This window comes from Rasamsonia byssochlamydoides, assembly GCF_041956645.1.
Source record: "Rasamsonia byssochlamydoides strain NRRL 3658 unplaced genomic scaffold VTN77scaffold_1, whole genome shotgun sequence".
NCBI classification, from domain to species: domain Eukaryota; kingdom Fungi; phylum Ascomycota; class Eurotiomycetes; order Eurotiales; family Trichocomaceae; genus Rasamsonia; species Rasamsonia byssochlamydoides.
Window position 1 is genome coordinate 11745 of NW_027192384.1, and position 133351 is coordinate 145095.

Genomic DNA, 133351 nt, shown 5'->3' on the forward strand with positions numbered 1-133351 from the left:
AGCTTGCCAAGGCCAACCAGACGGCCGCTGATGAGGCGGCCGACAAGCTGAGACGTGCGGAAGAACGCATTGCGGGTCTAGAAGCATACCAGGAGCAAGTTAGCAGGGAAGGTCTCCAGCTTCGCAGACAGCTACAGGCAGCAATCAAAGAAAGCCAGGCGCTGGCGACAGAGAATAAGGAACTCAAAGCTCAGCTTGAGAATCAGCAACGCGAGACCAGTGCTCTGGCCATTCAGCACGGTGCACTTAAAGATCTTCTGGTTGAGCGGGGAATCAACGTGTCAGAAAGCAGACGATCACCGTTGCTCGATTCACCTGGTTCTCGCTTCGGAACTCCTGAACAGAATCGTCTTCGCGATCTAGAACAGCAGCTCCAAGCTAGCCTGAAGGCCCACGAGGAAACGAAGGCTGCATTTGAGTCTCGCGAGCAGGAAGCAGACCGCGCCTACCGAGAGAAGTTGGAGCAGCTTGAGAACGATTACCAGTCCGCCGTGCATTATGTGAAAGGAACGGAGAAGATGTTGAAACGTATGAAGGACGAGTTGGCCAAATATAAAGCCCAGACGGCTAAACTGCAAAGTGAACTGGAGAATGCCCAGAAGAACGCTGAACACTCTAGCCAAGGGTCGGCACCACCAGCTGAATGGGAATCAGAGCGGTCTGCTCTTAAGAAGTCGCTTTCCGAGCTGCAGGATAATATGAGAGCGTCCACTGTCAATCTGGAGAGCCAGATTGCGCAGCTCAGGGAGGAGCTGGCCGCCGCTCAGAAGGAACGCGATCAATCTCGGTCTGAGTATGAGACGGCAAAACAAGAGTTCGTTGCTGCCGCTGATAGGAGCCGTGCTGAGCTAGAACAACTGAAGCGGGAGAATTCCCTGCTGGAGACCCGGGCACTGGATGCCGAGCAGAAAGTGACCATGCTCCTCGATCAAGTTGAGGCTTCCGTAGTCAACTATCGTCGCCAATCGCAGCATGGACAAGGTGCAAATGGAATATCGCGTCACAGTTCTGCGTCAACGGTGACAATCGGACTCGGTGGCCGCCCTCGAGCGGACAGCACCATCTCGCAGGACGACTCATTCCTCAATAACCGTGGCTCTCTGGCCTTGGATTCTCTTGCCAATGAACTCGATGCGCTTCGCAGTCATTGGGAGAGCACCAATCGCAATTACCGGTTGAGCAGCAATTTCGACCTCGATCGGACCCCAACCAAGGAAAGTTCTGACGGTGGTGGTCTGAGTGAAAGCCTCACCAACTGGAGACGTAGATTGGAGGAGGAAGAGGCCAGAGCAAGCAGCCCGACGATTGGTGCATCCGACCAGAAGAAGGCGTTGAACCCCGTTGGTAATGCTAATTCGGGACACGATGAGAATATGATATAAACCGTTTTCGCTCCGCGACGGGCAAGCTGGACGGGCCTCGTCGCACCCCTCAAGATTTTCCTTAGTCTTCGGTGCCGTTACCCTTCTGATTTGAGGCTTATGCTGTTGCGCTTACCCGACTTATTCCGCCTTATCTTTGCTTTCTATTATCACAAGGTTCCTGGGCTAATTGTACTTTTTTGCCTGCTTCTGATTCCCTTTTGTCTTGAGGTGCATCATTGTGGGATATACTACCTTCTGAACTTGAATTTTCTAGTTTATGGTATCTTTCTCCTGTTCCCCTTGCTGTTATCTTCGTTTTGACCCTGGGCTTTGTCTACTATACGTTCTGCACGAAATCTCTACTCGGGATGTTGAATCTATCAGAAGGGACGGCAAAGACTAGGGTTTCTTTATTGTTTTATTGCCTTTTTTTCCCCCTTTTTCACCCTTTTTTATTCTTATTTGTTTTTTTCTCTTTTCTTTCTTTTCTTTTTTCCCTTCCTCTTTTCTTCTGGTGGTTTACATGTGTTCCGTGTTGTACTGTCGGCCTTTGTGTAACGATGTTATTTTTGTCCCCAGCCTTTTGTCAGGACCCTGATGAATGTGATGTGAGATGGTGTGTGCACCAAGGACCCTATCTAACCTTCATTTTTCGAAACCCATATTCATTTTGTATTCTTAATTCTTCATCGATGACAACCTTTTTACACTTGTCTGCGATGCACCAAGCTGTATGAGTTTTGTCAGATTTTCTTTTTTGGTCCTTCTGGACTTGGCCGCTTCAAACAAGCAGGCATATCTCGAAACTATTTTGTTTTATTTTGTGCAGTTGTGGATCCCTGTAGAACTGTAATTTTCGTGATTTTCCAGTAAGTCTTCGGGCCGATTGAGAAAGAGAAACTGCATGATGGCTGTTGGGAAGGGAAAGCTCGTCGCTGGGTGACCGTTGGGATCCCGGAGGTAGAGAAACAGCGGTCGAGAAAAAGTATTTTTGGAAGGTGGTTGTGGTTGGCAATCCAACCGATGCCGATCGTCGCCAAGAAAAACGCCCGTCAAAAAGCAGCTGCCGGTCTAGGCTTCATGTTTGCCGCGGGGGCAAAAAAAAAAGGACTGATCAAAAAAAAATTTAGGCCACAGACAAGTTCAGCAGAACTTGGTTAATTATCACCCTCGACGGAAGACAAAGAGAGCGGTGTCCAGGGGCTCTGCGTGGATTTCTTTTCCCGGTTGCCGCTTGTTGAGGTTGAGAGCCTGTCTTCAACCCCAAGGGCGCAACAGGTGTCAGATGGTCTCGGGGCACTACTGTAGTATCTACGTAACCTAGGTACCGTCACAGGAATCGCCCAGCCAACAGAGAACAAGTTGTCATGCGGTGTCCTCTAGAAGCCTTTCTTCTTTCTCCTGCATGCATCTCCGCAGGCCCTTTAAAAAGGGGAAAAGGGATATTTGCTGGCAGCATAGAATTAGCCAGACGTGTCTAGCCTCCTGGTGAATCAGATCGAATCATCATCATTGGAGGCGAGCGGAACAGGGCTGCAGATGCGCCAGATCAAAAGGGCGCAGACAACGGGCGCGGTAATTTAATTGCAGCCCAATCTGTCCGAGACACCATTACCCACTGGTAGATGGAGTAAGAGGGACTATCATTGCTATCGTTACTATCATCATTATCACCATCGTGATATTACTACTCTGTACTAGCACAATCAATTCAGGACTACTGCCGCATCTTGCAGCGGACTAATTGCTGGCGTGGGTGGAAAAGTCATAAGAATAGCATACTAATAGTAGGCCCGCGCTCGCTTGTATGCGCCCCTCGCGCGGTGGCTGCAGTCGCCCTGTCCCTCCCTAACTACGGAGTAATGCCTAATCAATGATAATTCCCGCTCGGGCTCGCCCTCACCGACTCCGATCTTGGCCTCTCCCCTTTGCCTCTCAACCGCCTGTCTCGGGTCACTTTCGCTCTCTTTTCTCCCTTTCCCTCCCGTCACCACACGCCCTCGACATCTAGGCTTTGCCCTGGGTCGATTCTCCTCTGTCTCTTGACGTTCTCTTAACTGTGGTCGCCGCCGTCTTTTTTCCCCTAACCTGTTGACTGTCTTTCTGCCGTCCTTGATCGATCCTCTCACGGTCGGACTGCAGTCACGCCCCTCCCGTCTTATCCGCCACAGGGCTTTCATTTCGACCAGGTACGTTGGGACCATTCCTTTGTCTGTTTTCACCTGTCAAAGAGTTGCCATCTTCAATTCAAGGGCTCTCTTTGTGTCCCTGTCAATTGGACGCGCTCTTTTTTCCGTCAACGTCCCTGGTGAGCTGCTGCTTCCTGTCGTGGACTGGTCACGCCCTTTGGCTTGGCTGCCCAAGGCAGTCACCAGTGAGGCTGAGCGTCTGCTAATTCCCGTCGACTTTCCCTCTACTCCAAACAACCACCTTCTCTTTCAACCTCACCATCCTCCTGCTTTTCATTTACTCGGCTTATCAATCGGTTTTTGCTCCCAAACTGACATCGTTTCGACCCAGTTTTAGAATCACACAATCGTCAAACTGTTGCACAGCTTCCAGCTGTGCTAAGCGTTTCTAGCCAAGATGACGACAATGGTTAGCCTTCCTTCCCATCCTTTCCCACGGTCCTAGAATCCACCAGATACGTTGGCAGTAGTGAGCAGTGTGGGGGAAACATTGCTGTCGACTGCCTATCATGGATGTTTGCTACGGGTGATGTGAGATAGCTGACATCTGCCTGCAGGACCTTCGTGTCGGTAATAAATACCGAATCGGACGCAAGATTGGCAGTGGTAGTTTCGGTGATATCTACCTTGGTATGCAAGCCACTCTTCTTTCTCAAGTCCTCTGAAAGTACTGACCAGTCCTCTACACAGGCACCAACATCATTTCCGGTGAGGAAATTGCCATCAAGCTGGAGAGTGTCAAGGCCAAGCACCCCCAGCTCGAGTATGAGGCTCGCGTCTACAAGTCCCTCGCTGGTGGTGTTGGCATTCCTTTTGTCCGCTGGTTCGGCACCGAATGTGACTACAATGCCATGGTGATCGATCTTCTCGGCCCCAGCTTGGAGGATTTGTTTAACTTCTGCAACCGCAAGTTCTCGCTGAAGACGGTGCTGCTTCTGGCCGACCAACTTATCTCTCGCATTGAATACATCCATGCCAAGTCCTTCATCCACCGTGACATCAAGCCAGACAACTTCCTTATGGGCATTGGCAAGCGTGGTAACCAGGTCAACGTTATTGACTTTGGTCTGGCCAAGAAATACCGGGACCCCAAGACTCACTTCCACATCCCCTACCGTGAGAACAAGAACCTGACGGGTACTGCCCGTTACGCCAGTATCAACACTCACCTTGGTGTCGAGCAGTCCCGCCGTGATGATATGGAGTCCCTGGGCTATGTGATGCTCTACTTCTGCCGTGGTTCTCTCCCCTGGCAAGGTCTGAAGGCAGCCACCAAGAAGCAGAAGTACGACCGTATCATGGAGAAGAAGATGACCACTCCTACCGAGGTGCTCTGCCGTGGGTTCCCGAATGAGTTCGCCATTTACCTTAACTACACCCGCTCTCTTCGCTTCGATGACAAGCCGGACTACTCTTACCTCCGCAAGATCTTCCGCGACCTCTTTGTTCGGGAGTCGTACCAGTACGACTATGTCTTTGACTGGACTGTCTACAAGTACCAGAAGAATGCGGCCATGATCCAGGATGCTGCCAACGGCAAGAAGGACAAGGAGGCTGAGGAGCAGCAGCAACAGCAGCAACAACAACAACAGCAGCAACAGCAGCAACAGCAGCCGCAGCAGCCGCAGCGCCGCGCCATCCAGGCTCCCCCCGTGATGGCCAACCCTGCTCCCGCTGCTGCCAGCAAGCCCGGTGCCGTCTCCAGCCAGCGCCGGAAGGTCGTTGAACGCGGCGCCATCGTTGACACCCCGGACACCAACCGTGCTGTTGGAGGAAGTGACAGGATGTGAGTATCTGCAATCTAGGTTCCGTGTAGGGGACCCCTCTTCTCCTCTCTGCGTTTGCCGTTTGAGTGACGCTGGGCGTGGAGGATACTTGATTCAAGAATCTGACTAATCTCATAGTCTTCGGCGTTAGGCTTCGTTCTGCTTCAAAGGGTGCTGCTGCAGGTGCTTATGGATCTGCTGGTCACCGTTCGACGCGGGACGATGGTGCTGGTGCTCAATGGTATTGATTAACTGCAGCATGGCGACTGGAAGCTTTCGACACTTCTCGCTTTAGCGCGCCTTGCCATGTTGCCGTCCTCTCGACCTCGAAGCCCGGGACCGTGCAAAATGGCCACATGCAGCAAGACCTTCGGATCTTTTCTTCTTCTCTCTTGGACAACCCTCGTCTCCTCCATCTCTTATGCAATCTGTGTTTAGCCTTCATCCATTTTATGTGTTTCGATCTTATTCGACGTGGGTCCTTTCGATGCGCCGGTTTCAGTCGTTCGCCCTTTCTTCATTACGACAATTTCAATGGGGTTACATCTGATGATATGGCACTGAAGAAGCCAGCGTCCACGTGATCGACGGATTTTCAGTGCATGTCTATGGACCGTCACTTGATGCGCATATTTCGAAACATCCCAACCGTGGCTATCAGAAGTCCTACGTCCTCGGCTAGTTTTACAGCTCACTTGAGCATTGGGATCCCATTCCGTCAACGGCCGGGGAAGTAGGGTGGAGATGCGATGGAGTAATCAGCCTGGGAATCAGACGCACGCCGTTCTCTATGCTTGCTGATGTCCCTTGCTGGGGTTTCCATGAACTAATTATTTGCAACTGCGTTTCCTATCACTTCCCCTTACATCGTGTTATCGTGTTTCCGATCACCATGCATTTGTTCTGTTGTCTTTGCTTTTCTTTTTTTTTTTGTGGTTAATGTCTCGACGTGAAATGAATAGGATTAGGGGGTGAATCAACTATGGTATGGGGCGGGTCCGGAATCGAACGTTCTCGGTGGTTGGCTAGTGGGAAGAATTCCTTGCTTCTTCGCGCCAAGGGAGATGTATCATCGGAACATCAACCATCGGGAGGTACGATTCCTGTTCTGCTTGAGGTATGTGGCGGAGGACTATGGATAGGGTCGCGTCCGGGGTGGTATTCACGTCGAGACTGTTCTTGTTTTTCGAGCCCGCTATGAGTCCCGTTTATTGTCTTCGTTTCTTGTCATTGATTTGGTATCCCAAGGGCGGGCTAGTTCCGGGAGCAGAACACCCTTCCGGTGGACTGTCTCAATTGGCCAACGTGTGGACGATGTCGGGTTCTCTGCTTCCCGGTCTTTGCTTGCCCTCTCCCCCTGCCCCCGTAGTTAGTCGTTTTCTTTGAAATACATGAAACGCAGCAGTGTTAGTCTTCCAAATGGGTTCTTCTCGAATTCACTATTAGCCATGCGTAGACCAGGACGATCGACCTACGTGTCCGTCAGTTGTTAAGATGAATACGAACTGATCAGGATATCTTTCTACCTCCAAGAAATACGGCTAATAATTGCAGTGACTGTCTATAAACCTGATTAAAGATGTCTTCTCGAAGGGAAAAATGGGAAATCGAAGAGAGCCAAGAATGAAAACAAAAGCATGGACGGTGTCGCTGTCGATATCGTATTATTCGTATCCAGACTGCTTCAGGCTTGCAAATCTAACTACCTAGGTAACTACCTTATCTTTTAAACGCTGACCCACCAAATGCGGGCAGTCGTGGCATGGATGACGGGACTGAGACAGACTTAGATCTTGGAAAGTACTCCGTATATCCGTATGCAACTTTTACAGTAGTTGACTATGTGAGCCCTTCCTTTCGGCCAATTGATCAACGACTAATTACTGCAGGAGAAATAAATACGGAGAATACGGAGGTGAGAGCATCGCCATCGTGGGCATCAGAAATGATTGAACGGCGGACGCTAAATCGAACTACTGTCCTGCGTATGCTATAATTAATTTATGGTCGTTTGGACAGAGACCCGTCCGAGGCTATCTGGCTTTAACGCTTCTTACCGGTTCCCGGCTTCCTGTCGTTCTGCTGAGGATTGCCTATTGGATACCCATCCCATGGAGTCTTCAGAGTCGTTGACTAAGTGAACCACAGAACGGTGTCAGCACAGCACCTGTATGGTGGTATATACTTACCAAGGTAAATAGCCAGGGCTATTCTTCCGCCTGGAAGGTAGGGACGGTACAGACAATTTACTTAACGGTAGAACCTTGGAGATTGCATTATTAGTACAGCGAAAGGTACATAAATTATGGTTATTTATTTATTTTTTTTTCCTCTGATCATGTTACCCAGGTGTGGTTGCACTATATTGGTGTCAGACCGCCACTGCCTTGATTCCAGCTGGCTGACTTTCTCCGAGCGGCGCCCCCAAACCACTACCTTAGGGAGGCATCCGGCACGGGCGAGTTTCCCTTCTCAAATCGAATCCGTTTGCGTCCGCCAGATGATAGCTGGCTGAGGGCTCTACAGTCTCTACTCCCTACTACCTGTGGTTGTTTTTGTTGATCGGGTCCTTCGGCCCAATTCCGAGGTCATCCTCTGTACTGTTCCAATCTGGCTATCTAATCGCACCAAGCCGCACTCTTTATCCAGCCTCGCCGCACTGGACCAGCACAGATCTCGCTCGTCAGGTTTGCCCCAGGGATAGCCCCACTCCTAACTAACTAAAGGCAAGAGTCGTTGACAGCCCCAAATGAAGGCTAAATTGCCTACCTACTTACTTACTGTACGGCTGGCGACGGGGTAGTTATATTGTTACCTCCGACCTGACCGTCACCTTCTATTATTGTGCTGACTGCGAATTCTTGATCTGATTATTATTATTCTTGTTATTATTATATATCCCCAGACTGCTTCACGCGGAGTTCCTTCTCGAACAATTCCATTTCCTGCTCCCCCTCCGCACTTGGCACAGCATCTCCCATCTTTCTCCAGACTCATGGATTTCTCCTACTTCAATTCGGCGCAGCATCAGCCGTTCCAATTCTTCGGGTTGCATAATCCTCACTCCAATATTTCCCATTCCGAGGACTTTCAAAGCGGCGCTCATCCGGTATGCTCTGTCCCGTCGTCATCATCGCCGTGGTCAGCCGGTGTACGCAATTAGGATGGTACTGATACCAGTTCCAGGCTCCTTTCGATTATAGTTACAGCTCCTTTGATCCGTCTTCTTTCCCTAACATTGGTGTAGCTCCTCCTCACACTCCGCCAGAATCCTTTACGTTACACTCCAACAACCCTGCCACAAGTGCTGAGATCGCTCACGACGATGTCCGACGATCTGGGTCGACTGAGAATGCCGATGATCACGTCGCGGATAGAAAATCTGGTCGGAGCAGTAGTGAGGAGAAGGACACGTTGACGCCCGCGCAGAGCAGGCGCAAGGCGCAAAATAGAGCAGCGTATGTGACGATCCAGCGGCTCGTTGATTGGTCTTCTGACGGGTTGCTGCTACTACAGCCAGCGAGCGTTCCGTGAACGCAAAGAACGGCATGTCCGTGAGCTCGAGCAGAAAGTGAGCGATCTCGAACAGACATCCAACCATCTCTACGCCGATAACGAACGCTTAAAACGCGAACTTGCCAAGGTCTCGACCGAGAACGAGATCCTTCGCGCCACGACGCAGTCGGCGCTCAACGGCCATCATGGAGAATCGGAATCCGAACAAACCACCACGGGCCCCATGCGGTTTTCACCGACAGACTTGTACTCAAGCGTCACGGGAGAAAAAGGGGAGCGGAAAGTGGCGCATCGAATCGTCGTCAGCGAAGAGACTGGCGAGAGACTCCTCGATGCGGGCGCGACCTGGGACATGATCCAAAACCATACGCTGTTCAAGCAAGGCCTGGTCGACATTGGCGATGTCTGCGAGAGGCTGAAAGGCCATGTCCGATGTGACGGACAGGGTCCCGTTTTCGAAGAAGGCCGAGTACTAAAAGCGATCGAGGAAAGCGTCGCCGGCGGGAACGATGAGCTGATATGATTGATACGATACGAAATATCTGCATATACGGGAGTTTTATATAAAAAAATATTTTACCATTTTACACTGTGGCTGATATTCCTTCGGGAAAGTCGTCGCAACCTTTGATCTTTCCATCTAGGCGCTGGAGCGGGTATCGGGGTTCATGGAGAATAGGTAGCTGCAGGGAGCAGCTCGTCTTGTTATCTTGGAAAGAGCTGTTGGATGGAAATATTTTTTTTTCTGATGCTTTGTTTCTGTTGCAGCATGGGCGTCAATAGGCGACATATGGTGGAAGCCTCGTTTACTATATAAATATATATATAGCTTCCTGATTGGATTATTAGTATTGACTTTTGTCTGATTATGAAGGGGGTTAGTTAGGTAGTGGTCGTGGCTGGCTGGCTGCACTGCAAATATCCTGATATAACGTTCATAGTCGTATATATTTATCTGCAAGTTCGACCTTATTTATTTATTTTTTTTCTTTTCCTTCTGGTCTTGCTTGTGCCAAATTAAAACAACCTGGTCATTGTTATTTTCATTGCTGATTGGATTGGCTGGACCTTGACCTGGCCTGATCTTCTTCTTCGATCAATTGTCTACTTTTGCACACTACTTTTCCTGTACGCTAATTGTCTAGGCTATGCTGAACGTTTGGACGCTTGTCGATGCCGGTAGTTTTCGCTCGCCTGCTTTTCTTTCGAGCTTCCCTGGACGGTGGGTTTCAAGTCACTGGTCACTAAGAGACATGGATTGCTTGGACTCTGGTGAGACCTATGCCTTGTTACTTTGCGGTCATCGGTCTCTCTTTCAAGAACGTTCTCCCGGAGCCAGGAATACCTTGGCCAGCACTGCCTCTGGCCGTACTCCATGAAAGGTCGTCCCGAGATTTGGTTCGGTGTCTTGGACTATTTACCTTTTAATAATATGCTTCCTTAGTCCCAATCGTCCTCCTCGTCTTCCTTGTCGTCGCCAGCACGACGGTCGCTATCGCTCGACTCGGACCGTTTCTTCTTCAGGCGAATGTCTCCTTCTTTGATGGCACCCAAGTCGACAAGCATCTTTTCAATATCTATCCCACTATTCAGTAATTGTCTGTTTTCTAGTGGAGTAAAGAGATAGAAATCCTCACCTTCAATTTTCGTCCTCGTGCCGTTGAGTTCCCTCAGGGTGATAAGCTGCCTGCGAATTTCACCATCCTTATAGACTAAGATGGTCGGCGTATTCCGCTCGGGATACCCTTCAATGCACATATCGGCGCGCATCTCGCAGAACTTGATGTCCCCGTATTTCGCAGCCAGCTGTCTCCACATCTCCGTCAAGATGCGCGACTCCACATTTCCCGCAGAAGATGACGTGAGGTTGACCAGGACGAAGGATTTGGACGAGGCCTCCGTGACTTCCTTGGCGTAGTCGGTCTTCTGAAGAGGGTAGACCTGGTTGTATATACTTGTCTTTTGAAGTGTTGCTAGTTCCGCTAGTCGTTTTTTCCTGACTTAAGTCAGCCAGAAGTATTCTCAAAGTCAAGTAAATCCAGGAAAGAGGAAAAGGGAACACACCGATATTGCTCGAGAAACGCTTCATCTTCTTCGTCTTCGAGAGCATCCAGCTCATCCAGGTCTTTATCTTCCAATCGGTTCTCATGGGCCTTTCGCTGCGCCTCTAGAATCGCCTCCTCGATTATCGGCGTGGGATCGGGAGGCTTCTCCGGAAGGATGCCGTGCTTGCGAAGGATGTCGTTCCTGCCTGGTGGTTAGCAGATACAATGAATGAATAATGAATGCGTGCCATAATGTATACACCGGGGGGGTACTGTACGGACCATTCAGTATCGGCGTTGGGGTCCACTGGTGGCAGATCCATCTGGCAGAAATATCTGAAGCGCAAGAAAAGCGTAAATTTTCTATTCTTTTGGCGAATACGTCAATAACCGCTTCTCTGTAAAGCAAACTTGCAGTGATGATGCATCATCATCCCACGAAAGTTGGCTGTTGTCCGCCGCTTGTTTGCACTGTTTGCTGCCGGGCCGTGCCCACACACCGGAAGGACACCTGGAGGTCTACAGTACTGGCTCACTAGCGGCCGACTTGGACAGAAGACAACGACGACGAGCTGCATCCCGGGCAATTCTCCAGTCCCCAGCACCTTGGACGACTGGTCGAGCCATCGCTGGTTCCGTCAGGCCCTCGACTTCTTCTCTCCGTTGGTTCCTTGGAGAATGAAGACGCGGTAGCCGTTTACCTAACACCGCCCCAGCTGCCCTGAATTGAATTGAGACCCCCGAAATTGTATTATTGTCTCGCGCAAGTCGCCTCGATCCTCCTCACGCTTCCACCGTTCCCCTCCGCCGCTGGTCACCGGGCGGGCCGTCATAATGAGCTACGTTAAGAAGGACGAAGATGCTGATCAGGTCATGATCAAGCTTGACCGAACCACTGTGTTCCAAGATGGTAGGCGCTCTCCTGAACCCTGAACCTGAACTCCGGACTCCAGTCCTAGGCGGATCCTCACCATTCTCCTTCTCCAGCGAGATTGTTCAATTCCTCTCCTATATCGCCTCGAAAATGTCGTACCCTCCTGACGAAGATCGCCGTTCTCCTGTTCACCGGCGAGAAGTTCCCGACGAACGAGGCCACTACGCTCTTCTTCGGCATCTCCAAGCTCTTCCAGAACAAGGACCCTTCGCTGCGGCAGATGGTGTATTTGATCCTGAAGGAGCTGGCAAACACGGCAGAAGATGTCATTATGTCGACTAGTATTATTATGAAGGATACATCCGTTGGTAGCGACGTGCTTTACCGAGCAAACGCCATCAGAGCATTATGCCGCATTATTGATGTGCGCCCCTCTTCCCACCCCCTCCACGTTGATGTCTTCTAACTATTGAATCTATAGGCTACCACTGTTCACGGTATCGAACGACTGATAAAGACTGCAATTGTCGACAAGACTCCATCCGTTTCCTCAGCAGCCTTGGTATCGTCGTACCACCTCCTCCCAGTTGCGCGCGATGTCGTTCGAAGGTGGCAGAGTGAAACGCAAGAAGCTGCGTCGTCGACCAAGCAATCCACCGGGTTCCTTGGCTTCACATCGGGTCAATCCCACGCGATCTCACAGGCGAACTACATGACCCAGTACCATGCCATCGGACTTCTATACCAGATGCGATCACACGATCGAATGGCCTTGGTGAAGATGGTCCAGCAGTATGGCGCAGCTGGAGCAATCAAGAGTCCGGCGGCAGTCGTCTTGCTCGTGCGGTTGGCAGCGAAGCTTGCGGAGGAGGATGCAAGCTTGAGGAAGCCGATGATGCAGATGCTGGATGGCTGGCTCCGACACAAGCATGAGATGGTCAACTTCGAGGCTGCAAAGGCCATCTGTGACATGAGGGATGTCACGGATGCCGAGGCCTCCCAGGCGGTCCATGTTCTGCAACTGTTCCTCTCCTCGCCGCGCGCAATCACCAAGTTTGCCGCGATCAGAATTTTGCACAACTTTGCGTCATTCAAACCCCACGTTGTGAGCCAATGCAACCCGGATATTGAGTCGCTTATCTCGAATAGCAACCGATCGATCGCCACATTCGCCATTACGACCTTGCTCAAGACGGGCAATGAGTCTAGCGTTGATCGTCTCATGAAGCAGATCTCCGGGTTCATGGCAGATATTACGGACGAATTCAAGATCACAATTGTCGAAGCCATCCGGACTCTGTGCTTGAAGTTCCCTAGCAAGCAAGCTAGCATGCTTTCCTTCCTCAGCGGTATCCTTCGGGATGAAGGTGGTTACGAATTCAAACGAGCTGTTGTTGAAAGCATGTTTGATCTTATTAAATTTGTTCCTGGAAGCAAAGAAGATGGTGAGTCTGTGCTTCTCACAGTGTCTACTATCATCGAGCTAACGTAGACAGCTCTTGCCCATCTCTGCGAGTTCATTGAAGATTGCGAGTTTACCAAGCTTTCGGTCAGAATATTACACCTGCTCGGTGTGGAAGGCCCCAAGACCTCTCAGCCCACAAAGTATATCCGTTATATCTACAACAGAGTCGTTCTGGAGAACGCTATTGTCCGGGCGGCTGCCGTTACGGCGTTGGCCAAATTTGGCGTCGGCCAGAAGGATCCGGAACTCAAGCGCAGTGTTGCTGTTTTGCTGACCAGATGTCTGGATGACACGGACGATGAGGTCCGGGATCGTGCCGCTCTCAACCTGAGGTTGATGAATGAAGAGGATGAATTAGCGAACCGTTTCGTGAAGAATGGTGAGTTTGGTCGGCTTGTCCTACCTGCCATAGTGGGCTAATATATCTTCAGAGTCTATGTACTCCTTATCCACATTCGAGCATCAACTGGTTATGTATGTGACTGCTACGGATAAGGAAACATTCGCTACCGCTTTCGATATCTCTTCGATTCCCGTCGTTTCACACGAGCAGGCACTGGCGGAGGAAAGGACCAAGAAGCTCACGTCTGCCACACCTACGCTCAAGGCTCCTTCAGCAGGCCCGCCAAAGGCCAAGGCCAATGGGGCTGCAGAGGGAGCAGCGTCTGCGGCCGCGGCGACCCAAAAGTATGCCGAGCAGCTTGCGCGCATCCCCGAGCTCAAAGAATACGGCACGCTGCTCAAGTCATCGTCTCCTGTTGAGCTTACCGAAAGCGAGACGGAGTACGTCGTCAGTGCGGTCAAACACATCTTCAAAGATCACATTGTCTTGCAGTACGATATCAAGAATACGCTTCCGGACACCGTCCTCGAAGATGTGTCGGTGGTGGCAACGCCATCGGATGAAGAGGGGGCCCTCGAGGAGGACTTCATCGTGCCTTGTCCTAAATTGGCTACGAATGAGCCCGGGATTGTCTACGTTGCCTTTAAGAAGCTGGGTGGCGAGCGTAGTTTCCCTACCACTTCGTTCACAAACAATCTCAAGTTCACCAGTAAAGAAATCGACCCCACGACTGGTGAACCCGAGGAGACTGGTTATGAGGATGAATACCAGGTTGAAGACCTTGAGCTCATGGGTAGTGACTATGTCATTCCCAACTTTGCGGGCAGCTTCGACCATGTGTGGGAGCAGACTGGTGCCAATGGCGAAGAAGTCAGCGAAACATTCCAGCTGAGCAATGTGAAGAGCATTGCAGGTAAGTTGAGCCGTTCTAAGGACTGTGGGAACGACTCACGCTAATCCTATATCCAGATGCCACCGAGCAACTCATCTCCGCGCTTTCTCTACAACCGCTCGAGGGCACCGACGTCGCCCTCAGCACTAGCACGCACACCCTCAAGCTGTACGGCAAAACCGTCTCTGGAGGGCGAGTCGCCGCCCTGGTCAAAATGGCGTATTCCGCCCGGACGGGCGTCACCACGAAAGTCTCGGTGCGCGCGGAGGAAGAAGGGTTCGCAGCTGCGGTCGTGGCGTCCGTAACTTAGATCTACTTAAGTCCGGGGCTTGTAGATATTTAGCGGGGGGGAGGGGTGTATGGCCATAAGATATGAAACTTTTTTTTTCTTCGCTTCGTTATTATCAATGAATTAGGTATTCAACAAGGGCGGCTGGTCCCATCAAAGGAAGCGGTTTTGCTTGGTTGAACATCGCCCGTCGGCGCCGCGCCTTTTCCTTTTTTCCCATGCAGGTGTTGTGTTGTTTGTCTGTCTGTCTTGTCTTAGATACTACGAGTTTCGTTTCTCGTTCGATAGGCGCCAAAGACCTTGATGCCTTTTTTTAATAGTCGGTTGACCTTGGATCTCTGTCTCTCTCTCTATTAACATTAAATAGAGATCAAATAACTACATAGAAAAAAAAAGTATATACATATACATCCGAAGGTGTTATTTGTTTATCGTGTCCATGTGTCTTGTCTGGTTTCTTTAGTTGTCGTATATACAGTAAACTCCGACTTCGTATTCTTCGGTGTCCTTTGATACAGGGAGGTCTTGTTTTTCGGCGCGCTCGGCCAGCGCATCCTCAACCTCGCACGGCCATAGATCCTTGATGAACATGTCATGGACGCCGACGGCGCGGAGATTGGCGAGCGCGTTGTCCAGCGTGTCGATCAGCGATTGCCATTCGAACTCGAGGGCGTCACCCGTATGCGAGAACGCGAATTCAAGCACCTCCAGCGGCAGTGGCTTCCGCTGTCCGTGTACGACACGCAACGTCTCGAAGAAGTCGTCGAAGATGAGATCCCCCGGAACGCTGAGGAAGACCAGATTCGTGAGGTAGGTGGGGATGATACTGATCGACTCCATCTGTAGGCCCCGGTTGAACGTGGAGACGGTGAGGCGGCGCAGATTCCGGCCCAGATGCGGATTCGTGACGAGCGCCCGCATCGCGCCCACGGACAGATCGGTGCAGTTTTTCAGCGACATCCGAGTGATCTGCTCTGGCCAGAGGAAAGAGTGCATGTTGTCCTTGAATGTCCCGCCCACTTGCAGTCGTTGCAGTTTTGGGGGCCATTGCAGACGCTCGGGATCGGTCAGGATGGTGGACCGGGGCAGGCGAAGAGTGACCAGTTTCTGCAGATGGCTGATTGCTTTCTTGAGGCTGGTGAAGGGGATCGATTCGTTGACGAGAGAGAGGTCCAAGTAACGGAGATTGCCGCATTTGGAAAGCGAAGCCAGGCAGTTGATGCTGAAAGAAAAAGTCAGATATGCTCTATGCCTTTAATATAAATGCTACTCACGAGAATGAAGCCGCCGGCGCGATAAATACTTCCAGGTTCTCTTTCACTCTGCCTAACAGCCTGGCCGTGAGGCTGTTGGAGCTGTGGTGGACAAGCCCACTCATATTGAGCCGGCGCACGAAGCTCCCCAGATTCGCCTTGCTCTTGGGAGCCCCGACGGGGGGACAGATTACACGCGTGAACTTCTCAAAGCTCCTGCCTTTGTCCAGCCGTGGTCTTTCGTAGAGAAAAGGCACTGCCGCGGAGTACCACTGCCGCGACACCAAGCAGCAGCTGTACAGCGTTTCTTGGCGGCCGTCCAGGTCGTCATCTTCGGCGACGGCAGACACGATCTGGATCACTATCTCCGTGGGAAGGAAGACCGCGGTAGAAGCCCGTGGCGCATAGGATAGGATTTTCATGGCTCCTCCATCATAGAACGCTGTGCCCCGCGTAGGTTCCCCGCGTGTTGGTCTTGAGATGATGTCAATGTTTTTATTAATAGTTTAGGAACGGAAGTGATAAGCTAAGCATGTGCTTTTAGTCTCGACCGCCCCCTCCGGACTCCGACTGCGGAGCAGATCGCAGAACACGACGTTCTACATCTCAATTGCCTTGATAATTCAGCATTTGACTTGACCTGTGTCCAGCCATTCGAGCTGCCACTGACGGGCACAGCATGAGGCCGCAGACGTTTCTGCGGTCAGTACGGCCGCTGCATGCTCATGCCCGCTCCCGTCTCCGAGCCCCTTCTCCAGCCTTCAGCTATCACAGATGTTTTCAGACCACTACGACAGCTCAATCTCAAATACCAGACATTGCCTTTGCTTTTGAGTAAGTCTTGTTGCGTCGGTGTTATCATTGGTCAGTCTAATTCTGATGAGGCAGTATCGATGGCGTCCTCCTCCGATCGTCGAAGCCCATACCCGGCGCTGCGGAAGCACTCCACACGCTGAAAGAACGCGGCATTCCCTTCATTCTGCTCACCAATGGCGGAGGAAAACATGAGACGGAGCGGGTGGCAGAGATCAGCGCGAAGCTGAACATCGAGCTGGACCACAGCGTGATCGTCCAAAGCCACTCTCCGTTCGCCGAGCTGGTCAAGGGAACGGAGGAGCAGAAAGCGTTGGAGAACAAATGCGTCATGGTGGTTGGAGGCGATGGCGATAGTTGCCGCAAGGTAGCAGAGAGGTATTGATCCATTGGATTTGTTGGGTGACCTGGGTTGCATTGTTGACGTCTTCCAGATACGGGTTCAAGTCCGTGATCACGCCGGGCGACATCTTCGTTGCATATCCCTCGATCTGGCCGTTCTCTCGAGTCTTCAGCGATTACTACAAGAGCTTTGCAAGGCCTCTTCCGAAGCCAATCAACCCTTCCAATCCGTCCGAGAGCCTCAAGATCGACGCCATGTTCGTTTTCAACGACCCCAGAGACTGGGCTCTTGATACCCAGATTATCCTCGATGTTCTGCTATCGTCACAAGGTGTCATCGGGACCTTTTCGGAGAAGAACGGGCGAGCGGATCTTCCGAATCGCGGCTACCAGCAGGATGGGCAGCCACCGCTGTACTTTTCCAACCCGGATTTGTGGTGGGCTGCAGCCCACCATCTTCCACGCCTGGGGCAAGGCGGTTTCCGGGAAGCGTTGGAAGGCGTTTGGGCTGCCACAACCGGAGGACCGAGCAAAGGCGTCGTGCTCCAGAAGACCATCATAGGGAAGCCATACGAACACACCTACGCATTCGCCGAGAGACAGTTACTACGGAACCGCTCGCGAACCTTCCAGTCGGACAACTTGCCCCCAATCCGCCGCGTCTACATGGTCGGCGACAACCCGGAATCGGACATTCGCGGCGCGAACTCCTATCGCAGTAAGCACGGTAGCGAGTGGCACTCGATCCTGGTTCGAACGGGCGTTTACAGCGGCGGAGACCCGACTTGGACTCCGAAAACGATTGTCGATAATGTGCTGAAAGCCGTTGAGTGGGCTTTGAAGTCTTCGAATGAGAAATGAGCAACTGAAACAACCGATTTGTCGTGGAAATAGTTATGCGCGTTGAGAGATTTTGTATTAGATCTAGCGGGTACTTACTGCAACTCTCTGTATAAATTAGGCGTAGAATAGTTTTTATCATGTACTTTCTAGGCGGGTTCCCTACCTATATTCTTTGCTATGATTCTTGCTATATCCCTTACTAAAACATTTCTTATCCATATGCAATCCCTTTGCCAATTTATATGTCTCTTGCTAATAGGAACTGGGCAGATGTCGTGAATTTGGTGTCGTATGCTTACTATAAGCTATGCAATGTCACCATATCAAGCCTCTCTGCCAAAATTCAGTTATTAACAAAAAGGGTAAAGGGGAGCAGTTTGAGATAGAACTTCTTGGAAAGACCAATCATCATGCACTACAGCTCTAGTGCGGCCGCCGCCTCCAAACAGTTCCGCGATTTGGATGCTCGTACTCGCTTGTCTAAAGACAGAACATCCAGCTTATATTAATGTTCATGTTTTTTTCATAGAAATACCCGTTCTTCGATGTAGCTTCATATAGAGAGCGTCCAACGATGGACTGGAGTGATTCCGTCGCTTACGACTTCGAGCAGGATAGGGAGCCAACTGCCGCAGCCTCAGATCCAAGATCAGCTCCGGCAAGCTATCGGACCAAACGGCCACACAAAAAATCCCGTGCTGGCTGTTTTAGTTGCAAGGCGCGAAGAGTCAAGGTACAGTGTTCTGATACAATTCGACGGATGTGTTGTCTATTCTGTATTATGGTATCTCATGTACTGTACCTGACATTGAAATAGTGCCAAGAGACCCTGCCAACATGCGACAACTGCAAGAATAAACAGCTCCCATGCGTGTATCCATCCAAGGCAGAGCAACACCTCGTCCGCCGGCGAGGCGGCAGGAAGCCTGCATCCACAGGCAACTGTTACTCTCCATCCAGTGACATCGACAATCTGATTCATAGTGTGCCAACGGCTACATCGTCAACTTTCACTGCAGACGACCTGCGTTTCTTCCATCAATTCCTGTCTGTTGCTTATCCGCATCTTCCATTTGGAAGTGACCAGGCGTGGCTTATGAATGTTCCCATGTATGCTCATTATGTATGTGCTATGACCTGTCTTGCCATATCTGTACGTGCTAATGTGGTTACAGTCGCCGCCGCTGATGCATGCAATTCTGTCGTTAGGGGCGACTCATCTGACTTTGGTCGCTCCTCGAGGCAGGGATTATACAGCTGCCGCCATATTACATCGAGGCAAAGCGCTCAGAGGTCTCAACGAAATGCTGGAGAAGGAAGATTGTACTTGTCAGGAGCTGAGCACCATGCTGGCGACATGCTTTGCGCTCACTTTCCAGGCACATTACATGCCAGACGGTCTGCTAGATTTCGCAGTCATGGTACGAGGCTGTGCCCTTATCTCCGGGCGGCTGCGGGAAAGGTATTCGAACAGTACGATTTTCGACATGAGGCATGAGAAGCACAAGCTCTATGTCATGGAGAAAACCAAAACCCTTCCGATGCTAGACGTGAACGTCCTGCATAGATATCTTGAAACTCTGGAGTTGGTCCAGCCTCTACTGCAGGATGAGGCACATCACCAATTCTACGGCGCTCTCGTGGACACGTTGAATGCTCTCCGCCAGTCATCACCACTAGGGTATATGGAGTTCGCACGAGTCTACGAAGTCTGGAAGAATATGGGCCACAGGGAATTTCTTGCCTTCATCTCCGAAGACAACGCCGTATCCCAGATCTTACTCTTTCATTTTGTCGCATTCCATGTCATCCTGTCGCCTATCCTGATACGGGTGGTACCGCAGAGGGTGGTGCAGTTTCCACAGGCCATCTTGGCGATCTTTCAGTGGGGCGAGAGGATTTATCAGAACATCCCTCCTATCATGCGTGGATATGTCCAGTGGCAAGTCGATCTGATAGCGTTTGCGAAGACGACCATTGCCGATGAGGGGTTGGCGGCGCTGGCCTCTGAATTCATTGCAAAACAGCCTGACAGTTTTGAAACGAATCTCGAGGAAAGCACAGCGAGTGAAAATCATGCATTCGGCCGAACAGAGCAACATACAGAGGTGGCTGGCTATCTGGAAAGTTTATCACAAGGGTGTAATTGAAGAATGAGACATGCACATCAACTTTCTACCAGCAACCAAAATATCGATACGGATATCTTTCTCAGTTCCCCTCCAATTGCGTTCCCCTCCAATTGCTAGCCGAAGCAATCGGTATCCCCGCTGCCGGAGTCACGAGGCTCGAGACGCCGGAACAAAGGAAGAGTCGTGGTAGCCATCGTGCGGAAATTCCTGGAAATCACCGCTGCCTACCAACCTCAGCACTCTCACCGTCTGCTGGGATCAGCCTTGCGATGAAGAGGTAGAGACTGGCGCAGATAAAGTTGGGCGCGAGGACAATGAAGCTGTTTGTGGTCAGGTAGAGGCCAATATCAGCTGGTTCCTCGACACTGGCACAGTGCATTGCATACCCGGCGATCTCCAAGCCTACACCGATCAATACCGGGATGAAATATCCCGCTTGTTGATATTGTCCCGCCTGCGGTGCAATGACGGTCGAGTACGGATGATATACGAACGGGGGAATATAAAGAACGGGACGATATCCAATGCCATTGCGCTGCAAGATGTATATATATTCTGTCTTCTTTCCTTCTTGACCAGTTGGTTCGCCTGGAAGGAAGGACAGAAGTTCAAGGAAATTCTGTCTTTGGCATCAGGAGAAGATAGTGGAATGATGAAATTCTTGCCATTAAATTCACGAAGACAAAAAAAATAGAGAGAGCAGGTTAGAGCAAAGGTCCCAGCATTTATAATCCAGCAGAAATAAAACTAATATAATTCTCTCTATCCAAGGCTAGATAATCTAGGCATGACAGTCTGGGCAAGACTGCCATCGTACTCGCTCTCGCATTTGACATCAGTTCTTACCTATTTAAGCCTTTCCCCTGATTCTTATGACTCATGAGTCGTCATTTGTCATTGAGCATCTAACTATGTCTTAGGTGTCATTTAGTTGTTGCAAAAGGTTGTTGACATGCCAGGACCTTAGCCACTATAATTTGATGTCCCGTTTGGGAAAGCGGGTATCATTCCCGTCTCGTACTCTCTTACAGACGCGATCGATTGGACGAGATAAGTGAACAAAGGCATTACAATTACCTCCCGACTGGACTGTAGTACGGAGTAGTGCCATATTACTAGTATAAAATTCATACGCCAGGCATGCAGCAGTAGAATGATAGCTTGATCATTATTGGGCAGATCTTATTGGTTGGTAACTGTATTGTTCTGCCAAGCCTTGAATGCGATAGATGCGAGGAACGCAAGGATCATTTCATAGCAGGCCGCAGGGGTCATTGCCATGCTTACCTATGATAGCGAAGTCGAGATACTTTGCCTGAACAGAAAGCTTAAGTTCGAGATATGAGGTGAGATGGCTGGGATTGTAGGTCAATGGTGTCTGACTCTGACCAGGTACGACTCTAGGAGACCCTCCATCACGTGATAGAGATCTGCCCCGAAAAGGAGCTGAATTAGGGCTTAGGGCTGGGCTTGGAGGGGTTACTCATCCTGCTCGGCGGGGATCGACGTATGACTCTCAAAAGACTTTTGATCGTACGTTACATACGTCTCTCCTCCTGGTTCAGAACAGAACCTATAATTTCTTCCCCGCCTTTTGTCGGAGGTCCATTGAGGTACCTCTGAACCTTTTTATTCACTTTTCTCTTTTTATTAAGAGTCCCTTTACAGTAGCATCATGGCCGACTCTGGTTTACCCCACCGCCCCAAGCCCGAAGAGACACCCGAAGCAGGAGCGCAAGCCGCCCCAGCAGCAACTGGCGAAGGCGCTCCTGCTGCTCCTAGCAAGAATGCCTTGAAGAAAGCTGCAAAGGAAAAGGCCAAGGCTGAGAAAGCCGCCCAGCGTGCCGCTCAGCAGCAAGCGCAGCAGCAGGCTGCCCAAGAAGCAGTCGACACCGCCAAAGGACTGTACGGTCGATTGCCCGACTCCGAAGACCTGGCGCCCGTGACGAATTTCTCACAGCTGTCGGAAGAACACTACGAAAAAGAAGTGACGGTCGTGGCCCGCGTCGATAACGCCCGGTCGCAGAGCGCCAAGCTGGCGTTCTTGATGCTGAGGCAGCAAGGGCAGAAGGTGCAGGCGGTCATTGCAGCGGCAGAGCCGATTTCAAGACAGATGGTCAAATGGGCCGGCGGCATCAATGTCAATTCCATTGTCCAGGTCACCGGTATCGTGAAGAAACCTGCCGTTCCGGTCTCCTCTGCCACCCTGAGCGAGCTCGAGATTCACATTCGCAAAATCTACATCATCGCCGAGGCGGCCCAGCAGCTGCCGATGCAGGTGAAGGATGCGGAGAGACCGCCGCCCCTCAGCGATATCGTTGAGGACGGCACCCAAGTTGACGCCGAGGGAGCTCCTATCGTCACGTTGAAAACCCGTCTGGACAACCGCGTCCTTGATTTGCAGACTGAAACCAGCCAGGCCATCACATGGATCTCGAGTGGTGTTGCTGAATTGTTTACAGAGTATATGCTGAAGAGTGGCGCGCGGTGGATCTTTACGTCCAAGCTGACGGGGTCGTCGTCCGAAGGCGGCAGCGAGGTTTTTGAAATCAAGTACTTCAAGAGGAAGGCCTATCTGGCTCAGAGTCCTCAACTCTACAAGCAGATGTGTATCGCGGGTGATATGGGGAGCGTCTTTGAAGTTGGTCCCGTTTTCCGGGCGGAAGACAGCAACACCCACAGGCACCTGACGGAGGTATGTACAGTCTTTGTCCAGTTTGTGGTCGTATATTGTGATCATACTGACAAATCTGCAGTTCACCGGTCTCGACTTCGAGAAGACATTCCGTCACCACTACCACGAAGTTCTGGAATTTGCCGAGCAACTTCTTGTTTTCATCCTTACTCAGCTGAAAGAACGCTACAAGGAACAGATTGCCATTATTCAGAAGTCATATCCCAAAGCTGGTGACTTTAAACTTCCCAAGGACGGCAAGGCACTTAGGTTGAATTACATGGACGGTATTGCGTTGCTGAAGGAAGCTGGCGTCGACGTGTCCGAGCAGGAGCGATTCGAAAACGACCTGACCACGGCGATGGAGAAGCAGCTGGGGCAGATCATCCGGGAGAAGTACGACACCGATTTCTATGTGCTTGACAAGTTCCCGACGGCTGTCCGGCCGTTCTATACGAAGCCTGATCCCGAGAACCCGACGTTCTCCAACTCGTATGACTTTTTCATGCGCGGAGAAGAAATTATGTCTGGCGCTCAGCGAATCAACGACGTGAAAGAGCTCGAAGAGAGCATGATCAAGAAGGGAGTTGACCCGAAGTCGGAGGGCTTTGAGGATTATCTGGCCGCGTTCCGTCAGGGATGCCCGCCTCACGCGGGTGGTGGTCTGGGGTTGAACCGTATAGTAATGTTCTTCCTCGGACTGCCTAACATTAGACTGGCGACCTTATTCCCTCGTGACCCGCAGAGGTTGCGGCCGTGAAAGTGTACTAGTGACGAGTGTACTAGTGTTATGAATTGGGTAAGGGAAGAAAAGAAGAGATGAAAAGATTTTCTGTATGATTGTAATTCAGAAGCGTAGCATTATCATCGTTGGCACTTGGAATGGGTTAGTTATAACTACATGTACGGAGTACTATGTACCTAATGTAAAGGATGTTAAGTACGGAGTACTGCAGTCTGGAACCTCTACGGAGCAAACCTCAGGTGGCCCGAGCTCCCTGATATGCATCTCCGCCACAACTTGCATCTCCAACATCTCGCAACTCCAGGCGCCGGCAGCAATGCCTGATAAGCGCAAAACCCCCTCATCAGAACACGATGACAGCTCGCCGTACGCCAAGCGCTCCCGCTCGCAGGCCCTCTACGCCGATGCAGGGGATGGAGATGACAGCAATGACGACGACGAGCAAGAGCTAGCGCCGGCCTTGAATTTCGCGCGTCAGCGCCCTCGCAGCGACCCTGTCTACGGACAGAAGAGCGCGTTTCCGGGCCTGGACGATCCGAATGCTGCGGATGAGCTGTTCTATGGCCCGGCGGAAGATGGGTTGGAGTATCTGAGGATGGTGAGGTAGGTTGTCTTTCCGCTTCCCATTTTGCCAACCTTCTTTCTTTATTGTTTGCAGCTATTTTATAGTCTCAGCTGCTGACGCGAGGATAATTCTATCTATCTAGATCGGAGGCAAATTCACTGCCTACCCTGTTTGTTGCTCCGAAAACTACTCCAGAGGTTACCATCTCCAAGGAGGCAACTGGTTGCGCCGACGCCGCCGCCGACGAGGAGGACTTGCAAAGGGCAGAACACGAATCGCGTGGCTATTACTACGATGGGGTCTACGTAGCCCGGTCTAGCACTCCCTCAGAAGAGATCGACGAAGAAGGAGAAGAAGAAGCAGCAGCAGCAGAAGAAGATGCGCAATCATCCTACTACAACCTCCTACGACATCGGTTCCTCCTCCTCCGCTCCACGCTGCGCTGCTCGCCGCCCGCGTCTGCGATCGCCGCCCTCGACGATTCCCACCCGATCAGTCTGCCGTACAGCTTGAAGCCCGCGCGCTCGGAATGGCGACGGCTGCTGCTCACGACCGATCCGCAGATGGTGCAGCTGGCCTGTATGGACATGAAAAGCGTGTTTGGCGTGATGAAGATTATGGCGAGGCTGCTGTCCGAAAGTGTCAAGACTGGCGACGCGATGAGGATTCGGAGGATTGGCGCGTGGGCTTGGGGGTTACTGGGGCGGTGTCGAGACGTGGGGCAGCTTGCGAGCGAAGAGGTGAGCGAACTCCGCGACTTGGGGAAGCGGGCTGTGAAGATATTGTCGAAGTTGAGGGAGGAGGAGCGTGCAAAAGCGATTGGTGGTGATGATATTCACCGTCATGGTCATCATCCTTATCGACAGGGAGAGGGGGCGGATTCAGAGGAAGATAGGGCAGTTGTGGAGACAGGTGTGAAGGCTGAGGCCGTCAGTGAACAACCTGTTGACAAAGTCGCTCTTGAAGTCGACCAGACGACTACGGCTGACAGGTCAGAAGCGACGCAAGTGTCTGCTGCTGCTGAATCAACAGCCCCAGCAGCAGCAGCAGCAGCAGCAGCAACAAACACAACCTCCGAACCAGAAAACGCAGACCTAGAAGCAGCCAAAGCCCGCCTTCAAGCCCGACTCCGCGAAGCTAGCCAGACAACAGAGGAATCCCGGGAGAAATTAACCTCCTTTTCCATCGTCGACGAAGAAGAAGAAGAAAAAGAACACGAAAAATCCAACCTCGACCTTGACGACGCCGCTAAAGAGACCCGCGCAATGCTCGATATGATTATTACTATTGTGGGCGAGTTCTATGGGCAGCGGGATCTCTTGGATGCGAGAGATGTGTGGTGATGAGGAAGAAGAAAAGAGAGTAGATTCTCTCTTTCTAGTATTCCCTCTTTGTCCCTCGAGTCAAGTCTCGACGGCGTCTGCTAGCTGCTATATAGCTAGCTTGTACTGTTGATGACGGATTCACTAACATAGTTATTATCTTGTATTGTCCTGTTTTTTTTTTCGTGCTGGGACATGGACACGAATGGATGGATGGGATATACATGGAGCTGAGCTGTTCGGAGTACGAAGTTGGGTACCTGTGTGTACTGTACTGTACGATAGATAGATTGATCGATTACCACCACCTGACTGAATAATGAGATACCCTATTTGCACTGCATTGTATTGCAGTTCTTGAAAATTATTGCTGATTGATGATTTGGGTTTGTGATGAAAAGAAAAGAAAAGCTATCCTCCTAGCAAAATAAAAAAGAGGAAGAAGAGAAATAACCACCAGTCTCAGGGGAAAAAAAATAGACACATGTCTATATGTATGTACAGATTCAACGGCCCTCGAAAGGTATCAATCAAATCAATCATCAATCATATCTCATCCACAATTAACTAATTAATTATTATATTCGTTATATCGTACCATTCATCATATCCATCATATCCATCACCATAATCATATCATCCAATACACGAAGCAGAGCAAAAAATCCATCACTCACTCACTCACCCAGTCACCCCCCTAATGGTTATACTTCTTCCCCCTCCATCTCCATCTGACTCAAAATCACCTTCCGCGAACAATCCTCCTGCACCCACTCCTCAATCCTCGCCGTGGTGTCCCCGACTAGTCGTTCGTAGTACGTGTCGTTCGGAAGGAACATGGACTGGTGCGCGACGACCTCGTCGATGCCTGACATGAAGACGCGGATCCAGAGGGGGTCGTTGGCGTTGTTGTTGTCAGGGAGGGCGCAGAATTTGCGGTCTTTGGGGGGTTTGGGGTTGGGCTTTTGTTTCGGTGAGGGTTGCGGAGGGGCTGCTCTAGAAGAAGTCTGCGAGGAGGAGATGGCGGTAGTGTCGTGATTATTATGGTGGTAAGCAGTGTTGAACGATTCCTCCGACTCTCGCCCGAGAGAAGAAAAGTTAGAATAGGAGTATCGGGAACGAAGTGATCGAGACGATGTATCTATTGTGGACGACGACGACGACGACGACGACGATGATGATGACGACGTATCCTCCTGGACGATAACGACAATATCATTATCCTTATCTTTATTCGCATCCTGCCTGGCAGCTTTCTTCGCAGCCGCCTTCTCCCGTTTTTGGACAAGTTTTTCTCGCTCTTTGACTGCTTTTTCATGGTCCTTTTTCGCCCGCTCGTAGGCTTTGATTGCTCTGCTGTGCTCCTTCTGCGCTAGCTTCAAAGTGTCTTTGTCGTGATACCGAGAGGGGTCGAATTGTGATGGCTCGTAGGGGAGGGGAGGGAGAGGCGGGAGGGACTCGATGATGGAGGCTGAATTGTGCTGGTCGCCTGTGTCGATTCTGAATTGCGGATAAATGTCGTCTTCGAAAGTTAGAGTATGCGGGTTTTCTGCTGGACCTTCCACGTAAAGTCGTGGACTGGAGAGCTGTGATCGAGCTTGTTCTTCAACCATTTCTATCGCTGACGGCGTCACCTGAGGATCTGATCTAGTATGTATGCTTTCCGGGACCCTCGTAGGAGAAGGCGGCCGCGACCGCGACCGCAACCGTGACCGCGACCTCGACTTGATCAGCCCAGTGCTCGCAGTATAGTAATTGACGAATCTGATCCGCCTTAGCAACCGGCCCTGCGCATCGCGTTTACGCTCCAGCTCATCAACCGCTTCGAGCTCTCGCAGCTTTCGATACCGACTATGCAGGCCCGCGTAGTCGAGAAGACACCCCCCGAATTCGAAATACGACTTGAAATAGTCCCGAATCGCACTTCCGAGATGATCTGAGTTTTTCTTGATGAAATGCAGCGCGCCGTCCAGCTGCGTTCGCCGTGCGAGATGGACGTCGTTGGGGAACGCTGGGTCGAAATGGGGATCGTGGGAAGGTACAGCGAAAGGGTCACAATACAAGCGATTATTATCGTCTAAATCGATCGAGCTCAGTCTGCTGGATACGGTGTCGGACAGATCTGTTGGAGGAGGAGAAGGAGGATCGCGGATTCTTTGCGGACTGGGGGAGTTCTTGCGCTTGGGATGGAGTAAGTTCCCGATTCCTGTGCTGACTACCCTTGGATGGAGTCCCAGGAAGGGAACGTCGAAGTTGACGAGTCCTAGGATGCGATGCTTGAAGATCTCGTTGCTCCCGGGGCTCGACGGGAGCAGGGCAACCTCTGCTGCGAGGATCCCGCCTAGGCTGTGGCCGAGTAGGATGACATCTGTGTCTTCCGACTCGTGTGGTGAGAGCCTATCAACAAACTTAGCATCAAGAATGTTTCTGGGACGGTGTCTAAAGACAGCTTGAAAAACTCACCACCGACTGAAATCATTAACTGCAATATCCAATGCTCTGCGGGATTTATATCGCGGATACACCTTCGAATACACAACGTGCGACTCGGCCAGAGCAAGAGTGACCAGGTTATGGACGTGAGCAGGGAACTTGCGGAAGCTCGCCTCTTCGCCCATAAAGCCATGGATATAGATCAAGAGCAACTTGCGTCTGCCGTCTGTCGTGACGCTCTCCGACGGACCCAGCGACAACGTCGACGAAGAGCCGACGGATGAACTACCCCATGGCGAATATACGCCCCGGGAGTGCGTACTCTGGTGGTCACCGATCGTATATGCAGAGGTCGCTGATAGCAGAGATGGGGTCAGGCACTTTGTATCAGTCGAATCATGGGACATCGTTCTGGATAACGGTCCTCCATGGTGGTGATCATCATATGAGATTGAGGCTTGACTCGGACTCAATTGAGTCCATGGATTGAACGACATCGCATGAAAGACTCATGGAATAATCGTTCTGTAGACAGGAATTCTCGATAGACGCGGGGGGCTGCATTCAGCTATGGATATATATTCGTTCTAATTTTAGCGCCCCCATCACAGCACCCGCAATCAGCCCTGTACGGAGTACGGAGGACTCTCCTAATCAGCTATCAACTAATCAGTTATCAAACTGCCCAGGCATTTCTGTCGCAGGAAACTAACACCAAGTGGGGCCAATAAGAAGCAGCGTTGAATTAACAACCTACTACAAAGAGGGATCAAGTCTGTACCTGCATACATTGGAATGAAAGCTTGGTATTCCTAGGGGTGTCATATATGAAAACTAAGCCATGAGAACGACGAGATAAGGTAGCAATTAACCTTCTCTTAAATTAACAGTTGTTACCTAGGTATACCTACAAACGTGCTGCCTAGTGGTGGAGTCTGGTGGACTGATCTAAGCCACGGATCCGCGATGGCAGAGAGCGGCGCCTGCGTCATTGCGGAACCAAGAGCTCCGCCCACAAGTCACCTCCACAAGTTACAACCAACCTCTCTTCACCGACGTAGCTAGACTACTACCTCAGAAGCATTCTTCTCGGCAGATAATTATGCTTCCTGTTCGATAACAGGGCCTCCTCTTTTCTTGTGTGACAGCATCATGGCCCCGAACGTCGAAATCTCCATCCCGACAGCCACCATCGCGGACGCCCCCAGTCCCTACACGCTATACAACATCACGATCCGGCTGCCGCTGCGGTCGTTCGTGGTCCAAAAACGCTACTCGGAATTTGCGTCCTTCCACGAGACGCTCGTCCGCCAGGTTGGCGCGCAGCCGCCCGTCGCTCTGCCCGCGAAGTCCTGGTTCTCCAACACGAACTCGAACGAGACGCTGCGAGAAGAGAGACGCAAAGGCCTGGAGCGGTACCTGCGGGCCATCAACGAGAGTGACGACCCGCGATGGCGCCACACGACCGTTTGGAGGTCCTTTTTGAACCTCCCCACCCAGGCCCTCGGCGCAGATAGCTCTACCGCATCGAAGCTGCACAAGTCCCTCACTGGACCGGGCACGGTGGGCGGCGGCCCGATCACGGATCCCGTGTTGTGGTTGGATTGCTATCGCGAAATGAAGGCCACCCTACACGAGACCAGACTGCATCTGACGAGACGAGACCAGGCCACGACGCCACAGAAACAACACGAGAGCTCTGCGCAGGCCAAGAGCAGCCTGGCGAAAGCCGGATCGATGATCGCTGCTCTCGAGGAAGGGCTGAAGAATCTGAGCGACAAGTCCGCCCCCGGCTGGGGCGGCAGCAGCCTAGGCGAGGGGGAAATCCGGCGGAGGAAGGACCTCCTCGCGAGCGCGAAGAAGGAGAAGGACGGACTGGAGAACCTGCACAACGCGATGGTGACGAAGAGCAAGCTCGACAGTGTGGTCGCGTCCATGCAGGACAAAGACGCCCTCGTGGGCAGCGCTAAACCCCGTTCGGGACGAGTCCTGGGCAAAGAGACGGACAAGACGCGCGAACTCGATAACCAGGGCGTGCTCCAGCTGCAGAAGCAGACTATGGAAGAGCAGGACCGCAGCGTGGAGGAGTTGATGAAAATCGTCGCGAGGCAGAAGCAGCTAGGGATCGCCATCAACAACGAGCTGCAGATCCAGAATGAGCTGCTCAGTTTGGCTGATGAGGATGTGAATAGGTTTGTCGTCCCTCTCCTTGTGTTACTTTTCGTCATTTACATACAATATTATCGCCATGAAGCTTGTTTCTGCCTGCTGACTGCGGGAATAATAATAGATTACAACGCAAGATCGAGATCGGAAAGAAACGGGTCGGGAAGATATCCTGATGAAGCGATACGAGGACGTACTGGAAGTGATCGATTTGGATTTACGTTCGCAACGCAACTTACGTGTGACTTTTCAAGCGCTACTAGACTACATTATACCCTCTTTTACCAGTTATTTTTCATGTTTTGATGTTTTCATGTTTTCCTGCATGAAGATGGCTATCAAGTGATGTATTCAGTTCTATATCCTTCGGTCTTTTGATTCATGTTTGACAGCATGTTAATTAAGTCTTAAGTGTTACTACGGCCAGGCGCCTTGATATACATAGAATAACAATAGCAGCATAGCAATGGACTATTTCGAGGATAGAAACTAGAGCAATGTTAGCTTAACTCTATACATCTCGCTCGGCGGAACGAAAGGAATCTTCCTGCTTACCTCCTTCGCTTCTTGATCACTGACATCCGCCCGCTCCGACACCGTCTTATCGATCAGACCGATCTTCTTCCTCCTGATGAGCCACCACAACTCCCGTCTGTCTCCGCCGAGTTCGTCGCTAAGGATCTTCTCCTTCAACCGCCGCAGGAAGTCGTTGTAGAGCCCCGGCTCTTCGTACGCAATCAGCTCCTCGCGGAGGACGCCCAGCTCCTCGATGACACGGTCGTAGTTGGCGTCTCCGAAGCTGCTTCGGATCTGGTTCTCGATGATGCTCTCCATCTGGTTGACTGCGTCGCGGACGGCGTCGATGGTCTCTGCGTACGCCAGCGTCTGTTTGAATTCGGGGATGGCGTTGTTGGGGGAGATCTTCGTGCGCTTCTCGCGGCGGAGGAGCTCGTCGACATCGAGACCGGACAGGGGCTTGTCGGCTTCACGATCCCGCTTGCGACCTTTTGCTTTGGGTGGGACTGCAGCACTCTTAGTGGTCTGTCTGTATACTCGAAAATGTGAAATTGGACTGACCTTTCTTCACATCAGCGGCGGCAATGACTCGATCCAAATATTTCTTCGCTCGAGATACCAGTTCTTCCGGCGGTCGTGACGGCTGCGTTAATTTCTCCGAAGGGGGCGGAAGCGGTTCGTTTGGATGAATGGCACGCCATCGGACAGCTTGCTCAATCCGGTGCAGCAGTGGTGAGTACGAATCCTCCAGTCTGGGAGCCAGGCTCTCAACTGGTTCGCTGTGAAGTTTTCAGTAAAGAGGTACTCAGCATGACGGATTCCCTGTGGTCACTCACCCATTTTCATCCTTGTCGACGAGTTCCATGCTGTCGACATATTTACTCATCGCATTCAACAACTCGTCGTTAGGAAGATGTCGGTGCTCTTTGATTGTCTTTCCGGAGACAGTCACCACCTTGTCCAAGGGAGGGAAACGGTACGATCGAACATCCTCTGCAAAAGGGAGCTGAACCTCGAGAAGACATTCAAAGTCCGCTTCAATCGAGGGGGCTAGTAGTACAATGAGTGGCGGCTTGTTGTCCTTGGTAACAAGTCTGGCCACGGCGTAGCAGTCCAACTCGAACAAGGCATGAATGAAAGATGAGAGCGCGAGTATCGCCTTGTCATTTGTTTTCTGCGCAATTATCACGTTGGTGGTAGACATGTGCATATATCGATCGTACTGAGATGGTAGATTAATAACGGCCCAATTCAAATACTTGGCATGGCGATGAACATACACGGTCACTCTGAATGAAGCCGATGACTTCCAGAGCAGCATTCGTCTCGAGTTTTGTGATATTTTCATCCGACTCACTGATGTGCACAGCGGTTCTTCCATATTCGTAGCCCTTGGCGAGATCCTCTCGCTCCACGTCTCTCTTGCCTCCCGGGGCGGACTCATCGCTGACATGATATGTCCGTGCATTTCGGACACTTGTCAGTAAGTTCTCTCCATCAATGTCTTGACCAGCTGCAGCATCAGAACGCAAGACAAAGGAACTCGCTGTGGGCGGCTTAGCAACATAGGTTCGGTAGTATCTCTCGACCTGGATACGAAGAGCAGACGAATACTCTTCAGGGTTCCCCAGTCGGAGCTCCCCTTTAAATGAGGGTATTCCACGGACAACCTTCACACGCGGCGTGTCCAGCTCCGATATAGCTTGTTCCAAAGTTCCGTAGACTCCGTCGCAGTCCTCAACGAGACTTCTGAGGAGTGCTTCATTCTCAGCCTGCAGCAGACTGAATTAGTATTACAGACTGCTCAGAAGAAAAAAAAAGACTTGAATAAAATACTTTAATTGGGTCCTTATCTTCCTCTTTGACGCCATATTCAGGATCATCAAAGTCAACACCCCTGGACGCAGTTTAGCCGTCAGCCACAAGGGAATAGGGGGAAAAGCGTACAGAACCACCAATTCAATATTATCTTCCTTGATCTTTTTCACAATTTCATCAAGACCATCACTACTCATTGACCCTTCCCCGTTAGTCACGAGAATAATTTTCCGTCGGTACTTGAGCTTTTTGCAATAAGTGGTGATCATCTGTATCGCGACGACAATCGAGGAGATCGCTATAGGTTTGAGAAGTCAGGTAGGGTATCTATCAATTGAACTGGATGAATAAACCAACAAACTCACCATCTCCTTCGTCAGTATTGCTGGGCTGGATCAGCTCGCGCAGTTTCCGCAGATCAGGCATGAGGACCCTTGCAAGCAGTAATTCAGTATGATATAGGCAAAAGAAAGTCACTGGTGCTGGTGCTTGCTGAGACACATACTGTCCGATTTCTTGAAATACAGTGATGTGGGAATAGCTGTCATCATCCTGCAACTCGTTCGATGTTTCTTATCCATCCATATATGTCAGTCGTAGAGAATTATATAGGCAGGAAAATGGCAAGGTCAAATCTCACCATCCGTTCTCAACCCGACGACTCCAATGGTAGCCGTTTTCCGCCCCGTAGCAACCTTGAACAAAAGATATGTGTGAGTTCTTCAATGCAAAAATTCTTTAAGTCAGTATGAAGTGCAACCATACAGTTGTCGTAATCTTGTCCCAGACATAGCGCATTGCCCATTCCAGGTCAGAGGCTGGCCGTCCATGGCGGCGCCGGCCCATGGACTTTCCCACATCGACTATGTAGACGGCGGCCTCCTTGTCAGCCATTTTTGTGAAAAGAGGTGGCCCTCTCACTGTGATAAAGAAGAAGGAAATGGTAGATGAATTATTACTGCATGGCGCTGGCCTAAGAGACTTCCTCCTAAGGTGCCTCCCAGGCAGACGCGTGATATTTCCTTTTTGAGGCGCGGCAGACGCGAGGGCACATGACGTCGGGAAGGTGCGTGGCTTTACGGAGGTTAGATGTGTGCATAGCAGTTGTCCCTTCATTTGTAGGAGGTCTAGGGCTGAGCGGGTCGTGGAGATAAGAACTGTAAGGTGCATCGGACCGATGACCCCACATGCGGGTTTCAAGCTTACTTGGTCGCGTTAGCTTCCAATGTCATCAGAGACCCAAGCTTGACAGCTCAGTCAACCTGAGATTATCCTTCCATTTAAATTCCCATTCAGTGGGAGAACTAAGTATAGTCTCATATAGTTCTGTTCCAGAGTCACGAGGTGAAGTTTTCTTTCCATTTCTGCAGAGCAGGATGTCTTTCCTGGGTCCCTTCCACATATTGAGGTGCGTCATCGATACTACTATTAACAGTTATACTACTACAAGCCGATTAGCTGACATGTACATACATCAATCAGCTATGGCACCCTCCTGGGAGTCGAGATCTATCAGGTTTGACATCCTTTTAATATATATATGTATCAATATGAATTGGTTCAAAAGTTCCAACAACTTTTTTTTCCATAATTTAGACCTTCATCGGCGGAGTCGTTGCATTCAGGACGCTGCCGCGCCAGCAGTTCTCCACGCTCCAGAATAAGCTATTTCCGATCTACTTCACGCTGCAGAGCGCGCTCCCCGTCGTCGCGGCCCTGACCTACCCCGGAGTGCGAACGGTTCTGGGAAGGGGCTCCTCCAGCATCGCGGGCGTGCTTCTCGAGGAGAATCGCCTGACCGTGTTGCTGCCGCTTTCGGTGGTATTCGTCTCGGGATTGACCAACTTGCTCTATGTGACCCCGAAGGTTGTTGAGGTTATTAAGCAAAGGTGGCAACAAGGTCGGTTATCATGGCTACTACTAAGTACACTTTTTTCTGTCATGCTGATTTAATTTCCGCTGGCAGAATCAATCGACGGCAAGAAAAGCTATGGCCCCCCTCCTCATTCCAAGGAGATGGCTGAGCTTAACAAGAAGTTTGGCAAGTTGCATGGACTCTCGACGTTGATTAATCTGGGTGGTCTTCTGGCGACGGTTGCCTATGGTGTAGTCCTTGGCATGAGACTGCGCTGAATGTGTGTATCGTATGATGATAGGTATCATGATTACCTTGGAGAGCCTAGGCTATTGAAGAAATGATGATCGCCCCTCAGTCTTTGTTTTCTCTCTTTCTCTTTCTAACGATTTTAGAAATACTTTCTAAAATAGTAGCATCTATCATGGACGGAATGATCTGAATGATCTTCATTGAAGGCACTGGCACTGCACTATGTAGTACTCTCCATCCCCTTCTACCCTTTACCAAGGCCTACCTACCTAGTGTTCATTGTCCGTGTCGGCCAGCCATCTAGCTAGCTAGCGAGCGATTGGTAATACTAATTCCCCACTCGTTCACTTCCTTTGAGACTAGTAAATGAATGAATGAGTGAATAAATGCTGCAGGGTTACTGTTCTTTGCGCCCTTTCATTATTTCATTAACTCGTGACCAGCCACGGTGCTACTAAGAAAAACGTCTGGACTAGGTACTCCCAGGGATTATAAGTACTTACTTAATCTATAATTCTTTCAGACTTCCTTCCATCTTTTGCGGGGAGAGAAAGAGATATATATGCCACCTGCAATAATCCCGTTTCCTCGTCCGAAGACAATTACTTGTGTCTTCTACTAGTCGTCATCTTATCAGGTGCTTGAAGGGAAGGGGGATAATATAATCTGTCAGACTTGTTCAAGGACTTTCGCTATTGTTGTCCACGATGCTATATTCCTTCGCAACCTACCTATTTCCCAGTCTTTATTGTTGTTACTATTCTCGGGCATAGAGCCAGCCTTTGTTCTTCACTGCGAAAATGAACGAATTACGGTGCCATCAGAAATCGGTGTGCGAGACACCGGTTGTCTTTGTTTGAGAAACTCACACTTCTCCCGTTATTCGCTTTAAAAGACCCAGGACTCTCCAAAAACCAACCTCCTTTTCTGTCAAATCTCGATAGATGGAAAGCCAATACCTTACCTCAATATTCAGTGTCTCTGATATCGACTATCATGGACCTCTTCGGTTTGTTCATGTTCTCTATGGCGACAGCCATTTTTGGCATCTTCCAGGCCATCCCTTTTACCGCCGTGCAACCCGCCAATAACTTCATCCAGCGTCTCCATGGAGGCTTCAGGATCGGCTATGTCCTCGGAAGAATCGGCGAGGTGCTCGATATGATCGCGCCGCCACGGTACGAGAATAACACCTGGTATAAGACCAAGGACTGGTCGGCCACCTTCCCGATCCCATCGCTCCCCGATAAAACTCGGTGGTCTATCCCGGATGAAACTTCTTCGATTTCAGATGCTCCTCCGTTAAGGACAGTGGTTGTCTTCTCCCCGGTTACAGCTGTAGTCCACGAGAACGGTCCTCGTATGACTTCAATTGTGAAAGCATCTTCATCCTATCCAGTTCCAACTAGGATGAGCGGCATGCCTTTTGACAATGGGACGGACACCAAGTTCTTTGAAGCCTTCGAAGCTCGTCTGGAACAGTTCAGAACTCAGTTATTGAAGAACATCACCAGTGAACCAGCGATGCCGGACGTCTTTGAAACATTCGATGCTCGCTTCGACGAGTTCAAGAATCAATTAGCGCAGAATTTCACCGGAACTTTCGAGGTTCGTTTAAACATTACTCGTGAACTAGCGCCAATCGTCTCGAAGATTGTCGAAGCTCGCTTGAAGGAGTTCAGAACAGGAAAGCCGGCCCGTCAGGTCTCGTTCGCTTTCTCTGCCATGTCGGCCTGGATGTGTCTGGTGATCGCATTTGCCGTATCTGTCTTCAATATTAAAAAATCACAGTTTCTGAGGGAGGACGTGTCGCGTATCATAGCGGCTGTGGGAGTATCGCGACATGAAGCAGAGCGGATCATCAAATACACCAGAAAGGAGCTTGTACGGATGCTCAATCAGAACCGCTTGAAGATAGTTTCGGAGGTCAACGGACTCAAGAAGACCTTTCGCCGCGAATGCGATAAGCACATGGTCCGGGTAAACGCGGTCGTCGGTGAGGAACGGCAACGAATCCAGAACGAAATCGAAAATATCCTCCAGGAGGAAGTTGAGCCTTTTCGTGCATCGGTCAAAACTCGTCTAACGGGTCAGCTAGGCGAATTGCAACAAGAACTCGACGATCAGGAGGCCCGTATCAGGAGTCATGTAGAAGCACTGCAGGCTGCACGCCTTGAGATACCAGTTACGGACGAGCTTGCGGCAGAATATGAAAATTTCCAAGACGAAATCCAGCGAGCACAAGACCGGATCGGAGATTTTCTATGGCGTCTCGACGAGGCGTCAGTTTCTCATGGGCGCCTAGAAGACACTGTAAAGCATGTTGAGGCGCGTACTTTCCTGCCTGATCTCCTTCCATCTTCTAGTTATTTGAATCGCAACAAAGAGAGATACTGACTTTGGGCTCACAGGACTGGCTGATGAACATCTTAGCTCGCCTGCAAGCCACCGAAAACGCTGCTGCAGACCTTCAAAGGCGTCAGAAGGAACTCGAAGCGAAGACGAAGATAATAGAGACCCTGGCTGAGAAAACAATTCCGAAGGAGACAGACAAGAACAAGACAGATGAGAACGAGACTGACGAGGATGAGATGGACGGGAATGAGACAGACAAGAACGAGAACGCGTTACCGCCACTGGCGAAGACGGAATGGGAAGACGCAGCGCCCACTACACAAGCAGCGCCTCCTACCCAAGTTGCCGCTACGCCGGGAGCCTCAGCGGCCGAAGAGCAGGTCGGCTCTCCTCTTGCCTGGAGGGCGATGGCCACGGCTGCAGGCGCGTCCGATGAGTGGGAGCGAGGACAACAGATCCGCCGCGAACGCATCCTACGCCGGGAGATGGAGCAGCAGGATAGGAGCAATGCAAACAGAAGGGGCAATCGTTGGTCGGGGAACCAGCAGCAGCGACAGAATGACGCGGGCGAGGGCTCTTCTGCTACTCGCACTAACTAGTACGATGACTACAAGATAGTCAGGGCGTTTTCCTCTTTTCTTTTCTTTTCTTTTCTTTTCTTTGTCTTGCTTTTCTTCTTTTCTTTGTCAAGTCTGAATATGGATGTCCGTTCTTATCGTTTGTTACTAGCTGCAAGCAGAGCCAGTGGATGGCTTTGCTTGTGCTAAGCGTCTGTGATGGTTAGGTAATGGGTGTCACGCATTGAGGTGATATGACCGCACTAGATGCCTGACTCCTGAAGACGGAGATTCATCTGTAGGGGCAAGACAATTTCTTGGATGCTAAAAAAATGATGTCAATGAGGGGTATTGAGATTGAGTGTTAGAGCACAATTCCAAAATAGCTCCAAGGCGACGTAGTCTATCTACACCATCCTGAGAATTGTCGGCCTCCTGCCGTCTTGTTTCTACAACGGCCATGTGAGGTAGAAGAAAATACTCGACTGAACGCAGGAAACTAGCACAGTCGTCGGCTCCGTCTACAGACGCAGCTATAAGAAAAAAAAAGACCATCCAATCCATCTACGATTCCATAAGCTTCTCCGCGCCTTCGTAGAATTTCGGCAACGGCTCGAGCTTCTGTCGAAGGATCCAAACACGGAAATGCCACACGGCATTTTTGATCTGGTAGGAGGCATGCTTCCACGTTGGAACGGAGAAGACCTGGTCCAATTCTTCCAGAGTGAGGGCTAGATGAAAAATGTCAGTTAAGAAACAATGCACTCATGACACGGAGTGGTAATGGCAATCTCACCTTTGGTCTCTGGCACGAATAGAAGAACGAGGAACCAGCCGACGATACACCAACCAGCATACCACCCAAAAGCTCCTTGGGGTTTGAAGGACCTCAACAGGGAAGGCCACGTGAAGGACAGAATAAAGTTGAAGCACCAGGTGGTGGCTGTAGCCCAGGACATGCCAACTTCGCGCACATGCAGTGGGAAGGCTTCGGCCGAATAGGTGAATGGGACGGGTCCCTCGCCAGGAGAGTAGAACACCTCGAAGAGGTACATGCCCGTCGTGACCATGGCAACTCGCTTCCTGCTCGTTGGGTTGTCCGGCTGGATCCAGAACGAAAAACCAGTCCAGAACAAAGTAATGGCCAGCCATGGGAAGGTGGTAAGCAGGAGGTTTCGCCGCCCAAACGTATCAATAGTAAAGAATGCCGGAAGAGCAAACAACCAGTTCAGAATTCCAGTGCCCATAGACGCCAGAAGGGCGGATTGAACACTGTAACCTGAGCTGGTGAAGATCGTGGTCGAATAGTATGCAATGACGTTCACTCCGCAGAACTGTTGCATGAACATGACAATCCAGGTGGCAAGCGTCGCACGGGCGTTGCGGGGGATGGTAAAAAGCTCCAGGAACATCGTGAAGAAGTTCTTCCCCTTGTTGATCTCCCGCTCAAGCTGGACATTCACGTATGCGTAGTAGAGATCTCGGGCAGCCTGCAGATCGGTAGGTCGGAGGGTCCGGAACGACTTGAAGGCCTTGTCCACCTTGTTGTGCTCGATCAGCCAACGAGGCGATTCGGGGCAGCAGTACACCTGGGCGCAAACGATAACAGGAAGGACCACGGTCGAACCGAGCATCAGACGCCACGAAAGATCGTCCGAGAGTCCCATAAACGCGACCCCCATGATGTTACCCAGCATGATTCCGAACGCAGTCCACATCTGCCACATCATGACGAGGGCGCCTCGGATCGGAGCAGGCGCGCACTCAGCAGCGTATACGGGCACTGTAGACGACTTGGAGCCGATCCCCAGGCCGAGGACGAATCGAGCAATAAAGAGATTCACCCACGAGTTGGCGACGCCCTCCCAAATCGAGGCCACTGCGGCTATGAAACAGGAGATGAAGATAGTTCCACGACGGGCAAACAGCCGGTTCAACGGCTCCGTGAGCCAGCAACCAAGGATCGCACACGCGAGGTACGGGGCGCCAACGACCAGTCCTGTGATGTTGTCCTGCTTTTGCCCCTGGAATCGAGTTGTGATGCCCAGTTGCTATATCCAGCAGTCAGCACCTGTATCGAAGGGGAAAGGACTTGTCTGAATTGGTATACCTTCAAGTAGATCGCTTGAGCTCCATTGTTCACCGTTTCATCCATACCTTGCACGGCAGCAGCCAGCGAGCACATGACTAGTGTTTCCCAATGTCAGTCATCAGATAGCTCAGATGGAAGAAAAATCGCTCGCGAACTTACTGACAAGCCAGTAGAGCTGCCACGGCTGGTGCCATTTATGGGTATGCTCCCTGCGGAGGGCCGTCTTCTCCTCATCCGTCAGCTCCACCAGATCCTGGGCGGCCGCTGGATTCTGAGAAACAAGGGCGCCTTTCTTGAAAGCATCCAGATGCTCCTCTAGGTTGTACTGTTTGCAGAATCTCTCGACATCCTCCAAGAGTTGTTCACGTGGAATCCCTGCCAGCGGGTTCTCGAAGACGACATTCAACTTGTCGGCCGGCCGCTCATGGATATCGTAAATATTGCGAGCTTCCACCTTTGCATTCTCTGTCTGCTCTGCCCTGGTCGGACTTTCATCTTTCCCCCTTGGGTTGTCTTTCTCGCCGAGGACAGACTTGGTGATGTCGTCCATGGTGATATGTACGTTGTGATGTGGTTGTCTCTCTTCAGGCTGAAGGAGGTGGGCAAAGCTTCGGTCCTACATACAGAGTAGCGAAAGTTAACCCGCCAGGGGAATGGGAGAGAATCGCTGGAATACGATCTACAGCGAGAGTGGAAGAAGGTCCGCGTTTATAACGGCACGAGCCTGGGAGTCTGGGGAACAGAGGCAAATTTCTCAAGTCCTTCCCCAGAGTCTCCCGCGTGGATCCTATTACAGAGAACTGACTCCAATCAGTGACTTCTCCATGACTCGATGTCTTTCTCTCAGCCATGAAAGAGAGGGTTAATCCCGCTAGGATAAGGCAACGTCCCCAGTGACTCCCCACTCAGACGGATTCGGCGTCCCTCAATCCCATAGGGTCCCGTTTCCGAGAGGGACGCTCAAGGAAGGAGAGGATTGGCGAATGAGAAAACCAAAGAGCACAATTGGACGATAAAGTGGACCGTAAAGCACATGGTCGTCCGGATTTTTCAACTCGAGGCCACATGGAGTGCCCATGGGGATGGAGACTGAATGTAGGTTCAGAAAGAGGGCGAAGCCACTCGAAGCCACTGGCGTCACAAAGCAGGGTGGTGGGACCTGATCTTTTGAGTCTTGAATCTTGACAGGCAGCCCGTTGGACTTATCGGATGGAACGATGTCATTGCAAGCGGGCCAACCAGACAGACATTGAAATCGGGTGGAGCAAGCAGCCCCGGTGGAGACTGCCTGCAGCAATCACCCTATCACGTGTGACGCTCGGTCCAGGCTTAGGGCTTAGGGCCGCACCCGGCAAGCCTTTCCCGCTGATCGTCGCAGCCACCTCGTCATCCTGTCTGCAGACTGTTGCTACTGCAGGAAGGTTGTCATGCCGTCGTTTTGTCACGTAAAAATTTTGCAACTCGCCCAAGTCCTATTCTCTGTCTCATCTACCTCCAGTCTTCACTTCATTCTTCTCCTCCGCGATGCTGCTCCCTGTGGCGGTTCTGGGGAGGGTCATTGACAGGCACGGAGAGGACAGTTTCGAATAGTACGGAATAGTTGGAAGGATTTTGTTCCCCTCTCAGTAGGCATCCTGGAATCGCTGTTGATGTTGGGACAATACAGAGGCGCAGGGAATGTAGGAATTCAGCCCCCAACGACCTGTCTCGAGTCTACCAACTTGCATTGTCTATCAGATTGTGCCAACAAGACAGCTCACGTCCGCCATTTCTGTCTCGGGCGTTAGAACTCGGCGATGACGCGGACTTGCCTCGCAGCCGGACTGCCGGAGGTAGTGACCGTAGCATGGATTGTATCGATCGAAAACCCTCGCGACTGTGTATAATAATAATGACAAGCAATTGTTCACAATTATTATTGTCAGCCGCTGACGCCCAATTGAGACACAGAACACTTCCAGGTTCCAACAAATAACTTATCCACACGCTCCACTTTTTCAAGGCATCTAATTCATCACTGACTGGGCTGAATCTGACGAGCCATCTGGAACCTATCAGCGGTCAGCCTGTGTAGTCAAAATGATCCAACAGCTTAAGGGTGGATGTCATGGCACCTCTTTTTGGCTGCGTGTGATCCAACAGAACCACCGTGCCGAAAGTCCCGGATCCCCGCAAAGTTGCATCGTATTGGACTACGGAGTAGTTAACATGGCTAGCTCCTCGTTTATTTACGACTGTCATAGCGGCATAGCCGGGCATACCCGCGTTGACGATCTGGGGACTCTGCCTGTGCTGTTAGCGGAACACTCGACATGCCTTCTGTTTGTTTTCTCTTGCAAACTTGGTGTCCTTGAAGTAGAGGTACAGTACATACCAGCAAATTCCTGCTCAAGTCAACATTCCTGCTCTATGGCATGGCATAGACGCAAATTATATGGAGTGCAGTCTGATTTAAATTACCTGCGCATCGGTTGCGAAGACGTTGTGTGACAGAATAGGAATGGGATCACGTGTTATGTGTATCCCGTCATTCCTTCCTTCTTAGGCACTGTACTTTCTCCTTTTCCTCGCCAAGGCACACGGTAATAATATTTACACTTCTACATAATAGTCGTAGTATTGTTCCTTTCGAGTTACTGTTAAAATATCCTGGGAGTGTGGAATCAGTTTAGTTTTGTCTCTCTTGCGCGCTCTCTCCTTTTCTGTTGTTGGGGGGGTGCTGATTAGGCAATTCTTTAAGCTACTAGAATGGCAAACCGTCTTCGCTTCATGACTCCTTAATGGAAATAAAAATATCTAACTTACTACTACTCGTCGCATTTGCACTATTTTTATTTCTCCTTTTCTTTATCTCCTCTTTGTAGTTTTTTTTCCCCTTTTTCGTTACTCTTTTTTTTTCTGCAATCCAATCTCGTCAAATAAAGACAAGCAAATAAACTTATCCTGTCTCTGGAAATACGAACCGTTTCTGGCCATGCTCTTGGTGCCATCGATACCACATGACATAACGAGTTCAACACCGGGTGGTGTGCATATTGGACAGTTACGAGTTACCTCCGTACATTCATCAACGGAGCTTAGCTGAGTGTCAGAAATTCATTCAGGTCTGGGCTTTTTCTCGATCTGGTGTTTGCTACACCACCGTCACTTGAATGGGAGTGGAAGAAAGGGAATGGCGTAAAGGAGGGGAGGTGATTTCATTGTTTTCAAAAATAACAGCATCGTGGATAAGGCAAATATCTGTCCCATTCCCTTTTCCCAAATACAGTATGATCTCGCTGTGTGCTTCTGACAAAGAATATTCTGGGTGTGAATAAAATTGCGCCAGGAAGTTAATATTATTCCCCACATCCTCGGCTTGTGTCTGAAATATGGAGATAAAGAGTGTTGCACGAGTCTGGAAACTACATAGTTCTTGATATTCTCTGCTGCCATACAGGTAGACAAGGATAGTCAGGGCAGACGCAAAGGTGCACGTCAACACCATGTCTTTATTTGATCGACTGGGCCTAAGTGACCTGTTTAGCAATTTCCAGCCGACCAATCTCCGGTCAGCTCGGACATCTTCGCCATTCACTCTCATTGTCATATTTCACTCTCTCTTCTCTATTAATGCCTTTTAAGACTACTGCCCTGCAAAATGGTGGCTATTTTGGGAATACCCTCGATTTGTTCCTCTTTGTTGCAGAAGATATTCTATGGTTTCCTTTCATTCACCAGCAGAATATGTATCAAGGAAATTTATTTATCTATCCATCGTTCCATCAATTTGCATATTCTTCCTTCTCTATGCACGCATCTCTTTTCCTTTGCAGCAGCACCTTTCATCTGCCCTACTGACTTCGGAGTCATCCTGTTTTCGTACACTTACGTGGCATACTCATGAATAGTTCAAAAGGAGGAAAGGCAAAATGGAAATAGGTACTTTCATCGCCCTCTTCCTTGCCCTCACTTACTGGGGCACGTACGGCAGCGTCCCTTTCACAACCATCCATCTCTCTCGTCCCTTGCTTGATCGTCTTGGCAGCTCTTTTCAAGCGACAACCGTGGCCTACACGCTCGATTCCGTCTATCAACACTACAACCCGCCTAATACTACCGACGAGGGGGAGGCCACCTTCGTTGTGCCTGATCCCCCCGAACCAATTCCGAAAGCGGAGCTGGATCATCTCATGGAAATGGTCAGGGAAGAATATGCTGAAAAGGGCAACGTGGTTATTCTCTTTCCTACGAAAACTGCAACGCCAATCGAATCAACAGTCCTATCACCGGTGACTTTGCTGGGAGATTATTCTTCGAATGATACGCATGCGAACGTTGCACGTCCGAACATCACAGCCTACAGACAGAGTCAGAAACCGAAGGACGACGATGCAAAAACTCTTGCATTTATTGGGATCATTTCGGTGATTTACATCATTTGCAAGTCCATCTTTGGTCATGCCGACTCCTCTTCGGAAAGTATACTCCGGAAGCTGGAGGAATTTGAGGACAGGCTGCTGCAGAGGGTCTCCCAACACGTTGACCAAAGCCTTGCTCCCTTTGCTGCCAAGCAGGAAGAATCTGCGAGACAATCCTTTATGAGAGAGACTACGGCAAAGTTCGACAGCTTTGTCACTGAGTTTCGAGAGCTCCAGCGAGAATATGCGAGGTCAGCTGCTCCGCGTCCTGACCCGGTGCCACCTGTCAATGTCCACATCAACCCGAAAAACCATGAGGATGCATCTACTTTGGAAAGTCTCCATTCGGAACGAACTCTTCCGAGAACGGAACTGAATCGAGTTCATGAACACTTGGACAATATCCACGAGGAATCGAAGACCGAACTAAGAAACGTTGAGGTCCAACTCGCGAAGCATTTCGACACCAAACTGGATAAACTGCAAAAGGCTTTGTCAGAGAATCTTGAGAACATTTTCTCCAAGCGGATGTCCGCTATCGAACGAAACTTATTGGTCGAGGACAGGCAACACCTTCGTTCTGGTCTTGAGGCCCTATCAAAGCGAGTGGCCTCCATTGAGAAAGGCTGGGAGGAGTTCTTTAGCGATCAAACACCAACCAATCTGAAGGGTTCTATTCGCAAAAGTCTCAATGATCTATCTGAGGAAGTGGCTTCGCTTAAAGAAGGCTTAGCAGCTGTTTCCGCTGATCAACCTACTACCGACGAGGACATCCAATACCTTCATACCAATCTCGAAACCGTCTCGAAGCAAGTGTCCTCCATCGAAAAAGATTTGAAGGATGTTTTCGGTGATAAAACACCCACCGACCTGGTTAACTCCATGGATGCCCGTCTGAAGACATTATCGGAACGAGTCACCTCTCTTGAACAAGGCGCAGCAGCTCTTTCAAGTGATCAATCCATCACCGGGTTGACGAGAGACATGGAATTTTTCCGTTTGGCTTATGAAAGCTTATCAGACAAAGTGTCCTTCATGAAGGAAAAGGTGGAAGCTCAATCCACTACCGATCTTCAATTCGAAGGCCTTCATTCCAGTCTCAAGACCTTGTCTGAGCGGATCTCCTCCATCGAAAAAGACGTAGCAGTTGCTACTGGTAATCATGACCAACCCAACGCAGATCTCGCAAAGAACGTGGAGGACATTCGTGCCGATTTCCAGACGCTGACGGAGCGGGTGTCCTCGATCAAAGAAGAATTAACGGCTGTCTCTGGGAATAACGATCAATCCACCGCTAAGCTCACAAAGAACATGGACGATTTCCGTACCAGTCTCGAAAGGCAAATCAACAAGTCAGAAGAACTTGCCGGGCAAGCGCGAAAGAGCCAGGATTCCGCACTCGACGCCTTCCGGGAGGAATGGAATCAACACAAGGCGACAGTAAAAAAGACGCTCGATGATGCGCGGGTGGACCCGGGGGAACTCCAGGCCATTAAGGGTAAAATCGAAACTGTTGCTTCTCATACAGTCCATGTCGACAACATGCATCAGTCATTGGAGAAACGCTTCCAGCAGATCTATGATAACCTGCGTGAAAAACTTACTGAGCTTTCGAAGCTCGAGGACAAAGTCCGCAGTCTCTACAAGTCAGCAAAGCCAGACGAGCCAGTGGAGGAGGTATCTACTAAAGTAGACACTTCCAGCAGCGAAATGGCAGCAGGAAAGGACTCAGATGCGGCCGAAGAAACCAGTCCGGAGTCTACTCCTGCCCCAGATGAAGAAGCAGGCGAAACATCGTCATTCCAGGCGTCTGTGTCCCTACCGGGACTCGAAAAAACACACTCAACCCCTGTTTCTTCAGCTGTCCCCGCTGCAACGACTGCAGAGCCTGTTGTCCAGCCATCAGGACAGCCAGCTAGCCCATTGATGGTAGCTGGAAAGGACTCAGACGCGGACGAAGAAACCAGCCCGGAAACTGCACCTACCCCAGGCGAAGAAGCAGGAGAAACATCATCCCAGGCGCCTGTGTCCCTACCGGGACTCGAATCTAGCAGATGGGCACCAAAAACACACTCGACCAGCGCTTCTTCAGCTGCCCCTGCTGCGACAACTGCGGAGCCAGTCTCCAAATTGTCGTGGTCAGAAGAGGTGGAGGCAGAGGCAGAGGCAAAAGCAGAGCTAGAGCCAGAACCAGACGCAGAGTCAGAGGCACCATCTGAGGCTGAAACAGTGATAAAATTTCCGGGTCCCAGTTCGTCAGCGTCTGAGACACAGACACAGTCACAGTCGCCAGAAACGGAGCTGCCACCCAGCCAAGGCGCTGAACAATCTGCTTCTCCCTCTTCTTTTCCTGCCATCCAGGCCGTGGATCCAAGTCCAGATTCTGATGATGCTCCAGAATCGTCAAACCAACCACCAAGGGAAGAAGCTCGCAGCCCAGAATCCGAGCCTTCACCAGAACCAGAACCAGCTAGCCATGAGGGGGAGGGGGCTACAAGTACAGATCCAACAGGCCCGTCACAGGCAGCTAACCCAGCTGCCCCAGCGACAACAACTCCTTCAGCCCCCCAGACTGTGGAGCCGTCGTCGTCGTCATCGAAGAACCCGAACCCACCAAGTGGAGTCGAAGTCGAAGGAGAAGGAGAAGGAGAAGAAGGAGGAGGACCAACAGAAGAAGAAATCCCAGCAATAATGGAATCCCTGTCCTCAGGACGGTCCCTGACGCAAAGCCGCTGGGCTACTGCTGCCGAGGATGATTCGCCGAGCAGAAGTAGGGGGAGAGGATGGAGAGGAGGATGGAGGCGGGAATAGAAGAGAAGCTCCTTTTGACTTGATTTGATTTGATTTGAAATCTCCCTTTCCTTTCTTTGGTTGGTTGGTTGGTTTTGTACTCCATATAACGGGCGACAAAAAAAAGTGAAAAAAAAATGCTGCTCTTCTGCTTTTCTTTTTCTTTTGCTTTTTCTTTTTTCTTCTTCATTACAGTTTCGTATCAGAAGAGTTAGTTATTTATTCAGTCCGTTGGAGTCATGGTAAAAATGTCTAAAATATGATAGTATCCAGGGGAGGGAGAGAGCAAAGAGAGAAAAGTGGCTCAAGTAGGTCTTCTGATCAACAATAATCGATAAAATTTCATCCATACTATGGGGTATCTTTCTATATCTATATCTATATCTGCTTAACTATTATTTCCTCTTTTCTTCGTATTCAATCCATGACGCCGTGCCCATAACCAACAAAGAAGGAATGAACAGAAAAATAACGCCTCAACCCTCGCAATCAGGACTGAATATATTCACCAGAAGACTCCACCTCTTCAAACTCAACTCGACTGCTGAAGAACATACTTCCGACACGCATCCTTCAACATGTCGATCCTCCGCTGCGTCTGGATAAAGACCTCGTGGTACATCTCCAGACTCTCCTCGACGACCTCGGCGCGCGTCTTGGTCCCCGCGCAGATGTCCCGCATGCGCAGCTCCATCTGCTTGCGCAGGAAGGGCTTGCTCAGAGAGGGGCTGTCGGGGAGACCGGCGACGACGTTGTCGTACCCTTCGACAAGCGCAATGCCTAGTCTCGTCGGGATGAACTCTTGCACTGTATTGCTGCTGTTGTTGCCACGGCCACGGCCACGACCGCCGCCGCTGTTGTTTCCACCGCCTCGCGGACGGGTGGCGACGTATTCACGCTCTTTGATTTTGGCAATATGTTCCGCCATGGTGGCGTCGGTGCCGATCCCATTTGCGTCCATGAGTGCGATGAGTTCGGGCTCGGTCAGGTAAGACGGTGGTGTCGTCTTGCCCTCAACGATCTTGGCCTCGGTGGGCTCAAAGAGCTCGCCCACCTGGAAATCAGGAAGTTGGGCGCTGCTTTCCCATTTGTCGTAGACGTACACATCCAGGTAGTTTCTCTCGAGAACGATGAGGCCCTTGGCATGGAACATCTCGTCGCCATACTGGATCTCGACTTCAGACGTTTGTCCCTTGGCATCGTCGGAGCAGCAGGCGAGGAAGCGTCGGACGACAAACTCGTAGACGCGTTTTTCTTCGGGGCTCAGTTGCGTGGGCGAAACCCAACAAATAGGATGGATCGGAGGATGTGCTTTGTCGTTGTGGCGACCTGATCGAGGAGTTTTGAACTTGCCGTTGAGGAGGCTACCACGATTAGCGGATATGTAATTGAAAAAGCTTCCAGGAAGGAATGCAGCCGTCGTACCTCTGAGCGTATTGACCCCAGGAATTGTCTGGTATTTGTTTCTCAATGAGCTTCTTCAAGTCGATGCCGTTGTCGAACTGATCCGTCTCCGTACGAGGATAGCTGATGTATCCTTTGGTATACAGAGCCTCGGCAACCTACATTTGAGTTAGCGAAACAAGGCCTTCTTTTTGACAGGACGATAAGCCACATACCTGCATGACTTTTTGACTGTCCATCCGAAGGTACTTGCTGCCCATCATTTGCAGATCCACTGTTGTCAAAGGGAGAGGCCTCCACTTGCTGGTGGGCTTCTTGGTCACCTTGGTAACTTTGGCCTTTTGTGCCGTCAGACATCGTTCCAACATTACCGTCACCGCTGCCCGGTCGAAGAGATGGACACGGCGCCAGTTAAAGTTGACATTCATGCCGTCTCGCTCATGCATGACCTTGATCGCCCAGAAGGGCTCCGGTTTGAAGTTCTGCACGCGAAGGTAACGGTCCACGACGAAGCCCAGCGTGGGAAATTGGCACGACCCTGGAACGGTCAGCCTGGTCGTCCTAAAGAGCAAATCATCAAAAACCTACCGTAGCTAATGATACGGTCCTTCAATGCTTCTCCAAGGCTTTGAAGCTGCAAAGTTTGTAATCGCGTAAAGGCAGCACCGATCCGCAGATCGAGCTCAATCCGGGCTGCCACGGCGTTTGCCTGACGCTCATCCAGATCGACCGGTGAACGAGCGGCCTGTAACACATGACTAGCCAGGATCAGCAGTCAACGTCAGACACACAGCTCATGTGGCTGTAGCATAAGGTGACTATCTACGTACGCTTTCTCCGTGTTGCTGAACTTGGCACGCTTGACCTCGATGTTCGCATTGCTCCGTCGTGCCTGATACCGAACCTCGGTCCCGATATGCTCGCCTTCTCGATCACAATCCGTCCAGATGAACAGAGCGCGGGCGTACTTAGCCTGCTCCTGGATATTTTGGGCGATGCTCAGCTTGTCCTGCCCACGACATCAGTGCACTGTAAATACACCATATAGGGCCAGATAGTCTCTTGCACTGACAGGATCCACCGATTCTACCACCGGGGCTTCGAAAAGCGCGCTGGGCGGGCACGACGTCCACCCTCTGTATTGGCGCTCAAAGTCCAGACCGGTCAAGTGTCCGATGACACTCGTCATGGTCACCGAGCACGATCCCCATGCACCGCCAAAGTTGAAGGTGAATACATAGTTCTTGACGTACGGGTTGCCACGAACGGAGTTCTACGCCGGACTTTAGCATACCATCGCTACATCCATCCAGAATCCACATGTACGAAACTAGATCGAGCGGACAGACTCACTACTCGCATGGAGCCTCCCGACAGGTGGGTGGCCACTGCCTTGGCGATGGCGGGCTTCTCGGCCACGCACAGGATCTTCGGGATAGCCATGAATCGAGTCCCGGGCTCGTTCAATTGGAGATGTCAGATCATCAGCTGCCGTCCATGCTGTCTGTCTCGTCCACTAGCTTTCGATATGCTTTCATTCTGTTCAACCAGATTTCCCGAAGAAGCCGCGTTGATCGCGGGATAAACGCGTGCCGAAGACGCGAGTCGCACGTGGAGGCCTGATTACATAATTTCATGCCTGAAGCTTGCAATTCTTCTCACCGCCCGTCGATCCGCCACGTTCTCGAGCTTATTTTTCTATCAACTCGACGGTGGATAAAATTGGATACAGGAAAATCATACCTGGACGATTACGTCGATTAGACCATGGACCTGACCGGTTGGGAGCTAAGATCAATGGTTGGGATGACTATGGACCGAACTGATGCGGAGACTACTGCTAGGACCAAAAAGGATCTGCATTCCGCGTCTCACTGCGCCTAATACTTAATTTACTGCGTTCCTGCGGAGAACCATCGGTTTCTCCTCTCTCTGCAATAACATAATCGTAATACGGTACATATATAGCTACTTACCGCACACATGGCACTCCCATTACCGCCGGTTCTGTCGCCGACCGAGTGCGCCCAATTCGGCCGCAGCTTCGCTCCCTATGTCTTCTCGCCGCAGCTGACCTCTCTGCCCGCGCGCATCTTCGAGGCCGGCGTCACCAACCAGGACTGGGACACCCTCAAGGAGATCTATGCCAGCACCAATCCGTTCGTGACGGCGCTCACCCTGGCGCTCATCCTGTGTCCCGTCTTCGTCATCCTGTCCGAAATCAACCGGAATTACTCCCAGGTGGATCGCGTCTGGAGCATCCTGCCCTTCGTGTACAATGCCCATTATGCGATCTGGGCGCGTCTGGCAGGCCTGCCGGCTAGCAGGTTGGATTCCGTTGCGCTGTTTACCTTGTTCTGGAGTGTATGTCCATCTCTTCTTCTCCCCGAAATAAATTCTCTCTTTTCTTTCTTCTGGTCCAGTCACACTGACTGCATACAGGTCCGCTTGACCTTCAACTACTGGCGCAAAGGAGGCTACAAGATCGGATCGGAGGACTACCGGTGGGGGATTCTGCGCTCGTACATCAACAGTCGGTTCCGCTTCTTCGTCTTCAACGTGCTCTTCATCGGGCTGACGCAGTCGCTGCTGTTGTGCTTCATCACCGCGCCGACCTACCTCTTCGTCGTGCTCGCCCAGCTCCCCGACGAAGGGGCCACCTTTGGTATTCCCGACCTCGTCTTCTCGCGCCTGCTGATCTTCTTCGTCTGCATCGAGACAATCGCCGACGAGCAACAGTGGCGATTCCAGCGCGCCAAACAGACATACCAGAAGGAGAACCGCGTGCCCGACGGCTTCGCTGTCGAAGATCTCGAGCGCGGCTTCGTCGTCTCCGGCCTGTGGTCATTCTGCCGCCACCCCAATTTCGCTGCTGAACAGGCCATCTGGCTGACCCTGTACCTCTGGGCCAGCTACGTCACCCAGACGCCCCTCAACTGGGCCGGTGTGGGAGCCTTGGGCTACCTACTCCTCTTCCAGGGCAGCACCTGGCTGACGGAATCGATCAGCGCGAGCAAATATCCGGAATATCGGGAATACCAGGCGCGGGTTGGGCGGTTCATTCCCCGGTTTTCCGTCGAGCCGAAGAAGACTAGGAAGGACAAGAGCAAGAAAAAGGACACGTAGCTAGTAGCTACCATGTAGCTCATATTAGGTCAGCCTACACACGGCATGTACTATACATGTGCGTTGATTGCATCAAATTGGAATCTATCTGTTTGCCCGGTTTTTGTTCCTGTCTAGACAAGGCAACGTGCCAGGGGGTCGGGGGAGTTGGATAAGTTACACAAAAACTGGATATCATGTATATATGTACTGTTGTATTTCCATATTCGTAATATTTGCTTGCTTGGTTGCTAACCATCCTGCTATCGACTATTTTCAAGAGTAGTGCTGCAGCTTCTTCTCCTTCCCTCTTCTTTCCCAGATTTCCCTCCCGCCAATACGCCCATCAGCAACACCAACAACAAAAATCAGTGCAAACGATCAATTTGATAAGATAGGTAGATAGACGGCGGAGTAGAGTGCAGAGTGCAGTTGAGTGCAGTTGAGTGGAGATAGACAACCTGTTAAGACATGAACGCGAGGGTTAAAGAAGAAGAAATATGAGTGAGAGAGAGAATTCAGACTGGACACACCACTCTAGTTCTTTTATGCAGTGCGCGAGGAAGGGATTTCAAGACGACTAGGTATGTAGGTAGATGGATGGATAGATAGGTTACTACTGTACAGTACACTGATTTGATGATCGTCACAAGGCTAAGTAAGATGACAGAACCTCAGAACGGAAAAAAAAAAGAAATAGTGGGGAGAGATGTGGGCGAAGAAAAAAAATTCACAAAATTCACGTCATATGTATAACATACACGGTAGAAAGGGACAAAAACTGCTGAAAGAAGGAAGCAATTCTCGTCTATATCGGATAAGGCGTCTGATCCCGTCCGTCTTTGCCCTCAGTTCCTTCACGCGTCTCCGGAGGCTCGGGCGGTGCGACCGTGCGCCCCTGCTGACCCCCGAAATACTTGGTGAACTCCCCATTCTCGGGCCACGGGCGAGGTCCCAAGAGGCGCACCAGGTCATCCCGGCTGAGGACTTCCTTGGCCAGAAGCTCTTCCGCCACCAGCCCGATCTCCTTCTTCTTCGCCGTCAGCAGGTCCCGGCACCGCTTGTACGCCTCGTCCACGATCCGGCGGACCTCCATGTCGATATTCCGCGCCGTCTCCTCCGAGAACGGCTTGTGGAGCTGTTGCGGGTCCTCCTCAAAGTAGAGAGTCCCGACCTTCTGAGACATACCAAACTTCGTCACCATCGCCGTCGCCATGCGGGTGACCTTGTTGAAGTCGTCGCTCGCACCGCTCGTCACCGTGTCGAAGTGGAGCTCTTCACTGACACGCCCTCCCAGAGTCATGGCCATCCGGTCCATGAGCTGGTTGACATTCAGCAAATAGTTCTCGCCAGACGGGAGATACTGGGCGTAGCCCAATGCTGCCTGGCCTCGAGGAATGATAGACACCTTCAGAAGGGGATCGGCCCATCGCAAATACCACCCGCAAATGGCATGTCCCGCCTCGTGATAGGCCACTGTGCGTTTCTCTTCCGGCGAGAGGACCAAAGACTTCTTCTCCAGGCCACCAACAACTCGCTCGATCGCCTGTTCAAAGTGCTTCATCACAACGCAGTCTGCGTGCTCACGAGCCGCTACAAAAACGAATCAGTTAGCCATTCCGGCGTAGATACAAAGAGTACAAGGAAATTGAAAACTTACCAACCAAGGCCGCCTCGTTGACACAGTTTGCAATGTCAGCACCAGCAAAGCCCGGAGTGAGTGCTGCAAGCCGGCCAGTCAAGTAGTCCATGTCGTCTTTGGTGACAATCTTCTTCAGATGAACGCGGAAGATTTGCTTTCGTCCCTCCATGGTGGGCCGGTCGATAGCAATGTGTCGGTCAAATCGGCCAGGCCGCATCAGGGCCTTGTCGAGGACATCGGGTCGGTTGGTACCGGCCAACACAACGACCTGCTCCGAGGTGTTGAAGCCGTCCATCTCAGTCAAGATCTGGTTGAGAGTGCTCTCTCGCTCGTCGTTGCCACCGCCAAAACTCTGCTTAGCTCTCGATTTACCGATCGCGTCGATCTCGTCAATGAAGATGATACACGGAGTATTCTTTCGGGCATTGGCGAAGAGATCACGGACACGAGAAGGTCCGACACCGACGAACATTTCAACAAACTCGGATCCGCTGACGCTGAAGAAAGGCACGCCAGATTCACCGGCCGTCGCCTTGGCAAGCAACGTCTTACCGGTACCAGGAGGGCCCGAGAGGATCGCACCACGGGGGATCTTAGCACCAAGTTTCTGGAATTTCTCGGGCTCCTTGAGGAAGCTGACAAACTCCATGATCTCCTGCTTAGCTTCGTCCATGCCGGCGACATCAGAAAACCGGACCTTGACGTCCGTTTCATGGTTGAATCGCTTGGCACGACTCTTCCCGATACCGAAGATGCCGCTCTGCCCGGCAGCGCCACCAGCAGCACGCCGTGACAGCCAGAAGAACGAACCTATCAACAGAAGCGTGGGTCCGAACGATAAGGCAGTCGCAAGCCACGGCACCTCATCAACATAAGCGACAGGGATGCGTTGCGAACTGGGGATGCCCAGTTCCTTATGAGCTTCCTCTAGATTGTGCTCGAAAACGTCAACCGAACCAATGGTGAAGTAATAGTGGAAGTTGGGTTGAGCAGCGGGTGAGTCAGGATATACGCTGGCGACAGCATCCCGGTTCAGATCGACACGAACTCTGTTGCGGTTGAGGACGGTCAACTTCTCGACGAGACCCTTGTCGAAAAAGTTGGTCCTGAACTCTTGCCACGTAATTTCTTTGCTGTTCTCTCCCGGGAAGAAAAATCGATAGAACATATACGTTACGAGAGCCGACACAAACACGTTGCCGGGATCGAACTTGAACTCAACTATCCTGGGCGTGGGCCCTTTCGGGGGCTGGTCCTTGCCCTGTCTCTGTTGCTGTTGATCCCGCTGCTGTTGTTCTTGCCACTGCTGAGACGACTTCGCTTCCTCGCCTCGTAGTTTTGCTTTTTCTTCCTCCAATTCTCGTTTTAGTTCCTCCAACCTCTTGTTTCTCACTCTTTCCAACATCTCGCCAAGCTTTTGGATGTCCGACAGAGAAGGCTGCTTCTTCTGCTCGATATGTTTCCGTAGGAATTCATCAAGATCTGGAGGAAGATCACCTCGCTCCCGTAGTTGCTCTCGGAGTTTTCGCAGCAATGCGGTTTGCGACGCGGAAAGTTTGTCCTCGACAAACTTCTCTAGCCTATCGAGCAGACTCTCTTGCTTGTCACTCAAGCGGCCCTGGGGTCTCCCAGGCTCTTCAGGAGCTCTGCCCTTCCCCTCCTCCTCCTCCTTCTTCCGCGCATCCTTCTCGTTTCCGTCGCCTTTCGGAGGTTTCGGATCGCGGGGGTTGACGGTGGCGTACGACCTCACACGGCGCGCATTGATGAGAGACCAAATCTGCGGGCGGGAGAGACTGGAGTACGTCAATCGCGAGGAGCTGAGAAGCTCTGCGGCACTCCTCGAGTATCGAGCAAGATTGCCTGGCCGTCGGAGTAAAGTGGCCATGGTCGAGGTAGGACGAGCCCGAAGGCTGCAGGTACTGGGAAGGTTAAAGAACTCTCAATGGGTAATGGGCAAATTCAGAACCCATATGGAACTCGTGTCTTGAAAGGGAGAAAAATGAGGTCTAACAAAGAGAAAGACCTCGTCGTGGAAGCGTGTGATGTCTGTCGTTCGCGGCCACGGAAAACGGGAGAGCCCAACGCCGGCTGTGGTTTTTTGAGGTTCCGATCCGCTGCTGAGTCATCATTCCTCGCCACGGCGCGACATCCAGCATTATCAAGCGCCAGACGCCTAGAACCTCCACGACAGCCGCGGAAAAAGAAATGAGTCACCGTTGGGACCATACTTTCATGCAATATGAACAACAGCGTTTAACAAGAGAGGTATGTATTCTGTAGACCACCAAATATGGTGATGCAATCTATCAACAAAGACAGCTCGAATGGGAATGAGTCTCCAACCACCCCAGATTATGTGCAAACATGTACAAAGCCTATATCATATCGCATAGAGCAGGGAACCCGTCCATGGGTAGATAAAATGTACAGTATCGAACACTCGGAAAGGAAACCGTACTCCTGAGTAGAGGGGAAATGCCCACATAAAACTCCATTTGAAAGCCGAAGAACCAAAGCCTTTCTTGGTCGATTCATCCCATCATAATAATCTACGAGTCGTTGCGCATCATGCCGCCAAAGAGATCGCCCTGGTCGAATGTCTGTGGATTCGAAGAAGACATATCCGCCCAATCCCATTCCAGGGTCATGGGCATCTGCCACAAGTCCTGCGGCACAAAGGGCTGTTGAAAACTCAAGCCCGCCGCCCCAGCACCGCTGCTTGAATAAGGAGTCTGGTCGGGAAAACCGGACTGATCCAAACTATTAGGACTGAGAATATTTTGGAAGTCGGGGGTAAATTCGGGCATGTTATGTAGGTCCCCTGTCGACAATTCAGGCAGAGTAGTCGTCACAGGATCACTAGGATTTGCTGGATTTGGGGACGTCATATCACTTGTTGCTGGATCAAATGGATTCCCATTCGTAATTTGAGCAAATGACGGCGAGAAAGGAGCAGTTGTCGAGGGCATAACTGGTTGTTGCGTGGAGGCGACAGGGGTGTTCGAGGCTTCTGCTGTGTTGCCCGGCGGATTCTGTGCATCAGCATTCTCCGGGACAACTTTGCGCTTCCTTCTTGAATGAGATTCCTTTTCTGCCTTGTCGAGGACTACTTTTGCAATTCTCTCAAATTCTGCGCAGACACTGAGCATGCGTTTGACGCTTCCGTTTGACTCATCCGAAACAAGCATGGAGAGGAAATTGACGACTAAATCCATCAGTTTGATATCCGAGCGAGCCCGGGCGTCCTGTGGATTCTGAAGGATGTTGGCAAATAGAGTCACAAGTGCGGAGACAGGATAGTATAAGATCAACCTAGTTACCAGGGATGTTAGCGATATTGGTCGGGTTGTGGACTTGCACGACTGATTGACGCACCAAACACAGGCAAAATCGCCTTGTGGGATATACTTGATCAGATTAATCGATGCTCTGGCAGCAGTGACGCAAAGTGTGGCTGATGAGAAGACCCGGGGATTCAGTGGCCTTGCATTCAACCCTTGAATGGCGTAATTAGAGAGACGACTCGTCCAGTAGCCGTGATGCACTGACATTCGGTGAATTGTCGTCAAGCAGTTGTAATAGGCAAAGTGCAGCACAACCACGTGGAGTATCAACGGAGTATGCGTTGCCTTGATCTCATATTCCGGACGGTAATCTATGGGGATGCTGTCCTTCCACTCTTCCAGTTCTTTATCCAGTTCACCGATTGTGTTGAGGAGTTCACCATCGGACTGCTTTGCCGCTTTCGTCGAGTAAAGTCGTTTGTACACTTTGCTCTGGATGGTGGCGAACCGACACATGAGTCTAAATAGATTGACCTTCCCTTTTCCATCCGACAGCGGAATGTTTCCAATGTTGTCAGGTGGATCTTCACTGGGGAGCTCCACGTTCATGTCATCATCATCTTGTACGGGTGGTCGACCGGAACGAAGGCAAATACTGGATGAGATTTAGCCAGCTGATTTATAGATTCAATGCATCCTTGTGAGGAGAATTCAACGTACTCTTTGTCAAGAAGGTAGGCAATCCAAAACACTCTCTTCCGCTGCTCCATTTCGACCGGGTTCAAGCCGAATCCGGAACCACGTTTGTGCAGACCGATGCTATGCGAGAGCCGTATGGCAGCAGCCACAAGGAAAAATGATGGTTGGGGGTTGGGGGTTCCCTGTAAGAAAAGGGCCTATCGCAGGGTTAATAGGCTAGCGGAGCAGCTGCCAGGGAGGACGAGACCTACCATCCCCAGGAGCGCCTGGACACTTAAGAGATCGGTATTTCGCATCGTGAGCTCTGTCAAAACCGCCATGGCATTCTTCAGATACAGCCAAGCCTTCTTGTCCTCTTCTTGAGGTACTAAATGGCTCATGACCCGCAGTCTATGCGAGATTGCCAAAACCACGTTGATGCTCGCCCACCAACCGGAACCCTCATAGGGATCTCGAGAGTACTGTCGCTCGACGAGGTGCATGAAGGTCGGCTCGTGGAAGAGCGGGAACATGCAATTAAAATTATCGAAGAAGTCTCTGAAAAGTGAAAGGGCCTCTTCTTTGGGAGGTAAGGGCTTGAAGACGCGGCGCGCAAATATGTCGCTGAAGATCTCCGGCTTCCAATACATCCATTTATTATCATCTATATAAGCCGACGATATCATGTCTTGGAACGAAGTGTCACCCGTTTTCTCGTTCACCCATTGAATCCCTCTTGGAGAAAATATTGAGAAGCCCGATGAAGATCCTGGACGGTGGGCGTGGGGCTTAGCGAAAGTTACGATATAAGACATAGAGTGAGACTTACCGATGTACCGAGTCTCTCCACAATTATTCGTCACCAGTGAGCACATCATATCTGACAGCGCTTCGACCTCATTTTCCGACCCCTTCTGCGACTCAGGGGAATCGCCAGCCGTCCGTGGCGAATCGACGCGAGGAGTGGAATGGCTCGATCCGATGGACTGGTTAGCTGTGGTCGTGGCACTCGCCCTATTCTGGGCTTTCGACGCCAATCCATTCATCAAGGATCTGTCCGCAAGACGCTTCTCTAACGTCCCAAGATCCGTCTTGCCAGCGTCATCCTCTGACAAGAGACCCGATAGTCTCAGTAAGGATTCCATTCTGCCCAGACGGTTCTCCAACCCCTCGATGTACTTAGCACTGTCGATAACTTAGCGAGAGATTCACAACGAACTGGCCGATGAGCTCCAAGGACCATACCCTTTAGGAGGATTGCGCTTCTTCTCCACCTGCGTAAAAACACAGTCCGTCTTGTAATTGATGCAATGCGAGCACTTGGGCATTTTGCCGTCACACTTGATCTTCTTCTTGCGGCACATGTCACAGGCCTGTGGAGAGTCCTCCATTAGCGACAAAGAGGTCTGGAAAAGCTCGTAAAATATATCAATGCCATCTTACCCGCGCAATTCTCCTTCTCTTGGCATCATTCATCTCATCGGCATTCCCGGTGGTAGAGTCATCTGGAGGTGCAGAAGCTGGCTGACCATATTGCATAGGAGAGCTATGGGCATTGTAGTTCGCGAACATCGGCTGAGGCTGATTCATCGGTGGGGGCATCTCAAACCCCAGACCTTCCGAGTCTCCCCCCAAACCCTCCATGTCGAGATCGGGATTGCGCGCTGCAGACAGAGCTGAATGTGCGGTTTGGTGATGAAGGCGAATATTCAGTCAACAGTAGGATCGTACTACTCGAGCACGACGGTTTTGCGACGCCTTGGCCGTTGCGCAATGCTGTTCATTCAAATCGTCCGTGCTAGATACCAGACATTGGAAGCTGTGTGCTCGATACAGCTAGGACGTAAGAGTCGGAGGACGTATCTCGACAAGCGCGGAGATATCGAACTTACCTAAGCTTGCCAGACATCAGGCAAGACCTGCAAGGACCTGGCAGGAGAGTCGGAAAGGGTCCACACAGCCTGCGCTCGTGGAATCAACTCCCGTTGCAGTCGTCAGAATCAGTGAAAGAGTGAGAGGGTACGAAAGTTGCCAGCATCTCCAGGCAGCAAGCATGGGCGATCCCCAAGAAACTGCGGGATGGACCTTTTAGTCCGCTTTCGACCGCGCCACAGTCCCAGCGGGGGAAACGTCAGCCGTCAGGGAGCCAATCCGAGTGCTTTGCTCCTTCTCATGATTATCAGATCGGTCACCGTAACGCCGATCTGTCGCATCCCTAAATCTAATTTCCTGTCAGGATTATGAAGACAATTGACTTGAAGTTGAAGCCATGTGCAATCGTGCAGTCTACGGAGTACAGACAACTCTAACCCTGACCAATGAAATCCTCGGTGCCTTGCCGAGAAATTTCTGAAGAATCCCGTACCGAAATTCTCCCGATAAGAGATAGGCGTCGGGACATCCGATAATTAATCTTCTTGACCCCTTATGTGCTTACTGGCATAAATAGTCTAGATAATGACGACAGATTTTCCAATCCAATTCAAGTTCTCTAGCCAATGCTTGCAGCGACCATGAGGTAAGACAGACCTAGACACGAGACAAGCTGCATTTGATTTGTTCCTTCAAATCGGCATTGCGAAACTCCCCAAGGTCGCGGACAGCCCTTTCCCGTTTTTTACTGTACCACCTACCTACCTAGGTAGGTAGGAAACTGTAGTTACTTACCTAGGCAGGTACTTACACAGAATAGCCACCGAAAAGGAAATAAGGAAAAGAGGCAAGCACCCCTCGCGACAATGACCAGTAACGATCACCCTAAACCAGACAATTGATGTCATGCTTGTTGTAGCCCACTTGTGTTGATTCAACGTAGAGAGGAATCACATATATATATTATAGTTATAATGCTGTGAGCAAGAGTAGGTTAGAAGTCAGAACCCTAGCATCTGAGTTCGAGCTCCACTGGCTATTTAAAGATAGATACAATCCCAGGTTCAGAGGTACGTAACTAATGTTATTCCCAACTACTACAGGAGAGCGGGTTTCGATTTCGATTTTAATAACAACAATAAATTTTTGACGATACACGGACCTAATCTGGTACCTATCTGGTGATTTCAACCTGCTGATAGAGTGTAGCAGCCTTCCAATCGCCTCGACCAAGGGTGTTTCTGGACAATCTGCACGACAGGTAGGATAAGTACTAGGAGAAAAAAAAAGACGATATGATATCTTGTCAAACAAGAATGCAAAAAAGCTCACATCCTCGCTGAGGGCCCCCCAGCTAAGGATGCTACGAAAATCCCCGCCTATGCATTGTGGCGGGCAGGGGTTTTACTATGTCCCCCTCTACGCCTTGTCATCGAATGTTAGCAGAATATTGGTAATGACCGCACCGCTTCACCTCGACGAGAGGGGGATTCGAACCTGAGACTGCAGCTGCAGCACTAGTAGGGAGACGCGTGTCTCAACCTAGCTTGACTAGCTGACTAGGCTACACACCCCAGGTTCTTGTTGACAGGAAGGGTGTTTGATGAATGATATGCTAGTCCCTGTTTGGGAGGCCTACCGCCTTGTTTCCATCCCTCTCCTGACTTCACTTCCCCACTGACCGGTGGATCAGATTTTGGCGCGAAAAGAAGAAAGACTGTTATGGACGTATGTATGTACAGATATTCGAAACATCAGGAGTGGCGATATCTCTGAGGACATTATATCAATACAGGTACTCCCATACCTCTGGTGAGAGCAGGCGTAACAAAGAGAAAATAAGTAAATGGATAGATATACCCCAAGAATTCAACCAAACGCCTTGCTATGCAGCCCAAATCAGGATCTTGTATGTTGTACAACAGAGTCGACGGGAGTCTGTATCCCATCCTCCACTATTATGCGCGGCATGTTCCCTCCATCCAGAGGAAATCATCATAGAACCTTATCGAGTAACTCTTTTGCCTCGTTGATCTTGGTGGCCAGATAAGGACTACCGCCGCGATCCGGATGGTTGAGGAGCATCAATTGACGGTGGTTCTTGCGGACCTTCTCCTTGGTCATGGTTCGCTCCCTGAAGCGCGCCAAACACAATTTCAGTCAGCCATGCTGTTCACAAAAATCATGGAAAGAAAGAAAAAAAAGTTCTCTGCGGTAATACGTACGACAGCTGGAGGATCAAAGCTGCCTCGCGACGAGTCATCCGTGGTTCAAATCCTCTGCAAGACGTCAGCGAAAGAACAAGTTGAAGCACACTCTGCTGGGTATCGCACCCTTTGTAGAATGCTCGTCCCATTTTATCCACCCCTCCTCGATAGCGCTGCAAAGCAACCCATCCAGCACGCCCCTACAACGCAGCTGTCAGCAGAAATCCTGCATCGCTCTCCACCTGCCAACTCTACTCACAAAGAAAGCGGCGGTGGCCAGACCCAGGCCCGTGAGAATGGCGGAAGAAGCCATATTCTAATATATCACAGGCCGTAAAATGGAGGACCGGAAAGAATAAAGAATAATAACAGCTTCAAAGGTCAAACGCCTGCAGGCTGGGAAGCGCAATTCCGATGATGCGGAAGCGGTTGCGATAAAAGTCGAGTCGGGCGGCGATACTCTTCCTAGTTGGGTCTAGTGCGGCATCCCAATCGACTGCTCCACCAAAACTTTATCCGAACGATTTTTTGACGACAAGCCATAGCCAAACAGCAGCATTGCTGTTCGAAAATTTCCCTTTTCTACGTTTTGACTCCAGATCGTCTGGCTCTACACAGGGCAGACAGAAGCAGCCATGAGGTAATTAATTTATACGCGCTGTCCTTTACCGTTATTGAAAGTATAGGTCTGTCTAACGTCTTCAACAGAGTCGAAACGTGCCATTTCTGCTCCCGGCCGGTATACCCGTCCAAGGGCATCACATTCGTGCGCAATGACGCCCGGGTATTCCGTTTCTGCCGGTCCAAATGCCATAAGAACTTCAAGATGAAGCGCCAGCCTCGGAAGCTCAAGTGGACCAAGACGCATCGTGCTCTGCGCGGCAAGGAGATGATTGTCGACTCCTCGTTGCTGCTGTCCCAATTCGCCAAGAGGAGGAACGTCCCCGTCAGGTACGACCGCAACCTTGTTGCGGCCACCATCAAAGCCATGGAGAGAGTGGAGGAGATCCGTCAGCGCAGGGAGCGGGTGTTCACCAAGAGAAGATTGGCCGGCAAACTCGCCCGCGAGCGCCGGCGCGAAGAGGACCGCAAGGTGGTCGCGGAAGGCGAGCATCTCATTCGCAAGGAGCTGCGGGGGATGGAAGAGCGGAACCAGCCACTTACGGTGGAAAAGGAGAAGGTCTCTGGAAAGGTCCTCGGCGAGGAGAGGCTCCGACAAAAGAAGAAGGCGAGATTGCTGGTGGACGGTGGTGTGGAAGAAGAAATGGATGTCGACTGAAATCAGTAACTCGGCAATTTCCGTTATTTCGTTGCTTGTTTACGTGGATGTGGTTATGGCACGGCGTTTATGGCATGTTTGCATATGATTCTATTTTTCCCCTGATAAAAGTGAATCTGAAATGAGAATTGGTTGCAAGTGAATGTGTTCCTATCCAGATTATTCCTGCCAGAATGCATTTTTGATCATTTCCGATGGCGTCTCCCGCCAAATTTGTATGGGGATTCCAACAACTCTGATAACAACCCTACCTGCAATCAATTACTGGACCAGTTGTGGTTTTCACTTTCTGCCATCATTCACCTCACCTCTGCCCCCCAGCCACATCTTTTGCTTGTTTTGCCCTGTTTGGTGACTCGTCACGTCCAGTGACTGCTGCCTTCGCTTCATAGCGCGTCTCCCACAACATAAAACCCCCTTCCCTCCCTCTCTCCTTCTCTTCTTTCTTCCTTCTTTCTCTCCTTCGAGGAAACTCTTTGCAGCTTACTCGTGCTCGTTGGCGATATTGACTCGTTCTCAACCTCTCCCGCGCAGACAAACCTTCTTTTCTTCGTTCTATTGAGATTCGTAAGAATCAACTCTGTGAGGGACTCCCTCTCTTTTCTCTTCTTCCTCTCTTTCGTGGTTCTGTATCTGTTCTTTCATAGGACTGACTGGAATACAGTCTTTCACCGAGATGTTGGTCATCCCAATTCTCGGTATCTACATCTCCCTGGCTCTCTGGAGCTCGCTCATCCCAGTGCCTTGGGTGAACGAGATCTGGAAGGTGCCGTCCGTGAGACAGCTTCACGGCACCGTCCGAGCAACGGCTTGGTCCATGAAAGCGCTGGTGGAGGATCTCACCGATCTCGCCGCATACGCCGTGCCTAGGAACAAGGTTCCGGTGTATGTCCCACCAGTGTCGGTCCCCGAGGTTGCCTTTGGATACCTCTGGGGTGTCATGGCCCCGACAAATGGCAGCAGCGTCTCTTATGAAGTACCCGCTATGGTCGAGTTCAGCCGGGTCAAGGAGTTCATCCTGATCCCGTCTGTGACCGCCTTGACGGTTGTGGAGGAGGTCGAGATGTCACTCAGCGTGGTCAACCCGCTGTGGGAGGAGACTGGCTTCGTGCCAGTATCAAATTCGCCCATGATATCTGCTGTCGTCGGCTTGGTCGTCTCGGTTTGGGTTCTGGCTTTCCTATGGCTCCTTTGGAGGAAAGGATTCGTCTTCTCCTTCAATGCTTCCGCACTGGGAGCTGTCTTCGAAGAGCTGGGTAGACTCCTCGAGCCCTCACCCAAGGTGACTCCGGTCCCTTGGTCCGACAAGATGCCCCCCGTCCTCGACGTGGTAGTGGCCTTGGTCGAACAGATAGGATACTCGTTGGAAGACTATTTCATGCTCTCCGGCATAGACGCTCCCACCAGCTCTGTGTTCTCTGACCCCCTGCTGGAGGGAGAGGTGATTGACGTCTGGATTCACCCTCGGGTGGAGGCAGCCATCATACGCCTCGAACGACAGCGGGCAGTGGCAGTGCTTCCAGAGCTGGAATTTTGCATCACCAAAGGGCGGACTGCCATTTCCCGTGGTGACGACGGAGCACTCAGCGACCGTGTTCTCCCGGTTGCATTTGAGGATGCATCCGAAGATAATCTCCTCGACCATCTGCCCCAGCGTGTCCGTTGGGCCCTCGTGCCCCGACGTCTGGAGACTCTGGCACACGACGTTGTGCTCCAACTCCTCTGTGCTTTGCTCATGAGTCGGGAGGGACATATCGCCGCCCAGGCGATACCTGTCTCGGTAGAGCAGCAGACGGCCGCACCGGAGACCACTTCGGATGCGGAGAATGCACCTCGTCGTCGACGACGTAATCGGCCCAGCCAGGCTCAGAGGAGGCGCCGCGCAAAGAAGGCGCTGGAAGAACAGCAGGAGAGCCTGAAGCAGAACTCTGCGTAGCATGAGTCTCTGCTGACCCAACAGGTTTCCCCTACTGCCCAGCGTTTGAGCCCGACAACTACCAACCAGCCTGGAGCCAAATAGGCACTTCTGTGGCCTCGAGGAATACCGGGAAACACTCGTCCTCGCCCGTCTCCCGCTTCTGAGCCCTTTCAATCCTTTCTCAGTTGCGCATTCCGACGTCGGTTACCCAGCAAGACTGGCCGTGTGTGTATCCCATCACCGGTCCTTATGATCCTACGGTAAGTACCTTCTCTCCATGGAATGACAGTCCGATTGGGGTTCTTGAGTTGAGTTTTCTTTCTATTTCATGTATCTCTTTCCCCCGGCTCTTCCTTTGGCGTTGCATTGACAGTTGGACGCTCATGTCTTTGACTGGGTAGGCCTCCGGGCCGTCCCTCGAGACATGATGTGTTTCGGCTCCAATGTATCGTTCTTGGGTTGAGTTGTTGGTGGGCAGGACGCGAATTAGAAGGGCTGTCTCTTGTATCACCTCGGCTGGAGTGAAGTGGGCGATCGTACTGTCCGGACATCATTTGGATACGAATGGAGCGATGCGGTTTGGTCGAGCGCCGACTGTTGGTGGAGTCGGGAGTGAGTTGACATCTTTGGCGCGAAAACGAGGGATGAGAGGTCAGTATCTTCTTTTCTCTTTCGTTTCCTTTCCTCCCCTTCATAAGATGAACCCGTGACTAACGATGATCCGGTTTCTGGCTACATAGATACGTTGTCCCGTCCGATCTGCGCCCGTCAAGTTATCGATACCGGTTCGAAGGTCCGATGAAACGCAGCCAACTATCTCTCATCCCTTCGTTTCGATCGATCGGCAACGTTAGCGATCGATCAAGGCAAGCATGTCGTTTTCCTGCCGCCGCTGTGTGCCTCCCGTCTCCCGTTTAGGACACAGCCTGATGGACTCGACATGCTTCGTCTCCGGACGCGAACGTCATGAGCTATGTCACACTTCAAAAGAGCCATCCGTTCTGGCTGACATGCCATCATCTGACTCGTCCATCACCACAAGTCTTTCGCACCCTTTTCTCTTCCTCGGCTTTCGCTAGCCATTGGTTGATGCGAGTCATCTATTCATTCAAGCGACCATGCAAGAGCTCCGACCAGATCAGTTGCCAAGGCGCCCGCCAGTATCACAATCACTTCATCTCATTGCACGCGACTCCAGTTTTCCTCCAAAGGTCAAAGCACTTCTGCAAATCTATCGAGCACTTCAGAGCGAGTTTTACGAGTGCGTCTGCGTTCGCGTCTGCATCGGCGGTGTTCTTTTCAATATGCGCCTCTCAAGAAACTTTCTTACAGTCTGGCAATTTCGATCGATCGAGCTCATTTGCTTCGCTATATCTCTTCTTCTCGTGATCTTGATCTCTCATGGTTCGAAATCCTAATCTCAACCGGACATAACATACATCTTTCTGCGAGGACAGCGATAACGGGATCGCGTTCTCTGCATTCTTCATCCACATCAAACCTCCTTCTCTTGGTCCGATTCTCTCGAGACTCATCTCGACCGGACAGAACGAATACAAACTTTCTGCGAGGATCGTGATGGCGGGATCACATCCTCTGCATTCATCAATTCATCATCTGCTTCAACTTTCGTGATCCGATACTGCTTCTCAACCGGTCACGACACAAAAACAAATCACTCAGCGAGGATAGTGATGACGGGATCGTATCCTCTGCAGACCTCTTCACTCATCATCATACCTCCTTCTCGTGGTCCAAGTCTGATGGCTTCTAATACCGACGTCTCGACCGGACACGACACAAGAATCTCTCGGGGGGGATCGCGATGGCGGAATCGTTTTTCCTCTGCCTGCCCACGGGCTCCAGGCTCCTTCCAAAAAAGGAAAGAACAATCGTCATCCGAATTCGCCTCGTGGTTTCCGCACTTGCTACGACACGCGTCGAAATAAAGTTCAGCTCTCAGCGAGGAACGACAACAGAGTCGTGTCCCCCGCCCTCTTCATTCTTCTTCATAATTCTTCCACTTTACCTTGCCCCCGGGCAAAAGCCAAAACAACAACAAAAGAAGGGAAAAGAAGGGAAGAGAAGAAAATGAGGAGCAAGCTACTTGGTTTATTCATTATCATTTGATCTGGAGTCTGCGGTTTAGTGTGTTATCTGGTCTGGTCCTGTTGCGTCCTGTTCTGTCCTCTCTGTCTTGTCTTCTGACATGACATTGGAATTGTTTCGGAGTTGCGGTCATCATGGAGTGGACCCGCTGTCAAGCTTTCAAAGGAATCGGGGTTGCATCTTGTATCTTTGTGTATCGTGTGTCTTGTCATGTATCCTGATCTTCATCTCATGTATCTTTCTCTCGATGAGAGGAAAGAAAAACAAAAAGCAAAAGCCCCAAAAATAAAGAGGGAAAAAACAAACGCCAAAAAAATAAAATGGCGAAAAAAAAAGATGCCGAAAAAAACAAAACGGCAAGAAAAGAACAAAAAGAGCAAACGCCCAAAAATAAAAGGCGATATTGCTTCATTTCATCAGCATGTGGAGTCTGGGGTTTAGTTCTGGTCCTGTCCTGTCTTGTCTGCCTTGTCTTCTGACACGCCATTGAAATTGTTGGAATTGTTTCGGTCGGAGTTGCGGAGGAATTGCATCTTGTATCTTGCACCTTCGTGCATCATGTACCATGTATCCTGATCTTCATGTATCTTTCTCTTGACGAGAGGGGGGAAAGCAAAAGCCCCAAAAATAAAGGGGGGAGATCAAACGCCGAAAAATAAAAAGGCGAAAAAAGGTTGCCGAAAAAACAAACCGGCGAGAAAAAAAACAAACGCCCAAAAATAAAAGGCGAAAAAAAATTAGCTAGCTTTCGGGGACGATGTGATCTAAGATCTTGTGGTCTTGTGACATTCAATTTGTCTCGGTCGGAGTTGTGATGCATCATCCGTCGGATGATTGATTGATTTGATTGATCTCGGTGGATTATCTGGATCTTCATGTACTCTTCTGAGTTCTCTCATACTCATGTACGTAGGAAAGGAAAACAAACGCCAAAAATAAAGGGCCAAAGTTTTATTTGTCGGAGACGATGTGATCTTGTGGTCTTGTTCGAATTTGAGTGGATGACTGGTCTCACTGTCGGAGTTGTCGATACATCATCCATCAGATGATTGATTGATTAAGTGGTCTCGATGGATGATTTGGATTGATCTTCATGTACTTTTCTCTTTTCTCTTTTCTCGTCTTCATGTTTGCAAAAAGGGCAAAAAGAAAAAAGAATAAAAGAAAAAAGAAAAAAGAGAAGAGAGAGAAAAAAAAAGAAAGGAAAAAAGGGATAGGAGGGCGGGCAAAAACAAAAAAGTCAATTCTAGCTTTCGGGACGGATTGATTGCGGATGGATTGATTGATTTTGTTGACCTCGGTGGATGCTCAGGATCTGGATGATCTTCGTGTTCTCGCCTCTCATCCTCATGTACGGTGTATGGCTATGGCTATGGCTTACGATGGGTTACGATGGATGGATGGCTTCTGATGGATGGCTTCTGTGGATGGCTTGCGATGGGTGACTTTGATGACTTACGGTGTATGATAAACGATGTCCCACACCTGATCTCATATCACGCTGCTGCTGCTGCTGCTGCTGCTGAGGCTGGTGGTGGTGAGGCTGGTGGAGGTGGGTGATTATCACGTTCTGATCCGTTCTCATCTTGTCCGGTGTGCCATCGGGGGATTGATTTATTGCTTGCAGCAGCAGTCATTTGTTCTGTTCGTTCGTCCATTCATTCATCGGGATCAATCAGGAACCTGTATGATTATTTATTTTCTTCTGGGATCAAATAAGATAAGTGATTTCCCTGAAACCAACCACAACCACCTTTCTCCATCAATATCAACATCAATCTTCGATTCGAGGCTAGGCTAGACTCGAGACTTGAGTAGTATGCCATGGACAGTGAGGTATGCATGGTAGATTGATTACTTAGGTGTCTACCTACAGACAATGCTCCACTCCTGTTACCCTAGAAGTGATTGAAACTGGTTCTTATCACAATCGTCCCAACCAGGCCCGGGGGGAAGCTTCTTCTTCTGATCCTACATCACGCGTTGGAATCTTGATTATTAGAGGACGCGGTGGAAACAAAAAACGACACCCTCCTTTACCCAGTGACTGGCTTTGCCACGTTGCGTGAAGGTGAAACAAGTTGGATACTTGGATTGACCTGGAAGAGGGCAAGGAATGGAGGGATACGCAATCAAGATGACTCACTGGATCCAAGGCAGTGGTATGTATGTACATGTACATACCAAGAGACGAGACACGATACTTGAGGAGGGAAAAACTCCGGACACGGCTATTTATATATAGACCAGCGGGTTCGTTCGACAACGGCGTGGTGGTGGATTGATTTAGTGGACGAATCGATTCCATTGAAGACATGCCGGACGAACAACGAGCTCAGCAATTGATTAGCAGCCCAAATACGTTGTCAACAATCATCGATGTTCGAACCAAGTTTGTTGTCTGTCTCTGTGGGACTATATATACATCCGGTAGCGGGCTCGGTTCGATCCTTCCGGGACGAATTATTTATTACCGCAGCGCAGACTGGATAAGACTGAATACTACGGGTTGAGACACGGTCTGTCTGTCTGTATGTACGGTACATACTAGGAGCTCGTGGAGGTATAGGCCGTAGGCCTAAGTACGCTAGAAAGAACAGATGGGAAAAGAAAAAAAAAGGGCATAGAAAAGTAGGTAGTAATCAGTTTTTTTTTGCTCTTTCTACGTATTCCTCAGGTAGATAAAACCCGGCACGTGACAGATTCAATGAGCCAGCTGGCTCTTAGAGCAAACCCGACACACAGACACCCGTGATCTGGGCGGTGGTAGTCGAGTTGAAAGCGATTACCATTTGTCTGTTCAGATCACGCTCACACTAACAGCTCTTGTGGCCCAATGGTAGGGCGTCGGTCTCCTAAACCGAAGATTCCGGGTTCGAGTCCCGGCAAGGGTGGCGATTTCTTTTTTGCACTTCCACACATACCATACCAAATGGTATTATGGATTCATGATTTTTTTTTTGGTTTTAGTTCTTCTCTGCATGTCTTTTTTCTTTCTTTCTTTCCTTCCCCTCCCCCCCCCCCCCCCCCCTTTTTTTTTTTTAAAAAAAATCCCTCTCTGCATACTTTCCCCTTTTTTTTTGCCGTTAAACAAGAGAGAGCGAAATCTAACTGACTGCTGGTGATGTGATTATCTGTGAGGACAGAGGCCAGAGTACATACAGTACCTACCTAGTACATACATATTTACAACTTACCAATTAATGCATGCAAAGGATGCAACCCAGTATTTGTATTGGCTAGCTGGTATTCTACATTCTGTTATAATAATTATTGGTCAAGCTACCCTTACTTACTACCTGCTTGGAAGCGGATAAAAAATTAATTGAATCTGGAAAGCACGAATTTTGCGCCCCTAGGTTAGGTGGAAAAAAAAAGTATTCGACTAGGAGCGCATCTGTGAGGTATTATTATTATTATTTTTTTTTAAAAAGTCTTGAAGCCAGTCAGTCAGGGCGTTTCTGGCTTTGCAGTCTTGATACACATGTAGATCGAGTCTGGCGCATATTCGTCTGGAGTTGCTCACGTTTTGCATTCTATCTATAATTATTGGTTCAGCATTGTAATTAATTATCGACCTTCAGCAACTGGATCCAGACTTACCCAACCAACAATCTCCGTTAATTTGGATTTTAAACACCAGAAAGGAAAGCACAGACTGTCCTGAGACAGACAGATGGTTGATCAGTTAAACTGCCCTTAATAATATAACTCAGAGAGTACGGAATATATTACATACTTGTTCTATAATAATGGTAGCTAAGCAGTATCAGAGCTAGATGGTCTCAGAAATCTGGCTTGTATTTATTTATAGATAGTAATAAATACTTAGACATCTTCTGAAGATCCTCGTACAATTCTTTTTTTTTTCTCCTATTTCGCATTTTATCTTCCCAACAAGAAATGCCATCACCCTCTGCGAGGACTGGTCTGGGCTTGGATCCGTGTCGAAGTGGCGAGGATAACCATGACAGAAGAGCCATCCCGTACTTCAGTGAAGCTCCTCAGGCAAGCAGTTCACTAAAACCTCTATTTTTTTGTCTAGTACATAATTTAATATTATAGTGAAAACAGTCTCCAATCTGTCCCAAGAGATAGATAATGGGAGGTCGATCAGAAAGGGGAGTCTGTCTGATACGGACGACGATCTCGGACGCTGCGCCCCAATTAGTTGACTAAATCAACATGGAAAGAGGAACGATACATGTGAAAGTAAAGGAGTGGTCAAGTCTTTCTGTTGAAGATTGACATTTATTGACAGTGATTTCATTCTAGGCATTTCTTGCTATACTATATCCCAAGCTATCGAAGCGCTCGGTGATGGCGAGTAACATTTGCTGCATTTGAAGCTGTTGTCAGGCTTGCTGTAGAAGTAATTAACCGAGATCGTCGAAGTATATAGCGAACATCGTGACCGGACGTCCAGTAGAAACTTGGATAATGATTAAAATGTGGAAATAGTTTGGCTGTGGCTGATCGGATACGGATACCCGACGCATTCCCCACACTCCGGATGGAAAACTGTGGTAAGGGCACCAATAAGATGCCGAAGCGCCAATCGCGGAATAATCTTCTCACAATCATAATGGGCACATGGCATCATTACCGAGGTGGATGCTGGCGGAAAAAGTCAAGATTGAGCACCCCGATCTACGCGGTACAGTACAGTACTAGCTTATCACATCATATAAGTCATGCCATTGGTAGTTCTGATACAGAGGATATGATAGGGCATAGAAGGTAAAAGGAAAGAGCAAGGTATAGCATGGTAAACAGGAACCGTTCGGATGCTTGTCCGATCAGACCAGACAAATCTCGATCAGAGGAGCAATTCAAACCAAACCACACACGCTGGACAGACCCAGAACCAACATATGTTGGACCCAATGATCAGACGATGATGATAATGCAAAAACGACGTCCAAACACAACATCGCAATATAACCAAAATCCGCTCAGATTCGTACATTTGTCGTAGAAGGGCGTGACCGATCGAGGGATCCAGGCGGAGCTGTCCGCTAGAAAAAACCCCAGCGAGAGTGGTGGTGGGAGAACGAGTAGGAACTCGTTTACTCCTCCATCCGACCAAAGACACCATCGTCATCATCATCGACGTGAGATTGACGACTGCCAAAGTCGACGTCGTTGTTGCGACGGTGTCTCGACTCGCGATCTGCGTCACCCATCTTCACGTCTCGCTCGTCCGAGACCTTATACGACAGGGACGGGTCCAGGGTAAAGGAGTTGAAAATGGTCGAGGTTGAGCCCGCTAGCTCCAGTCCCAGGCTGCCGCTTGCAGTGTTGGCCCCATTCTGGCCAAGATAGCGGGCCGGGAGTGGGGGTACTGGGGGCACATCCGGCGACATGGCCACCGGCTTCGAGCGGGGAGTGCCAAGATTGCAGAGGCGAGTGGCTGCAGCAAGATCGGAGTCGTCATCGTCCATGGTAGTCGTCCCGGCAGTCGATGGCCGGGTGTCAACGCTGGACTGCCGGAAGTGGGAGAAGGCGGGCGAATGTAGAGGACCGCTGCCGTTGTACGAGCTCGACGGGACGGATTGGAAGGACCGCGAGAAGGCTGACGAGCCGTTGACACTGTAGCGCTTGTCTGAATCGGTCATCTCGTCGTCCATTGGAGGCGGCGTGGTTTCTGTCGAGCTGGTACCATCTCGAAGTTCTGACGAGGCGGCGGGCGAGGCGGATGAGTGGTCCGACTCGATATCGCGGGGCTCCCCGGCAGCGCTCGACGAATCCTGGTTCATGTTGACCAGGACAGTGGCCGCCTCGAGCAATTGGACTTGCTGGTGTTTCGAAATAAGTAGTTTTGACGTAAAAGCCCATGCAGGATCATGCTCCCACCTAGCCATGCAGAAAGCGAACGAAGTGTCAATCATACCTAATTCCGACGGAAAGGGGAAGCCAGCGCCAGGGGTATACGCACATATGCTTGGACAAGCAGCTGCTATGCTTATACCCCTTCCCACATTGCTCACAACGCAGTTCCGTCGAGACTCGCTTCCCTTCTCCGCGAACCAGGTGCGAGCCTTCGCTGGCCCGTCGATTCCGGTTCTTGGTACTCACGGGCCGTCCGACAGGGCCACTCCCATCGACTGCAGTGTTCTCATCGGTCGAACTGGGCGAGTGCTTACGCCCGGAAGTACTGTCACCGTTGACGCTGCGGGACAGGTAGGAACTAAACCCTGAGGATGTCCCCATGGAGCTTGACTCCATCCCTTTGCGGCCGCTGAGGCCTCGACGGTGAGAGGCAGCGACGGGAATGGCTGCCGACTCCCCGTACTCCTTGAGGGACGCTGCTACAGCGGCGGCGGCATTGGCCGCGGCGGTGGAGGTCATACTCTTACGGCGGGTCACTCGATGGTTTGCATTGACGGCACCCAGAGAGAGGGAATGGGAGTTGTGTCGAGAGTTGGTCTGTCGGATAGTCGTGCCCGTCTGGGCGAATGGCCGTGATACGGAGGAGTCCTGTAGACCAGGTGTCGGGCTCAGCAAGAGGCGATGAACAATTAATGGAGAGACGCTCACCTTGAAGGATGCCATGATTGCGAGCCGGCTGTTTAACCGTCGCTACCCTTCTTCTCTTCAAAGACGCGGCTGAGGGTAGGACGGAGAAAGGCGGCGGGAGAGCAAGGCTGGCCGGGTCGGGGTGCGTGTGGGAAACGAGGCAATTGGTAACGTGGCGGGAACGTGGGAAATCGGTCAGGGAAAGAGGAAGAAGGAAGAAGAGAAAACGAGAAGAGAGGAACGATAAGCAGAAGAGAGGAGAAGAGAGGAGAGGAGAGGAGTTGCAGACGGAGGATGCAGGAGGTCGAGCTCGAAGTGCACTAGTCGCACGGCACTGGGCCTCAGAGATTCCAATAGATCGACTGACGGACGGTGAATTTGCGGGGATTGTGGAATAATTCCTAAGTCGGAACTAATTAACTATCTCACGGCGGCGCTTGAGACCAAAGAGGAGAGGTGCGGGGGTGCCGGTTGACGGGGCGGCGGGAATAATATCTCTCCCTCTCTCTGAGTCGACGAGCAATGGCAGAGAAAGAAGAAAAAGAAGAGAAGACGCTGGAGAGGTCTACTTTTTTGTGTGCGCACAGGCTCCGAGACAAGCTTCGTTCGACACGTTCCTGACTAAGGAAAAGCAGGCAGGAGGCCGCACGACGGCAGAAAGGAGGCAGGAAGGGGAGAGACAAAACCAGGGACCAGCACGGCCGCATTTGGCAAGCGGGCGATAAGTTAGGCCTCAAGGCTCATGGATGAAAGAGAGATAACCACATTGCCGCGCTCCGTTGGCTATCCTTAGGGAATCACTAACCGGAATGGCGTGCTGCCACTGGCGAGGAAAGACAACGCGGGTGGATCGATGATGCTGTGCTGCTCCACCGCCCCAAGTTCTCGACTGCTGCGTGGATTCCTCCGTATTATTCTGAATCCTCAGACCCAGTGGCCAGGCTGGCAGGATGCATGCCATGAGGTGCTTTGGACTGAGCAATTAAGTAGCTATTTTACGAGCTATCTGTGCGACCTGATCGTGTCGGGCCAGGAACCGCCCACCGGAGCGCCCAAGGTCTGACACGTTCTGCGCCCCTGCAGCAGCAGCAGAACTGCGCCATGATCCATCGGCGTGCTCAGGCACGAAGACAGCAGACTATTGCCTCACAGGCAGCAACTACTGTATGTACAAGACGGAGTACAGTACGGAGTACTTTAGGTAGCTAGGTTAGGTATTACAGGTACTCCGTACAGTACCTCGGTGCCATCAGGATCAATCAATGGGATATGGGGCATCAGCAAGGGCTGTGTAAATTGTCTCCGTACGGATGCTCTGTGAACATCTTCCAAACACTCCCGCCATACTCCGCAGGTTACTAATTATTATACGACGAGACGGGCTAAAGTAGGGGCCGCAGCAAGGCTGCCTGGCTGCTTAATCATGGCCATGCCATGCTGTCATTCCACACGGGTGCAGGCTGCTGCAGCTGCAGCAGTTCGATCGCCTGGTCCGGACTCTAGACTTCTACTAAGCAAATTGTTCCGCTTCCGTCCGGCCCCAAGGATTTTTTTGGTTATCAACTTTTTTTTTTTTGATTTGACAATTGAATACGGAGTACTACCAGAGCAGATTCATCATCACCGTGTGTGTACTGTACTGTACTGTACCTGCCGATCACCCACTCGCTCACCATTGAGGCAATTCCAAAACCCGATCGAAGCGAACACTCACCAACGGACTTCAGTGGTCACCTCCAGGCCACGATAGATCGGAGGAAATGTCGCGCAGGCGAATTCCGTCATCCCATCGACGGGATCGACCTGTTCAGCTAGCTATTCTCCACTGAGGCAAGATCAGCCTAGGCCCTGGACCAGTTCCCACACAAGACCAGGAGAGTGAGACTGATCCTATTAACTATGTAGTTTGTTGTTTCTTTTTATTTTTCTTGTCTCTCTGATTCTACGGAGTAGTGAGTATTGTGGCCCTAGATCCACACTTGCAATTTCAAAGCTGCGACACTCCGCAAAGAGGTAGGTAGATACCTAGGTACTCTGTACTCGTCCACTCCCGTCGTCACGACGTCATTCCATCCACATCTCCCACCTGATCACATCACATCACCCACACAGTCCAATCACCTGATCTGGTCCTATCCGTCGGGAAGGAGTCTAGGTCTTCTGACCAGGTCATCGGGCCTGCACAGAAGAAAAAAATGAACAAGGGATAGTGGAGATAAAGACAAGACAAAGACAAGAAACAAACATGAAACACCTACCCTGGACATCTTATTAATTATGTCACTAATTAACTAAATTTTAAGTCAAGGGGTAAGGATAAAATTGAATTAATTAGTAGCCTACGGAGTTAGGTACGGAGTGCTCCGAACTTGGCCGCCCCATCACGGTCCTTACGTCATATCGCACCTAAATTAGCAACTGGAGCCCAGTGTGGTGTCAAGGAATCAAATAGAATAAATAAATTCTACAGCGCTACTAAACTAAGGGATGAAGGTAGGTATGGAGCATGAATTTCCTAGGTACCTAGNTTTTAGGCAGGTACATACCTGTTACTATTAGTTAACTGCCGCTGAGGTACTGGAATTAGCTGAGGCTACTACTCCGTACTGGCTAATAATTGCAGCGGTATCAGACAAGGCAGGCTAGGATTCTAGGCATACGCAAGCAAGCACTGTAAACTTAGTAGGGTGGGAATTTTTTGTATCTTTATTTTTTTTCTTCTAGATCTAAAAAAATGACAACAATTTTCTATATTATCTGGCAACACTGCGAGTGCCTTACGTCAGCCCTCAAGCCTACTACCTACTGGGCGACATGCCCATTTCTTGGACTTGAACTTGAAACACTTCTGTCAGTTGATACTAAGAAAGAAGCAATTCCATTCGTTTGTCTCTGTTCAGAAAATCGTTCTGTCTGTCACACATGGAAATACCAATCGACAATGCCAATGATACCTGTTCCAACCAACGCCGTTGTTTGCCCTGTCAAAATAAGATAATCCAACCTAGTAAGTTATGGCTCAACATAATGAGATAGTCCTCTCGAGTAGATAGTTGGCTGCGTGTCGACGATTCGATTCGATTCGCCTGCGAGACCATGGATGGACATCATGGAATGAACGTGATGGGCCATCCTGTTCGTGGTTTATTCCAGCCGAATAGAGGTCTGACCGTGTCTGTCTGCTGTCTGCTGCGGCATTTATCCTCCCGGCTAGACCACACACAGCAACTCCTCTTCGAGGATGAATTTGCCTTCCTTGTACTTCTCGCTGCTCTCATACGCCTTGTCGTATTTCCATCCGACGATCTCTTTGCACTGTCGGCATGAGATGTCCCGGACGATATGCCTGCCCGTGGTCATGCTGCGCTCGACCGGCTCGGAGGTGGTGATGTTGACTACGCTGTTGAAAAGGTAGGCCTTTCCATGTTGTCCTCGGAAATTCTGCCCAACAGCAAAAGCGATCAACAGCAGAACTTGACGAGCAGAAGAGTCCAGCTTACCCGGCTGATGATGTCGTTATAGTCTGCAAGATGGGTCTTGCATTGCTTGCAGCCAAAGATCTTGTTGGCGGTGAGGTAGACGTTGTAAGCAAGACCCATGACTTTGGCCGTTGCCCTGATACAGCCAAGTATAGTGTAGTATCTCTCTGTCAGACTCCCTCTATGTCTTTATCGTATCGATCAGCCTGCTTTCAACGTCTGTCACTCCCGTCCTAGCCTGCCCGCTATCTCACCCCACTCTGTAAGATCCGTAATCCTTATAGGAGTCTTTGCCCGGGATGAAACCAAGAGAAGACCCTGCCTGCACTGCAGGTGGGTTTGCTCCTTTCTGTTGAGTTGAGTCGAGTTGAAACGCTTATCGTCCGTCTATCCGGCGTACGACAGTGATAAAGGAGCTGCAGGGAGGTGCGGGGAAGAAACGGGAGGATACGGGATCTATCCACGGCCGACTGACAGGCGAGTCCAGTTCAGTCACTGCTGGTGCCGTTGTCCAACGAGCAGAGAGGCTTTATTTACGACTAGAAGAGGAAGGAAAAGAGAAATATAGCCGGGAAGGGGATGCTGGCTGGCTATGTAGGCTGACGGACAGGCAGGCAGGCTCTGGAGGAATGGGACCGAAGCGGAGACGGCCAGTTGCCAGAGCAGTGCCACCACCACTCATCTCAGGCGACCAACCCGGTCCGGCCATGGCGCTATTGTTGCATCTACCAATTGATAGGCCCTATAGGCTGCCAGCTGACCCATGTGATCAGACCGGTCACATGGTTGTCACGTGATTGGCTTGCAGGAAGCATGCCTAAGGTATACTCCAAAGTACGAGGTAGGGGGAAAGAGAAGGAAAGAACAGAAAGAGAACCACTTGACGATGGAATCATATGTTTTCTAGAGGGTATGCATTACGGGTGAGGACTTTGTGTTCTAGGTACCGTACATTGTTGTAGAGTACTGTACGTACATATAGTACTAAAATGTATAACTCGATCCAACCTCGACAGCAATTATCTTGAAACTTATTGAGCACAATACATTTGATCACAATAAGGCTATTGATATCAATAAACTTATCCACTAAGTGGTTGACTGTCAGCACGTAGTCCATCCACCCTCATCCATCATCATGATGCAGGTGCAATCTTATCAGATAAGCACATCCATACAAACAGTGCAAACTGAAGACAAAATCGTTATCAGAAATGATTAATTTGCTTTTCACATCTATCAAAACACGTCTTTTCCTCCCTCCCTCTGATTCAGATTTAGATACTGAATTTATTGAATTGACATCTTCTTCAACTTCCTGCAACCATCCCTTCAATCGGTAAACCCGACATAATCATATCCTCGCCCAGAGATGCTACACTCCCGCTTACGACCCCTCCCCCGCAAACGACAGCAACAACAACGTCCCTCTCAATTACAATCACAATCTCAATCCGCTAGCGATGCCCCTCCCCCGCCAGACTTCCACGACATAGACAATGACGACAACGACAACGACGACGAAGACCCCGAAGACCTCTTCGCGGCCTTCCTGCCCCACCTCCTCCCCGACGACGCGCCCTCTTTCCACGGCGACCCGGGACAGCGCCTGCTCTACGAGTCGCCGCTCTACGGACCGTTGCAGATCATGGTGCCCAGCTACCCCGGTAAGAGCGAGAAGCGGACGGAGGAGATTGCCGCGGGGTTGCGGGAGGAGGGCAACGGAGCTGTCAATGAGGTTGAGGAAGGGCGAAAGCTGTTTGCGCATTTCCTGTGGAGTGCCGCGATGGTGGTCGCGGAGGGAGTGGAGGATGCTGCGGCTGCGGAAGCGGGGAAGAAGGTCGTGAATCCGCAGAAGATGAGGTGGAGTGTTAAGGGTCATAGGGTGTTGGAGCTCGGTGCTGGTTAGTATTGATCCTTGCAAGCTTTGTTTCAGTCGGTGGATGTTTATCTATACTGTTCTTTTAACCTTTTTGATCTAATGACACTCCTTATGTAGTGTACTAACAAATCTTTATTGTCATCAGGCGCCGCTCTCCCCTCCATCATATCCGTCCTCTCCTCTGCCTCCCACGTCGCCGTCACAGACCACCCCTCCTCACCCGCCTTCACCGGCGCTATCGACTTCAATATCACGGCAAACGTGCGCCCTCCACTGCGCGACCGCATCTCGTCACATCCGCACGAATGGGGCGTGTTGACAGACTCATTCGCAAAGGAGAATCGCGGCCGGTTCTCTCGCATTATTGCGGCGGATTGTCTGTGGATGAAGAGTCAGCACGAGAACCTCGTGAATACGCTATTATGGTTCTTGACTCCTGCAGCAGCAGCAGCAGCAGCAGCAGCGACAAACGGTCAAGAGCAAGAGCAAGAACCGAAGGATGACGAAGGCGGCAAAGTCTGGATCGTCGCCGGCTTCCACACCGGCCGGGCCATCGTCGCGTCTTTCTTCGAGACAGCCCAGCGAATGGGTCTCGAGATTGAGGATATCTACGAGCGAGATCTGAATGCGAGCGAGGCGGAAGAAAAAGAGGGGGGTGGCGAGGTGCGGCGGGCTTGGGTGCCTGTCAGAGAAGGTGAAGGGCCTGAGAATCGGAAGCGATGGTGTGTGATTGCTGTGTTGAAGAGGTCGTCATCATCAGCAACATCGTCGTCATGACAATTTCGAATGGGAGGGCGGAACCGTGTCTACTCTCCTTCACGCATACCGATAAGAGCTTGCATCTGCATGTAAATATTTGTTTTGATCTGATTGATATGACTAGATCTAGATACCATATATAAAGATCCCTGACTCGATAACGATACCACATAACCAATCTTTTTTTTCCTTCTTCAAAACCCCCTCTACTCCGTATTGGATAAGACCGACCGACCGACCGACAGACATGGCCAACACCATCTATATGTATGACAACAATCAATCAACATCTTTCCCTCGTCTAAAACACACCGTACAAACACCCTGCCCTTCCTGCCCCCCAAACCGGAACCGCGGATACTCGATCCGATCCCAGACGTACAGCCCATCGTCCTCCTCAACCTCACCCTTACCATCCGGGTTCTTTGCGGTAAACCACCGGATCAGCTCATCCTCCGTCCAGTTGCAGCTCGTCACAACCAGGAAGCCGCCCTTGCGGACGAGCTTGGTCGCAATACGCGGGTATCGCTCGCACACGCGGCGCTTGACCCGTTTCAGTCCTCTCTTCTCGTCAGCAGCAACGTCGTTGGCAACGTCGTCGATGACGTCCTCGGACAGCGACACGGCGTCGAAGGTGCCTTTGTCGAGGACGATGTCGAAGCCGCCGGTCTCGTAGGGGAACCAGTCGATTCGCTGGCTCTGATTTCCTGCCAGGGCGTCCTCGTTCCCAGGGGCGAGGATATCCCACTCCTCGAAGCGGATTTCGTCGGAGACGCGGACTGCCTCGGCCGAGCCGACGTTGTCTGCGACGACGACGTCCTCGTGCTCTTCATCGTCTGGGTCGGGGGTGTGACTGCTGCTGCTGTAGCCGACATTCACGTCCTCATCCAAGCCCTCTCCTCCCCCCTCTCCTTCTCCATATCCTTCTTCATCATCCTCTTCAGACTCCAAGCCAGATTCATACGCCGAATGCAGCTTCAACCGCTGCAGCTCCCGCGCCAACTGCACGCTCTGCGGCGAGTAATCCACCCCAACCATGGGGCCCTTGAACCCGCCTTTCTTCCGGAGCAGCGCGAGCATGCTGCCATTGCCGGTGCCGAGGTCGAGAATGCTAGGCTCGTGCTGCTGCTGTCTTCCTCGTTGTCGTCGCGTGCTCGGAATCGTGTTGCGCGGCGAGAGGGGGAATTTCTTCGACGTGAGGAACCGCAGCACCTTTTCCGGCGCCTTGTGCTCTGAGAACCAGGACGTTCCGGGGTCGTCGTCGTCGTCTACATCCATATCGCCATCCTCATCTTCTCCAGGTCTCACCTGCCCTTGCTCTGCATCTGCAGGGGCAGGGTGCGGCGACAGATTCCGATCCCGCTTCGAGGAGATATATTCTAGCGAGCGTTTGTAGAATGTCTCCCAGCTGTTGATGTGTCAATTGGCAGAAGTTCTCCATTAGCTTGGTGTCTTGTGTCTTGTATCTTGAGACTCGCAAGGTGAATGAATGACAAATTGATAAGATGGACAGAGAGATACTTACTACTCCTTCGTCCCCAGCTCACTGGGCGGAAGATACTGAGGGTAAGGAGAGTCATTGCCATCGCCGTCTCCGTCGCTTGAAGCCATTATAACAATATTATTATTATCGATTCCTCAGCGACGTAGCTGGAGAGTCGTGACTTGGTGACTTTTTTTTTTATCAAAACTGCTGCGGGGCGGAGAAGCTGCCCGCAGTGTCCGCAGTGCCCGTGCTGTAAGATGACGTTAAGGCACGGGACTAATAGTAGCCCCTCCCAGGTACAGTAACAGCACAACCTACATAACTACGTCTACAGTATTCAGTCGAATAATATGAACAAGACATCCTTCCAGGTGAATATGAATATTCGAAGCTTGTATTCTGCAATAATTTGCGGGTATCCTAGTTCATGATTCTCCGCGCACCCAAGCTCTAAGCTTTCATGCTCATCAATGCGTCAATCCAACATGTAAAGAATAAAAGAATAAAAAAAAAAAGGGATAAAGAAAAAAACAGCCAAGACAGGCAGCAAAGAATCAAAAAGGGTCAGATGAAGAAAAAAAGAAAAGAAAAAAAAAACAAAACGCGTCCAAGCGAAGGTAGTCAAACACTAAAATTACAGGTACCGGGCACGAATGCTGCCACGTCGTCGAATTTTTTAAACGCCCAAAACGCCAGTTGATCAGGATCCCAAGTCATGCGCGCCACAAAAGAAAATGCTAGCCGGTCGATCACCACGGAACAAGAGAGAATAAGAATAAAAAAATCTCTCTGATCCAAAGGAAAGAAAAAAAATAAAGCAAGCGGCGGATAAAATCACAAGGACAACCGCGAGAAATGAAATGTTCAAAGAAAGTAAAAATCAGACAGCAAAGCCCGCTTTGGTCATGAAGCTTTAAAATAATACTGCTTGTGTAATGCAGTGAGTTGAAGAAGGCAACAAAATGAGAGAATATCAAAAGGGGGGAAAAAGCAAAAAGAAAGCCCTTTTGATGAGAGGTCATCCTCACGCCGCGAACCTATTCCAAGGATCAGCGATGAAGCGATGTCCCCAAAAATCAAAGAAATTCATCAATGTTTCTCATGATAAGAGGCTCATGTCGCTGAGGTGGCGACCGGGGATCGAAGAACGGCTGCCCAAACCCGAAGGAAGCCGGTCCATCCCCCGCCAAGTCTCCAGCAATGGTCCGAGACAGTCTCGGGCTCATAAAACTGGCCGCTCTCGGAGACAATATGGACGGCGAGGTTGGAACGTCCTGCATGACCAGGTCCATATGAACCGACGGATAGCGAACATGGGAGGTTCGCCGCACCCCCAACTGCCGATTATCAGAAGCATCCGGCAAGGGTTCGATCGTCTGATATTTTTCCCGAAGCGGAAGCGGGCGAGGGGATACACTCGGCTGTGCAGGAACCTCCGACCTTGGCAAATGCAAGGACGCAGTGATAGTCGTTGAAGGAGCATTCGCTACTGGACGCTCAGCGGAAGAATCTGGCGATGTGCCTGGAACCAGAGTATGAGGAGGACTCTCCCGATCATCTCGTTTCGTATCATCAATCCGAGGGGCCGCGGAGGACAGGAAAGGTGGATTCGATATTAGCGCCGGTGGTTGGGAAGGACGGCAATTCGGCCCTAGTTTGAACCATTCAGCCGGTGCAGGCTTGGACGGTCCTCCACGGAGCAGTCGCGAACGGAAATCCGTCAGTTGATAGATGAGACTCATGTTCGGCCCCACCCAGCGACTCTTGCCTTTGACGATGCCATACATGGCATTGAAGTCCAGATCTCGGTTTTTGTACAACCCGTAAGCGATGACGAGGGAGGCCGATCGACTGGCGCCCAACTGACAATGAATCAACACCCTCTTGCCTTGCGACACCCGATCATCGATCAGCTCACACAAAGGGTAGAGATCATCGAGAATCTCCGAGTTGTGGTCCCAGGGAACATGAATGTACTCCTCCGGAGTCCGCTTTTCCGCTTTGGGAGTTGTCGGGCTATCCGACTCTTCGGGAAGAACCTCAAAGGCCGAGTGAAAAGAAGCCTCTGAAATGGCCGTCAGCGGTTCCTGGATTGAATGCCGTCTGACGATTCCAGAAGGATTCCGGAGTGTGGAGACGACGGTATTGTTCTTTGTCAAGTCGGCGGCAAAGGGATTCACCACTTCCTTGGCAACATTGACAACCACATCAAATCGAGAAGCTTCTTCCTGCGTCGGTTCCAAATACAGGTAAACGCCGGACTCATAGATTTGAATAGGCCCATCAGGATAGCCACGTTCGCTCCGCTTGGCCGATTCTCGCGAATCCAGGGGGTAGTCTTCTTCTGCCACCTCCGGGAGGGCCTCTGGCGATGGGGACAGAGGCGAGAATTCATCTTGCCAACTGCCAGGCATCGTCGGAGCCCCGTCTCGCGTTGCCGGCCGCCCGAGTTGCATACCTCCCGGCGGGGCGGTGGTCGGGGAGAAGATGGATGCTAGGGAAGGAGACGACTCGATGTGACGTAATGAAGGCCGGGCATTGGGGGTTGGGGGCACGATCTCGGTGATGTTGCTGGAGAAGGACTGATCGAACCCAGGGGTACGTATCGTCAGATTCGCCGGCTTTCGTCGAGCTGTTTTGATGGGGCGATGCACTGGAGATGGAGGCGCGGAGAGGTTGCGAGAGCTCGTTTCCATAATCGAGGCGGTAGAGATGGCCGGCCGCGAGGGCTGAGAGGGCACCTTCAGCGAAAGGTTTTTGAGATTCCGGGCCCGTCTCCCGGGGGACACAGGGCGTACAGAACTCAACATCGGTTGCTCAGATAGGGATGGGATTTTCGGAACCGGTGGCATAGAATCCCTCTCAGAGATATCAGGGAGTGTCGTGGACTTGGGATATGGTAAGGGAATGGAGGAAGGAGATTCGGGAGAGGAACTCGGAGAGGTGTCGGGGACGGAGGTGGTATCGAAGGTAGAGATGGTTGTGGTAGGTGAAGAATCAGTCGACTCTGATGTCGCTGAGGAGACGCTCTCTCGATGTTGGAAGGAGAGGGCAGGCTCTGCAGCGGAGGCAGTGCAGCTCGTCGGCACAGGCTGTACCACGGGCTGTGTCGGCGAGTGGTCGTCGTCTCTCCTCAAGACCCGATCAATTCCACCGCCAAACACCGACGAGAAGGATGGAAATGAGGTGGGCAAAGGGGCTGGACTCGCTTGGACGGGCATCTTGAATGTACAAGTTGCGGGTGATCTGCGTTTGCTGGGAAGAGCCCGTCCACGCTCGCTTGCCTCTTCGAGCGATCGAGCAAACACTGCCGTATAACTATCGCATTCGGAAGGGTGAAGATCAATATATGTCGAAGTTGCTACCTGCGCAAACGACCTTTTCAAAGACGACTCATCAGTCTTCATTGCTCGAGTGACATGGAAGATCGCAAGATCTGATAGACACCGAAACAGCGAACAGTAAGGGAAAGAATTGTATGTAATGTACTGTACTAGAACGGCCTTATCTGATGGAGGAAACCCAAGGCAGACAAGCAAGAGAGAAAAGAGAAACAACAAATTCCATTCAACCAACATACCGAGGCAAAGAAATAAACAAACAGAGAGACAGCCAGACAGCCACAAGGCGGACTCGTCTGGCTCAATTACAGGATGGCGAAGAAGATCTAGAAGGCGATTCTGGTCGAACCAAATGTCGCAAAATACGGCGGCAGGGAGCACTCCTGTGGGGAGCAGAGGCGGTATCTGTCTCGCAGGATGGGAATGTTGATTGCCCACGCGCTCACGATGAGCCCTGGAACAGTCGTTCCTCCGGGGAATGACCACAAACTGAAACGCGACGAGCGAAGGGAGAGGGAAGGGAAGGAAAGGGAAGGGAAGGGAAGCAAGAGATGTAACCGCCGACAAGAGAGAAGGGAAGGACAGGGCGGCGGGGAGACGAATGGCCTGGAGGGTGGACGTCTTTCACAAACGCAACGCCCGCGGGCGACAAAGGGTGGGACGAGAAGCGAAAAGCGAGCGACGACCAGAATGTGTACAGTCGAGTCGAGTAGGCAGATGAGACGGACGGGGCCTGGAGGCGGGCAGGCGGGCAGTCGCTCCGGGAACGAATCGCAAGGATGATCTGGGTGGGGAAGGCCCCCGGTCAGCCAAGGGCCAATGGCAGGGCGCACACTGCTAGCGGCATCGGCTTGCAGGTCTAAATTTAGCCGCTGGAATGCCCCCCGGCGCCAAAAGCACGCGAATCAGAGGCCCGCGGTCCCCCAGTCCCAACCCCGTCCTCGCTGCGAACCGTCTTGCAACCGTTGGTTGGAGAAAGTCGCCGCCGCACAATCCATTCTCCCACACAGGGGTGCGAGTTGTCGACTCGTGCAGGGGACGCGGCTGGGGGGACACAGCCCTGTCTGATTCTTTGGAGGCAAATAGGCAATAATAATAATAATTGCACACCAAGAAAATAACAACTGCAAACGGAGTCGAACGCGTACCTTCTTTCGGGAAGATCAATGAAATGTCGACAGACAGAACTAAACTAGTTACGAAGGGACGGAACTACTGATAGAAGAAAGAGATCCAACATGCAGGTGGTAGCGAACTGTCGAGAATCGGGTGATTGGCAGGATGAATTGGTAGCGGCGTGTCAAACGCTTGACCAGAGATCTGGTCCCCGGATACGCGTTCCGAGATGGACGAACTCGACGCGAGGCGACGACTCGACAGGGACTGACGTCGTAACCAGAAGGCAACAAATGGCTTGGACAAAAATTAAGGAAAATAGTCACAATAATCAGAAGAACAGAAAATGGGAAAGCAGGAAGGAGCCTGGAGGAGAGATGATGAGAGGAGAGGCGTCGATGTCACAGCTTGCATGGAACCCACAGTTTCCAATCCCAGCCGAGCCTCGTCGATCCACCGTCGCACGCACCACATACAATGCCCCCGAAACAGGAGCTGCCTGCAACGACGTCAGAGGATGACAATCGCCGATAATCAGTGCTTCCCAGACCAGAGCAGATAATACAAGGGAATCAAGTAAAGAGAAAAGGGACTCTCTATAATTATCGAGTGCTTTGTCTTGACAACGCCGTGGGAATAGCACACGGCAGCATCGCTACATGCTCATTGTGGTTCGCGCAGGTTAAAAAATTTGAAACAGGTTCAGCATCGGTTAGCGATCCATTCACTATTCGTTCCGCATCTCGAATGGATCCCTTGTTTCTAGGCGGTTTCCAAGTTCCAACCTTTTCCGCTTTTGGCGCTGCTAGGTTCCCGATCACAGGCAAGAGGGGCGCGGGATGCGGCACAGCACGGATGCAGCGATTAACCAGGCTCGGGGTCCTCCCACTTTCCAGTTTTCACTGCCATTGTGTCTATTATCCTAGTCCCCTACCCTGCATAATTCTGCAGTCTACAGATGATGCTGCTCTGCAGACAGGATTATTATAATTATGACTGATTGTTGATTGAGGGAAGGAGGGATCAGGATCAGGATCAGGATCAACCGGCCGCACCTTCTGCAAGTGTGTGCAACGATCCAATGGTGCGGTGGAGAGGCTCCTGGTTGGCTACGCTCCCAGCAAGATGGCTGCTGGTTGAAACGTGATTCGTGGCGCGGCCGGGGTGTTTGGGATGTTCTGAAACACGCCGCGCCTCGCTAGTCAACCGCCCCTGTTCCGGGTTCTGGTCACGTGAGCCGCTCCCTGTGTCTCAGAGTCGGCGATCAGACAGCAATTCGAGTTGCCTCGGGGTCTCGTCCGGCACAATGTGATGGGCATGTAGTCGCGCCATGACCCTTCTCATTTCTGCGGGGTTTTATGCATGATACAAAGTCATTGTCTGCAGCGTTCCAGCTGCTGGACAACCAATAAGCATACGAATGCAAAAATTCCGAGGCAACTGCACTATTGTTTGTGATTTGAAATTGCAATGCAGTCCCGAGCCGCTTGGTGGTCTGTGGGCTGTCGCTCGCGTGCTATCCCTGTCCATCACTCGTCAATCGCAATTAATGACCGAAGGAGTTTTCCTCTTTTTTTTTTCTCCGTAGTTCGCGGCTGCGAACCTTGTTCGACACTTGGACGGTGGCCACCTCCATGGCGTTGGCCCAAATTGTCCCTTTCTTCCACGTGGCGGATCCCGCCGTTGGGTCGTTAGAACCGCACCAGTGCGTGGCAGCTTGGACCTCCTCTGTGTCTGTGTGAGATTCCAACCGGATGAAGATGACATCAAGCACTGCCTTTGCCAAGCCTTTAAATCAGAAGCCTTACGTCTTGCGAGTCGTGACGCAAGTCGACTCACGCTTGCAGAGAAAATACCCAGGCTTAGAAGCAAACAGGGACCTGGCCCCTGGCCCCACCATACATACGAGTCTCCTTTATAGGCAAGGTTACAAGGTTAGGCAAGGTTAGGCAAGGTTTCTATATGGCAGTGTTACTTGCTCAATGACATAGGAGTTTTACCACTGCTACCTGGGTAGTCACCATACCATCGTTCTCGCCATTATCTTTTATATCCTTGCCATATTATACGGAGTACTCCGTACTCAATGACATCCTAAATCTGACGTCCATGACTTTAGAATTAGCCACCACCACCACCCCCAATAAATCATAAAGCTTAGTTCATTATTTTTAAATAGCCTAACACAGCCAAGAAGGCTGACGCCTGAGAGAATAATAATAATACTTCGTACAGAGTATACTTCGCACCAACTTACGCAAGATTATCAATCAGCCTGGCGCTTGACTGACTGTGGTTCAACTGATGTTAGCTACATTCACTCTGACCCTTCTAATCTAATAATAAGTCTGAAACCATGGCTATGGCACTGGGCAGTGCAAGGACTGCTGCAGTTGGTCTGTACCGAGTACTCGGTAGCAAATCCATGGGTCCGGGATTCTTTTTATAGGGCTTGACAGCTCTAAAGAAAATAAAGAGAACGTCAATCTTTTCTCCTCAACTATGAGTACCGTTGTTCAACTTGTCATTCTCGTTGTCCAATGCAAGCAAGATGTAGGTACTCCATACTGTACTGTACTGTACCGTACATACAGTACCCGCCCGCCCCCAGCCACAGCCACAGACAGGTATGATGTAAGTAAGTACCCCGTAGGTATGTACAATATGGGGTAAACATGGGTACTACTATCTGCAAACCATGGTGGTGCTGATTCTCCACGTGTCGATTCCAATTATTATTAGCTACGCCTCAATGTTGGTACCTGGGATTGCCTACCTCTATATATATATATATATATATATATGGATCTTCAGCCGCCTCCTGGCCTCACGTAGCATATGGACTGGCTTATTTTTACCTATGTTACAGGTTTCTATTATAAATAATTCTGGGGGTTATTATTGTTAGTTACAAGAGCGACATATTATTATGAACTTCGCATTTTTGAAACATCTCAGCCCACATCATCGTGACAATTACGTGTCCTGTTCCATCCCTCAGCCGCCTCGATGGTATGTATAGAATAGATCTCTGGATCTCTGGAGATTTTACTCCGTAGGGAAGTTACATTGTGCCAGACAGACTATTATTGTCTGATCAATCTTGTATGGAGTAAATATCTATCTGCCTAAACAAACATTACCCAAGAAGAAAGGGAAAAAAAATAAAAAGGAAAAGGAAAGAACTCTGAAAATGGTTGTGCTGTGTAACTATATCTTCCTCGAAAGATCTCTTTTCTTGGTGTGATAGCATCCCCGAATTCACAATGACGTAAAAGGAGGAGACCTCCACTTGTTTCCTTTCCTGGCTACCGATAGATTCAATTGCAGTGATATACTGTGGAGGGTGGAGAGTCTAAGGAAGAGGTCCCGTGACGGTGGAAGCTACTACCTACGAATGACAAATGTATATACTCACTGTATCTACATTAAGTATTGTACTAGTATGTAATGTATGTACATGCAGTCTGATGATAGAGGAATGGCGATATGTTTGTTTCCTGACTGCTACTGTTTATTTGGATAGATATATATATATCACTGTACTGTCAGCGTCTGAGGGGCTCATATTGGCAAATTAATGACCTAACCTAGCTGTTAAGAAAGATGGGAGGAAAAAAAGTTTTTTTTTCTTTTTACCCCAAACTTCTCATATTTGGTCGATTATTTTTGTTTATTGTCTTGGGTAGTTGCCGGCTTCGCAGTCCGATGCAACAGACTCCGTAAATACTAAAAAATTTGTTGCATTACATTCAGCTAGATGAATATGTACATACCTAGGTACTTATTCGACTAATATTCACAATCCTTACTTGAAGGCCTGTTGGCACTCTGACTCTTTTTACTGCGTGGATGAAATGGAACAGCTTCTCCAGCTATTCGAGGGGCCCAGCCCACAGATGGCGGCAGGTGGAACAGGACACCACTGGGGAAGCAATGACAAGCCATCGATTTGGGGCTTTATATTGTAGATCCATGACATAATAATCCCTAGAGGGCGTGGCACCTCGCCTATCTATTTATCATTTTTTTTTCCCTCACTGAGCTTAATGTATTACGGCTTGCGCCTAATCGCGACGTGTGAATCTTGGGATATCTATGGGGGAAAATAAAGAAAAGATTAATGGCAGTATCACCAATTATGTGCTCGTGGAGCCATATGACAAGAAGCTCAAAAATTGGCTGCTGACAGGGCCATCTCATCTCCGATAATGGGCGCCCTGTATACTCGTTGAACAACTGTCTTGTCAAAGACGGGTGGGCGTTTTCGTCATGAGTTCCTTGGAACCTGAACTCTGAGAATTCCTACTTTAAGCTAATGAGCACCAGAAAAACAATCCACTCTACATGGTTCTGGATTTGCTAGTGAGACTTGAGTAAGTAAACCGACAAAATCATCTGATATATCCTGAATGATCTTGTAAAGAGGTGGTCTTCAAACTGGATATTATAACGATAATCACGTACCGATCATATCACATGTACAGTATGGATTGTAGTAAGGCAAAGGGAGTATGTAGTTAGAAAATGCCAAGATGCTGTTAGTGATCTATTCTTGACTAGATGCTTTAAAACGGTTCTACATAAAAGGATCATTACATGGTCACTTTCTCGAATATCTGCTCATCAGTCCTATTTCCCATCACCATCACCATCATCATCATTGTTGCGGGCTAAGCCCATATTGCTGACTCAGCTTCGCTCTCGTCTTCTGATTGGTCCATTTGTTGTTCATCACATGACTCCTGTTGATACCGCTCGCGTGCCTTTCTCTCTCTTCCTTCATTTCTTCCTTCCCCAGCGAATCCTTTTTATGAGCTCCTAGTTTCTAGACAGCAAGGCTTTGGCCCTTCACAATCATCATCAATAGCTGCTTTGTGCTGGTCAAGTATTTACCTAGTTAGGTAGGTAGGTGGTACCTAGGCACCAACCTACGGTACGTAAGTTATAGGTATATTACCGCCCGACTCAAGTGAGATGTCTCGTTATCAGATCCTGCTCCACTGTAGATTGACTTGATTGCACTCTTTCCTTTGATTGGCCACTTATGTACTTACGTAACCTCAGCAGTGCTGTTGCCAAGTTGGGCACTTTCAAAAGGTTCCATTGAACTGACGAGGTACCTACCTAACTAGGCAGGTAGGTAAGGATTAGGTAGGACTTGCCCTGAGAATTGCAACCGCAACTACCAACCAGCCTGCAACAAATCTTAGGTAGCCTGGAATTGTTCTCTCCATCAGACTCACTGAGTAGATAGACTGATTCACCGATCAGTCGACTCAACATACCAAAGATTCGTGGAATCCAATTCTCTCTCCCTCTCTTACACCGCACAGAAGCAGAAGAGATTTCGGAAGAAGAGAATGTCGTCAAAATTTACGCATATTAAAGGGTTGGTTCCATAAGCTATTGCCTATCTTGATAATGGATGTAGTACCAAGTCATTGATGTTCTGCTGAATCCTGAGCTGCTTGGTACCTAGACCGGCATAGAACACTCTCAATACTCCGTAACCAGCTGATTAATCACGTAACCCCTATCACTCTCTACTAGTCAAAGATTTATTCTATCCTATCAGGATTACTCGTGCCTATACTCCGTAGTTATTCTGCACAGAGTCTACCTTAGCCTGGCACATCAGTCTGCGGACACACTCTCGAAAATCATCTAGTACGTCTATCTCCTTTTCCCCCTTTTCTTTGTTCAGGTATATCCCAAGGAGCGTCAATCAACAATTGGTAACTGGCTCGTTAAAATTCTATCTCCTGGGACAGAAATAAAGATAGACAAGAACAAGAGATCAGACCTGTTACTGTCCCGTGTTGGGTATGGTGCACGATACTAAATCTACCATAGTAACCATACGGGAGTTTGCCGGGTTGAAAATAATAATACCGTAGATCCACGGTGCATTAGTCGTGCTCGTGCTTCGGTTGCTAGGGTTGCTAGTCTAATGATCCGTGCAGCCATGCGTCCTGCCTCCTTGCTTTGCTGTTCAGCACATAGAGTACTCCGTACATACTCCGTAGATAAACATAGATAAGAGAATGGAATGTGGAATGCACGTGGATGATAATAAGCTATCAACCAGCTAAGATGCGGGTACTCTGTACTGTATGTATGCCCAACGCAAGGCGCAATGCGTGCTTCCTTTTCTTGCGGGGAAAGCTTTCCATGCACAGCATAACTTGTTCTCGAGTTTAGGGGACAGAAGTGGATGTGAAGTGAGAAATAAGGGTCAACTAGTACTCCGTACCAGTGCTAGAGCCTCAAGGCCAGGCTGGTCGCGTCCTCCACTACGGACTCCGTCCTTCCAAGTTCCTTCCTGTCGGGTCTCCACTAAGATAGGAGTGGCAGGCGCGCCCCGGAATACTGTGTCACTGTCAACTGACGGGTTGACATTATTATTGCCATTTTGTCAGGAGGTTTAATCCAATTTTTCTTCTTCATCTTCTCTATTTTCTTTCTTTTTCATTTTTCATTGTCATTTAATTTTTTTTGGCATATTTTCTTTTTTCTAGAATAGTGGAATTGGGCTGGATCTCCCTATCCCATGGTTCATCAAACTCTCCCCACAATGCCAACTGCCAACGTCAAACGACGGCCCATTCCATTTTCAATAATGCGACTAACTTCGGTAACTCCTGGGAACCACCCAGTCCATTATTTGGTCCAGGCACACAAACCCTGAGAAAAAAAGAAAGGGGAACAAAAGACAGGAATCAATCAATCAGAGTCGATGGAAATGGCTGGTCCCGAGTCAATCCAAAATTCCGGTGGCTGTCAATGGCTGTCTGACTCCGTAGTGGACAAGCACTTCGCACAAAGAAAATTGTCTCGCCCTATCACTATTACGGGTCAGGCATATCTGATTGATTGTAAAGGATTGCCAATAGACTATTTTTTTTATTTTTTCTAGCCTATTATTGGCATCTTGCCCAACTCCTCCGTAGTAGCTGCATCTGCAGACGGGGAATGTCCTCGCTAGCCAGCCTAACCCAATGCCTGATGCAGTTTCCCACACCGTCCATTTGATACCAGCCAGCAAACACCTGTCCGCCTGCCACCGATGATTTATGATTCTTCTGTTTTGTCCTTCCAACCCACTTGACCGTCCTTCTCCAGGCGACAGAGAGCTGATTAGTGGCATTGGGACCATCAGCCGCCCTCTGATGCGACTTGCGCGGGACTAAACGCGTCTCGAAACCACTCCCTCCCCTTACTCCTCGATGATGCTGTTGACGCCGACCACGAACGGGCCCGAATGGGGACGGTCCAGGAGACAGACGGATCCCAATCTCGTGCGTCGTCCCTCTGACCTGCTGCGACAGGCCGCTCGTCGTTCTGTCGACTATTCGTTGCCGCCCGCCGACGAACAACGACCGCAGACCAGCGCCGCCCGCGAGTCGTCCACCCAACGCTCCTCCCTCAGCGTCCACGCCCTGTCGAATCCCGCCCTGGCGGAGATCCCCTCGCGCAAATTCAACGCCTTGCGGCAGTCGACGAGCGATTCCGACAGCAACTCCAACAGCTCGCCTTCCACGCCGACGGCGGCTGCCGGTGTCAAGCACGGGGGCGGCAACGTGAACGGAAACGTGCAGAGTGCCCCGTGCACCCCTGACTTGGCCTCCCGATCTGATGCTGCCGCCACGACCTCCCTCTCCAACTCGCCCAAACAACGATCCCCCTCTCAGAAGAGACCTCCTGCCTCGCACAGCAGTCTCGGCGTTGAGACATCCACGGGGCCTCCGCCCGCCCTCAGCACCCAGCATTCCGCGTTCCAAGACCGCATCTTGCGCCAGTCGACTCCCATCTCCCCTAAGACAAAATCCCCCCGCGTCGATGCGATCTTGAAGCAGCGCGACCTGTCGGAGCAGCGCTATCGACCATCGACGCTTTTGGCCCCCCACGGCGCCGCAGCGCGTTTAAGGAAAATGTCAGCGACGGAGACATACGCAGACGGAAATGCCGTGAATGGCGTCCATGACCCGGACCGAACCATCACTCCCGACGACCATAACGGAGACGAGGCGCGAGATTCTAGTCCCGACGAGAGCCGATCCAAGAATGAAGATGTCTTTCTCAACATTGCCAAATCGACCGCGAGCCGTCGAGATTCAATGTTGGAGAGGAGACGGGTGAGATTCTACGCGATTGTATTGCCTGCCGCCGCACTGACAGCCTGCAGAGACTAGGGTTATCAGGACTATCGACTCGAAGTTCCCTCGCCACGGAGCAGAATCAAAGCAGCCCCTTACTTCCCTATCCATCACCCGCCTCCGCGCACCCCTTCGATGAGAACAGCCGTCTCCGCTACTTTGGCTCGAGTTCCCGATCCACGGTTGGCCTCCCACGCAGCCGCTTCAACCGCGAGACCTCCCCCGAATCGCCTCGAACCTACTCGGACTTGCGATCGTCGATCAGCGATGCTCGTCCCTACCGACACTCCAATCTGTCCAGTTCAACCCGGACGGTTCGACCCGCTGCTGCGTCCGATGCATCGGAGCGCGCGAGAAGCGAGGCTGACAAAGCACGATTGGATGGGACCGAATCGACATCATCGGCCACTGCGCCGTCCACGGTCTGGGATGAGCTCGATGATCTCAAGTCGAGAATCCGGAAACTCGAGCTCACGGGGAAATTCCCTCCATCGTCGGCCGCGGCCATGTCGAATGCAGCATCCGCGGAGCGGCCTCGAACGGCAACGACGACGGTGACGACGGTCTCGTCATCCCCGAAACACAACCGGAAGACCAGCACATCTCCAGACCCGGAAGCGACTGCGACGGTAAATCCCATCCAAACCCTCCTGCATTCCGCCCTGGCCAAGGCCAAAGCGGCGGTGAGTGCGGAAGTCTACAATGCGCTCGAGGCGACCACTACGGACGCTCTCACGTTAGCCAACATGCTGAGCTCGAGCTCGCCGGCTTCGGGCGCCGTTTCGGTGGTCAACGGCTCGAGCTTGTCAGAGCGCCAGGCGCGGCGGAAAGCCGACAGCCTGTGCCGCAGCTTGACGGAGCTCTGTCTGGCGTTGTCGGATGAGCACTTAGCCAGGCAGCAGCAGCAACAACAGCAGCAACAGCAGCGACCAGTCAGTCGCGATGCACGGACGAACCAGACCAATGGGACTGACGGGGCCAATGGGCTGGCCCCCGCGGTGACATTTCGCCGGAGCATGGGCAACGAGCCGGAAAGCTCCAGTCAGCAGGAGTCTGCGCCGCGCATCCCGAGTCGCCTGGAAGCTCGCCGAGCGAGCGCAATCACTCTGGGGACGGTACGCAGTGGCACCCGACTGTCTCCAGATGAAAAATCCTCGCCGCAAACCGCGCCTCACTCGGCGCCGATCTCCCGGTTCAGCCGCCTTTCTGCTCTTCGAACGAAGCGAGAGGACGAGTCCGATGACAAGGGCTCTGTCTTCAGCCGCACGGTTGGCGCTTCGCGAGCCATGTCCGAAGTGGGCGGCTTCACGGGTGGTCTCAGCCCTGGTCTGCGGTCGTCCACGCGGGAGCGTCTGTCTCGTGAGTACGCCTCGTCGACCGAGTCGCCCTCGCAGCCGACGCAGTCGTCGCAACAGACCCGGACCCTGCAGTCCTCGATCCCTCTGCGCCGAAGCTATGCATCGCCAGGGGGGTCTGGGATCCCGGCGACGTCGGGCGTCAACATCCAGCCTGGATTCCGCCGTTACGGGCTCACACATTCGGTTTCTGACCGTGCCGTAAATGAGAGCGGGGGCGAGGGGGCTGAAGCGTCGCAAACGCGGATCGTGGCTCCATCTAGTAAAACAGCTTCCAGCTACACTCCTATCCAGACGCGGGCGCGGACGAACAGTTTAGGCTCTCGACGATTCGGGCTGCGGCCGCGGCCGTCGACCGTGGGACCGGTTGAGGGCGAGAATTAGTTGTTTGTTTTCAGTTTACCTCTTCTCTATATACCCTCGTCTTGTTTACTTAGCAGTGATGGGAGATTCTTGATTGATTGATTGGATTGGTACGATTGCTCGCAGGAGTCTGGTCTGGTCTGGTCTGGTCTGGTCTGGTCTGGCTTTCTTCTTATGACCTGATGAGCGGGATACCTAACGACAGACGACTCGGAGTTGTTTGTATGTACATGCACGGACTTTGTACATGGATTGCTTGGGTCATGGTACGGTCCAGGGTTGGAGTTGGCGTCTGTATGTACATGTGCGTTTCATTCGGTCGATTGGCTCATCGGAAGTGATGTAGATATGCTGGGCTTAAGCTTAAGCAAATTTTCACACTGCATGTCAGGATTAACTGCTACTTACCCAAGTAAGCAAGTAACCTGATCATCATCTTGGAATAAATATTCTACTAAGGTACTAGAATAGAATAACTGGCCAAGGTAAGCATCTATAAAGTATCATTCATTCATCCATCACACTGGATCTATATACCACAGGTCCATCCATCCCATTCCATATTATATCGTCTATATCATGTCCTTTCTAGATTCTGATTTCTGATTATCATACGATATCATACAGATAACTCCATCCCATACCATCATCCCATTACCACACTATATATATATATATATATATCATTGTTTTCTCGGCCTCCTAACCATCAAATCATTCGAATACCTTATCTGCCTCTGCGTCTGCATTTCCTTATCCTCATCCTTATCCCCAGCCCCAGCGCCAGTGCCATCCCCAGTAGTAACAGGCACAGAGAAAGAAACAACAACCTCATCGACCGTCTCAAACCCCCATTTGCGATACAGCGCATTCCCATCAGGCGTCGCTTCGAGATACGCCGAGTCGCCGTGTTCGTCTGCTATCGAAAGCACCTCGGCCATGAGTAATGACCCGGCGCCGCGGCGTTGGTGGGTGGGGTAGGTGAATAGCATTTCGAGGTCTGTATATACCATCAACCATAAATAACAATAAGCACAGGCCATGGATATGGCCGTGGGTGATGGGTATGTGTTAGTGATCGATCACGTCGTTAGGACATACGACATACGACATGGGTAAGGGGTAAATGGAATGGGGATACGTACACCAATGCCCTTTCCTCCCATTCTCCCTCTCCTTCCCTCTCGACTTCGACCTCATAATAGATTTATGCTTCCTCGCCGCCATCCCAAAAAACTCCGTCGCCAGGTCCTTATCTGCGCCATCGGGCCAGACGGGGAGCGGAGGGTCCTGCTCTTGACCGTTTTTTTCTTCCTTGTCCTCCGTCCACGCCCACTTCGCGAAGGCGATGATCTTGCCTTCTCCCTCCCCATCTCCATCTCCCCCTTTACCTTTCTCACCATTCCCATCCGCTGATTGTGATATTTCAGAGTCGACGGCCTTCAAAAACCGACTCCCTTCCTCCGTCATCAACTCCGCCGAGAGCATCTCCACAAACCACGCGCGCACGGCGGGCGTGTCGGGGAAACATGCTGTAAAAAAAGGGTTGTGTCGTGTGGAGGCCATGTAGCAGTCCACGAAGGTGGGGATGTCAGAGAGGGTTGCGGGGAGGATTTGTATTGGCATTGTTGGATGTTGAAGCGCAGCGGAGCGGAGCTTCAATTGAGCTGTCCCTTTTTTTTTTCCGAGTCGACTTTTGAAGGAGAAAGAATAAAGAAAAAAGAAAAAGAAAATGGACAGTGGGTTGTTGTTGGTTGGTTGGTTGGTTGGTCGGTTGGTCGGTTGATTGATTGATTTATGTAGATAGATATAGATAGATAGGTAGGTAGACAGTGTATATAGATAGATACGAATGTAGGTAGGTAGGTAGTTATATACACAGGGTGAAAAGAATATAATCAACAGATAAAATAAATAAATAAACAAACAAACAACAGAACTACCGCATTAACTAGATTAGGTAGATGTCAATATTCAGAAAAAAAAAAGAAAAAGATCAAGGACATGGACAAAGACAGGAACAAGAATATATAAATTCAATTCAATTAACCAAGTCCCAGATAAAGTTACCATTTCTTGGTCGAGCTTAGGTATATTGCTCGCGTCATGATTGGCTGCAGCCGATTTAAACTCGATTATCCAGATCCATGCATTTTCCTAATTCGGTGTCCGACTGGACATTAGACTTCCGGAGTAATTAATCAAGCGCCATTCTTAGTCAGTGCCCAGTGCTTATGGTCAATTTCATTCGTATCTTAGACAAGGTTATTGAATTGAATCATCTCATTGACCTGCCCGTCCCCCATCAGTTACATAGACTATATCCTTCATACTGTTATTCCGTCTCACCAGAGACATATCACATGCGAAAAAAAGAATCAGGATACGAGATCACATGAAGAGCAAAAGTGTTGTAGAGGAAGGGTGTGTAGAGCAAGGACGTTGCTGGAGAAGCGTCGGATAGAGATATAGGAGGAGCATTCTTGGATAAGGATAAGAGAATAGACATGGCAGGTGATCGATCGGACGGACGTAGGATAGGAGAGGTCGGGTCAAGGAAGTCGGTGGACGTGCAAGGAGAGAGTCCGAGACAAGTGAGGGTATGAGATCCTGGCAACCGTCACATCTTTGGTATCGTTAAGTCGTGGACCTTCGCGTCGAGCGAACTTCATCTAGGATATCGAGACACCGAAAAAGTGTGAATAAGAAATAAGGCAATAAAAGAAATGACATCAACGAAATAAACCGCTTTTGAGAAAGAAAGTCGGCTGTCGACTCAAAGACGAGGTTGATCCCGCTGTCGCAACGCTATCGACTCCACAAACCGCCGATTCGCAAGTAGCATGATGCGTAGCAAACTGGTCCGTAGCAAGTTGCTACGCTGGATGAGTGTCTCACTCCTGTGCTTGCTGGCTGCGACGCATCTTTTCCGCCTCAAGGTTCTCGTACAGCAGATACAGCGCCTTTTCATTCGCCTGCGCGCTCCCCATAATCGTGAACATGCGTTCGCCAGTCTCATCATGTGGAGCCTTCGCAATCGAGATCCGAGCTCCCGAGCTCCTGCGGATCTCGCTGATCTTGCTCCCTCCTCGGCCGATAATACATCCAACCATGTCCGAAGGAATGCTGATGTTCTGCGTCTGCACTTCTTCTCCATCCTCAGTCACCAGAGGAATGCCCCGGTTCCCCGCATCCGAATTGGTGCGTCGGTTATAGCCACCGGCCGGGTCGCTGAAATCGGCCCCGTTGCCCGTGCGGTTGTAGGAACGACCGCCATAGCCCGGTCCGCTGTGGTTGAGCGACCCAGCGCCGAGAGAGGCGCGGACCGCGGGATTGTACAGAACTGTCCCCGTGCCCCGCTGCCAGTCATCGATGAGGCACTTGCCAATCTCCCAGACCGCTTTTTCGATGCCTTCGGGGGTGCCTTGCACCTCGACAATCCGTTCAGTCGACTGAGGAAGCATCTCTTTCTGGGCGACCATCCGGACGCCCGACACATCCTGAATATGCTTGATCTTGAGACCCTGTCGCCCTATGATGGTGCCCATTTGATTATGAGAAATGAGCAGTCGAATGGCTGGAGAGGTTGTCAGTGGTTGTTCTATCAGAAAATGAAACTAGACGACGCTTACGGTGAGTCCCGTTGTTTTGAACCACCCCTCCCATCCCCAACTGCGGGGCTCCCTCGAGCAGACCCTTTGCGACAATCGCGTAGGCGCGGGAACAGCCTTGCAGCGGCCCCGTCACCGTCAACACGCGGTCATGAACGCCTTGGACGACCTTGCTGACACCGGCTTTGACGCCCGTCTCCTCGCGCAGATCTGCAACATTCTTGCCGGCCTTGCCAATGATGACACCGGCTTCCTTGGAGGACACAATGGCGCGGAGAGTCAGGACCGCCTGCGCATACTCCTCATCTGTCTTGGGTTGCGCCTCGAGTTCGCCGCGATCGCCCAAGTTGACGCGGCTGAAGGATTCGTTGAGGGTCTCGTCCACGGGCGGGGCGTTCTCGCGGGTTTCGGTGGTCGCAGCCATTGTCGAAGAAATTCAGGCGTGATAGAGCGATGAGTTGAGATCAGTGTGCACTTTTCAAGGATATCAAACGGCAAATGTGTAGCTCCTTGTAATTTTGAGCTGGCGCGATAGATTCGGGTCAGCTTACAAGCGATTCGGAAAGAATCTGCACGCAATGCTGGACACTGCAGAACTAACACTAGCAGAACGGGAGTTTACCTAAAGAAAACGAGGAGGAAACGATGAGGAATCAAGTGGAGAGAGAAGAGTGCGGAGGAGAAGGGTCGGGAGCGGAGAGACGAGGAGAGACAAGGAGGTACGGTGAACGGAGGGGTAGGACGAAGGTGAAGGTATGGCGGAGGCGGAGGGGTACTCAAAAGAGGAAGAGAAGAGGAAGGAGGGGAGAAGAGGATGGGATGGACAGGATGGAGAGGGAGAAGAGGAAGAGAAAACGGATGGGGTGGATGGGATGGGAGAGGGAGAAGTGAGAGGTGAGGAAGGGAGGTGGTAGAGAACAGGCAGAGGAAGAGGAAGAGTAATGGACGACATAGGATGGAGAGGGAGAGCGCGCACACTAAGCGGCCTCCCACGGCTACGGCGGTTGGAAGCAGCTGCTGTCGCGGGCTGTCTCACGTGGACGGGAATGACTAATTAATGGATTACTTATTTAATAAATATTTAATTGGGTTTCATTTGAATATTTTATTTTCTCTTGGAAATGTCCTGCTCTTTTATTATTATTATTATCTATGGATGGTTCTATTCTAGGGCTGCAACGACCACCCTCTTCCCGCCACCCACTTTTGCTGCAGACACAGACACGCCTTCCACAGTTCCACAGATTACTGATTAGCTGATTATCTTAGCTAGTGGCCAGGGCAAGCTATCAGCTCGTTCTGGGGAAAGCTCCTTCATTGGCCCCAGCCCCGCTTCTCTCGGTGTTCCGCGCGCTCTGTGGCTTCCTCAGCCTTCCTGAGATGGCACTGTACCAGATTCGTCACGCGTCCAGGTTCTCAGAATATGATCATTAGCAGGCATACAGAAATATTGACGGGACTCTTCAGTGGCAGTCTGCAAGACACTGCTAACAACCTGAAAATGGCAGATGAATCTACAGTCATCTCAGTGAGAGATCTACCTTCATTCTACATGGAATGGTATAGCTGTGCATTCACTGTATGGTACCCTCTGGTCTTCTACAGACCAGCTGGATTAGACAAGAACAAGTCGTAATATTCTCAATATGAAAATACAAAATATCATTCTCTGAAATATACACATTCACTCGTCATTGATCTCATGTCCTGCTGATAACACATCCAATGCTGGCTACCTCACTGCCGCACTACTTCCCAGCTTCAAAAATCACCTTCTGCACATTCATCTTGTCAAAGAGCTCGTAGCCCTCGACCGCCTCGCTCAGGGGCATGATCTTGTCAGTCATGAATCTGCGGACAGGAACGATGACCGTTAGTTTTCATCGAATTAAGTTGTCAAATAATTCCAAACCTGGGAATATATATGTATGTGTGTACTGGACTTACCCTAGTAAATGCTGCTTCTTTTTCAGCACCTCCAATGCTTGCTGGAAGATGGAGCGCACTGGACATCGTCCCATCTGGAGTTTGAGGTTCTTTCCATAAGCTTCGTTTCCGGTCCAGGGTATCTAAAACGGAACCTTTAGCATCATCACATACGAACACTTTTTTTTTGTTTCTTGTTTGCTCTTATTCAGGTCATGCTCACCTCCGCGTTATGCACGCCAACACTGCTGATCGTCCCCCATGGCCGGAGCAGGTCGAAAGCCGTTCGCAGAGCAGGACTCAAGCCCACCACCTCGATGACCACATCCGCGCCACGACCATCCGTCAACTCTTTGACTCGCTTGTCAAGTCCCTCCCGGTCGGTCTGGAAGTTCCACGGCTCCGCGCCCAGGGATCGGGCGAGTTCCAGTCGGGAGGGCACCGAGTCTACCGCCAAGAGATGCTTGGGCTTGTACTCTAAGGCATTAATCAGGGCCAGAAGACCGACGGGTCCGCAGCCGATGAGCACCACGGTCAGTTCGGAGATCTCCTCCTTGGTGAATTCCTTGAATGCGTTGCTTGCGGCGAAATACCCCGTGGGGAAGATGTCGGCCATCAGGACCAGCAGTTTCTCGTCGATTCCCTCGGGGGCTTTGGTCACGGTTCCGTCGGCGAGGGGGATTCGGACCTGGCATTTCTGATTAGATAAGAGTTCAATGTGCCATGGTAACGACCACGTACATAGTCTGCCTGGCCGCCGTCTAACAGCGGGCAACCGAACAACAGACACTTTTCACAGCGAGATGAGAAGCCTCGCTTGCAGTAGAAGCACTCGCCGCTGTCGTAGTGGCATCAGCATGTGACCAGCAGAAAGAAAGAAAGAAAGAGCATTTCTTCGACATAGCAGACTATAACACCCCCATTGTCTGCCGAAACTCCTCTGTTTGTTCAGATGGTTTTCATACCAGGACGTCGTGAATGGACTGACGATGACATCGCCATTCTGCACCGTCTTGACTGCACTTCCAGTTTCGACAACCGTGCCGGTGAATTCGTGGCCCATGATGAAGCCCGTTTTCGAGGGCTGATGGCCGCGAAACACGTGGAGCTCACTAGTAGACAGTATTCCATCGTTAATCAATCAATCAATCAATCAATCAATAATGAATGAATGAATGAATGAATGAATGAATGATGGCAGGCATATTTCAACTGATGCAGTCATACCTCCCGCAAAGAGCCGCATATTTCACTTTCACGATGATATCCGTTGGGTCCTGGATCTTAGGCACGGGTCGTTCCTCGACGGCGACTTTGTACGGGCCGTGGAAGACGACGGCACGCATTGTTTCTGGTGTTGCCATTTTTGTTGTCTCTTTCTCTCTGATGGACGTATGTACAGGTTATTTTCAATGAATTGATTTTTCTTTTCCAAAACAAGAGTTAGCCGGTCCTTGGTATAAAGGAGCTTAGCTAGGCATATGACGTCTGTACCTAGGTAGTACAGTACAGTATGTACTTGGAAGAGAGAAAAGATGGGACCTAATCGTCGTGAACGCTGTACAGGTCTGTAGCCGTATGCTGTTGGTATGTACAATGCCGTCACAAGAGTTTGAAGTCTTCCTGATCGTATCTATTATAAGATCATGATTAGAGGGATGGGATAAGATTGGCGAAAAGCGGGGTTGAGTCTACGCCAGTTAATATTATCCATTCACTAAAGTAAACCGGGGAAAACGGGTCAGTCTACTAACACGGACGTACGGATACGGAGTCGATGGCGCCGAAATGCCAAATAGTAATAGACGGTATACGAAGCAGAACCTGAGAGGCAAAGGTTGAGTCGCCGAGGTTGATTGACTGGGGCCAAGCGATCATCCCCGCATTCTGGGGATCTCATCTATATTGTGCTGAGTAAGGAAAGTACCTAATGTACTTATGTACACTCAATCTTGACTGTTGGGTTTTTATCATGCTCATTATTACATACAGTACCATTTTATTTACGTGGCCATGGCATGAGTTAAACCTGGACAATGCCAATGTTTTTATGCCTTTTTTATACCCTTGCCTGAGGCTAGCAGACAAGATCATCGTTGACGCAGACGTTTCGAATTCTCATCCCAGAAGCGCTTGCAATCCGTATGCCCCCAGTGCTCAACCCACCACTCTCCAAAACTATCCTCGACATTCTCGTCAATCTTCGGAAGCCGTTCATCGCGCTTCAACCCGCAGAGCGCACATGCGTGAGACGCCTTCAGAGCTCCCTGGCTCGGACCCGCGGTCTCAATTCGGGTCTTGTCTGTTATGACAGGGACCGGACGCCCGCCCGATGACAGGATTACGGAGTTGAAAAAGGCGGCGTGGCGGCGCCAGGCTTCGAGGACGCCGACGGCCTCCTGCTCCTCCTTGACGCTCTCGCTTTTGCTGACCGAGCTGAGCTTCATCCCGCCTGCCTTGCCGGACCGTGCGGGGCCGATCTTTGTGCTCTGGCTCAGGATCGTATCTCTCTTCCACCGCAATGCACGGCCAGCAATGATTCGGGCAGCGACTTTCAGGGTAGATGCCAGATGGGACGCGAGATCTGGATCACGTCTTGCCTTGGTCCCTTTTTCGCGAAATTCCTCTAACACTGACGGGAACAGCTGGAGGAGAACAGATGGCGGAGGTATATTCGTCGGTCGTACGTCAGGCTGTGAGCTTTGATTTCGAGCTTTGTTCGTCGGCTCAGCGGTGTGCCTTATTTGGTCTGGCCGAGTAAGACTGGGTGGATTCGCCTTGCCAGTTTCTGCCTGCCCAGGCGTAGCTTGATGGCTCTCTTCAGGCCCATCCACAAAATCGCCCCAATCGTCATCAAGCTGCTCTTCTGACGACTGAGCCAATGTGTTCTGTTGTTGAAGGATAGGATCACTGAAAAATGACGTAGAACTAGTTTGCGGAGGCTGTTGGCTTGGGGGTGCTGACACAGTCAGAGTCTTGTCTGTAGGCGAAGCAGTATCATCAAGCGAAAGTAGATCTAACAAAGCAGAAGTTTGGGAAACATTAACAGGCTTTGCATTGTTCCTCGCGGTGGATGAAACCGGATCGTCAACCTCTACATCGAGTAGCTTATTCTCAGCAACAGGATCCGCGGACTCGAACTCTCCCCAGTCATCATCGTCTCCATTAGGGGGGGCATCCTCCATGGAGGCATCAAATAGCACTTCTGCCCCTTGATCATCGCGACGCCATAGATTCTCATTTAAACTCCCTTCAGTAACGCCACTGGCCTTTGACCCTCGATCGTTTAAATTATATGACTGGTTCGTGGACACGACAGGTCCGAAGGATTCCAGATCAGGAAATGGCGAGTTCGCGGAGGTGTGTTGTTGCTGTGATCTATTTGGCCGCTCTTCAGCCGTGGATGAAGTCACGCCGGTTCCAAACTCTGCCAACAGATCCGCAGACATGATGGAGGATAGTTCAACAAATCTCTATAGATCATATCATGAGGAGAATAAATCTAGACGTAGATTGCGACATAGTCTTGCAGTCATTGAACTGCGGGAGCTGCATCAATTCAGTTTCCTATATTAGCCGTCATGCCGAGGGCGCCTGATCGTATTGAAAGCCAAAGATCGACATTTGCGGAGAACTTCTGCAACGGCAATAGTCGTCTATCTAGCTGAGCATGAAAGTATCACGAGTGACGACAGGGTGAGTGGTTGACTGGATGATTCGAATATGGATTGGTTTGAGGCGAGGCGAGCAACTAAGTAAAGTACCTACTCTGCACCCCACGGTGCCACTGCCACCAACACCGTACTTGGCGCGAGTCACGCGTCATTCGTTATCACCGACTCCATCTACATCCTCCGATATCAGCTTTACCGTACTGTCGCTTGACTAGCGCTTTTCGCGAATTTATGATGCCATGAAAACTATTGAAGAAGCCAGGTCGGTCCCTTCATGACCTTTCCTGGGTGTTTCGCAGGGCTGATTTCGTCAGACGGAAATGGGACACGCTCTTTAGTTACGGCGAAACAACGAGTGATCTCAAACGAGCTCTGAAGTCCGAAGAACGGGGCAATCCATGCGATGAGGGCTTGAGATCGGTCTGCTGGAAGGTCCGTATCTTCTCCAGGCAAATGGATTTCTGCTCAGTCTCATCTTACAGATATGTTGTTAGGCATTCTTGCTCTGCGATGACCTCGACCGATCGGCATGGCCACAACGAATATCCTCTTCGCGAAGCGCTTATTCGTCGCTTCGGGAGCACTTTCTAAAGTACATCGAACATCCGGATGACCTGCAGTCCGCGATTGATCCGTTGGCCGAGGATGAGGAGGTATACCGCTCTCTGTCATCTAGCAGGGCCACTGCAATTCTGACTACGAGTCTTCGGACAGTCACCCTGGCAAGCCCTCCGACGCGATGAAGCGATAAGAGCGGAAATTTATCAAGATGTGGAACGATGTTTACAGGATAACCATTTCTTCCGCGAGCCGTCGACCAAGTCAAGGATGCTGGATATATTGTTCGTCTACTCGAAACTCAACCCGGATCTGGGATACAGGCAGGGCATGCACGAGGTGTTGGCCCCCATTCTATGGGTGGTGGAACGAGATGCGATTGATCAAACCTCTATCGAGAAAGCCGGTGCAGATAAAAACAAAGATGACGAACTAATGATGCTGCTGCTTGATGCCAGGTATATCGAGCACGACTCTTTCAGCTTATTCTGCAGCATCATGCAGGTCGCTCGAGCCTACTATGAGCATAGTGATCAAAAGACATTTACTGGTCAAACAGACGTCGCTCCCATTGTGAGCCGCTGCCAGCACATCCATGATGATCTGTTAATGACTACGGATCGTGAACTGGCGACGCACTTACATGCAATCGAGATCCTGCCACAGATCTTCCTCACGTACGTCGCTGCCCAATTGCTATGCTTGAACCCACGCTTACTTCTCCCCAGCCGCTGGATACGCTTGCTATTTGGTCGGGAATTTCCCTTCGAGGATGTCCTTCTTATCTGGGACCTTCTTTTCGCAGATGGCCTGCGGCTGGACCTGATTGACTTTATATGTGTTGCAATGCTCCTTCGCATCCGGTGGCAGCGTGAGTGCAGTGTCAGATGTGTCAGGCACAAGCGAATGGCTAATTGTTCCTTGCAGTCTTGGAGGCAGATTACTCCTCAGCATTGACGCTGCTATTGCGCTATCCTTCTCCCCATCCTCACGGGCCACAAACCCTCGTCCAGGATGGGTTGTATCTTGAACAGAACTTGAGCCCCGCACGAGGTGCTTTCATCATTTCAAAATACTCAGGACGGCCACCTGAGCTTGTAAAGGTGCCGTTGCATCATGCAAAGTCTCTGCCAGGAAGGAAAGACCGACCTCGCAGCTATTCTAGGAATTTAAGTGAGGATAGCTCTCCTGGTCGGTCACCAGCACGGAGTAGTCATAGAAGTCTTGAAGCCCTGTTCCAGGATGTTTCGGAAGGCTTGCAACGTCGAACGGAGGCGTGGGGCGTTGCAAAGGCTGTCCGCGGAGCGGTGACGGAGGCGAGGCGGAATATGGTCTACTCAGATTCAGGGAGCCCAGCAACATCGCGGCCTCGGTATAGTAGCCCTCGCTTTGGCTCTCCAAAACCCGGGCCGGTAAAAATCTCTGATCCTGTTGACTTGGCCAAAAAGGCAACATTGCTTGAAAAACGTGACAGGAGACTAGCTGAAATGCTGAAAGATGCATTGGCTGAATTGCGCCTGTTAAAGGAAAGTGCCGGGGATCTGGACTCCAAGGCTAATGAAGCGCTCAATCGGGCATACGAGAAGGTTCAATTTGTCCAGACGAGCCTTGACAGCCCATCAACATCGATGCAAGCAGAGTCAACCAAGGATACCGAATCGACTGATGACCAAGTCTTGCAGCAAGGGGAAGCGCCATTTGCAGACAGTAGGACCGCCAAGATGACTGCAGCTCCATTACCAATGGCGGAAGACCGTACAACCCGTGAATATGGAGTCGCCGTGACTTCCAAGCCCCCAACTGTTGCTCCAGTGCCACACCGACCGGCAGCACGTCCATCACTGGCGGAATCTGAATTCTCTTGGATGCTTGGCGACAACACGAGTCGGTCCAGTTTTATCAGTTCTGCCTCCCTTCCTCCAGATCAAAGTAGGCATGGTGATGTCCGATCGAAACAAAGTCCCCTCTTTGGAGATGGTCGAGATGAAGGCCGTAAGCGTTCTACTGGGGAGGATGACGGCCTGGCTTTGAACAGTCTGTGTGGTGGTAGTGGCTAACCATCACCATTTGTCGTATGTTGCCACCTATAACCGTTCTCGTGCGGTGCATATAGTCGGGTAGAGAACAACGAATTGCTTGAAAATCAATAATAGGTCCTAGTAGACGAGGCTGCGTCCACGGGTAGGCACAGATCGCTCTTTCCATATCCGGAGACATGTCCAACAGTCCATCACCTCATCAGTCGCAGAAGTTGGAGTCTCAGGCCTGCGGTGTGTTAATTGATCGTTCTTTGGATCGGCCCGTCTGGCCTTAGGATCGTCTCATGACCTGCTGGAAATTGCGCTGATACTCTGTGTTGAGGGTCACCACGCAGGACTGTCTTGCGTAGTGACTCGTAATCCCTCGCTGGGACCTGATAGCGCCCGAACATTCGAGATCAAGGTGTTGATTCTTAACGGTTATGGGGCAGTGGCGCAGCTGGGAGCGCGTTAGACTGAAGTCAACTTCAGATTCAGGTAAATATCTAAAGGTCACCGGTTCAATCCCGGTCTGTCCCATATTTTTTGTTTCCTTTTTTTTTTCACTGACTTAAGTAATTTTATCTGGATTATCCTTAATAGTTATAGGCCAGTATTATAATTAGGAGCACATTGGACTGAAGTCAACTTTAGATTCAGGTAAATATCTAAAGGTTGCTGGTTCAATCCCAGTCTGTCTCATATTTTTTTGTTTTTTTGGTTTTATTTAGTCTTTGCCTAATTTATTGTTTCTAAAAAGAATGACCAACTTTTTATAGTGAACATTCATTGATAAGAAGTTCCTTTTTTTTAACTTGCTTTAATCAATTACAAGAGGGAAGCAGTATTGAAATTTGTGCACTTTTGAAAATTCTCTTGAGCAGTAATTAACTGTCTATATCTAGATGAAAGATCAAATCGAGGTGGTGCACAATGATTCGTGAACTTATACGGAGTATGGGTACTCCGTACCTGTAAAGGATTTCTAACTTCAACCTGCAGAACATCTCCCCAACCTTGAATCCAAATGACCTATCAATCAGCATCAACTGATCGTCGTCACTCGTAAGCGTGTTTCCAGCTTTGGCATTGCGTCGTCATCGGCCAAGGGCGACCAGCGGGCAATGGCGTGGCCGACTTAACCGCGTTCCACTATCCCACCAAAAGAGCGAAGTCGCTGCATGTGCCACACTGCGAATCCCCTATGAAAGCCACCACGCCCTCCAAGTATTCATCAACCTCATCCCCCGCCGGCCCAAACAAAGCAGGCTGAAGCAGGAGCCAGAAAGCACCAAACAACATCCACCCAGAAGCAGCAAAGGCCAGCGTCCAACACATACGGCGTCCCGCAGAGGCAGAAGCGTCAACTCACCCGGTTTTGACCAACGCTCTACGGTGATCCATTGAGTCGATTCCTGTGTCTCTGCCCAGCGACCGTCAAATTACATCACTCCCGGGAGAATTCCATATCCTACAACTCATCGCCTTTCTCCTGTTCCCATACTAAGAATCACATATCTTTGTCTTGTGGTCTAAAGGCGTCTCCCTCCTTTGATTGTTCCTGTCGTTACCTTCTTCCGACCATCCCGCCCCGTGAAGAAAACCAGAACCCCCACGGATCTGTGACGCTGATTAGCGCCCTTCGCCCTTCGCCCCTCCGCAGCTTGAGATATCGCCACATTGATCGAATCCAACCCTCGTTGCAAGTCACAGGACCACCCGCAATGCCCTGTTTTCTCTGACGAGACAGTCAGAGGCAGCTGCCCGCTCCGCTCAGCAACCCCTCCGTCCAAGGTCCAGTGACTACTCCCGTTCGGGACGAGTGACCGCACCGGTGATCCGTCGCCCCTTGTCTTATTTACCTTCGAGAGTTCCTGAAAGGACAAGAGATCAAGACGCCCTTTTTTCGACGTATCGTCGCCGTCGTTAAACCGACCGATCGATCCTCCTTGTCTCATGTCTCTCTTAGAGTCTCTGCTGCAAGCCTAAACCCGCTCTGCGTCGAGCTTCCCTCGGGTTCGTCTTCCGTCGGCCGCTTGTTTTAGACCGACAAGAATGACAGGACGTGCGAAGGACAACGATGGTTAGTGGACAAACTTTTCTTTTTTTTTTTGCTTTGAGTTTCAGCTTAGCGAATGTTTGGGACGGCCGTTGTATCCCTAGCAGAAGACATTGGTACCCTTTTTGTCGTTGAGAAGCGTTCGAATAGCGGTATTACCAGCATGGAGGGGCTTGGCAGACACGAAGATCCAAGAGAATTCAAAGAGATCTTCCGTCAAATGCCATGCCGATGAATGAATTTTGAGCGGGCTTAGATCCTCTTCACGATAAGATAGGAGACGGATCAGGGCCAATGATTGGAATTAGCATTTTTCTAGCATTCCACAACACAGCTCTTATCGCGACTGAGGACTGCGAGAATTCTAGCTAACATTCAGAGAACAGGAGATCTTAGTCCTCTCTCATCGCCCCCATTTGGACCTTTCTCAGCCTCACCGGACCAGACAACATGGGCCTCAAAGGACAGGAGTGTGGGGAATCTCTCAATCCCTTCCACGGAAGAGCAGAACCAGATGAGGCTGTCCACGGATGGATCTTCCTTCTCTGACTATGATCACATCTCAAGGTATGACTGCTGGGCTCTAACACGAGTTAAGGGGGAAAAAAAGGGCTACTCGCTGACACCCACCTTGTTATTATCAGATCTCCTCTTCTCGAGCATGATCCTGCCCTTGGGCCATCCGGACTGGATCGCATACGTCAACAGCCCTTGTCACGGGTCTTTACACTGCCTAATCCTTCTACGTCATCTCTTGCTCCGTCGTCGATTATGCCGAACTCTCCTTCCGGCTCCTCGTCGAGAGCCGCTTCAGGCTACTTCCCTTCGGGCTCCGCTGTCCCTGCCTTCGAAGACCTTCACCGGTTTCCGTCCGAGTCGCTACACTCATTCTCTTTCTCACAACAGTCAGAAGAGTTGCTTCACAGTCGACAAAACATTCTGAAGAGATCGATCGATTTCATGAGGGATCGGTTAGGATGGGCTGCTAGCAGCCCAGGCATCGTAAATGCGCAGGCTCGCATAAGTGGTGACACAGAAATTCAAAGTATGGTTGACCTGTTGTCCAAGGCAAACCTTTTGGATAAGGATAGCCAAGGCCGCCAAGTTGGAGCCTCTCGCGGGCCTCCTACGGGGCCAGCAGAGGTCGAAGCCGACAACATCTTTGAAAAGTCATTCCGTGGGTCGAGCATCGCCACCCACGGGAATCAACACTCTATACCTGATAACTCAGGCGAGGGTGAGTCAGCTATCGATGATTCTCATCTCGACCCAATACCAGACGACCAGGTAGTCTCTCGAAAACGAGACTTGAAGTCAGCTCCATCATCGAGACGTATTAGTTTGAAGCGGACATACACGGATTTGAGCACTATATCCCTCCAGAGCAAGCTGATGGAGGTTTTGTCACAACCATACGCAACTGGAGATACTTTTTCCCCGCCAGGTATTACGTCTCTAGGGTTGGGTGTTGCGGGTCCTGTGCATGCTCATAGTAGCAAATGGACCCCGGTGTCGCAGGCGGTCTTCAGGACGACATCCGAAGCGCCCTGGACTATCCTGGCTGCCAACGACCTCGCCTGTCTTGTGTTTGGAGTCACGCAGGCTGAAGTGCGGAAACTGAGCATACTGGAGGTTGTGCAGGAAGAGCGCAGACAGTGGCTTGAAGCCAAGCTGCAGGAGCCCAGTACGGATGCTGCTGCGAAATTCCAAAATTCCCCTGGGAAACCGCGATTCGGCCCCGTTAACCCGAGGTCGATGGGCATGGGTAACGGGGTGACGGCACAACTATTGAACAAACCATCTTCACGTCAAAAAGCAGTCCGACGAGCCCAGACTGACGATGGGTTCGGCTCTAGCACGCGAAACGCAAGAAAACCAAATCACTCTGCGACGAAATCTCGTGGAGTCCTCCTCTGTGGCGACGTTGTCCCCATTCAGAAACGCAACGGTTCCAAGGGCTCGGCTAGTCTGTGGGTTATGGAGAAACGTGGAGGACTGATCTGGGTCCTTGAAGAGATCACAGAAAATGTGGCATACATTAACTATGATGAAACGGGACGCGTCCTCGACGCTCAGGGTGATACGGATAAAATCTGGGCTAACGACCTGGTCAAGCCGGGTATTTTGATTACAGAGCTCCTTCCACACTTACCAAATGACTGTGTGGAAGATCGATCAGGGAGCGGCGTAACGAGGATCGCCGAACTCAAGTACTTTGCCGCTCGGACTGCTGGGGGCAATTGTATCCCAACGACCGTTGCAAAAGGTGCTGATGGGACGCGCTCATTACGGATTTCTAGCTTCCCACACGTCGCTGGCATGATGGTGCTTTCTTCATCCACGCTGAATATCATCAGCTCGAATTCGGTTTTCTCTTCCGCTCTCTTTGGCCAAGAGCATCCAGAAGGCCACCACATTTCAGAGCTTATCCCAGATTTCGAGAGCTACTTGCGTACCCTGACAGAGGAGGACAAAGTACCACTGGTTGATGGGATGGTCATCCCTGAGCATAGCTTCCGTCGGGCTCGGGCTCTTTCGATTCTTCGGGAAAACAAGGCCAATGCGGCCTCGATATTCTTCGAGCCGACTGGCCTCCCTGCCAAACATCGAGACGGATCACAAATCACTGTGGACATTCAGATGCGGATCGTCAAAAGTGAGACCGTCTTCCCCGACAATCAGGTTGAACGACAGAAAGAGTCCGACGACGACGATGATGACGACGACGAGGAGCACGACGGCGACACTGTAGCCGTCACTGAGGTCGTTTACGCTCTATGGATAACCCATTCGAGACAGATCCATGCGCCTCATCAAGGAGCTTTCTCGGTAGACAGCGTAGCAGAAAGACCCTCCACCCCTCCTGCCCAGCCCCGATGTGGGCAGAGAACACCATCTCCTCCCCCATCTCTACCGTCACATTCGAACACTCCATCTTTGGATAACAAAACCCCGTTGTCCCTGCCGAGTGAAAAACTCAATGAAGCCGCGTCGACGCCACTGTCGGATCAGGCAGTCCAACCCGTGCCGGAAGTGAAGCAAACCCCTCCCGTTGATGACACACCCAAGAAGAAAAGGACCATTAACGATTATGTCATTCTGGAAGAGATGGGCCAAGGCGCCTACGGCCAAGTAAAGCTGGCTCGATTGAAGAGTGACCCGTCCAAGAAGGTAGTGCTGAAGTATGTAACCAAGAAAAGAATTCTCGTAGACACGTGGACTCGCGATCGTCGGTTGGGCACCGTCCCCTTGGAGATTCATGTCCTTGATTACCTCCGTCGTGACGGGCTCAAGCATCCGAACATCGTTGAAATGGAAGGCTTTTTCGAGGACGAGATCAACTACTACATCGAGATGGTGCCTCATGGCCTCCCCGGGATGGATTTGTTTGACTACATCGAGTTGAGAGCGAATATGGATGAAGGCGAGTGCCGAAACATATTCCGACAGGTGGTCGATGCGATCCACCATCTTCACACCAAGGCCTTGGTCGTGCACCGCGATATCAAAGATGAGAATGTGATCCTGGATGGAGCCGGCCGAATCAAATTGATCGACTTTGGAAGTGCGGCCTACATCAAGAATGGCCCCTTTGACGTCTTTGTTGGTACTATTGGTAAGCCAGCTTTCTTCCGTTCATTCCAGTCCGTAGATAGTCCGTAGAATACTAACTCTCCCTCGCAGACTATGCTGCGCCTGAAGTTCTTCAGGGCAAATCTTACCGCGGCAAAGAACAAGATGTGTGGGCTCTTGGAATTCTGCTTTACACCATCGTCTACAAAGAGAACCCCTTCTACAACATCGATGAGATTCTCGACCACCCTCTCCGCGTGCCCTTCCTTCCCTTTTCCGAAGATTGCATTGACCTGATCCGGAAAATGCTTGACCGAGATGTCGACAATCGACTGACCATCACGGAGGTTATGGAACACCCTTGGATGACCGCTGGATGACCGGTTAAAAAAAAAAAAGAAAAGACGACTCAATGCCGTATAACGATATGCTCTTTAACTCACTAAAATTTACGCCTCACGAATTGTTCTACGATCGATGGACCGTTTGAAGGTGCTCGATACCCCGCATCAACGCATGAAATGTCAACAGAGAAGACCATTCATAGTTCTGTTCTTTTGCGCCGCCCTTTCTCGCATATGTTTTCGGTTCTATATATTACCTGGCAAGATTTATTCCCTGAAACGATGGCAGCTATGGATCCATGGATAAGGCGACGTTCCGGCTTCGATTCCTCGCGATGACATTGGACCGTGCAATCTACTTTCCGTTCTGCTAGCTTTTTTTTCATCCTGTCTACAACAACGCGCCTTTTCTTCTCGTTTCTTTTGTCGTGTGATGGTCCTGACATGGGTTTCCGTGGACATGAAATCAAAGAAGCAAAGGAAAAGAGAAGAGAGAAAACCGGACGTTGATTTGTTGGATAGAAGCATGGACACAAGATACCCTTTAGCTTGTTGCTGCTTTTGTTTCTGCTTCTTCTTTTGTCTTTTGGGCGATAGCCTTAATTAATTCTTTGTATGTAACTCAAAAAGTCCAAAATCTGCATTTCTGGGATGACATGTTGACCATGGTTCATCGCGAGTCACATTCACCTGACGACCAACCAAACCACTATTTTTGTATAAGGGGATAAAAAAGAGTAAAGAAAAGTCGAACTAGGTCCCTTGCAGGTGGGAAGAGAGGAATGGCATTGAGTTTAGTCCTTAGCGAAAGGGTTGGAACGAACAAAGGCGGAGGACCGCCGTTGGTGGTGGCGATGGCCCGGGAACGTCTATCGGGGGTGCTTGCGCCAGACTCACTGCCAACGTAGCCATCTGTAGAAAGGGTTGACGTGCCTGATGAGGGAGATTGCAACAATTGTTACGGAGTACTCCCTGGTCTCGGGTACAGATGACCAACTCAGGCGCTGTGCTCGCGTGTCACCTGGATCCACCCGTGATGGAGTCGACAACTGACAGGAGAGTACTCCGTACGAGCCATCTTAAAGAATTAGTGGGTTCCAATGGAGATTGACAGAGGCACTCTGATGGCGTGGACGGGGCCAAGGGCCTAGTGCGGGCTTAGCGTATTGGTTATCTCTAATCGATAAGTCTATTGACAGCGGGGAAGCTGCGGCCACTGTGAGACTCCCCCAGTAGAATGACAGTCCTCGCTCGCTGCTCTCCACCTGATCCATCATTTCATTCTGCTGTAGAATCAAGGGTGGCTCATTATTAGCTGCAGAGGTCTTCTGTCTCTCCAGGTTCGGCAGTGCTTCCTTGCAATCTCCCTCCGCTTCCACCCTCCGGTCGTCGATCCACAGCCGGCGGCTGCTGACGGTCGTGTTCCTCGCCTATCATCATCCCCCAGTCTCGACAGTTCATTCGACTGCTATCTATGGGTGTGTGGGTTTGTTAGCTGAGGTTCCGAGTAGGTAGTTGGTACCTCGTCGTTTGTCCCTCCCTGGCATTTTCTACGAGGATTGCTTTTGGACGCTGATCGCCCTTCGTTATCTCTGCCCTTCCTGTCCACCTGGTCTTGAGACCTCCTCTACCGCCATCTTCGTCGTGAATTGCGACTCTGTCTTATCTCTATTCTACTTGCCTGGTTGCTCTCTAGATGACCGTGTGATGGCTGACTGACGTTACCTCCCATCAGCTGCCCTTGTGCCGCTTTGTTCCTCGTCCCGGTCCATGGTCCAGGTTGTCCGAGCAAGGCCTGAACCAACCACCCGATCCTCAGTCTGCAAATCGGTCCCGTCACTCAGCCCACAGCGTCTTACCTCTCAGCATCTGTCCCTCTTCCACCCCTCTCACAGACACGCCGGTCACGATCTCTCTTTTGTGTGTTTCTCGGTGCCACACCGGGTTAAATTCTCCCTCCACGCCGCCCCCAAACGGAGCGTGAAGCCTCGCCGTATCTCGACTTGACGTCGTCTGGATAGCCTCACATACCCGGTCATGACTTTCTAGACGGAGGCCCCGGAATTGCGGTCTCGCTTCCGGTACAACATCCCAGGGCATTGTCTATTTTTTTGTCTGAGTTTCTGCCTCCCTGTTCTTTGCTTGCTACCTTGTAGTTCTTGAGCGTTTGCATCTATTGCGGCCTGGGCCTTGGCGATATATTTTGCCAGACTTTGATAGTCCAATCCTCCGAACGCATTTGTCTTTTCCAACAACCTTTAACCACCTTGCAGAGCCATCATGGCTTCCGCGATGCCGGATGAGGGCGTGGAGAGCCTCGGGACAGCGTCCCCGCTCAGCCAGACGACGTCGACGGGACAGATCCCCTTGGAGCAGTCTCCGAAACCGAAGGGTCGCCAGAGGTTGTTGCAGAGCCTGCAACGCATGTCTTCGAGTCCGTCCCTGGTCCGGCGGACACGATCGTACTCGGCAGGCTATCAAAGGGATGGCAAGGCTTCCATTTCTTGCGTCTCCTTATCACCAGCCGCCCACAACTCGTGCTGGGGTGATCCCGGTGCTTCCTCCTCTCAGTTCTATGGTGGGCTCAATCCCAATGAACCCATCTCGCCCGTTCCATCTCCGGGCAGTGCTCGAATCCGTTTCATTGGAGCTCTCCCAAATAATTCTCAAGGGACCGTTCCCTTACCGGCGGACCTGCGACCTACCTCGCGAGGCAGACAGCGGGAATCTGGCGAGCGAACATCCGAATTGGACAATGAGACGGAACTAGCGGCCGTCAAGGAGGTCAAGCAGGCCAAGCGAAAGATTGACTTCTGGCAAGACATGCCTGATGAGATCAAGATGAAAATCTTCTCCTATCTCACCCCCAAGGAGATCGTTCGATGCTCCGTGGTATCCAAAACGTGGTACGAGATGTGTTTTGACGGGCAGCTGTGGTCCCGCATCGATACGTCCGAGTTCTATAGCGAGATCTCGAGCGATGCCCTCGTCAAGATTATCACTTCGGGTGGCCCTTTCATTCGAGACCTCAACCTCCGAGGCTGCGTTCAGCTACGGGAGAAATGGTTGTCAGATGGTGAGCGGATCTCCAACATCTGCCGCAACGTGGTCAACTTCTCCTTAGAAGGTTGTCGCATTGATAAAACCGCGATACACTATTTCCTGCTCCGGAACCCACGCCTGGAATACATCAACATCTCCGGTCTCTCCACTGTCAGCAACTCGGCCATGAAGATCATTGCCCAATCGTGTCCGCACCTCAAGACTCTCAATGTGTCGTGGTGCTCCAATGTTAACAGCAAAGGCCTGAAGCGCATTGTCGAGTCGTGTCCGGAGTTGAGGGACCTCCGTGCGGGTGAAATTCGCGGGTTTGATGACGAAGGCTTCATGGAAGCACTCTTCAAGAGGAATACCTTGGAGAGGCTCATCATGCATCGGACGGACGTCACCGACCAGAGCTTGAAAGTTCTCATTCATGGAACCAATCCAGAGATCGACGTCCTGACCGATCGACCTATCGTCCCTCCGCGGGAATTCAAGCACCTGGATCTCCATCAATGCTCCAACTTAACCGACCATGGCGTCCGAAGTCTCGCCCACAACGTCCCATTCCTCCAAGGCCTTCAACTTTCTCAGTGCTCGGAGCTCACGGATGATTCCATCATCGAAGTAGTCCGCACCACCCCACGATTGACGCATCTCGAGCTCGAGGATCTCGACAAGATTACCAATAACACTCTGATGGAGCTCGCCAAATCACCCTGTGCGGAGAGATTGGAGCACCTCAATGTCAGTTATTGCGAGAACCTGGGAGATCCAGGAATGCTCCCTGTGCTGAAGAATTGCCCCCGTTTGAAGTCGGTGGATATGGACAACACACGTATCTCCGATCTCTCGCTCATGGAGGCCAGCTTCCGGGTCCGCAAGCGTGGATATGGGACCGCATTGCCTCGAGTTGGGCTGCGACTGGTGGTGTTTGACTGTATCAATGTCACTTGGGCTGGAGTCCGGGAAGTTCTTTCGAGCAACGCCTACCTGCCTCGGTCTATGAAGACTGGTTCTGCGGTGGTATCCGTGAAGGAAACCGGTGATCGAAGCGATTCTTCGCTGGCATCATCGCAATCGTCACCGTCCACTCCGCCAGTTCCAATGTATCCCAACGAGATCATCCAGCTCAAGTGCTTCTACGGTTGGCAAATGACGGTAGATGAGCATACGAAGCGGGTGCTACGTGGCGATCTCGCTGCTGCCAACAGACTCGACCGTAAGTGGGCGGATTATATGATGGCCACTGAGGAAGCTGGCGCGGGCGGCGCGGGAGCCAGAAGACGAAGGCGTCGAGCACGCGAGGCCGAGAGACTGTACAACGCTGATGAAGAGGAGGAGGATGGCGTGGGCGTTGGCATAATGGGACCGCTCGCAGGGAGAAGACGACGAGCGCGGAGTGGCGGTTGCATAGTCATGTAGCCAGCCGTTCGCAAGGATACAGATTACACGACCGACATGTTTTTCATGAAATGCTATCTGATTCGCCGCCGACAACAGCTTGACGATTGAACACAGATCCAAATGTTCAGAGACCTGCTGAATGATATCATGATATCTCTCCTATGAACGAACGAATGAGACTAGCACGTTGATCACGCACTTGTTTCTCTCTTTCTCTCTTTCCTTTCCTTTTTCTCTTTTGTCGCGTAACTGTTATAGTTACATGGTTTACACGACTCTTCAATCCGCAAGGCGCAACCAGGGCGTGAATCGTGATATGAGTGGTAACTAACTCAACATACTTGCTATTCAACTTTAGCCCTTTTTTATCCGTCTGTTTGTTGTATGTCATGTATGTCATGTCATGTTTGCCATGTCTGTCATCCTGGCCGGGAGCAGGGACGGGAGCAAGGGAGTGAGGTATCAACATCGGCTCTCGTTTATCTTGTCCTTTTCCTTTCCCCTTTTTTTCTCTTTTGCTGTTCGCATTCTATCCCATCCCATCTCTATCTACAGTATAGAACCAGTCTGGAGTTATGTTTGTAAGGATTCATCTTTTATCAGTATGTACATCCCCTTTATTTTATATTTTATCATACTCATGATGAAACATGAAACGAATGATGTTAGTGAACTAAACCAAGCTAGTTAGATATGTAGCGAACTGAATCGAGATAGCTCATGAATCCATGTGATTTTTTTTTCCACATCTTTTTCAAATCAAATTTATCGACGAAGACTATAGATAAAACGAGAGAATTTTGACTAGAACACTAGAACGAACTTCTAGTACATGTACATACATGTACATATGACATGAAAAAAAAAAACAAACAAACAGTGATAATCGATTATTAGAAAAGATCAAGAAGAAGTGACTCTTACTTACTTACTCTCTACTTTTTTTCTCTATCTATCTAGTCTTCTTACTTACTTTTGACTCTTCTCATCTGACCTGACTCTCTCATGTGAGCTACCTAGATCTATATAGAGGTCAGTCGGTTCGGTTCGGTTCATTATCATCATTATCATCATCATCATCATCTGCCCCTCTCCCTCCCTCCCTCCCTGCTTTGCTTTACTTGTCTGATATCACATCACATCACATCACAGGTCCATTTTGACTCACTCGACAGGCACTTAATAGTTATGATGGGGAAAAAAAACAGGCTGATTTACACCCCCCCCCCCCCCCCCCTCTTTTTTTTTAAGCCCCCAAAAGTCGATTGTGTCGTCGATTTTGGCGCGGTTGCCAACCCAGCTATTATTGATTCCAGAACGATGTCGCGACGATGTTGTGGAACGAGGTTTGGTTGCTATAGGGACCTCGGGGCACATCGCGCTCGCTGCCTATATATATATTATATATATTATATTATGACGAGTGATCTGGATCAATCAGAACAAACCAACCGCTTGAGACTGAGTCGGAGTGGAGGCTCGTGGAGATGATGATGATCTGACAGTTGAAAAGGTCAGCCTGACCGTTCGATGATAGGTATGATGAGATGCACCGGTCCCCAACCAAGACACGGAAAAAAGAAAAGAAAAGAAAAAAAGAAAAGAAAAAGAAAAAGAAAAAGAAGAAGAAGAAGAAAGGAATATTAAAATAATATACAGGTGGAAGTGCAGGTAAATAAATCTGTATAATCTTGGACAGAAGGTTGAGTTCGCCTGAGCCGAGGCAGACACATCTTTCTGTCTACAGTATTAGTATTACGATAGACACAGCTATCTCGACAAGTTCCAAGGAAACCAGCTCAGATAATTAGTGCAATGCTTACTGCCAGCGCATCAAGGGCCGCTCCTTCGAGCATCATTGTTGAAAAATGTCTACTAGAGCACCTATGACAAAATCGTATATACATCAAAGCCCAAGAGTTAGATTATATTCACCGGTGGACAGACGCAGCTCAGTACAAATCAATTAAGATGACCAAGGCAGGTGGAGAAGAAACCGTAGGATGAGGCAGAAACAGCGACCAGTGCAATGCAGTTAAGATGACCAATCGCGATTTCAACCCCGACCCAGCACGGCATTTTCTTCATCTGCTAACAAAACACGATCTGATCTCACCTCGTTGAAACCGTGAATAGGTACAGGTTTCGTGTGATAATGATTAAAAACATATGCAGAAAACATAACCAACGACATGGATCTCCGAACGCTTCTAATGTCGAGGACGAAGGGAATAAAACAAAGACAGCAGCACGGCATAGCTGCAAGAACCAGTGGAGAAGAGAGGTATTGCAATCATGTGAAAAAAGAACATATGTCGACCGAGCATTCGGCGCTTGCTTTCGCGCAGGCTCAAGGTCATATCACAAGCCACGAGAATCCCATAACCAATGACAAGTACGCCGTATGCCTTCAGAGGCAGGTATCAGATTCCCAAACAATCCCAGTTCCCATGTCCGTAAACCCAATGTCCCAATTAAAAAAGAAAAAGAAAAAGAAAAGACCAAGTGCCATGCTAAGCTTCCTCTGAGTGGTTGAGCAATCAAACGCCAGCGGCGGCAAAAGAGAGAAATTGGTAGGGCCCAGCCTCAACCAGTAAATCCCTCCAGGAGAAATGAAAAAGGCGAATATGTCAAATTACATAGATCCGAGTTTTAAGAGCGCCTCAACTGCAGCACGCTCTTCGAGATCGCAAGGAATACCGCCCGGCACTGACTTCGCAAAAGCGAATGAAGCAGGGCCACCCCCGCTCCGCTGAGGGTGCTGCTGCTGCTGCTTCGAATGCACAGTGAGATGATTGGTATGTAAAATGCCCCCGCCATTCAGCGATCTGGCTCTGAGGGCATCCGCGCCGATATTCGCCCAATCCTCCTCGTCCGTGACGTCGTCATCATCCCATTCATCGTCGGGAACGGCGGCATCGTCGGGTGCCTCGGAGGAGCAGTACTCGCGAGAGTCTCCGTCGAGAGACATCTTGTCTGCTTCGTGCTCGAGCATCGAGACGTCCTCATGGTCGCCGTAGTCGAGGTCTTCTGAGTGAGAGAAGACGGCAGAATCACCAGCCATGCTGGTTCCATAGGCCGGCCGACTGTCGCGGTTCCTCCACTGCGAATTCTGGGGAATCTGGACACCCTGCTGGTAAGAGCTTGGGACGCTGGATGGCGGGGACGAGTTGAAGGCATGTCGGTCCCGGGCGGGCTGGCCGCGTCGGCGCGCATCCCAACGACCCCAACCGACCTTCTCGAAAATCACATCCCCATTGACGCCTCCACCCTCACCGCCATTTCCTCGGCCTTCCAGGGCCCCCACAACTAGTCTCCGCGCTTTGGCAGGAGGGATGCCCGCAAAACCGGGGACAGAGGTAGTGAGATAGCCCATAATGTGGCGGATTGCTAGAGGGCCATGGGTAAGCAGAATCTCGGGGAGGTGGTATTTGGCCAACAATGCCGGGGTTATGGCGCCGGCACTTTCCAGGGAGTTCGTGGCCGGGCCATGAGGAGGCTGATCCTGGCTCTTTGCATGTTCGACGGCATCCTGCAAGTCGAGATCGGAGTCGACGTGCACTGGAGCGGCCGGGGGCGAGTTGGGAAGGTTGGCAGCATGTTTGTGCTTGAAGGCGTGTGGAGGAAGGGTCGGAGAGATGGAGTTGGGAGGTGTTGGCAGCATGGCGGGCTGCCCATGCTGCTGACCTGAGCGAGAAGCCCTGCTGCCATTTCCAGCGTCGCGAGGCTTTGGGATATCAACGGAAGCTGTCTTGCCAGCCAGGGCCATGCTGATGCTGGAGGTGGCAGTCTGGGGAGCCATAATCGCGTTGGGTGATGGGAAGAGCTGTTGGTATCAGGATACGAGTCAGAGAGCTGTCTCACCAGCTAGGATAGCTCCAGGGGAGATAAGGGGTTGAGGACAACAAAGGAGCTGCGATAAGAGGAACAAAGACACGGGAAGACAAGATGTGGATGGCAAGGGGCAAAGAGGAAGACTCACGTCACTCTGGCGCGACTATCCACGGTTTCGCCGATCTGTTGACACGGTGCGAGGATGAACTGGCCGTTGAGAACAGACGGTCAGTTAGTTACCCAAAGTGGATGCAATGCGACGCGCTGGCAGGAGAGAAGTGATGGCAAGGCGACTGTCCAGTTGAAAAGGAAAGGTTCAAATAGGTGGAAGCTGCAAGTCAGAAGATCTGTGGTGTGTTGATGAAGAGAAGAGGAGAGCGAGGGAAAGGAGAGCATAAAGTAGCGCGTGGATGACGCACTCGTCAGTCGTCACAGCTGCACAAGGGTCCTGCCCGATTGGGTGGGGGCAGCGGTGTACGGGGGATGGGAAGGAGCGATGGATGGATGCTTGCAGGCGGTCAGGTGTCAGGTGTCGGGTGTCGTGTAATTTTACCCTGATTTCTAAGGCAGAGCAGCGAAATTACCAGCATGTTACTCGCCTGTTACTAGCCTGTTACCAGTGTGGCGGCCACATTGCAGCACACGCCCACGCATGAGCAGCTTGCACGTTCCATGGCATGGAGACCGTACGGAGGATGTATTGGAAGGAACCAGAAAGGCTGTGCAGCGCGTGGTGGCCTTGATTGGCGATGCCCTCTTGACCTGTGCGCCAATAGCTCCGCAGCCCTTAGGCAGCCTGCCCGGCGCCGGGACCGACCGGAGCTGCCCAAGATAGTGCTGGAATGCACCTCGTTACGATGTACTCGAATAACACGCGTTCCTGATAGATATCTGATGATAGCGGAAGAATACGGCAACTGTTCTTCTCTCTCCTAATTTTAGATATACCGATTATCTATCTCTGGGTTATCGATGCATAAGCATAACGCATGCTTACTCTGGGAGTCTGAGCTAGAGAAAGACTCATGGTGGACTCGTAAGTTGGAACCTTTTGTATGGAGTACTGAGTACGGAGTCGTATGGAGTCGTCTGTCTTGGGGCAGCTTGCCGGGCCCATGCATGTGGGATCTCGATAGGCCGGGATGGGTTTGCAGTGAAGTCTCACCCAATCCTCGCAGCCCTTATCATCCGTCCGTTATGGCACGTGGACCAGTCTTATCACACACTCTCCCGCACATATTGCCCTGCTTAAAAGATGACCACATTATCTGGGCACATGGGTTGTGAGGAATGCTTTCCGTATTGCTGAAACAGCTCGTGGTCCTAAAGAATGTTTATTGTTTCATGCTACTGCGTGGGATTTGCAAGCATTCCCCAGCAGACTTCCTCTCTTGGAATTTGTGTCATTGGTACTGCAGCCTATAGGCACTGTCTTACTCTGTATGGAGTGCACTATGCGAATTCTTGCACTCTCTATTTATAGTGGGTGGACTCCCACCTCTTCCACAAACATATGGTTCCGCACGTATGTACAAGCAACTTAATCTGAGAGACGGAGACTAAATTATTTAATTCTGAGACCCCCGGCTGAGATGATCTTGGCTGGAGCTTTTCTCTCTCCAACACGTGGATCGAGATGACGTCAGATTTCCACGGCTGGCAGGACTAAGTAAATTTGGAACCACTGTCTGGTCTCTCCAGCTGATGTTTGTGCGAAATAGATAATATCGAGGATTCACGAGGATCCCAGCATGTCTGCTGTCGATCATCAACTATGCTTCTTGCTCACAACTGGTCTGAGATCGACGTCTTGCCTTCAAACCTACAAACCAGCAATACATTCTCTCCTCCGTAACAATAGCACACATGCTTTCGGCCATTGACAAAGTGCAATACGGAAGCCCTGTAAGACCGCTGAAATCGCGCAAACACGAAAATCGAGCGAAATTCCAGGTCTGCAACGGTTCCAATAGCGCAAGACACTATTGTATTGTGGGTTCCAGAACTTCGCTCCCGTACTCCACAGAATCACAGACCCATTCTCCATTGACTGCCGCGGAGGATTAACATAGAATACCGGAGTGGGTCGGATGCCGCGTTAATTCGATGTCCACGATGTCTGACGTCATTTCATGAGTGTCCAGCAAGCTGAAATGTTATTCTCGAAGTTGTCCAGGAGACGAGACGCGATTATACAGTAATTTCACACTGTCTTTCTCTTCTTCCTTCGTATGTTTTTACCCTGCAATTGACTTCCTGTAGAGGCAGTTGAAGATGAATATGCTTCCAGCATTTTAATCACAAGGGTTCAATAATGAGCATGATGAAAACTCCCTCTTCTTTTTGTGTGTGTGTGTGTGTGTGTGGACAATTCCTGGATGCACACTGCCGAATGATAGAGTTAGGGTTAAGACCTAAGCTACCTATCTTAACGACCTCAGGTAGACTGGTTCCTTGTCACATGCGAGCTTGATAGGTAGGTAGGCGTTTGATTGACCTTAGCTTCGTATATAATTTAAATTTCCTCAGGAGTAATCTCATCATTCGAAATCCATTCGTTTGGCAGACGAATAACCTCGCAGCCTGAGTCTCTTACTCGCACGCTTCCATGGGTTCACCTCCTAGTGGAAGAGAGATGGGCCAGTTTTATATTCTGTGAGTAAATGACGCATTGAGCTGAAGACCCTAGTTCCAGCAGTAACGAGCTGGAAGTGATCAAATATTTGGATGTTGAATGCGATTATCTATAATGTCATGTGACAATAATCACGTGATTGTACAGACTGTTGGAGTCTAACCATTTTCGGTTTAGCACATCTCCATCACGTGATCAACAGACCGGTAGATAGGAGACCTCGTCGGCCCATGTAGGCCAGATAGCCAATAACAAGCCACACCTCTTAACACAGACTTGTCAAGATCTCGATCGAGTACAATTATAAGTCTAATGCTTCATTGATAAAAGCCATAGGCAATTCGGCCAAATCAAATCGAACTTCCCTTGGAACGAATATTAACCGAGGAAGCACACAATCTTTGAAGTCAGCAGCAATCAAGGTGTTCGGTCCGTTACCTATCGGACCGCGAACCTGGAGTTCTTACTCCACTGTGACCATATCCGATGTCCCTCTGACCCTAACTAACTACCTAATTCCCCTCTTCCTCCGCTGCAGATTGGAAATGATTACTACACTATACTGCCTAGTGGTGTACATAACACCATTTGTTCGGGATTCATCCGGTCTGATTCCGGGTTTGTCGAAGCAATTCCGCGATGTTTGCTGAATTACAGGACATCTATCTCCGTCGTAAGTTAGGCTTTCATATCAGCTGAACGGTAAGAAAGAAGAAGCTGGGAAGAGGTATGGAATGGAGGTATCCAATTTATTAATCCACCTGGTCGTCGCCGGATCGGGACCTAAAGTCATGCCTACATCCAATCTAGTTGATTGTTCGGTTGAGGGCATGACATCCGTCCGCCAGTAGTATAAGTGGTCTCGTTTGTAGATCAGGACATCATCGTCCACTTGTTCTTCGAACGGCAGCTTCGGGTCCTGCCTGCCGGATTGAACCTTCCTACGTCAACCATCTTTGGATGGCAAGGACAGGTACACCCGCTTCGTATGTAGACGGCAGTGCAAGTGACTGAAAGATGATCTCAACCAACGTTGAAGGGGAGTATTCCCCCGTGCAAGAAGCAGGCCGCATCTTGAACTTCCTCTGCAAGCAGTCCAAGGCGCTGAATCTGCCGTCAGAAGTGGTGGACAACAAAGATGCGGTTTCGTTCTATTCGACCACCAACCAGATATACTTTCCCATCCCGTTCAAAGAGACCGAAACGATTGCGGCGCTGAAAGGAGTCGAAGCGTTGGTGGCAGCTTCCATTGCAGATCTCCGTTACGGACCGAGCACGCAAAAACGAGGCATCAAGATTAGCCTGGAGAGAGCGACCTGTTTTGCATGCCAGGCGTACATGGCCAAGGTGGATGGCTTGGGGAAGTTGGACCCGGGGGTACGCACCAAGCTCAAAGGTCTGCTACATGAAAGCCTATGGTATTTAAGTGTTTATTGACATCCAGTAGATACGGATCTCTTCCAAGCTCAGTCGAATGGCTACCGGAGAATGTCCGCGAACCTCTACCGGACCAAGAATGAGGGAGAATTCTTCCATATTCATGGCTCGTTGGAAGCCACCACAACTCTGAACATGATCGGATTGGAAGGGTACCGGCCAGACCTGACTGATTACCGGGAAATCATCCGGGTCATTGAAAACCAGATGCAGAAATTCACGGCGGCAGAGCTGGAGAAGATGAATGCGGAGAAAAGGCAGGCTGGTGTGACGGCATATAAATACGAGGACTTTATCAAGACTCAACATGTGAGTACAGATATTGACCATCTTTCTAGTCGCTGACTTCTGCAGGGAAAAATCAACGTGCAAGAACCACCGTGGAAAGTCACCCGTCTAAAGGGCGATCTACCCCCTACCCCCTTCCCAGCTGCACGCACCGGTGGTCATCGGATCCTGGAGGGAATCAAGGTGCTCGAACTCTGCCGCATCATCGCCGGACCGACTATCACACGCATATTGGCAGAGTACGGCGCCGACGTGCTCAAAATCACTAGCCCGAACCTCAGTGATGTTCCTTTCTTCCAAGTGGATGGAAACATGGGCAAGCATGCCGCCGATCTGGACCTGAAGACTGCAGACGGCCGGCGTCGGTTTGAGGAGCTCCTGGCGGATGCAGATGTTTTCGTGGACGGCTATCGTCCTGGCGCGCTCGCCAAACTCGGATACGGTCCTGACAAGCTGGCCGAACTGGCGGAGAAGCGCGGCAAGGGTATTGTGTATGTCAACGAGAATTGCTTTGGATACGAGGGTGAATGGGCTGGACGTCCTGGGTGGCAGCAGATTGCGGATTGTGTATGTCGAAGTCTAGCTGGGTTTTCTGACTGTTGCTAATACTGACTTGACAGCTCACCGGAGTAGCCTGGGCTCAGGGTCAATTCATGAACCTCTCGACGCCGGTAGTTCCTCCGTTCCCTATTTCAGATTACGGAACCGGCTGCATGGGAGCGATTGCTGCGTTGACGGGGTTGTATCATCGCTCGAGGACAGGGGGATCCTATCATGGCAAGGCATCTCTGATGCATTACGATCTGCTTCTGTTCGCCGTGGGCATGTATTCTCCGTCTATCCAGGACAAGCTGCGAGCTGCGCAGCCACTCGAATTCTTTGAACTGCGCCACCACGACAGCGTGGATCGGATTTCGGCGACGACGCTCAACATCATGCGGAAGCGGTTTCCGGGGTTGTTTGCGTCTGAATCGTACACGGAGAAGTGGTTTTCGCGGGCATACAATTCAGAGATTGAGGTTGTGCGGCCGGTGGCAGAGATTGACGGTGTGGACAATGTCTTTGTACGAGCCAGTCGACCGAACGGAAGCGACAGGCCTTGTTGGGAGGATTTTTTGGCTGACGAAGAGGACTGTCGAGTCGAGACAGCTGCCAGATGACAACGGAAAACGGCGTCAATGGGAAGCATTAATCAGTTGACATATTGTCAGGAGTATTGATCGTTATCGGATTGCCTATTTACTTTTACCCGTCACACAAATATCTGCATGTGAAGACGAGATCAACCAGGTCATAGACATAGAGCAGCTCTGAAATATATACTAGAAGTATACTAGACTAGGTACATTTACCTGCAGTACGGTATACACATATACCTATAGCAATGTCAGTAAATGTACGTACGTACAGTACAGCACATAAAATATGAATGATCTAACAACTATGAAGTTCACAGTTTTCTAGTGTACGTAGTGTACCTTATCCGAAGCACGAATGAAATTAACCATTAACCGACGCCCAAACCCGAAAAGCGGGCATCGTCGAGACCTATTACCTACCTAGGTAGGTAAATACCTACGGGGGTATGAATTATGAAAGCTTCCAATCGGATCGATCTAGGTAAGGTACAGTACCTAGGTAGGTACCTAGTTATATCATGTCCTCATTATTAATAGTATGTAATTAAATATTGCTTCGGATAGATAATATTTGACGGACGTCACATAATATCCATCCACCCCATCCACCATCTCTCTAACCCATCCCTCTCTAGTCTAATATAGTTTCGTCTATCTTATTTATTTTATAGCTCTAATCCAACAGAATCAATCAATCAATTCAATCCATAGTAAAATCCATAGCACGCACAAGAAGAGAAAGAAAAAGGGAAAATGTCCTCCTCCTACAAAATCACCTACAACCCCTCCATCTTCACCACTGCCTCCTCTCCACAGCAGCAGCAGCGACAGCAGCAGCAACAAGCACAACTAGTGTCCTTCATGTCATCCTTCTACGCAACAAGCGACGACCCCGACGCACACGAAAAGTATGCTCGAGAGTACTTCACGGCGGATGCAACGCTCGTTATGGGGGGGAGGGTTGCGAGGGGTTATGATGGTAAGTAAGCTTATTATTACGTACCTAACTTAGGACAAAAAATACCTTGGGTGTGTCTGTCTACCGTACTCATGACATGACCTGCTGGCTATTTTGGAAAAAAAAAGCACCTGCCCTATATCAATTGATATGATTCGATTCGTTTTGCACGGCATCTATCATCTAGCGTCGTCAATCAATCAATCATCAATCAATGACACGCATCAAATACATCTAGCACAGCACAGCACAGCACAGCACTCCAAAAAGCCGACCCTCCTGTCCTGTCCTTTTTTTCTTAACTCCCTCTTTTCCCCTTTGAAACCCCTTTCCCCGTTGCTGATTTTGACAGGTTCAAAAAACAGACGAGAAAGAAACTAACTGATATATGTATGTATGTTACGTCTATAAGAAATCCTCTCCCTCCGCAAAAGCCTCTGGACCTCCGTCCTGTCCCGCCACCACACGCCCACGAAAATCTTCTTCGGCGGCGACAACGACCTGATGCTGTTCGGGAAAGTGGCCTATGTCATGAAAGGCACTGGCAAGCAGGTGGAGATCGACTGGGCCGGACGAGTGGAATTCGCATTTGATGAGGATGGGAAGAACCCGAAGATGAAGTATTATCAGGTTTATCTGGTGAGTTTGCTGTCATCTGGCATCGCCGAGTGTGCATGCTGACAGTGTTGCTCCAGGACACCGCTGCTCAAGCCGCTGCCGCTGCCGCTGTTTCACAGGCTGCGAAATGAGAGCAGAGAACACTCCAGAAGTAACAGACAACATGAGAATACTTCTTCTGTATATACCAGTATATACCAGTATATATCGTCGGCCTATAAATAATTCGTCGTCCCATACATGGGTATATGCCCCGGATAGAGACCACCCGAATCCTGATTCAGCGGCCATAGAGCGTCAAAATGAATTACCTCCTCTAGTACTGGCCCCGGGTCTGGCCCCAGGAGCTCCTCGGCGCCAGGAAAGACCAGCCCTTCAACGCTGCTCTCCCCCAAATCATGAACGTGAGCGTCCGCATTAGTCATCGCCGTGATGTCTTGCATGGCATCTACATCTGCTGAAGCCATTTTGGGCGTCCAGTTCCATGCCTGCGGTGCCATATTCTGGCTACCCAGGCAGGGAACCACCCCTTGACCGTTCATACCTGTAACCATGCTCTGCTTCACCGAGAACAGATTCTCAATCGGATCCTGTTGTCTTCTGTCCTTCGACGACGGTAGAGTCAGATTCGACGATGACCGACTCTCGGCGATCGTCTTGAGGAACGAACTCAGTATCTGGAGATATCGTGTGGCCAATGGATCCGTCTCGGCAAAATACTGATGCAGCAAAATCGCTATCTGCGCGATCGAGTCGTTCTCCTGGTTTTCGTAGACGTTGAAAAAGGAGTTTGTTAGGACGATTAGGCCTGCGAGAAACATCCAGTTGCTATTGACGTCAGCATTCTTATTGTTAGGACCAAGGGATGATACTGGAGATACTCACATGATGAATGGATTCCTCCTCGGAAGGCAGCCTTTCACTCGGATGGTCTGCACCGCTCGGATCATATGGATCGCAGAACGCACGCACGCGGCGGAATACTTGTGCAGTTCTGGATTTTCCGCCACGCGACTCTCGGCAGGAGAGCTGGCGCACGCCTCGGCAGCGTTCTGCGACTTGGATCCCTGCTGGTAGATGATTTTCTTAACATGAAGCAAAAGGAAAGGCCGCGTGAGGAGAATAATCGTGCTGAAGTACGTCATCCACAGGTGCAACTGCCCCATCGCCACCCCAGGATCGTCGTGCGGGGTTGGGGTTGGATGCCATTGCAGTAGTTCGGGCAGGGATTGCGTCCATTCGTGGATCTTGACTGCGATGTTTCTGGCGATGCGAAGAGACACTTTGCGGGTCCTATATATCTGACTGAGGATGACTCCCAGTATCTGAGCCGCTCGCACCGAAGCGGAGAGAGCCTCCGATTCGAAACTCTCGACTGGAGAAAAATTCGTCTTAGCTTCGCTGCAGAACAACTCGTCCGAGCAGTCTTCGTCGTTGATGGCAGTCGGCCGACCCAAGCATGTCGACAAGAAGCGGTCCATGACATAGAGACTTCTCCAAAGCATCGTCCTGAACGAAATCAGTGTCCTACTTACACCAACTTATTCTTACGCAAGGAAATGTACCTAGGGACGGACCTCGACACTCGTTCCGACTCATCGTACATCCGCTGCGCCTCCACTCTATGCAGACCCAGAGCGTAAGAGAGTCGGACGGCCATCCCTGAGAGTCTCAGCATTCCATAGTAGAGCGGCATCGTGAGTGAAGGAAGTAAGGAGAAATACCAAAGTATGCCCACGCTGTGTTTCGTTTCCCAACCGACAGCATATACAGCGTCATCAACAACAACGCTTGAATGGAAGCGAAATCCCCGTCCTCAAACCCACAGGTGGAGTCCTTCAGATGCTTCGCCGTAAGGAAGAACATCTCGCTGCGGTCGAACTTGTCCGAAAGCAGCCGCTTCAGAATGGCCGCCTCCGCTGGGGATTGCTGAGGCGATGTCGGCCTCAGCTGCAGGCCATTCGCAAAGACCAGGTTCAAAATGCACATCCAGGATTGTTCTGCATCTAGCGGGTTTTGATAGGTGCGTTCCACGCGCTGCTTAAAGGAGCGTTCGTCGAACAGATGCATAATTCCTTTGGTCTGATGAAAATTAGGTCTTGCTTTAGTCCAGGGTAGAAGTAAACAGGCTTACATTGGCGAAGAAGGAGTCTACAAGGAAAAGGGCAGCTTCTCGATCTGGAAGAGTATACGTATGGTGATAGGCTGGAGGAGTTGATACGGATGCTTCGAGGATCTTATGTCGTTGGGGATCGATGGTGAACGCAGATGTGCCGGCCACACTGCTCACCAGCTGTCGAACAGTTTGCAGGTACGACAACGGGGCGGAGTCTCCAATATACACTACGGTATTTGTTCTCGTCAGTTTCATGCCTGCATGACCACGAGTGAAACCTACACATCCTTCCCTTGCCGTCATTCAGCATCCGCGACGCTCCTTGCATCTCCGCCTCATCCGTCTCGGAGCCTCCACTCTGCTCGACCTGCGGGGAGTCATTGATGTTCATCGCGGGGAAGGGGTTCTGCGAGAGTGGGGAGTGGTGAGGGATGTCGCCAGAGCTGACGGCACTGCTCCTCGTCGAGCCTGCAGGTGCGGTCGAGCTCCAATCCGTCCGTTTCCTGCGATTCTGTCGCTGCGATGGTGTCGCTTTCGACGTCGTCGCGGGGACAGGCTGCAGGAAATGACATTCGACCGAACGCTTGGTGCAGTTTCCGCAGGGACAGGTGCCATTACACTGGATGGGTTGTCAGCGAACGTGACAGAACAAGAGCGAGTCGATGTGCTGTACTTTCTGCTTCCTTCTCTTGCAGTTCTCACACGCCTGTGCGGCCCGGATGCGATTCTCTGGAGCGACCTTCTGGCGCGCCATAGCCGATGGCTCAGACTTCTACGATGCGATGTTCCCACGAAGTACTGCAGTGTTGCAGGGCAGGTTCTCATCGGATGCGTGCCGTCGGAAGAGACGCCGGGCCGTCAATATTTAGTTGAAGATTGGAGAGCTCCATGCTGGATTGGATCGTGGAGACGTGGGGAACGACAGGCAAGGAACAGATTGACGATGATTATTGGACGAATCCCGCATTTTGGGAGTCGGTAACTTGAGGTAAGTTATTTTAGTTTCTCTCGGGCCTCGGGAGCTGCTGCGGGACTGCTTATCATTAGTTGCCTATCAAGGGAAGCATCGGATAACAAGACGTCAATGGTTCGTCTACATGACACAAGATGAGCACGAAACGTGGTTTCTTAAATGGCCACCTCCCGGCACGATGGAAACTTTTCGTTGCGTGAGCATCCTTCAAATTTCCCAGCTTGTCCTGCCAACATGCCCTTCGTCGACGTCGATCAGAAACGGCTGCACTATGCAGACTCCCACCCCCAGGGAGCGCCAGAGGGCGGCTTGACGTTGATCTTCATCCATGGCCTGGGCTCCTCGCAGAACTACTACTTCCCCATCCTGCCTGACCTCACGCCGCACCATCGCTGTATCACCGTCGACACCTATGGCTCCGGGCGATCCGCGTATACGGGATTGGAACAGAGCGTGGGCACGATGGTGGCCGATTTCGCGGGCGTGTTGGATGCACTGAAGATCAGAAAGGCGGTGGTCGTGGGCCACTCCCTGGGCGGCACGGTTGCATTGCATCTGGCGATCCAGTTCCCAGACCGAGTGATTGGCGTTGTTTCCATTGGACCGGTCCACCCGTCGGCGACTACGGGCGGAATCTTTGAGAAGCGGATGCAGGTGGTGTCAGAAGGTTGGTTGAACGTGAATGTTCTAGTTGAGTCTTTCGGCGTCTGACGTCTACAGACGGGATGGAGCCCATGGCCAACACCATCCCGGACGCAGCGACGGGATCACGCAGTCGACCGTTGCACAAGGCATTCATCCGAGAGCTGCTCCTGGGGCAGAATCCGCTGGGCTATATCTCGCTCTGTCGGGTGGTCTCGTCCGCCACGGCGCCGGATTATGCCGCGGTGAAGGCGCCGTTGTTGCTGATTGCCGGCGATGAGGACAAGTCTGCGCCGTTGGACGGATGCAAGCACATCTTCTCGCACGTTTCGAGCCAGAACAAGAGATTCGAAGTGCTGGCGGGAGTCGGCCACTGGCATTGCATCGAAGCCAGCGACGAAGTGGGCAAGTTAATTGCCAACTTTGCTAAGAGCATTAGTGCATGAGGCATGTATAGAGTGCAGATAGAATATCCAGTTTAATAATATGATGACGGAATAATGGCATTGCCGCAGATTGGCCAAAAGAAATGCCATGGCAGTGATGACACCCGTCTGTGACATGTCGTCCTCCAAAAACAATGACTTTGTATTGCAGGTTGTGTAACAGTAGTTGAACCATGGGAAGACAGCAATATCAGTGGAAACCACAGTGCCAGTACTGATGCTAGAACAATAACCATTTCATATGACATGACATGACATGACATGACAATAACAAAATGCCGGTATCATAACCCTATCAAATAAATACAACCTCCGTCCCATCTATGCTCCATTGACCTTCAAGCTGCAGGCACCAATTTGACATCATACCTGAGCTCCAGCCCAGCCTTGGGATCGTCCTTACGCGGGACAAAGTCCACGATCAGGGAGTCCTTGACGGCAAACACCGAGTCGTTGGTGATGTAGGGGTCTTTGCGGTCGAAGATCTGCGTCGTGAGGGGCTTGTAGCTGTCATGCGTGACCTGTGTTGCCAAGCTGTTAGTGATGGCTTGAGCAGTTTGAGAGGAGATTCTTCTTACCAACAAGTGGATATGTGCTGGTCGGAAGGGGTGTCGGTCCATCAGCTCGAGGAGCTTGCCGGCAGGGCCTGCACGTGTCAGAAACATGTCTGCGTCACACATTGACAATGTCTCAGACATACCGTCGTTAGGAACAGGGTACGGCGTCGGCCGGATACAGTAAAAGTAGTACCGTCCCTCCTCGTCCGTGGTGAACTTGCCGCGCAGGTTGTGCTCAACCTGGTTGGGATCCTGCTGCTCGTAGAGGCCATTGGTGGAGGCCTGCCACACCTCGACCACCGCGCCGGCGATCGGTTTCTTGGTGGTGAAGTCGATGACCCGTCCGTGCATGAAGACCATTTCTGCGTCGTCGACGCCCGTCACGATGCTGTCGCCGTTCTTGCGTTGCGGGGTGTCGGCGCGGAAGAAGGGGCCTAGGATGGCGGTGGCAGTTGGGGCATCGGACTCGGAGACGACCTTGTAGGTGATCTCGTCGACGAGACTGCAGTGTCAGGTCAGCTAGCTGAGCCAGCTCACATAAGTTCAATTGAATTGAATTGCTCAACGAGTGTTAAACCCACGATTCAAGCCCGATCACATCGCAAAGAAGCTGCCCCTCATTGCGCTTGTCATCACTCATCTTCCCCGCCCAATTGATCATCTTCACGCCTGCCATCCACTCGTCGACGGTGAGTTCGTTCTCGCGCGCAAAGTCGTGGATGTGTCTGATCAGGCTGGCCATCAATTGGCGCATTCGGGGGGAGGTCTTGGGGCCCATGGAGTTGATCACGCGGTCGGTGAAGGTGGGATCGTATTGTGTTGCCATGTTTTTTTTTGTCTTGTTTGATAGCACGGATTCAAGATGTTTATTGC

General features: G+C 50.7%; 46 protein-coding genes and 3 non-coding genes across 49 annotated transcripts in view; 27 read left to right on the top strand and 22 right to left on the bottom strand.

Annotated features, from left to right (window-relative positions):
* VTN77DRAFT_2 (uncharacterized protein) overlaps positions 1–1382 on the top strand; it is a gene marked incomplete at both ends in the record, with an annotated part of 4785 nt that extends 3403 nt beyond the window's left edge. The window contains one exon of the mRNA XM_069417791.1: positions 1–1382. This exon is cut by the window's left edge and continues 2234 nt beyond it. Within this exon, the coding sequence (XP_069282366.1) occupies positions 1–1382 (1382 nt within the window).
* Positions 1383–3950: 2568 nt separating this feature from the next.
* VTN77DRAFT_3 (uncharacterized protein) lies at positions 3951–5567 on the top strand (the record flags this gene model as incomplete). Its single annotated transcript, XM_069418900.1, has 4 exons — positions 3951–3962; positions 4111–4183; positions 4244–5339; positions 5471–5567. The coding sequence occupies 4 exons, from the start codon at positions 3951–3953 to the stop codon at positions 5565–5567; spliced, it is 1278 nt and encodes a 425-aa protein (XP_069282367.1).
* Positions 5568–8314: 2747 nt separating this feature from the next.
* VTN77DRAFT_4 (uncharacterized protein) lies at positions 8315–9358 on the top strand (the record flags this gene model as incomplete). The annotated part of the gene is made up of 3 exons (XM_069420009.1): positions 8315–8428; positions 8506–8777; positions 8836–9358. 3 exons carry the CDS (start codon positions 8315–8317, stop codon positions 9356–9358), a joined length of 909 nt encoding a protein of 302 aa, XP_069282368.1.
* Positions 9359–10275: 917 nt separating this feature from the next.
* Positions 10276–11203, bottom strand: VTN77DRAFT_5 (uncharacterized protein; the record flags this gene model as incomplete). The annotated part of the gene is made up of 4 exons (XM_069421120.1): positions 10276–10412; positions 10473–10831; positions 10900–11082; positions 11163–11203. The coding sequence occupies 4 exons, from the start codon at positions 11201–11203 to the stop codon at positions 10276–10278; spliced, it is 720 nt and encodes a 239-aa protein (XP_069282369.1).
* A 511-nt stretch (positions 11204–11714) lies between these two features.
* On the top strand, positions 11715–14764 carry VTN77DRAFT_6 (uncharacterized protein; the record flags this gene model as incomplete). The annotated part of the gene is made up of 6 exons (XM_069422228.1): positions 11715–11790; positions 11868–12178; positions 12236–13199; positions 13251–13598; positions 13651–14475; positions 14532–14764. The coding sequence occupies 6 exons, from the start codon at positions 11715–11717 to the stop codon at positions 14762–14764; spliced, it is 2757 nt and encodes a 918-aa protein (XP_069282370.1).
* Positions 14765–15202: 438 nt separating this feature from the next.
* VTN77DRAFT_7 (uncharacterized protein) lies at positions 15203–16418 on the bottom strand (the record flags this gene model as incomplete). The annotated part of the gene is made up of 2 exons (XM_069423339.1): positions 15203–15965; positions 16018–16418. The coding sequence occupies 2 exons, from the start codon at positions 16416–16418 to the stop codon at positions 15203–15205; spliced, it is 1164 nt and encodes a 387-aa protein (XP_069282371.1).
* Positions 16419–16675: 257 nt separating this feature from the next.
* Positions 16676–18012, top strand: VTN77DRAFT_8 (uncharacterized protein; the record flags this gene model as incomplete). The annotated part of the gene is made up of 3 exons (XM_069424448.1): positions 16676–16830; positions 16885–17187; positions 17244–18012. 3 exons carry the CDS (start codon positions 16676–16678, stop codon positions 18010–18012), a joined length of 1227 nt encoding a protein of 408 aa, XP_069282372.1.
* A 556-nt stretch (positions 18013–18568) lies between these two features.
* Positions 18569–20144, top strand: VTN77DRAFT_9 (uncharacterized protein; the record flags this gene model as incomplete). Its single annotated transcript, XM_069425558.1, has 3 exons — positions 18569–18727; positions 18812–19117; positions 19170–20144. 3 exons carry the CDS (start codon positions 18569–18571, stop codon positions 20142–20144), a joined length of 1440 nt encoding a protein of 479 aa, XP_069282373.1.
* Positions 20145–21801: 1657 nt separating this feature from the next.
* VTN77DRAFT_10 (uncharacterized protein) lies at positions 21802–23560 on the top strand (the record flags this gene model as incomplete). The annotated part of the gene is made up of 2 exons (XM_069416683.1): positions 21802–22821; positions 22883–23560. 2 exons carry the CDS (start codon positions 21802–21804, stop codon positions 23558–23560), a joined length of 1698 nt encoding a protein of 565 aa, XP_069282374.1.
* Positions 23561–23861: 301 nt separating this feature from the next.
* VTN77DRAFT_11 (uncharacterized protein) lies at positions 23862–25453 on the top strand (the record flags this gene model as incomplete). The annotated part of the gene is made up of 2 exons (XM_069416794.1): positions 23862–24148; positions 24253–25453. 2 exons carry the CDS (start codon positions 23862–23864, stop codon positions 25451–25453), a joined length of 1488 nt encoding a protein of 495 aa, XP_069282375.1.
* A 683-nt stretch (positions 25454–26136) lies between these two features.
* Positions 26137–28272, bottom strand: VTN77DRAFT_12 (uncharacterized protein; the record flags this gene model as incomplete). Its single annotated transcript, XM_069416904.1, has 2 exons — positions 26137–27829; positions 27896–28272. The coding sequence occupies 2 exons, from the start codon at positions 28270–28272 to the stop codon at positions 26137–26139; spliced, it is 2070 nt and encodes a 689-aa protein (XP_069282376.1).
* A 745-nt stretch (positions 28273–29017) lies between these two features.
* VTN77DRAFT_13 (uncharacterized protein) lies at positions 29018–30207 on the top strand (the record flags this gene model as incomplete). The annotated part of the gene is made up of 2 exons (XM_069417015.1): positions 29018–30057; positions 30156–30207. 2 exons carry the CDS (start codon positions 29018–29020, stop codon positions 30205–30207), a joined length of 1092 nt encoding a protein of 363 aa, XP_069282377.1.
* A 295-nt stretch (positions 30208–30502) lies between these two features.
* On the bottom strand, positions 30503–33259 carry VTN77DRAFT_14 (uncharacterized protein; the record flags this gene model as incomplete). The annotated part of the gene is made up of 11 exons (XM_069417126.1): positions 30503–30520; positions 30587–31053; positions 31109–31326; positions 31384–31769; positions 31828–32319; positions 32384–32444; positions 32495–32663; positions 32731–32798; positions 32871–32937; positions 33006–33060; positions 33131–33259. 11 exons carry the CDS (start codon positions 33257–33259, stop codon positions 30503–30505), a joined length of 2130 nt encoding a protein of 709 aa, XP_069282378.1.
* A 482-nt stretch (positions 33260–33741) lies between these two features.
* Positions 33742–34498, top strand: VTN77DRAFT_15 (uncharacterized protein; the record flags this gene model as incomplete). Its single annotated transcript, XM_069417237.1, has 4 exons — positions 33742–33773; positions 33848–33881; positions 33962–34265; positions 34332–34498. The coding sequence occupies 4 exons, from the start codon at positions 33742–33744 to the stop codon at positions 34496–34498; spliced, it is 537 nt and encodes a 178-aa protein (XP_069282379.1).
* A 970-nt stretch (positions 34499–35468) lies between these two features.
* VTN77DRAFT_16 (uncharacterized protein) lies at positions 35469–36869 on the top strand (the record flags this gene model as incomplete). Its single annotated transcript, XM_069417348.1, has 1 exon — positions 35469–36869. The coding sequence occupies one exon, from the start codon at positions 35469–35471 to the stop codon at positions 36867–36869; it is 1401 nt and encodes a 466-aa protein (XP_069282380.1).
* A 23-nt stretch (positions 36870–36892) lies between these two features.
* VTN77DRAFT_17 (uncharacterized protein) lies at positions 36893–37426 on the top strand (the record flags this gene model as incomplete). Its single annotated transcript, XM_069417459.1, has 1 exon — positions 36893–37426. The coding sequence occupies one exon, from the start codon at positions 36893–36895 to the stop codon at positions 37424–37426; it is 534 nt and encodes a 177-aa protein (XP_069282381.1).
* A 522-nt stretch (positions 37427–37948) lies between these two features.
* Positions 37949–40026, bottom strand: VTN77DRAFT_18 (uncharacterized protein; the record flags this gene model as incomplete). Its single annotated transcript, XM_069417570.1, has 4 exons — positions 37949–38115; positions 38181–39435; positions 39495–39571; positions 39636–40026. The coding sequence occupies 4 exons, from the start codon at positions 40024–40026 to the stop codon at positions 37949–37951; spliced, it is 1890 nt and encodes a 629-aa protein (XP_069282382.1).
* A 670-nt stretch (positions 40027–40696) lies between these two features.
* VTN77DRAFT_19 (uncharacterized protein) lies at positions 40697–41035 on the bottom strand (the record flags this gene model as incomplete). Its single annotated transcript, XM_069417681.1, has 2 exons — positions 40697–40887; positions 40969–41035. The coding sequence occupies 2 exons, from the start codon at positions 41033–41035 to the stop codon at positions 40697–40699; spliced, it is 258 nt and encodes an 85-aa protein (XP_069282383.1).
* A 1574-nt stretch (positions 41036–42609) lies between these two features.
* Positions 42610–43065, bottom strand: VTN77DRAFT_20 (uncharacterized protein; the record flags this gene model as incomplete). The annotated part of the gene is made up of 1 exon (XM_069417792.1): positions 42610–43065. The coding sequence occupies one exon, from the start codon at positions 43063–43065 to the stop codon at positions 42610–42612; it is 456 nt and encodes a 151-aa protein (XP_069282384.1).
* Positions 43066–43387: 322 nt separating this feature from the next.
* On the top strand, positions 43388–46687 carry VTN77DRAFT_21 (uncharacterized protein; the record flags this gene model as incomplete). The annotated part of the gene is made up of 1 exon (XM_069417903.1): positions 43388–46687. One exon carries the CDS (start codon positions 43388–43390, stop codon positions 46685–46687), a length of 3300 nt encoding a protein of 1099 aa, XP_069282385.1.
* A 511-nt stretch (positions 46688–47198) lies between these two features.
* VTN77DRAFT_22 (uncharacterized protein) lies at positions 47199–49513 on the bottom strand (the record flags this gene model as incomplete). The annotated part of the gene is made up of 7 exons (XM_069418013.1): positions 47199–48030; positions 48092–48228; positions 48286–48608; positions 48659–48828; positions 48901–49079; positions 49143–49343; positions 49424–49513. The coding sequence occupies 7 exons, from the start codon at positions 49511–49513 to the stop codon at positions 47199–47201; spliced, it is 1932 nt and encodes a 643-aa protein (XP_069282386.1).
* Positions 49514–50053: 540 nt separating this feature from the next.
* Positions 50054–51196, top strand: VTN77DRAFT_23 (uncharacterized protein; the record flags this gene model as incomplete). The annotated part of the gene is made up of 2 exons (XM_069418123.1): positions 50054–50434; positions 50513–51196. 2 exons carry the CDS (start codon positions 50054–50056, stop codon positions 51194–51196), a joined length of 1065 nt encoding a protein of 354 aa, XP_069282387.1.
* Positions 51197–51983: 787 nt separating this feature from the next.
* Positions 51984–54702, bottom strand: VTN77DRAFT_24 (uncharacterized protein; the record flags this gene model as incomplete). Its single annotated transcript, XM_069418234.1, has 2 exons — positions 51984–52768; positions 52836–54702. The coding sequence occupies 2 exons, from the start codon at positions 54700–54702 to the stop codon at positions 51984–51986; spliced, it is 2652 nt and encodes an 883-aa protein (XP_069282388.1).
* Positions 54703–55366: 664 nt separating this feature from the next.
* On the bottom strand, positions 55367–58423 carry VTN77DRAFT_25 (uncharacterized protein; the record flags this gene model as incomplete). Its single annotated transcript, XM_069418345.1, has 7 exons — positions 55367–56129; positions 56193–56756; positions 56822–56997; positions 57052–57548; positions 57609–57964; positions 58025–58152; positions 58223–58423. The coding sequence occupies 7 exons, from the start codon at positions 58421–58423 to the stop codon at positions 55367–55369; spliced, it is 2685 nt and encodes an 894-aa protein (XP_069282389.1).
* Positions 58424–60646: 2223 nt separating this feature from the next.
* VTN77DRAFT_26 (uncharacterized protein) lies at positions 60647–61171 on the bottom strand (the record flags this gene model as incomplete). The annotated part of the gene is made up of 4 exons (XM_069418456.1): positions 60647–60785; positions 60877–60930; positions 60985–61058; positions 61118–61171. The coding sequence occupies 4 exons, from the start codon at positions 61169–61171 to the stop codon at positions 60647–60649; spliced, it is 321 nt and encodes a 106-aa protein (XP_069282390.1).
* Positions 61172–61493: 322 nt separating this feature from the next.
* Positions 61494–62137, top strand: VTN77DRAFT_27 (uncharacterized protein; the record flags this gene model as incomplete). Its single annotated transcript, XM_069418567.1, has 2 exons — positions 61494–61498; positions 61567–62137. 2 exons carry the CDS (start codon positions 61494–61496, stop codon positions 62135–62137), a joined length of 576 nt encoding a protein of 191 aa, XP_069282391.1.
* Positions 62138–62813: 676 nt separating this feature from the next.
* Positions 62814–64073, top strand: VTN77DRAFT_28 (uncharacterized protein; the record flags this gene model as incomplete). The annotated part of the gene is made up of 1 exon (XM_069418678.1): positions 62814–64073. One exon carries the CDS (start codon positions 62814–62816, stop codon positions 64071–64073), a length of 1260 nt encoding a protein of 419 aa, XP_069282392.1.
* A 425-nt stretch (positions 64074–64498) lies between these two features.
* Positions 64499–64857, top strand: VTN77DRAFT_29 (uncharacterized protein; the record flags this gene model as incomplete). The annotated part of the gene is made up of 2 exons (XM_069418789.1): positions 64499–64706; positions 64796–64857. The coding sequence occupies 2 exons, from the start codon at positions 64499–64501 to the stop codon at positions 64855–64857; spliced, it is 270 nt and encodes an 89-aa protein (XP_069282393.1).
* Positions 64858–68986: 4129 nt separating this feature from the next.
* On the top strand, positions 68987–69058 carry VTN77DRAFT_t1. The gene has a single exon. It is a non-coding gene; the product is annotated as a tRNA-Arg (tRNA).
* A 2175-nt stretch (positions 69059–71233) lies between these two features.
* Positions 71234–72719, bottom strand: VTN77DRAFT_30 (uncharacterized protein; the record flags this gene model as incomplete). Its single annotated transcript, XM_069418901.1, has 3 exons — positions 71234–72020; positions 72103–72644; positions 72705–72719. 3 exons carry the CDS (start codon positions 72717–72719, stop codon positions 71234–71236), a joined length of 1344 nt encoding a protein of 447 aa, XP_069282394.1.
* A 3174-nt stretch (positions 72720–75893) lies between these two features.
* VTN77DRAFT_31 (uncharacterized protein) lies at positions 75894–76282 on the bottom strand (the record flags this gene model as incomplete). Its single annotated transcript, XM_069419012.1, has 2 exons — positions 75894–76124; positions 76184–76282. The coding sequence occupies 2 exons, from the start codon at positions 76280–76282 to the stop codon at positions 75894–75896; spliced, it is 330 nt and encodes a 109-aa protein (XP_069282395.1).
* A 1252-nt stretch (positions 76283–77534) lies between these two features.
* Positions 77535–78821, top strand: VTN77DRAFT_32 (uncharacterized protein; the record flags this gene model as incomplete). Its single annotated transcript, XM_069419122.1, has 2 exons — positions 77535–78066; positions 78190–78821. The coding sequence occupies 2 exons, from the start codon at positions 77535–77537 to the stop codon at positions 78819–78821; spliced, it is 1164 nt and encodes a 387-aa protein (XP_069282396.1).
* Positions 78822–79082: 261 nt separating this feature from the next.
* Positions 79083–80414, bottom strand: VTN77DRAFT_33 (uncharacterized protein; the record flags this gene model as incomplete). Its single annotated transcript, XM_069419232.1, has 2 exons — positions 79083–80211; positions 80329–80414. 2 exons carry the CDS (start codon positions 80412–80414, stop codon positions 79083–79085), a joined length of 1215 nt encoding a protein of 404 aa, XP_069282397.1.
* A 951-nt stretch (positions 80415–81365) lies between these two features.
* VTN77DRAFT_34 (uncharacterized protein) lies at positions 81366–83510 on the bottom strand (the record flags this gene model as incomplete). The annotated part of the gene is made up of 1 exon (XM_069419343.1): positions 81366–83510. The coding sequence occupies one exon, from the start codon at positions 83508–83510 to the stop codon at positions 81366–81368; it is 2145 nt and encodes a 714-aa protein (XP_069282398.1).
* An 8465-nt stretch (positions 83511–91975) lies between these two features.
* Positions 91976–94644, top strand: VTN77DRAFT_35 (uncharacterized protein; the record flags this gene model as incomplete). The annotated part of the gene is made up of 2 exons (XM_069419454.1): positions 91976–92884; positions 92935–94644. 2 exons carry the CDS (start codon positions 91976–91978, stop codon positions 94642–94644), a joined length of 2619 nt encoding a protein of 872 aa, XP_069282399.1.
* Positions 94645–95306: 662 nt separating this feature from the next.
* Positions 95307–96249, bottom strand: VTN77DRAFT_36 (uncharacterized protein; the record flags this gene model as incomplete). The annotated part of the gene is made up of 2 exons (XM_069419565.1): positions 95307–95623; positions 95769–96249. 2 exons carry the CDS (start codon positions 96247–96249, stop codon positions 95307–95309), a joined length of 798 nt encoding a protein of 265 aa, XP_069282400.1.
* Positions 96250–97517: 1268 nt separating this feature from the next.
* VTN77DRAFT_37 (uncharacterized protein) lies at positions 97518–98658 on the bottom strand (the record flags this gene model as incomplete). The annotated part of the gene is made up of 2 exons (XM_069419676.1): positions 97518–98200; positions 98256–98658. 2 exons carry the CDS (start codon positions 98656–98658, stop codon positions 97518–97520), a joined length of 1086 nt encoding a protein of 361 aa, XP_069282401.1.
* A 1324-nt stretch (positions 98659–99982) lies between these two features.
* On the bottom strand, positions 99983–101524 carry VTN77DRAFT_38 (uncharacterized protein; the record flags this gene model as incomplete). Its single annotated transcript, XM_069419787.1, has 6 exons — positions 99983–100085; positions 100182–100303; positions 100384–100848; positions 100902–100998; positions 101126–101272; positions 101388–101524. The coding sequence occupies 6 exons, from the start codon at positions 101522–101524 to the stop codon at positions 99983–99985; spliced, it is 1071 nt and encodes a 356-aa protein (XP_069282402.1).
* Positions 101525–102250: 726 nt separating this feature from the next.
* VTN77DRAFT_39 (uncharacterized protein) lies at positions 102251–103609 on the bottom strand (the record flags this gene model as incomplete). The annotated part of the gene is made up of 1 exon (XM_069419898.1): positions 102251–103609. The coding sequence occupies one exon, from the start codon at positions 103607–103609 to the stop codon at positions 102251–102253; it is 1359 nt and encodes a 452-aa protein (XP_069282403.1).
* A 464-nt stretch (positions 103610–104073) lies between these two features.
* Positions 104074–106449, top strand: VTN77DRAFT_40 (uncharacterized protein; the record flags this gene model as incomplete). The annotated part of the gene is made up of 6 exons (XM_069420010.1): positions 104074–104096; positions 104149–104266; positions 104329–104487; positions 104549–105069; positions 105121–105263; positions 105320–106449. 6 exons carry the CDS (start codon positions 104074–104076, stop codon positions 106447–106449), a joined length of 2094 nt encoding a protein of 697 aa, XP_069282404.1.
* A 406-nt stretch (positions 106450–106855) lies between these two features.
* Positions 106856–106950, top strand: VTN77DRAFT_t2. The gene has a single exon. It is a non-coding gene; the product is annotated as a tRNA-Phe (tRNA).
* A 67-nt stretch (positions 106951–107017) lies between these two features.
* On the top strand, positions 107018–107112 carry VTN77DRAFT_t3. The gene has a single exon. It is a non-coding gene; the product is annotated as a tRNA-Phe (tRNA).
* Positions 107113–108465: 1353 nt separating this feature from the next.
* Positions 108466–112422, top strand: VTN77DRAFT_41 (uncharacterized protein; the record flags this gene model as incomplete). Its single annotated transcript, XM_069420121.1, has 4 exons — positions 108466–108493; positions 108856–109036; positions 109114–112085; positions 112154–112422. The coding sequence occupies 4 exons, from the start codon at positions 108466–108468 to the stop codon at positions 112420–112422; spliced, it is 3450 nt and encodes a 1149-aa protein (XP_069282405.1).
* A 2244-nt stretch (positions 112423–114666) lies between these two features.
* Positions 114667–116853, top strand: VTN77DRAFT_42 (uncharacterized protein; the record flags this gene model as incomplete). The annotated part of the gene is made up of 1 exon (XM_069420232.1): positions 114667–116853. One exon carries the CDS (start codon positions 114667–114669, stop codon positions 116851–116853), a length of 2187 nt encoding a protein of 728 aa, XP_069282406.1.
* Positions 116854–119470: 2617 nt separating this feature from the next.
* Positions 119471–120637, bottom strand: VTN77DRAFT_43 (uncharacterized protein; the record flags this gene model as incomplete). The annotated part of the gene is made up of 1 exon (XM_069420343.1): positions 119471–120637. The coding sequence occupies one exon, from the start codon at positions 120635–120637 to the stop codon at positions 119471–119473; it is 1167 nt and encodes a 388-aa protein (XP_069282407.1).
* A 3684-nt stretch (positions 120638–124321) lies between these two features.
* On the top strand, positions 124322–126189 carry VTN77DRAFT_44 (uncharacterized protein; the record flags this gene model as incomplete). Its single annotated transcript, XM_069420454.1, has 4 exons — positions 124322–124700; positions 124752–125050; positions 125096–125596; positions 125650–126189. The coding sequence occupies 4 exons, from the start codon at positions 124322–124324 to the stop codon at positions 126187–126189; spliced, it is 1719 nt and encodes a 572-aa protein (XP_069282408.1).
* Positions 126190–127959: 1770 nt separating this feature from the next.
* VTN77DRAFT_45 (uncharacterized protein) lies at positions 127960–130614 on the bottom strand (the record flags this gene model as incomplete). The annotated part of the gene is made up of 7 exons (XM_069420565.1): positions 127960–128572; positions 128630–129253; positions 129310–129406; positions 129469–129826; positions 129879–130087; positions 130143–130479; positions 130534–130614. 7 exons carry the CDS (start codon positions 130612–130614, stop codon positions 127960–127962), a joined length of 2319 nt encoding a protein of 772 aa, XP_069282409.1.
* Positions 130615–131067: 453 nt separating this feature from the next.
* VTN77DRAFT_46 (uncharacterized protein) lies at positions 131068–131921 on the top strand (the record flags this gene model as incomplete). The annotated part of the gene is made up of 2 exons (XM_069420676.1): positions 131068–131500; positions 131554–131921. The coding sequence occupies 2 exons, from the start codon at positions 131068–131070 to the stop codon at positions 131919–131921; spliced, it is 801 nt and encodes a 266-aa protein (XP_069282410.1).
* Positions 131922–132259: 338 nt separating this feature from the next.
* Positions 132260–133304, bottom strand: VTN77DRAFT_47 (uncharacterized protein; the record flags this gene model as incomplete). The annotated part of the gene is made up of 4 exons (XM_069420787.1): positions 132260–132442; positions 132500–132567; positions 132622–132980; positions 133060–133304. 4 exons carry the CDS (start codon positions 133302–133304, stop codon positions 132260–132262), a joined length of 855 nt encoding a protein of 284 aa, XP_069282411.1.
* Positions 133305–133351: the final 47 nt, after the last annotated feature.